We start from the raw sequence: 142,203 nt of genomic DNA, 5'->3' as shown, positions 1-142,203 counted from the left end.
TCTGATTTGAACATGGATTTGGGGCCCAGTGGGCTCAGAATACATACCCAACAGGGCAACTAGAGAGTTCTTTGACCCACGACCTGTCAATGGCCAACAGTTCCGCAGTCAGGGAAAAGGCTCTACAAGCTCCTCCACTTCCGTGACTGCTGACAAGGTCTATCATGTTGTAGGCCAAGCGCAGGAAACTTTGTTGTAGTTCATGACTGTGGCAATTCTAAGACTCTAGAGAGAGTAAAATCTTTCTAAACTTATCTGAGAATTTCGTACGTGAGACATTGTATTTTCATTCAACCCTCCTTTCCTCCATCCCAACTCACCCAGCATCTGCACCCCTTCCTGAATTCATGACCTCTTCTTTAATTCAAGTATAAAAACAGTTGGAATCTATAGTCTATAGTAACAACATATCAGTAATATGTTTTCCTCTAGGACCGAGGACCTCTCCAGTCATGGGTTCGTGGCTAGGTGATGTGGGAGTCTCCTCTGTGTGCTGTGATTACCATTAATGAATAAAGAAACTGCCTTGGCCTGTTGATAGTGCAGAACTTAGGTAGGTGGGGAAGACAGAACTGAATGCTGGGAGAAGGAAAGCAGAGAGGGAGACGCCATGGATCCACCATCGGAGATAGACATGCTGAAACTTTGCTGGTAGGCCATGACATCGTGGTGATACACAGATTAATGGAGATGGGTTAAATTAATATGTAAGGGTTAGCCAATAAGAAGTTAGAGCTAATGGGCCAAGCAGTGATTTAATTGATACAGTTTCTGTGTGGTTATTTCAGTTTTGGTCTTCCTGGACAAACAAGCTTCTCCTGCAACAGCTAGGTTTATAGTACTAGGCATGAGTTCCTGACATTGAATGAGTATTAGGCCCAAATAAATAATTATTGATTATACTCAAGATAAAACTTTCATTAATGTATTGTTGAAAAATATTGCATTGATTCAGTCATGGTTCTTGGACTTTTGTGTGTGTGTGTGTGTGTGTGTGTGTGTGTGTGTGTGTGTGCAACATAAATATGACCACACTGAACCTGACACAAGAGAAAGTGGGAAGTATCCTGCAATGCATGGGCACAGGAGACCACTTCCTATGTATAACCCCAGTAGCACGACAATAAGAGCAACAATGAATAAATGGGACCTCCTGAAACTGAAAAGCTTCTGTAAAGCAAAGGACACTGTCAGTAAGACAAAAAGGCAACCAAGTGAATGGGAGAAGATCTTCACCAACCCCACATCAGACAAAGGTCTGATCTCCAAAATATATAAAGAACTCAAGAAACTGGACATTGAAATTCTAAATAACCCAATTAAAAAATGAGGTACTGAACTAAACAGAAAATTCTCAACAGAAGAATTTCAAATGACCAAAAGATACTTAAGGACATATTCAACTTCTTTAGCTATCAGGGAAATGCAAATCAAAACAACTTTGAGATACCATCTCACACCTGTCAGAATGGCTAAAATCGAAAACACCAATGATAGCTTATGCTGGAGAGGATGTGAAGTAAGGGGAACACTCATCCATTGCTGGTGGGAATGCAAACTTGTGCAACGACTTTGGAAATCGGTATGGTGGTTTCTTGAAAATTGGGAGTCAACCTACCTCAGGATCCAGCAATACCACTCTTGGGAATATACTCAAGAGATGGCCAATCATACTACAAAAGCATTTGTTCAACTATGTTCATATAAGCATTATTCGTAATAGCCAGAACCTGGAAACAACCTAGATGCCCCTCAATGGAAGAACGGATAAAGAAAGTGTGGCACATCTACACATTAGAGTACTACTCTGCAGTAAAAAACAATGACATCTTGAATTTTGCATGCAAATGGGTGGAAGTAGAAAACACTATCCTGAGTGAGATAACCCAAAAACATGAATATGATATGTACCCACTCATTAGTGGATTTTAGCCATAAACAAAGGATATTGAACCTATAGTTCATGATCCTAGAGAAGCTAAGTAATAAGGTGAACCCAAAGAAAAACATATATAGATCCTCCTGGAAATTGGAAGCAGACAAGATTGCCAGGCAAAAGCTGGGAACATGGGGGCAGGGGAGGTAGAGGGAAGGGGAGAGGGGGAGAAGAGGGGAGAAAGGGAGGGTGGGGGAGAGTTGGGGGAGTGGGATGGTTGAGATGGAGGAAGGACTGATATGGGAGCAGGGAAGAATATATCTTAACTGAGGGAGCGATTGTGGGGTTGGCAAGAGGCTTGGTTCTGGAGGGATTCCCAGGAGTCCATGGGGATGACCCCAACTAGGACCCTGAGCAGAGGAGGAGAGGGTGCCTGAACTGGCCTTGTCCCGTAGGCAGACTGATGACTATCTTGAATATCACCATAGAACCTTTGTCCGGCAACAACAGATGGAGACAGAGACAGAGACCCACATCGGAGCACTGGACTGAGCTCCCAAGGTTCAGTGGAAGAGCGGACGGAGGGAGAACATGATCAAGGAAGTCAGGACCATGAGGGGTTTGCCCACTGAGACAGTGTGCCTGAGCTAATGGGAGCTCTCCAACAACAGCTAGACTGGGAATGAATGAGCATGGGATCAAACTGATCCCTCTGAATATGGTTGACAGTTGGGGCAGACTGAGGGGCCAATGACAATGGCACTGGGATTTGTCTCTACTGCATGTACTGGCTTTTTGGGATACTATTCTCTTTGGATGCATACCTTGCTCAGCCTGGATGTAGTGGGAAGGGCCTTGGACTTCCCACAGGACAGGGTGCCTTGCCCTCTCTTAGGACTGGAGGGGGTTGGAGGAGAGCATGGGGGGAGCAGGAGGAAAGTGAGGGGAGGAGAGGAAGTGGGGATTTTGATTGGTATTATTTTTAAAGTAGTAAAAAAAGAGCACTGGCTGCTCTTCCAGAGGACCTGGGTCCAATTAACAGCACCCACATGGCATCTCAGTTCCAGGGGATCTGACACCCTCACACCAATGCTCGTAAAATAAAGTTTAAAAAACGTTCAGACTATTCTATGAGAGATATTCCTATTTTGAAGATGAGAAGCAAGAGACTCAGAGAGGTCAAACACTGCAGACTAAGTAGCAATGCAAATCCTGATGCTGCTACTAAGTCTATCAGTTTCCACAAACCATACCTTTGAAAAATGATTTTTGCGTTTAGTTAGTTTTATGGGTGCTTTGTCTGCATGTATGTATGTGCACAATCGCATGTCTTGTGTCCATGGAAGTCAAAAGAGGGTATTGAATTCCCACAGAACTGGAGTTATAGACAGCTGCAAGTCACCATATGGCTGCTGGGAACTGAACCCCAGTCCTCTGCAAGAACAATACCAAGAACTTTTAGTGCTGACCCTGACAATATAATTTCTTCAGCCTAACAATATAATTTCTTATTATACTATTAAACCTTGCCTTCACCTCTTTAAAGTCAAACTGTTGCCCTAGTATGTTGTGTTTTCTAGGCAGGTCACTGTGCAGCGCTGCTTATGTGGTAAGAACATGTCTCATGTGAAGGCAGCCTGCATCCTCTGTGGCTACCTGAAGCTGCTGCCTATGTTCCTCATGGTGATGCCAGGGATGATCAGTCAGATTCAGTACACAGGCAAGCCATGAGTGCATGCATCCTCTTCTCCTACACTTGATGTCTGTGGTTTTCAAGACAAGAGCAACTTTGATAGGTTAGAATGGAGGGAGGTGCTGCTGAGAGGGGGGTCAGAGAGGGACCACTGGGCAAATCTGGTACTCTTTGTATCACTTCATACATTCTGCCTGTTTGAAACTATGTGTCCTGTTTCCCATGAGTGGATTTGATGTAAGATAGTACAGAAGTGTACTGGCTAATGAAGTGGAATTGAGCACGGATGTGACAGCTGACCCTTTGTGATTGGGTGTGGCGCTGTCTTCGACCAAGGTCTTGGAGGCACAGGTTCACATCTTGGTCCCTGAGAGAACTTGAAAACGGAATCCCTTTTCAATATTTTGGGGAAATTAATTTCTGGGTCAGGTGAGAATTCCCAAGTAAAATGAGAATAACTACTGCTGAGTTATTTTCTTAAAACATTGCTTTTTCCTTTATTACAAAAAGTAAAGGAAACACAGTCAGTCTCTTCTGATGAGTGGAAGACACTTCCGCTGTCATCGTACCACACAGCACTCACTGCGCTTTCCCAGTCAGGCATAAATATATGAAGTTCAAAGTTCAGTATCCAATTTTTAAGGTGATTATAGCTTCTCCTATCTACGGTCTTGCCTCTTACCTCTGTCCTGTCTGCAGACTGTACTGAGTTGAGCCCTGCTCACTGAACTGTCTCTCCTCAGCTAAGGTGGCCTGCGTTGTACCTTCTGAGTGTGTGAAACAGTGCGGCACTGAAGTTGGCTGCACCAACTACGCCTACCCTACGCTGGTGCTGGAATTGATGCCTGATGGTTAGTCAACGTCCATACCATGTCTTAGATGGAAACTAAGGCTCTGAGGAAGGATTGGGGATTCAGTCCTAGTCATCAGGTGTCTCTTGAGAGTCAGTCTACCAGTCACACTGACTGGGTCTGGAGATTTCAGAGAGGAGCTGACGTCTGTTAGAGGATACTGCTTAGGGTGAAGACTGACTTCCAGCTCCGTTAACATTAAATGATTTGTTACCCAAGGAAAAGGTTGCAAAGCTGCAAATGTGCAAACTCGGGAGACTAGAAGTTAGCTTTACCTTGACGTCTTTAAAACAATACCCCTCAATTTACATGCTTCATGCCTATGTGTGTGCGCCAGTTCTTAGGCATAGCTTTGGTTTTTATAACTCATCAACAAAGTACACACAATTGCCCTACACTGTGGAACTCATTGCAGTTTTGCAGTCTAGATAACAGGCTGCGTGAGGTTCAGATTGTTAGAATTTCCAGAAGTTGCTGTGGGCCACACGAACAGAGCAAATACAAAGCTGATAAGTCACCAAATGGTCTGGGGTCTTGGCTGACACTTTCCTTCTCCTTGCCATATACAAGCTTATTCAAGATAAAGGAGCTATAACCCACAAACTCCAAGTAGTGCGCATGCCGTTCTACCTGGTACTGGGAGACCTGGGGCCATTACTAAAGGATGGAAGTAGCTGAAGTGTGAAGCTCCCACAGTGATTCAAAACCATCAGCTTTGCCCACAAAGGTTTGTCAGCCATATTTCCGGCTAACTCTCCTCCTATCCAGTTCTCAAAGCCATCGGGAAGCCAAGTACCGCGCCAGCACGGTCTGGAACCACGAGTCTCGGCGGAGGGTGTCCAGGTTGAATGAAATCCACAGAGCACGAGGTTGAGGTGAAACAGCAGCTCCTTTATTGTTCTGCTGGGGCTAGCTTTTATACCATGGCACCAAATGGGGAAGGGGCTGCGAAGGGACTGTCACCTGACCCAAGGAGGAACTCTTACCTGACCCCAGTAGAGGTCAAGGACTGATCACATGCACTCCACCTTCACCTGTCCCCAGTAGGGACTATCACCTGACCCCAGCAGGGATCAAGGAATAATCACGTGCACTCAAACTTCCTCATCCAACTCCAGGAGCAGAGGGAAGTTAAGATTCTTTGCAGATAAGCACCTCAAATGGGGGCAGGGAGATATAACTCGGGGTAGCAATTCCCACAATTCCCCCAACTTTATTTTATAATGAGGGGTCCTGTCTTAGGTCCTGCAAGGGAAGTACCTTCCCTTACCCGTCACTGGGCCCCCGATACCCTGTCTTAGGCGGGAGGGTCACCCCACAGGTTGCCCGTCCTTGGAGACCCTCATTTTTTCAGCATCTGCAGCCATATCTCATGACTTCCGGGAGAGTCATGGGCCAGACTGAGTAACACCTGACGGTGAACAAGCTCAGTCTTGGTGAAGGTGTTTAGAAGTCGTTTTAAGAGGAGCAGACCTACTGCTACCCTACCCCTACTAGTCCCAAGATCCCCAGGGACAAGGCACCTCCCCATCGCTGTGCCCAACCACCAATCTGGGCCATGGCATTCCACCATCCCTCAGCAGATATAGGTTTAACATGGGTTTCATTAATTGCAATAATCTGATGTACCAAAGAGTGGGTAAAGTTTACAAAGGAATCATTCCAAGGCCCTCTAAGGTAAGCATTAAGGCGTTGCACCTCAAAGGACACATTTTTCACTTTCATAAGGGTCACACAGGCAGAATGATAGAAATGAGAACAAGAAGCTTGTTGCACCATCCATAACACATTAATCTGTTCCTGCAATAAGGCTGTTTGCTGATTTAAATTTAGCATCCCTAATTGAATATGTGAGTCCATGGTATTTTGAGTCTCTAAGGCCTGGGTAACACGGGCAGCAAGAGTGTTAACAGTCTCTGCAGTCGCTGCATTCTGGGACATGGTGATTCCCGCAATGGTGGCAGCTGTGGCTGATATGGCGATGGCTGCGATGACTGCGGCGGTGATTCTGAAGTCTCTTCTCTCTCGATACAAGATAAGCTCTCGTCCATCATGTGGGTCTTCTACCACCAGGGGAACCAGAGCAGGAATTCTCACCATCAGCACAGACTCATCAGTCGGGGACCAGCAGTTGCTCAAAAAGCAGGAGTGGCATCAGTATGGGTGGATTCCTCACCAGTGCCCATCTCAGGGCTCCCTCGATGTTCTTCACTTGAATCCATATTGTCAGGACCAGTAGGGCCTGGCTCCACTAGCCGAACATTCTGCTCCGGCACCCAGATGGGTTTTTTGGTTCCTGGAGGGAAAACACAAACGGCCCCCCTCACCCTAGCCAACATGGGTGTGGGTGACTGTCACTGTCCTGTGATACTATCCTTCCATCTAACCCAACCCAGATTGGGAAGGTTTCTGCCAATGTCTCTCCATTGCTGATAGACCTTGCTTATCTACTGTTAAAAAATTTAAAATGTATAAAATTGTAGATAACTGGGCATTTGGGGAGGTGATATACTCCCCCTTCTTTATTTTACAAAAAAATTGTTTAAGGGTAGCATGCGTGCGCTCCATTACGGCCTGTCCTGTGGGATTATGTGGAATTCCAAAGGTATGTGTAATTTGATGTTCTTGACAAAATTTTGCAAACCTTTGGCTGGTATAAGCTGGTCCATTGTCTGTTTTGAGAAAATCTGGAATGCCCATATAAGCAAAAGCCTGTAGACAATGAGCAATAACGTCCTTAATCTTTTCTCCTGAATGTAGGGAGGCATAAATTACCTTGGAATAAGTGTCTACAGAAACATGTAAAAATTTAAGTCTGCCAGCTTGAGACAAATGGGTAACATCCATCTGCCAAAGGTGGTTAGGACGGAGGCCTCGAGGATTAACACCTTCATTGGGGGCATTATGAAATGGAGCACAAGCTGGACATTGGGATGTGATTTGAGTAGCTGTAGCTAGAGTACAGCCAGAGTGAAACTTTAGAGAAGAGGCATTTAAATGATACTTTTCATGAAGATGACGGGCTCGTTGTTCCTCAGAGAGGAACAATGCCATTGGGCGGGTGAGGGAATCTGTAAGCTTATTTCCCTCTGCCAAGGGCCCTGGCAGATCAGTATGGGCCCGAATGTGGCCAACAAAGGCAGGAAACACTCTTTGGCATATAAGACTTTGCAGCTGAACCAAAAGGTGGAAAACCTGAGAGGTAGGTAATATATATGGTGAGGTTTCCAATGGCCCAACAATCCCTGCCACATATATACTATCAGTATACAAATTGAAGGGTTGATCCTTAAAAAGAGAAAAGGCCATAAGGCAGGCTGTGAGTTCTGCAGCTTGGGCAGAAATCGGACCTAGGGGCTGCTTTTCTTTAATTGAACCAGAGACCACCACTGCATAGCCCTTGGAAGAACCATCAGTAAACATTGAACGCACTCCCTTAAGGGGGGAAGTTTTAATAATTCTTGGAAAGATAACAGGATGATTCTTAAAAAATGAAATTAAACGAGAATCAGGATAATGGTTATCAAAATTGGCTCCAGTGGTTGTGATGAACAAGGTCCATCCATCTTGAACCCTCTGTAGCCTTGTTATTTCCTCTTTTTGATAAGGGATTAGAAATTTATTTGGGATCCTGCCAAAAACTTGTAAACTAAAATCATATGCCTTCCATAGAAGCTGTAGCACCATTTCATAATATGGGGTCACTACCTTCTTAGGGGAAGCGGGTAGATGTAACCAATAAATGAGTCCCCCTTGCCAAAAAAACGCCAGTAGGTGAAAATTGTGAGCTTGGGACGAGCCCCTAAATTCTGAGAGGAAACTCTGTCCCATGACTCATTTGCCCCTCCCTGTTTGGAGGCTTTTTCTTTTTAATCTTTCGCTCCTCTACCTTACCGGGCTGAGCTAGCTTAGTTGCTTTTAAAGCCTGCTTAACCCGGACTTTGTAAGCAAAGCATCCCTGATCAGTCCCCAAAGGGAGAATGTGGCAATTGGCAGGACTTCAGGCCCCTCCTTTCTCAAAGTTTTTTGAAGATCCCCACGAACTTGTTCCCACTCAGAAATATTGAGGGCTCCACTGGTGATGAACCAGGGACTCCACGTTTCTGTAGTTTTAAGAAAATCATCCAAAGTCTTAGTCTTTACAGCTGTTCCTTTCAACAACCTCGTTAACTCTGATTTACCCGGGGTATTCCCCATTTCTTAATTATCTCTTATCTCTTAATTATCTCAAGTATCTCTTATTTCTTAATTATATCTTAATCCCCAATACATCCTGGCCGGCTACAGGATGACCCAGTCCACTTTCCTCACCTTTCCGATCTCGGTGGGGACCTCCAATTACCGCGCCAGCACGGTCTGGAACCACGAGTCTCGGCGGAGGGTGTCCAGGTTGAATGAAATCCACAGAGCACGAGGTTGAGGTGAAACAGCAGCTCCTTTATTGTTCTGCTGGGGCTAGCTTTTATACCATGGCACCAAATGGGGAAGGGGCTGCGAAGGGACTGTCACCTGACCCAAGGAGGAACTCTTACCTGACCCCAGTAGAGGTCAAGGACTGATCACATGCACTCCACCTTCACCTGTCCCCAGTAGGGACTATCACCTGACCCCAGCAGGGATCAAGGAATAATCACGTGCACTCAAACTTCCTCATCCAACTCCAGGAGCAGAGGGAAGTTAAGATTCTTTGCAGATAAGCACCTCAAATGGGGGCAGGGAGATATAACTCGGGGTAGCAATTCCCACAGCCAAGAGCTTCTCCACCAAAGAAAGATGGCTTATTTCCACTCTCCCAAAGCAGTTCCAGCACATGACATTGAAATAATATTTAGCATTGAACTGATACTAAGCTGAACCTGAGCAATGGACTTCGGGTTTGCATTATAAATCTAGATATTTACATTTCTTTAACTAATTTTATATCATAGATGCTAACCAGTCATGTGATAGCTTTGTATTTTTAAGATTAAACTCTCGAATTGAAAGTTGAATATTTCACTATCATTTTTTTAACATTCAAGTATGGTTAATTTAATTAAACCTTGTTATAAATATTCTGTAATGATGTATTCACTTTCCGTGAATTATCACTGTATCCAACACATGCTGAACCTTTACTGTGTTTCAATAACTTTCTAAGCTTTTGTGAGGTTTGACTGATTAAATCTCTAAGAACCTTTAAAAGTAAAGTGATAGTGTACATTGATAATTACATGAACTGTTAACTCTGTGAGTGACAGTTTTGTCTTTCCATGACTCTTTGATGTAGCAAACCACTCATAAGCCATGACATCCCGTCTAACCAGGCTTCACCTCTCCTGACCTCCAGGACTTCGAGGCCTGATGCTGTCAGTCATGGTGGCCTCCCTCATGAGCTCCCTGACCTCCATCTTCAACAGCTCTAGCACCCTCTTCACCGTGGACCTCTACACCAAGATGAGGAAGAAGGCGTCTGAGAGAGAGCTCCTGATAGCTGGACGGTGAGGGAACCTGGTCTTGGCCTAGGACTCCTCTGAGGAGGGTGGACAGACAGGAACTACAGATCCTGGTCTCTGGATTTGAGGAAACTAACAGTGAGGTTCTACAGTGTGGAAGAATCATCAAGGAGTGTTCAACCTTTCTCTTTACGAACACAAACATTAGAGCCATATTTTTAAATGAAGTAGGTTTTTTTTCAGACTTCCACTAACTGATTATTACTTGTTTCTCCCCCTCTTCATTGTCCTTACACCATATCTTCATAAAACTCCATCCAGGTTCTTGTTCTGCCTGTTACAAATGTTACCAGTCATATATACCTTTAAAATCAGCAATTCACCAGCCCTAGTAGGTTCCAGGGCCAGAATTCTTTTACCCCATAGAAAATCAGAGAAGGGTTTTCACAAACACACACAGATCATTGGGAGTGGCTAGCACATGTCTGGTAAACTCCTTAATGGAGAAAGTGAAGAAAGGAATTAAATCATCAGGGAATTCTACAGGGGAAGGTTAGTGTGCTACGCTATATTTTTAGGTGGTTAGTAAAGGTTTATTTTCAGTAAAATTATGAATAGGGCACAGATTGTTTAAATCAGTGTGCTGCCTTTTTCCTCCCAGCAAGCATAGAGGTTACCAGGTAACTAGGCAATCTAGCGGAAGCTCTTGATCAGATAGCACATACACCAGATGCTGAAAGCCTAGGTCTGGAGTTATATTTACCGCTCTAAGCGAAGAAGAGACCCAGGCCTCTAAATGATCAGTTCCGGGCTATGCTGTTCCCAGCTGTTCTGATCGTGGGTGTTGTGGTCTTTCTCTGGGTTGCAGGTAATTACCTCTTCTGCTGTCTTGAGAGTCCAGAACTAAAATCACCAGTAAACTGAGGTGAAAGTGAGCACAAGGAGTTAGGAATCTTTTAAGTGAGGTAAAACCAGAGCAGCAGCTTGGCAGGAAGTAATTCTATGTCCTTGGAGATCTGCGAATATCTTAGAGGGGATGCTCTATGCCTGGACCCTAAGCACTGACCAAAGGCCTGCTGGATAAAGATAATCACAGGAAGGCAGATCTCTGTGTTTACCTAGGACAGAGGAACAAAGGCCTGGCAGTGGGAAACTGTTCTGAACTAGGGAATTAATTCCCAAATATGTAGCAGAAAGGGAGTTAGCTACAGTGAAAATCTACAGCAAAGGACAGCCACTCATTCACAAAGTAATAACACAAAAAAGCCTTGCCTTTTGGTTTAAAAACTTTTACCAAAGCCATAGACTTTGATAAATCACTCATGAAAAGATGACTGAGCGATTACTGTATAATGTTGTGGCTTGTAGCAATATACCTAGAATGGGTTTTATCAGTGTTAGTGTATGTGAACATATACTTCTATCAAGAAGACTGGTGTGTGTGTGTGTGTCTTTTATTCTCTACCAATTGATATTAAAAAAAATTCAATAGTCTTGATTAAAAAGAAACGTGGGAAAGGATATTGAAAGAAAAGACATTATAACTTTAGCAAAAATAACTACATAAATAGTGAGGATAACTCTAAATGAAGTTAAAGTGATCAAATAGCAGATCCATCCTTTTTCCTTTACACTACACGAATTGAGCACTATACCCGTGTGTGTCTCCTAGGGAGAAAACAGATCACTACATCTGTGTGGCTTGGCAGTTGAAGTTTATTTTGAAGTCACTGGGAAACTGAACTCTCTCATTCTCTATAGATTCCACCTTGAGGAAACCTGGGGGGTGGGTGCCCCAGTTCTTCCAGGGTGGAGAACCCTCCATCTGGCAGACAAGTGTAGCATTAGAAGAGGTCCGGCCGCTCTACAGTCACACTCTCTGTAAGGGGAATAGACGGCATGTTTAAAATACGGTGCTGTTGTGGCAATAGCAACAATAACTTGGACACATTAGCCCCTTGGCATGGACAGCCAAACACTGCCCTAGTCCCGGTCTTAACTCTTTACAAATAAAGTAAGGGACAGAGAGAAATTAGGCCTCTGAGTCTCTTGGTGGAGAAGATGCTGGCTTGAATTCCATGAGGCTCAAGATGAAGTGGTCCCAGTAAAAACTAAGGGCACAAATCCTGTTAATATTTCAATGATTAAATTAATGGTTTTCCCCTATGTTATCTAGAGCCTACAATTTCACAGAATAAAAAAAATTAGAAAACCATAGATTTTAAAATATCTTAATGAAGCTGGGCGGTGGTGACGCATGCCTTTAATCCCAGCACTTGGGAGGCAGAGGGAGGTGGATCTCTGTGAGTTCGAGGCCAGCCTGGTCTACAAGAGCTAGTTCCGGGACAGGTTCCAAAGCTACAGAGAACCCCTGTCTCAAAAAAAAAAAAAGAAAAAAAGAAAAAAAAAAGAAAGAAAGAAAAAAACTTAATGAGATTTACGATTCTGTGAGGAAAAAAAAAACAATTAACAACCAAACAACCACCTTCTCTATCGTAACACCATAAGTTCTGGGAGTCAAAGGCAGAATGAAAAGATACAGCAACAGGTATGGATGCACGTGTCCTGATGAAGTTGTGGTATAGAGCCCAATGGCCCCTGGTGAAGGAACCATAGGAATATGTTCTTATGGTAGGATTGGCATTCATGAGTCTATGTTTTTATTTAGTATTCACATCATTTTCCTACCATGCTACTTGTCATCCTCTTACGTGTCATGAGTGTCATGTGACCCATTAGTCCAGTTATTCCCAAACAGACAATTAACATTTGCATGACCAAGCATCCACTTTTAGGTATCTTGAGGCCCCTGTTTGCCTCTGTCCTCCTGACAGCTGGTGTACGAGAGTACATGCTGAACAGGAGATGGTACTTCTGTCAACAACATAACCACATTAGCACGAAAAAACACGTGAGAGCGAGGCAAGCTAGAGAGCCGGGAGAGGTGAAGCAAGCTTGCTTGTCTGTCATTTTTTATCGGTTGTGCAGTGGCTGCACCTGATCCAATCACTACCTCACCTGCTGGTCTTGCTTTGAGAGCTCTCTCCTACACCATCTGAAACACACATGGAAAAGTGGAAATCAAGAACAGCTCCCAGATGCTATCTAAGTGTGATGGATCCAGAAAAAGAGTTTATTACAAATGTTTATCAATACAAAAGCAACTATTAGAGCAGATGAAAGCAATCATGGGGTAGCACTAACAATGTACGATAGGACAATGGATGTAGCCGAGGTCCTGCACAACTAAGTCCATGCCTTTCCTGACGTCTCGAATCCAGAGATAGGAGTCTAAGAAGACTACTTGGAGTCATAAACCAACACGAGAATTAAAAACAGAAATAATTCAAAATGGTTGGTGTGTTTTGGTAAGAAAGTCTGTGGGACACCTTTCCTTTTTAACCTGTAATGTCCTGCAGCAGCTAGGTTTTTAAACCATACATTAAACAAGGTATCACTGAATCATTGTAATCTCTTCCCAGCATTAATGAACGTGTGTGTTGCCTCTGGTTAGCTGTACTGCCTGTGCTGGAGCCTTTGGAGCAACACAGAAGAGCGTATTGACTTAGATGCAGGGGAGGAAAGTCATGAAGAAGTTGGTAGTGCTCTTGAAGAAGGTAATCTCAGGCTTACGTTTGTTTTAGTGTAAGAACACTGTGTACAGTTTGGCCATGTGGGCTTTTATGGGTAGTGTTTGTTTACTTCTGAGATTTAAATGTATATTTAGTGTATAACTAAAGATTTAAAAACATGGTCTCAACATCCAAGACTATTGATCATTAAATATGAGATCCATTTATTCATCTGCAGTCCATCTACCCATCCATCCATGAAACTGAGTACAGGCTGTCAAATAACAATTAGTTACAGACCACCCTGTCTAATTACATATTGTGCTCAACAAATCAGTCTCGACTGATCATGCCTGGGTGTCTGACACAGTCTCCTCTCCACCCTTATTCCTCACTATTCTTCCTAACACCTCTTCTATTCTAGGCAGGCAGATTCCTTCACTGGTCCTGATTGAGACTAATCTAGTCTATTCGTTATCAATAAACTAACTTTCAGGTTTGTTTCTCTTTATTATTATCCCAGTACAAAAAGGGGGAAGAAGGCAATAGACTGCTTTAACACAACACAAAGGACAACCAGAACAGTTGTTTGTTTCAGTACTTTGAGACATCAAGCCATTAATTCCTGAGTAAAGCCTACATTGTTTGGAACAGGGAACACACCATAGACCAAGTATCCTGCAGGCAGCCACTCCCTAAGTCAAACCTCCTATTTCAAAAGAAGGAGCAGAAGTATGCTTGAATTCTCTGACCTTTGCTCAGGTGGAATGGATCCTTATCTATGGACCGTCTTAATGTTCAAAACACCAAAGTAACCACACCCTAGGTCAGAATATCTTATTTTGTAGCCACGCCTGTTTTCAACAGCTTTAAAAGAGCAAAAATAAGCTCAAATTCTCTGACCTTCAGACAAGGTGGAATTGTAATGGATTAAGTAAAAATGCTGTGGATCCCTGAGTGGCTGTAGCAACATAAACGCTGTGGGTCCCCAAGCAAACAGCTGCAGTGGGCAGTGGGTCCCCGAGAGCAGCCAGTCCCAGGCAGGGAAGGCACAGTCTCCCGAGTGGCTGCAGCAGGCCACGAGTCCCAGGCAGGGAGCCATGTGGCGGATGAGAGACCTCCATGGGGCAGCCAGTCCCACTTGGAGAGACAGACAGATGGGCATGCCATGAGACCATGCTGCAGGTCTCTGAAGGCGGCTGGTCCCAGGCAGGGAGGCACATGGCAAACAAGAGACAGACAAATAGGCACACCATACAGAGTGAGGTTGGATATTTATTTAGTGGGTTATGGAAGGGAAGGGGAGAAGGGCGAAGAGCAGAGAGACAGAGAGAGGAGAGAGGAGAGAGGGAAACAAAAGGGGGGAAGGGGAGAAGTGGGGAGAGACAGAAGCTGCCTCTTCGAGAGGGAGACAGAAAAGAGAGAAGGGACTCAGGCTGGAAGCTGAAGATCAGCCTGTCTCAGCAAACAGGGGAGGGAATGGGTGTGGCTAGTCTCTAAAAGGGACAGGACAGATCATTACAGGAACAGGCTTGCATTTTGGGGTCTCCACACAGTCTGTACCATTACCATGTACTTGACCTGTACTAGAACTAAATGACTTTTTCAAAAGACTATAGATGCTTGAAACACACATAGGAGGCCCTCTCCCATCCACCCCTACTGCCATCATTACACCTACCAGCCCATTTCCAGACACTAGCTGCTATACAGGGCTTGTCTATTAAGTCCACCTTCCCCTCTCTCATGAGGGATGTCCAAGAAAATACAAATTTGTAGCTGAGTGAAACAATAAAGACAATCCAAGATTTGAAGTCTGAATTCAGTAAAGAAATGATACAGAGAACTCAAGTGGAAATGAAGGTCCAATTAAACTAACTAGAAAACACAAGGGAAACTTTAGAAATAGGATAGGTCAAGTAGAAGGAAGAATATCAGAACACGAAGATAAAGTAAAGGAATTAGACCACATAAACAAAGAATATGAAAAAAGATTAAGCACAGGAAAGAAACATGCAGGAACTGTGGGACACCATGAGAAGGTCAAATCTTCAAATTATAAACACAGATGAAAGTGAAGAGTCCCAGGTCAATGGCATAATGGCATAGACTGTACCTTCAACAAGATTGTGCTGGTTGGTTTTATCATTATTGTTTTGTTAACTTGACACAAGTTAAGAGTTATCTGGGAAGAGGAACCTCACAAGAGAAAGTTCTTCCATCAGATTGACTGTAAGCAAGTCCAAACTACATTTTCTTGATTAATGATAGATAATGGCAGGTCTAACATATGGCAGGGAGTGGTGTCACTCCTGGACAGGTAGTGCATTGTATAAGAAAGTAGAATTACCAAACCATGAGAAATATTCCAGTACCCATCATTCCTTTGTAGTCTGACCTCCTTCAGTGATACAGTGTGGCCTGAGAGTTGTAAGATAAAATAAACCCTTTCCAACCCAAGTTGCTTTTAGTCTGGATTTTTTAATCACAACAAAAGAAATGCTAATTAAGACAAAGTTCATAGAAGAAAATTTCCCCCAAACTAATGAAAAATATACTCAGACAGACAGAAGAATCACACAGAATAGCAAATACAGAAGAGCAGAAGAGAAACTCCATATCATATCATAGTTAAAAACACTAAATATACAGAACAAATGGGGTATTGAAAACTGCAACAACAACAAAATACAACTCATAGATAATGGAAACCCATTATATATAAATAACAACTGAAACTTTGAAAGCCAGAACAACTTTGGGCAATGCACTACAAGTTCCATAAGACCATGGGTGCCAACCTAGACTACTATGGCAAGCAAAACTATCTGCCATAGTTGAAAGAGAAAGAAAAAATTTTCCATGATGCAAATATGCTAAAAGAATTCATATTGAGCAGACTGACCTTAAACAAGACACAGAAACCAATGCTCTAGAGTGGAGAGAAATGAACTCAGTCAAGAGACTGTAGAAAGAAAATAAATGAAGAAAGAAAATTACTGAAGCAGTATACAAGGAAGAACACAATGAGCAAAAGGCAAGCAACAACAAAATGACTGCAGTCAACACTTGCCTTTCAATAATAACATTAAATATTAATGACTTCTATTTTCCAAATAAAAGACAAAGGCTAGCTTAATGGATTAAGAAACAAAATCCATGTTATGCTGTTATAGGGGGTCACTTGTTTGTTTCCCAGCCACCCAGCAGCTCAGACTCGAAAAAAAAAAAATCACACAGAAACCATATTATTTGTAATACTGTTTGGCCAATAGCTTAAGCATATTTCTAGCTCACTCTTACATCTTAATTTAACCCATTTCTATTAATCTGTATATTGCCACAAGGCTGTGGCTTACCAGGTAAAGTTCCAGCTTCTGTCTCTAGTGGGACTACATGGCTTCTCTCTGACTCTGCCTTCTTTCCCCCAGCATTCAGTTTGGCTTTCCCCACCTACCTATATTCTGCCCTGAGCAGGCCTAAGACAGTTTCTTTATTAACCAATGGCATTCACAGAATACAGAGGGGAAATCCCACATCACCTCCCCTTTTCTGTCAAAATAAAAAGGAAGGTTTTAACTTTAACATAGTAAAATTACAGATAACAAAACATGTGTCAAGCAATAATTATAGTTATAATATTTATATCTCTTTATCTTTTATCATAATTTTAAGGAAAACTATATTATTACTATCTATTCTTCAACTCACTCAAAGATTCCAGAAGGATATAATATTACATAAGTAAACAGAAAGTGCAATGTAAGCATCTTCCAAAACTCTAGAATTGACAGAGACATCTCACTGCCTGGACAGTCACCCTAAGTTCTTCTGTACCATTGGAGCATCCATCTTCAGCCTACAGGCCCATAGTATCCAGCAGACTTTTCCATAAAGCAGAAAATTTTAAAGACAATTCCACCTATATTGGCAGTTTGTCAGTCACTTTCTCTGTGTTCTGCAGAGTGTCTAGTAAAAGGATCATCTCACCTTTAGGCAAGTTCAGCAGTCATTTCTCTGTGGGGCATCAAGCAGTCCAGGCAAGAGCAGTTTCTTACCCAAATGGCTAACCAACCAACACCATAAGGAGCCTCTTCAGTGCCCATCATCCTCTTAAAGATATTAGTGCTGCCAGGAGCAGATGAGTCTCACTGTCATGAAAAGTCCTAAGTTCTTTCACATTTTAAATGCCATATTCTGAAGGCCTTTGGAAGGTTTGAAGAATACCTATCTAACTGAAATGCGTCTCTATATAGCTAGAAAACCTAACTAACATGACTACAAGCTTGACTATTATAGATAAATATCTATTGACCTATATTTCTTAATTATACAGTAAGTCTTTAAATGAGTGGCACAAACATAATACCTTAATCAAGAGCAAAAATATACATATAAAAAAATTGGCCTTAAATTTTTATCAATAAACCAAGATCCATATCAATGCAAAATATCCATCTCTATAGCATAGCCTCCTTTAAATGTAAACAAACATTTATAAAAAATATTTGGGAATATGGGCATAGTTCTCTCCAAACTGGTTCCTGCTTTTTGTTGGGTGAAGTATTTTTTGGGTGTTTATGGTGTCCTTTCAGGAGGTCTTGATCTACAAACCACATTAGTCTGGAATTAATCCACAGGTTCTCATCCTCTGTGGAAACAAAAGCAGAACCTCTTTTACAAAGCAACAAATTCTTAGACCCAAATTTTGAAGTTAAGATACTTTTAGAGTATGGCTTAATTTAACAGTCTCTACAGTGAAATACCTCTCTGTATTTAGTGCATTCACAGTCAAAAAATTCAAAGAAAACACAATAATATACATAATCCAGACTCTGTGCATATTCCATCTTTATATGGCTTATTTTTGTATTACTTTTTCTGCAAGTTTAACATTTATTTTGTTATCTTTACTCCCTTAATCTATGACTGTCTGTACTCTGTCTCTTTAAAGACTTTATTAAACTCTCTATACTCTTTTTCTTCTCTTTCCCAAGCCTATGTACATTTTTAAACACACGGTGTCTCATTTAGAGGTCTTTTATGTCTGAATCCGTCCTTATTGTGTATCTGTAATCCTTTTCTGACCAGGACAACTTCTTAAAATGCTAAGCGCTTCTTAAAAACCTAAGCGGCAGCATTGCTAGGGCAAACATGGCCCTGCTTCTTGCTCCGCCCAGTCCAACATGATGGAAGTCCATTCACTGCCTCTGAGACTGCCAGGAGGGAGCCTTCCTCACCACCTCAACTCTGATAACCTGTTGGTCTATGCTGCCATCAAGTAACTTGCAGCATACTGTCCACAAACCCTATTTAAATGCTCAGCCTCCTGAAAGAGCCAGAGTTTGTGCTGGCAGCACGGCCTAGAAAGTTGCCATTTCAAAACCGTGTGGCTTTTTTTGTGCTACCACTGAATCAGGAAAACTTCTCTTAAAGGAGCTGCAGCATGCTGCCAGCAAGCAAAGCCCATTTGGGGAAAAGAAATGTGGCTGAAGTTTGTCTTTTAGTGTCTAGAATTCCTTTTTAAGCTTTCTCAGATTTTACTTGGATTTAGCTAGCACACGTTAGAGCGTCAATTTGTTGTAGGTGGCTGCTTGTTTGTTTCCCGGCCACCCAGCAGCTCAGACCCAAAAAAAATCATACAGCAACCAAATTATTTGTAATACTGTTTGGCCAATAGCTTAAACATATATGTAGCTCACTCTTACATCATTATTTAACCCATTTCTATTCATCTGTATACTGCCACGAGGCTGTGGTTTAGCAGCATACAGAGGGTAATCCCACATCATTGTGCCTTTAATCTCAACACTCAGGAGACAGAGACAGGCAGATCTCTGAGTGGCCAGCCTGGTCTACAGAGTGAGTTCCAGAACAGCCAGGACTACACAGAGAAACCACTGCCTCAGGAGAAAAAAGAATTAAAAAAAAGAAAAGAAAAAAGAAAAGAAGCAAAATCCATCTTTCTGTTTCTACAAAAAAAAATTCATCTTCTCTGTTTCTGTTTTCTTCTTTTTTAAAATAAAAAATGTGGCTTTTTTTATTGAGAGCGATCAGACTTTTTATACCCTTATCTGAAACAGAATACAGGAATAGAGTGGCAATTGCCAGGACCGACACAGTGACATCTGCAAGCTGTACGGGTTACAGAAGATTAATGTCTAAAACCAATCGTTGAGTCAAGCTTCTAAAGGAACATACAGAGAATCACAAAGCAGCATGAACACTCCAATGCCTGAGGGAGAACCTTTGCTTCTCGGGAACTGGAAAACACACAGTGACCCAGGAACCACGGACTCTAACCTGAAAAACCTCTGAGTCATGCATCTCCAGGCAGCTAGAGCAGGCCAACGCCATGACTCCCTGCAGTAGCCTACTGCGACAGATCCTATCCTAGGACACAGATCACAGCAAATAAATACATGTTCTGAGCGCAATGCAATAAAACTTAAAATCAACAGTGAAAAAATATCTAGCAAGTCCACAAAATCATGGAGATTGAACAATTTGTTATTGAATAGTAAATGGGTCAAAGAAGAAATCAAAAGAGAAAATGTGAACATCCTGGAACTAAATGACAATGAAAACCCAAGACAAAAAAAACAAAACAAAACAAAAACAAAAAACTTCTGAGACACATTAAACGCAGACCTATGAAGGGAGAGGTGATGGTGCATAACTTCAATTCCAGCGCTCCAGAGGCAGAGGCGGGTGACCTCGGAGGTCGATGCCAGCCAAGGATACACAGAGAAACACTGTTTGAAAAAAAAAAAAAAAAAAAAAACTAAAATGTGTATGATACAAAAAACAAGAGTCAACCCTATCTTGAGTAAAATGAACAAAAGCTAAGGACATTGTCCTAATTCCAATCCATACTACAAAGCTTGCAGTAATCAAAATGGCAAAGCAGACATATAGACCAATAGAGAACCTAACATTAAACTGACCCACAGGACAGAGGACTTCAGCCCTCCCACACTGGCATCCAAAGCTCTGGTAAATCACCTTGGATCATAGAGTTTATGTGTGTGGAAAACTTGTCTGCTCCGGTTTGGTTTCAGAGTTTTGTAGACCCCAGTTTTTGCACTGCATTCATTGAAGTTGAAGGACCTCTACAATTAATTTTATCATAGGGGAAAAAAATTTTATACACTCCATATAATACTCTGGAAGTGATATTTCTATAGACATTCCAATATAACCACACAATCACACACACACACAGCCTTAGGAACAAAGAATAACCCAACCTTGATAAGATTATAAATTATAGTCCAGTGTAGGAAGGTAGCTCAGTGAAGCACTTACCATTGTATTAACACACAATGCTTCATAATAAAAATGAAGCACTTAGCCTGTAAAAGCTCCAATCTTTTGAGTTAACATGTGCACTTAAAAGTGGTAAAAGTGAAAGGACCCAGCCAGCGGCCTAACAGGCTGTTTGGCCTTCTCTCAGAGACCAGGCTTCCATTTCAGTTTCCTGAGGCTGAGCAAGCAATTTCTGAAAGAGCGGCAAACAAAGGACAATTCCCAACACCCCCACAGCGAAGAGGAGGCCTGGCACATACAGTACCAGACGAGGTCTGAGCCACAGTCAGCAACTCAAGGACAAGGCCTGGGACTTGTCCAAACCTGCTCAAAAATGGAAAACTGTAGATCTGACCAGCCCTACTAGCCCTGGCCAATTAGAACACAAATATGATTGCCATTTGTGTGAGCCAATTCCAGATAAAATGACCTCACTGCCTTCGGACCTCCCTTGTCTAGGCTTAAAAGGAGCCTGCGAGCTCCTCGCAGATCGGCCCCAGCTGGAATAAAGGCTCTCGCTGACTGTGTATGCACACAGGTGGTGGTCTTTTGTGGGACTTCTCCAGGACCCTAACATTGAGAATTAAAAACTTTTAAAAGTTGTGCATCAAAATACTTGGGATTCTGGCAAAGCTGTAAATGGAGATAAGCAAAATCTTGTGTTGTCAGAACAGGGTCCAGGAATGAGAACCCTGAGTGCTTGTGAGAACACTCCCAGAAGTAAGAGTCCTGTGGCCTGTTTCTTCAAAACCGATTGCTCTTCAGATGTCTCCATGCTCCTCCCGGGAGTAACAGAGTCATGAGCTCCCTTCCGACTCGTGTTTGCTTCCTGCTGCTATTCAACTGAATGGTTAACCCATCCTTTCTATGATTCTATGAAAAACATGCTTATGCCACAGATGGCCTGTCCTTGTGACTGTACACCCTACTCGTGATGTTCTTAATCCTCAGAGGATCGATTGTCTGGGGCTCTGAATGAAGTTGGCTATTGCTTGAGACTTGAATCCACTTTGTTTATCGGCTCCATCCTCCCATCCTTCCAGAGGGTGACAAATCCCGTCTCCATTAAAACAGAGACTAAAGCTTTGGAGACGGCACAGGAAAAGCATGATCCCCAAGTAAGCAACTAAATAAGACAAAAAGTACCTGGGGACTAAGGCAAATCGGAGGTCGCCGCTTGGGAAAGCAAGCCAGCAAACATAAGACTGTGACAACATATTTAAAATGTGGGTATCTTGAGGTTTTGAAGCACGGGCTCACTAATTAAGTAGCCTGGCTGGCCTAGAACTCACAATCCTGCCCCAGCCTCCAGAGTGCTATTACAGGCAAGCCTCAACACACCTGACTGGAGGTTTGTAAAATTAAAGCTGTGAACAGAGCTAAGCAAAATCTTGTGTTAGTTTGGTTGTTGCTCATTTTGTTTTGGTTGCTCTTCAGTTGATTGCTTAGACAGGGACCTACTTGCAGCCCCAGCTGGTCTGGAATTCAGAGCCCCATCAACCCCTGCCTCCCAAGAGCTGGGATTAGCAGTGTGTGCCACTACACCCGGAAAACCATGGGTTGGTAAAGGAAAAACAAAAACAAAAAACATGACTGTTACAAACTATCCAATAAAATCCAATCATCCGAACTTTAAAGATTCTAAAATGGAAACTGAACTTCTTTAAACAATGTATTCATGAACCCTAGACAGCAAGTCTCATTAAAACCAAGAACAACTGGTCAGTGAGATGGCTCAGCAGGTCAGTGAGATGGCTCAGCAGGTCAAAGCCTACTGGCCTGAGTCCAATTGCTGGACCCCAGAGTAGGACAATCGACCCCAAAAAGTTGTCCTCTGAGCTCATACATGTGTAGTGACATACACGTTCACAGCCCTACACACAAATCATAAACACAACAATATTAATAAAAGTCCTTAAATTCAATAAGCCTATTAACTCTACTGAACGTCATTTCAAAGTTCTAACCATTGAGATAATAAAATAAACCCAGCTGAGGAAGATACAAAAGTTAAGCGAAAATACAATACATAGTGTTCAAAGCTAAAAAGAAAGACAATAAAGCAAAAGGTTTTCACAAAAATGCTTTATTTCTCTAGTTGCTATTTCTTATAAATAACTCTGGCAACATTAACAAAATAATTACTTTTATTTGAAAAAGAAGCAACAGACTTCACAGAGTAACAAAATAGTAATCTTGACAGCTATTTAAGACGTGTGTAAACAAACCAAAGTGACATTGCTTTAAAAATAGATAGAGCTCTCCGCATAAAACAGAGAGCTTCCCAACACTCGGCTCACTATGCTTCTGTGTTATAGGCACGGAAATGGACTTAAGCTAGCTCACTTCGAAGACAGAACCAAAGCTCTTGCTAATGATTTATTCCTGAAGTTCTGTGACTAGGAAACTTAGCTAGATTGCAGAGGGAAGAGAGGTGCAGCAAGAGGTAAGTTGCCTTCAAAAAGAAGGGATAAACAGGACTTCAAAAGCGGGCGAAGTTTCTAGTCCTCTAAAAACCTCGACAAGCTCGATAAACCACGCGTGAGGTAGCAAGCCATGCAGGCCTAGGGGAGAGCACTGAGGAAGCCTGTGCAGTCTTTGCATCGGGAAGAAACGAGAAGAAACGGGAATCTGAGGAATAAGGCCAATACAATAGGTCAGAATAGTGCAGCAGCGGGGAGATGCTGGGAAGGGGCAGCAGATGGGAGGCAGGGCAGGCTCTGGGGCCGGCTCCCGGCCAGAGCCCTGGGGCCTCCTTGAGCAGTAAACAACAATCCATACTCCTTAGGAGCATGCTTAAGTGAAATAGCAAAGGATAGCCAAGGTGCTGGCGACACTAAGCGCTCACTAAAGATGGGTCTGAGGTGGTTCTTATTTTTTTTTTTACCACAGACAGCACACAAGTCTGCAGATTCATTCAAGCACAGTAGGACAAACAACCCTTTCCACATCTAAAGGAAAGGGACGGGGTAAAAAGTTAGTGTGCCTTGGCCCAAGAAAACTCATTCAAAGGGCCTATCAAAATAGTCAAGATGCAGACCACAATCAATCCATAGGTGAAGCACGAGGAAATCAAGACACCAAAAGATACGAGCAACCTCTCATCTCCCTCAATCGTAACAGAGATGCCGGGGCCTGGTGATGGCCTCTTCCCAGTTTTCCATGAAATCTAAGGAAACTTCTGTAGACTGAGGAGGGAAGAGGAACTAGGGGCAACTAAAGTACCCATCCCCACTGCCCCTTTCTTCCTTTTGGCTCTAAGGGACAGGGTCTTGCTGTGTAGTTAGCTGGGCCAGGAACTTGCTGAACGGCCCAGGCTGACCCTTCTGCCCCAGGCCCCCAAGAGCAGGCCACCAGTGTGTGCTACCACACCCAGCAAGAAAAGGTACTTTTAAAGAAAAAGGGGAGACTCAGGAGATTTTTCCAGACCCATGTTTATAACCAGCGTGCATCCAGACTCCTTGACCGATAAAAAGCAGCAGCTGGGCACCTGGGCTAGACATGGAGGAACAGTAGGCGGCCCCGGACCAGGCTGGAGACAGCCCTGGAAACTTCTACAGAAACGGCTAAGACTGCTGAAGCTGCAGTCCTCAGAGGGTGCCCTACTTGTTCCTCCTAGTGACCAGCTGAGTCGTATGATACAGTCTTCTTCATTTAGGACGTATCTTGCACACCCAAGTGCTTCAAGTAAGACCCAAGCAATATTAGCGTGATCAACTGGGAAATTACACACACAACAAAAGGAACGCACGTCATTATAATCACTCAAATATGAGGCAAGACACAAACTGGGACTAGGGATCTAGTTCAGTGGCAGAGCCCTTGCCTGGTACACGTAAGGCCCTGGGTTTAATCCCTAGCACCAGGTGGGGACAAAAAAGCACCACATCACCACACTCACGCTTCACATGGTCAATAACCATAAGCTATACATACGCTGAAAAACGTAGTGAAAAGGCTCCACCATGGGCATAAATCCTAGTCGCCCTGGGCTATTTCTTTGTGCTATGTCCAGTATCACTGGGCAAGTCCCTACTACAGTTGAGAACTAAACTTTACTTCAGTCCAGGTCGCAAACCGGACAGATGCCATTTTTCTGAACCTTTTTAATTAAAACTAAGGTTCAATACACTTCAAACAACAAAGGCCAAGGCTTCTTTCCCTGGGAAAAAGACAATGCACTTAACTGCTCTGGTCAGTTCATTCTTTAAACGCAGCTAGCCAGACGGGAGAAGAGAGGGCATGAATCTCACTACCTTAAAGTATCAGGCAACAGGAACTCCGTGGACACCGGGTCCCATTCTTGCTACTTCAGGTGGCACTAAGGACACACTGCTGTGTTTTTAATGTTCGTAAGGGCCTTTTACAAAACATGGACATTTTACAAGAATGGTTTGGCCTCCTTGGATCTTCTCTTCGGTAAGGACATTCAGGCAGTACTCTTAATCTTTGGCTCCAAGACTGGAATGAACGTATGCCCATCCACTTACCCATGCTAAGCCTCTCCCTCCTGCAGCAAGCATTAACTACCTATATATAGATCTTCATGGAGAGGTGAAGCCGTGTGAGCCCCACCAAACACCACACTTTTAGGCAGAAGAGCTCTCAAGCTTAGGAGTTACATAAAAATACTAACAAATAGGTTTAACTTCTGTTTCCCATTCACGAGGATACAGGCATAAGCACCTTCCTTGTGTTGAGCCAAACAATCTTAAAAAAAAAATAACACTCACTGCTCATTCAGTAAACACTGCAGGTCGGAGAATGGGGCGACAGAGAACTTGCTTATTATTTGTGAGGCCCTGGACCCAGCCCCAGCACTAAAACAGGACAAAATAAACCCTCACAAAATAAAAACAAATGAACAAACAAAAACCCTGCATTATCACAATTTTTTAAAAAAAAAAAAAGTTCCCTTATGAATAACAAATGTATAGCTTGCACTCTCATCTCTAGGAGGGGTTCTGGGTGCTGACTCAGATCAGTGGGACCTTTGGGAAGGTCGACCCTGAGATCCGGGGGAAGACGGCTCCCAGTCGGTTGTGCTCACAGTGATCGACGCTACTTTCACAGATTCTGATTGCGCAGGCTCCATAGACACCTGAATGACAACCTTGGTATCAGGAGGCAGCCCTTCTAGCTGCTGAGGCTTCTTAAACGTTTGATGACACCGCGTCTTATGCTCCATTTTCTCCTTGAAGGTTAAAAACTGCAACCGACACTTGGAACACTGGTGACCGCTCCTTTCCCAGTGGCCCCTGTAGTGACACATGTACGGCGCAGCAGTTTTGAAGACCTTAAGACAAAACGGACACAGTAGGTTCTTAGTGTTAACATGGCACTTCCTAAAATGTGTCTCCACGTCGGCAAAGGCGGACGACCTGTAGTTACAGATCTGGCACACGTAGGGCATCTCCCCGGGCTTATGATTGTCCTTCATGTGCTGTAGCAGAACGTGGTCTGTCTCAAACGACAAGTCACAGATTCTGCAGACGGTAGTGGGGTCGGGGGCGGTGTGCACACGGTCAACGTGACACTCCAGCTGGAAGGGGGAGGGGAACTGGCGGTGGCAGTGCTGGCAGGTGGTGTGGGTCTCCCAGCCATCGTTCCCTTGCCTCTCGAGTTCCAAGTGATGTTTGGCATGATTCATAAACTTGACATTTTTTAGCGCTTTCAAGCACTCAGGGCATTTGAAGGTCGTGTGCGTCTTCTGCTCTGGCTGCCCGTCTCCTCTATGCTGTCCATAATAAAAGTCACTAAGTAACAAGGTCAAACTTCCCTTCCTGGGATCCAAGGTCTCTAGACGGGCTAGACTTGAAAAGCCCACTCCTGTCGGTCCTTTCTCCTGGCGAGGGTGTGCGTTTGCAGGACTGACGTAGAGGACTGGAATCGGTGCTCCATTCACAATGTGGTTAAGAGGTCTGGGAACATCTCTGGAGCATGGACTCGGCTGGGGACTCAGGGTATAGAAAGTACCCGAAGTTGACGATGCTGATGAATGTTCTTCTTCAATTTCAATAATTTCAGGCCTCTGCGGATTTATGACAGTGACTTCAGAAGAATGGCACTTCGATACATAAGAGCTCTCATTTAAATCTCCTGCTGAAAGTGCTGCCCTTACTGGACGAGGCTTCGAACTGGAGATTATAACCAAAGGGGAACCCTCTGAGGAGCTTTCAGGCACAATCTGTGGTGAATTACTTCTATAATCAGGTTCGGACAAAGGGTCGATAATAATAGGACTATCTGTTGACCTTGACTCAGCCGGAGATTCCGGCAAGACAATCACTGTGTCCGAGCTGGGGGCTGCAGGACCTGAGGGCAGCTGTCTCGGAGGAGTAGCTGTTGTCAGGCAATTTCGTTTTCTTTTCAACCGTGAACCTGGGGTGACCCTGTTCAAAATGTTCGAATTAGCAGGTTTTGAACTTGAACTCGTTCCAACGAAGATCAGTTCGGGGTCGTGACGTCCATGTTCAACCCCTACAAAGATGAGCTCGGCGTCCTCGTCGTGGGCTGGACTGGGCTCTCCGCTGCGCAGCATGTACGGCTGCTCCATTTCTAGCGTTCTGGGTCCTGACGGGTGAGGGCACGAGTCTCAGTGCCTCCTCTATTCACACTGCCACCTGAGAACAAACACATCACACATCAGCACAGAAGGACTTGTCCTCACGAAAGACTCTGAGGTGGTTGTAAACACTCAGGTGCTCATTCAGTGCCACTGCCATTCTGCCCTCCAGGCCCACCCCAGCCAGTCACACTAGGGGACTTTCTAGGACTTCACGCAATCCTACTGTACCCTTAAGACCCCTGCAACACATTCATTAACAGTGAGCTGGAGCTACCCCAGTCTCTCCAGTCAATCACGAACACTGAGTATCTCAAGGACTAACCAGTTCACTCCTACCGGCCTTGAAATGAACAAAGCTCAGACAAGAGCAAAAGCAGAATCGCACTCCTATGCCACAAAAAGGCTCTGGAGATTAAACTCAGGCTGTCACACTTGGCACCAGTGTGCACCTGCACCTGCTGAACCATCTCACCAAGCATAACCTTACCTATAAAAATTAAACTAGCGTCTAATATATATCTCGCATGACATATTTTAATTTGAATATTAGTATCTAACTTGTAACATATTTATTCCTATAAACACCTTGGAAGTCAACTAAAAATATGTTCTATTAAGTATAATAAAAATTATCTGTCCTTTCCCTCATTACTCTATTTACATATTTTATTTTCCCAATGCTGGTAAAATACATGTAAAACACTAAGAAAACAGTGAAGGCATGAAACTTAGAGTCTGGTGTGAGATACATAGCATGTTTCACAGCTAAAATTTAAGATCAAGAAAATACACACACACTTCCTGCCACAACAATATGGACTGAACCTCTGAACTGTAAGCCACCCTCAATTAAATGCTTTCCTTTATAAGAGTTGTCATGGTCATAGTGTCTCTTCACAGGCATAGAAAACCTAAGACAACAAACAAACAAAAATCTAAACCAGAATGACCACACTCTTTCTGGTAGAACAAATATCAGAAGGTAATTTGAAAAGTAATATGGCTATCAGGCATCTGTAGCCCAAGAAAATTTATATATTGAGGGTTTTCACAAAGCCCTCCTTTTACTCGATTCCTGAATTCTAGTTTAGATGATATGAGTCTATTACAGAAGAGGTCCTAATGACTCCACCAGATAAATCTTCAGAACTAATAAGCACTTTTAGGGGGCAAAAACACAGGATTAAGATTAACAAAAATCAATATGCTTCCTATATACCAATGACAAACACACTGAGAAAGAAACCAAGAAAACAATTCTACTCAAAATCGCCTCCAAATGAACCAAGAACCTTGGAATAAACCTAATCAAGACGTGCGTGAACTCTAGAGACCTCAACAATGGACATTTTAAAACACTGAAGAAAGAAATTCAGGTAGATATTAGAAAATAGATGGACCGCTCATGATCATGGATCAGAAAAGTCAGTGTCATGAAAATGCCCATCCTACCAAAAGTCATCTACAGATTCAATGCAATCCCATCAAACCCCATGAAATTCTTCAAAGACACAAAAAATAATCTTAATCTTAAGTATCATAAGACCCAGAGAGACAAGGTAACCTTGAGCAAAAACAATACTTATAAAGGTATCAACATCCTTATTTCAAGTTACACTGCAAAGCCACAGTGATAGAAATAGCATGGGGCTGGCACAAAAACAGGCATCAATCAATAAATAAACCAGGACACAGACACGAGATCGTACAACTTCAGCCACCTGATCTTTGACAAACACTGGGGAAAAGACAGCATCTTCAATACGCGGCACTGAGAAAACGGGATATTTATATGTAGAAGAATGAAACTGATCCCTCTCTTGCACTGTGGACAATAAATTCGGTGTGGGCCAAGAACTAACACAAGATCTGAAACTACTAGAGGAAAATGCACTGAGTTCATTTCAAGACATAAATGTAGGTGCTAACTTTCTGGATACAGCATGTTTATGTCTGAACACCTGATTTCAACTTGTAAGTCAGTTTTACATCCTCTTTAGGAGTTAACAACTGTAGGTATCCAGGATACCTTCCCTTCACAGCTATAGGTATAGCCTGGCTCCCGACAGTCAGAGAATCTTTCTCTTCAGAGCACTTCAAGTGAGGGTACCTACCTACCGGGCCTGATTCAATCCTCAGGCCAGAACTAGCCCATCCAGGAAATGTAGGTAATAACTTTATGACTAAGACTCAAGTCACATGCAAAATAAGAGCAATAACTGACAAATGGGATCTCATGAAACTAAAAGGCCTCTGCACAGAAAAGAACTTGCCAGTTGGGTGAACGGGAGAAAAACCTCTGCTAGCTCTACATTCGACAGGATTATTATCTAAACTACACAAAGAACTCGAAAAACTAAACATCAACAACACAATCAAATACTAGACTATGGAACCGAACAGAAAGTTCACAAAAAAAATGCAAATGGCTAAGAAACCATTTTTTTTAGTTCAGCATCATTGCGAATCAGAGAAATATAAATTAAACCTACTTTGAGATCCCATTTCACCCCAGTCAGAAGAAGACGAATGACAACAAATACTGGCAAGAATGTCCGTTAGAGGAATGCTTATCCACTGTTGGGGGGACTGTTAATTGGTGCAGCCATTATGGAAATCAGCACAAAGGTTTCCCGAAAAGCTAAAAACAACTTCCACAACGCCCTGGTTAATTCCAATCATCGACACAACCAAGAGACTCCTGGGAAGAGGAGGTTGCAAGTGAGGGATTGGCAGGATCAGACTCACCTGCTAACAGCACTGTGGCCGGTGCTATTCTCGGGCTCCTGGGTTGCGGAAGAAAGCTAACTGGCTAAATCTAAGCCGGGGAGTGTCACGAGATACCATTCCCCTGTGGTTTCTACTTCAGTTCCTCCTTGAGTTCCCTCCCCTGATGATGGACTGTAACCTGGAAGTAGAAGGTAAAGTGTCTATCCAGGTACCGTATCTCACTACAGAGACACCTGCATGTCCATGGTCACTGCTGCTCTATCCCCAACAGCTAGGAAATGGATCTGCCTAGACATCAACCGACCGATGAATGAATAACAAAACTGGTATATACATGGATGGGATTTTATTCAGCTGTAAATACACAAAGAATGATGAAATTTTCAGGAAAATGGACAGAACTGAAAAATACACTGAGTGAGGTAACCCAGACCCAGAAAGACACTGGGTTTCTCTCCTTTATGGATCCTAGCTTTGAACTTTTAGTTGTGCATGGAATTTGAAGCCGTCAGGGGGCTATAGAGATCACATGAGATGGGGGGTGGGGGAGGACAGAAAGCTTTACCCAGAGGCTGGGGGTAGGGAATGGCAGAACTGTTATAAATGTAGAGGGGGGAGATACCAAGGGCTAAAGCTTTCAGGACAATGGTACAGAGTGGAGGATTGTGGCGGGATGTTCATTACAACTGAGGACACATGGAAAAGTCTTGTGGAAACGCACTGCTCCATAGGCTAACTTAAATACATTAGTTTAGCGAGGTGGAGAGATGGCTCAGAGGTTGAGAGCACTGGTGCTCTTCCAGAGGTCCTGAGTTCAATTCTCAGCAGCCACATGGTGGCTCACAACCATCTAGAGTGAGAGCTGGGGCCTTCTTCTGGCCTGCAGGCATACATGCAGGCAGAACACTCCATACATAATAAATAAACCCTTAAATACACACACACACACACACACACACGTTTACTTTAAGTTAAGTTTAAACAGAGGCACCCTACAACATGAGTGAGCAATACTTCCTCTAAAAAACATGGGTTATTGTTGATTGAGTTTTCTGTCCTGCCTGGTTCCCGCAGTTGTTACGTCCCAAAGAAATCATACAGAGGTCTACATTAGTTATAAACGGATTGGCCCATTAGCTCAGGCTTCTTATTAACTCTTATATCTTACATTAGCCCATTATTCTTGTCTATGTTAGCCATGTGTTTCGGTACCTTATTCAGCGAGGCAGTCACATCTTATTTGTTCAGTGGCTGGGTCAGGACTGCAGAAAAAGCTTCCCTCTTCCCAGAATTCTCACTATCCCACCTCTACTTCCTGTCTGTTGTCCTGCCTATACTTCCTGCCTGGCTACTGGACAATCAGCTATTATTTAAAATACAATTGACAGAATACAGACCACTGTCCCACACCACTTTTCCCTCTTTTTTTAAAAAACAAACAAACAAGAACTCTGAATCTAATATCCTTTGTTTAGCTTTTCTCCTGACCATGAGTCTTAACCAACATTCTAAACAAAGGATAGTTGGGTGTGGTAGCACACACCTTTAATCCCAACACTTGGGAGACAGAGGTAGACTGGACCTCTGTAAATTCAAGGTGTGGTGGCACAGGCCTTTAATCCTAATGCTTGAGAGGCAGACAGATCTCTGTGAATTCAAGGTGTGGCGGCACACACCTTTAATCCCAGCACTTGGGAGGCAAAGGCAGGCAGATCTCTGTGAGTTCAAGGATAGCTGGTCTACAGAGGGAGTTCCAGGACAGCCAAAGATACAGAGAACCTGTCTCAAAATGCCAAAAATTAAAAATAAAAATAAAAGAAAGAGTTTAAAATAAAGCCACGTAAAGATGGAAAATACACAGAGAATCTGGATACTGTATGTTATTATGTTCTCTTTTAATTGTTTGAATGCTGAGGGAACAACAGCTGCTAGAAGATATTTGCTTATAAATGCTGCTGAATTAATCCAAGATAGGTATTTAGAAAATACCTTGGCTTCAAAATTGAAGTCAAAACGTATGTTATTTTGGAAAAGAGGTTTTACTTTTGTTTTCACATAAAATGAGAGGCTATGGATTCATTCTGAGTTAAGAAAAATCAGGTTTGATCAAGGAAGACCACCTAGAAATCTCTGACAGGAGCAGATAGCCTACAAGTCTTTGAGTTCTACATCCAGAACAAATTGAAGACTGCTGCCTAAGATGATCAAGCCTCACAGGATACTCCAGTAAGGACTTGATAATTCTAAATTTTCTTTACGTCCCCATAAGATTATCAGTGCCCCCAACCAGCAGGAAGTAGCCTGGAAAACTACGCCCACATTCCTAAAAAAATGGACTATGGATATTTTCCTTTGTTTAGAATGTTGGTTACAAGTTGCTATGGCTAATGGTCAGGAGAAAAGCTAAACAATGGATATTAGATTCAGAGTTCTTGTTTTGTTTTGTTAAAAAAAAAAAAGAGGGGAAAGTGGTGTGGGACAATGTTCTGTATTCTGTCAATTATATTTTAAATAAATGCTGATTGGCCAGTAGCCAGACAGGAAGTAGAGGTGGGACAACCAGACAGGAAGTAGAGGTGGGATAGTGAGAATTCTGGGAAGAGGGAAGCTTTTTCTGCAGTCCTGACCCAGCCACTGAACAAATAAGATGTGACTGCCTCGCTGAATAAGGTACCGAAACACATGGCTAACATAGACAAGAATAATGGGCTAATGTAAGATATAAGAGTTAATAAGAAGCCTGAGCTAATGGGCCAATCCGTTTATAACTAATGTAGACCTCTGTGTGATTTTCTTGGGACTAAATGGCTGGAGGACCTGGTGGGACAGAAAACCCTGTCAACAGGTTATTCCAGGTGGTGGTAGCACACGCCTGTAATCCCAGCACTCAGGAGGCAGAAGCAGGTGACAGATCTCTGAGTTCAAGGTCAGCCTGGTCTACAACACGAGTTCCAGGACAGGCTCCAAAGCTATAGAGAGAAACTCTATCTCTAAAAACCAAGAAAAAGAAAAAAAAAAAACATAGGTTATTAAATGAAAATTCTTAGTCCTGGGTGTAGCCACATCCCTGTGTTACTGATGTAGGAAGCTCCAGGGGTTCTCCAACAACACAGGCCACCGCCATTGCTCAATTATTTGCCATAACTAGAAGATAAGACCTACTGCTAAAGACACCCCACAGTTTGGTAGCAGGGATACACAAAAATCCAGCTGGAACTGCCCTAGAAACCTCCTCCCTGATGACTAGCTTTCAGCGCTGGAAGGGGAAGGGCTATAGAGGCCACAAGAGAAGTCATTCCCAGATTTGTCTAGTGGGGGACTCTGATGCTACAGACTAACTTGACAGAGATGTGCCTACTGGTTCATTGGTATAATGGTATGTTACAACACAGGCATACCATTAGATTTGAGGCCTATTCCACAAGATATAATTCATTCCTGGAATTGTCAACTTGGTCAAAAGCCCATGGTTGGGGAGGCTACAGGTCCTAGGAGACAAAACCTCCTATTGCTCCACCTTCCAAATACTGGCATTTATACCTATAGATTAATGTAATTCAGTGTTGGTTTAAGTCTTCTTCCTACAGTGGGTAAGTCAATACAGAGATTTACAACTGCACCTTCAAACTAAGTCAAACAAACCTTAAGTTGCTTTGCCAGGTAGTTTATCACAGCTACAACAAAAACTAATACAAGAACCCAATTTAAAAACGGGCAAAATGGGGCTAGAGAACCCGGGTTCAATTCCCAGAACCCACATGGCAGCTCACAACTGTCTCTAACTCCAGTTCTGGAGGATCCAACACCTTCACACAGATATAAAATTTTTTAAAATTTATAATAATTTAATGGGCAAAAGATTTTAATAGATATTTCTCCAATGATGACGTACAAATAGTCAAGAAGTATATGGAACTATTTCCAACATCACAAATCATCAGAGAAATGAAAATTAAAATTATTAGATATCACCTCACATCGATTAGGACAGCTATTACAAATTTAAAAACAGAAAGTATTGGCAAGGAAATGAATAAATTGGAATCCTTAAATTGTTGAACTATAAAAGGATACAGCTGCTATGGAAAAAAGGCATGGAAGTTCAAGAAAAAAAATGTTTTAAAGAACTATCATATGGGGGCTAGAGAGATGGCTCAGTGCTTAAGAGCACTGGCTGCTCTTTCAAATGGACCCAGGTTCAATCCCCAGGATCCACACAGCAGCTCACAACTGTAACTCCAGTTGCACGAAATTCAACACGGTCACACAGACCCATGCAGTCAATACACCAACATATACAAAATAAAAAAAAAATAAATTAAAAAAAAGAACTATCCAGCAGTCTAACAGCTAGGTATACACTCAGAAGAAAGAAATATCTTAAAGAGATAGCAACACACTTTCTGCATCTCTTGAGATGACGATCACTTCACTTAAAATGGCTCCAGAATAATCTACTTTCCTGGAAGTCAATACAATGTAACCAACAAGATGACTTGTTTGACAATACAGACTGTATTCAACATGACTTCAAGATTAAAGTCTGAGACAAAATAGGCCTGGGGGAACATACTACACAAAATAACAGCCTACACCATCCTAAGTGGAGAAAAGTTGAAGTAATTCCTCTGAAGTCAGAAATAAGACAGAGATGATAACTACTTCCTATCCTTCTCATCTATCTTTTTTGTTTGTTTGGGTATGTTTTGTTTCATCGATTCTTTTGAGTATAGTTTCTTGAGTATATCTTCTTGGAAGAGAATAAAAGCACACCACCTTGATTGCCTTAGTTTTGGAAGGGAAGAGTTACAAATGCCTAAACAGGAACTTGAACCCTGAACCCTCAGATTAAAAGTCTAACGCTCTACCAATTGAGCTATCCAGGCCCCTCCTATCCTTCTCAATATTGTGCTTGAAGCACTAGCTGGAGCAATAATGCATAAGAAGGAAACACAAGGGATACAAAGTCAAACAACTGCTATTAGCAGATGACATATTATACATAAAAGTCAAACAACTGCTATTAGCAGATGACATATTATACATAAAAGGTCCCAAAAAGTCTAAACAAAAAGCCTAGAGGCAATAAACAATTTCAGCACTGTGACAAGAGCACAATTAACTGGCAAAAATCAATATTTTTTAATAATCAATAACAAATATAAAGAGGAGATTGTTAGAGGGAGCTCATCACAGAGGACCACTCAAATACAGTTTAGAGCCAATTGAAAGTCTTTATTCCAGTCAGCTGGCACCATATTCGTGTATTTGGGACCCAAGTGTAGTGGTTTTTTAAAGGCAAAAACCGTTTTCTGTTATCTCTCTGCACTGCAGGGGGAGGCTTTGTACAAGCAAGCAGTTTAACAGTAGTTACAATAAGCAGTTAGCTAAAGGGGGGGAGGTTTTACACAAGCAGTCAGTTTAACAGAAGCCAAGATAAGCTAAGTGTGACATCTTGACCTTGGGTTCCTAGAATAGAGTTGGATAATTCTAGTCAAATCTAAAATGGCCTCACCAAGAATACAAGATGGAGGAACCAATGCACTGTCTTGCCCTGTCACACCGTCATGAGTACACTCCCATAACAATACGTTCAAAGAAAACAAAATATCTGGGACTAAACCTCAACAAAGATATGAAAAACATCTACAATTAAAAAAAAACTTTAACCTCTGAAAAAAGAGATAAAGACATTAGAAAACAGAACAGAAAGACATCCCATGTTCATGAATGAACTATTCAGAGTTAATATCCTGAAAATGACTATTCTACCAAAGCTATTTACAGAGTCAATGCAATCTCAAAATTCCCATCTCATTCTTCACAAAAATGGAAAAAATATCTTAAGATTAATATAGAACCACAAAAGACACCATATAGCCAAAACAATCCTGAATAAAAAGAACAGTGCTGGAGAACCTACTATACCAGATCTTAAGAACTATCACATGTCAGGCATGGTGGAACATGACTTTAATCCTAGCACTCAGGAGGCAGAGGCAGGTGGACCTCTACAAGCCTATCCTAGGAGTCGTAGAACAGCCAGAACTACATAGAGATCCTGTCTCAAAACAAAACAAAAGGTATTATAGAACCATAGTAATGAAAACAGTATGGTACCGGCACAGAAACAAACAAGTAGACCACTAGGACAAAATTGAACTCCCGAGTATACATAACTTCAGCCACTTAGTATTTGACAAAAATGCCAAATATATACTGAAGAAAAGAAACCAACTTTAACAAACAGTTCTTGGGAAATTGGATATGCAAAGAATGAAATTAGATCCATACCTAAGCCCTGTACACAGACTAACCCCAGTGGACTTCAAATGGACAAAGCTCTAAATATAAAACACTGAAACTACTAGGAAAAAAAAGCAGGCCATCTCCTGCAGGATCTAGGTGTAGGAAAGGCCGCTTTGAACAGGACTTCATTTGTCCAGAATAAAGCCAATAGTTGACAAGTGGGAAAACTAAAAAGCTTGTGCACAGCTAAGAAACAATCAAGCGAAGAGGAAGACACACAATGGGGAAGAACCTCTGCCAGCTCTCCATCTGACGGAGGATTCCCTTAGACTGGATATAGAACTCAATGAGTTTGGGACCTGAACAGAGACGTCTCAACCAAATAAAAACAAAAGTTCAGTGTCTCTAGGTGTCACTAGCTATCAAGAAAATGCAAACAAAAACAAGTGTCGAATTTCGTTTTATTGCAGTCAGATTGGTGAGAATCAACAAACAGCCAACAACTTCTGGAGAGCATGGGGAGAAAGGGGAACCCTCATTCAGGGTTGGTGGGACTGGAAACCAACTGAGCCACGCTGGAAATCAGTGTGGAGAACTCTCAAAATGCTAAGAAGATAGCTTTGGCTCCAGACAGACCGCTCTTCGGCACATGCCCAAAGGACAGTCTACTTCACAGACACTTGCTCAGTCATGTCCTTCAACTGATAAGTGGATAATGAAAATATCACACACAGACAGAAAAACCCCAGAGAAAATAGAAACTAAAAGTCTCCCAACCAAAAGAAGTCCAAGCCTGGAATTCAAGGCAGACCCTTCCAGACATTCGTTCATTCGTTCTCTCTCTCTCTCTCTCTCTCTCTCTCTCTCTCTCTCTCTCTTTCTTTCTTTTTTATCAAACTTTCAAAGAATTAATGGCAATTTTACCCAGACATCCACGAACCACCCTAACCACCTCAACATGACCTCAACCAGAACAGCACCCAAAGACTTGCGGAAGAGGGAAAGCTCCTTGAGGCCTTAACCCTACACAAAGAGCTACAGTCAGCTAAAGAATACTGAGAATGGGGGAGGTCTTCCTCAGGGAAGAACACCAAATGGTCAGACCTGAAAACATACATATAAGTAATAATACAGACTTGTATTTATAGATTTAGGTGTGTCTGTGTCTCTTTGTGATACATACATATATGTAACAACAAAGAAAGAAAGGTAAGGAATTTTGAAAGAGAGCAAGGGAGGTATGTGGGAGGGCTTGGAGGAATCTCAAAATATTAAAAAAAAAAAAAAAAAGAAATATTGGCTGGGCGGCGGTGGCACGCGCCTTTAATCCCAGCTCTTGGGAGGCAGAGGCAGGCAGATCTCTGTGAGCTCGAGGCTAGTCTGATCTACAAGAGCTAGTTCCAGGACAGGCTCCAAAACTACAGAGAAACCCTGTCTCGAAAAACCAAAAAAGAAAAGAAAAGAAAAATATTGCAGAAAAAAAGGTTAAAAGCACTTCACTTCCTGCTATTATTTCCTGATGTATCAAACTGACCCTAAGATAATATTGGCACCTTAGAATTCCTGGAGTTGGAAGAATAAAAAATCCAGAAGTCAGGCTTGTGCATACCTATAACCAGAGCCCTCAGGAGGGGAAGGCTTAATAAAATCAGGAGTTCAAGGCAATTCTCAGCTACATAGCTTCCTCAAAAGACAGAGTGGAGACTAATCCAATTTAACATTTTAGTCATCAGCGGAATCTTAAGTTATCTGTATCAACTCTCTTTTGCCTCCCACTATGATAAAAAGAAGTCAGCTTCCTGGAGCATCCACGGTATTTACTTTCTTTTTCAGGATTTTAGGTGAAAGGGCACATCTAGCACTTCTTCCTGTTCCGGGTAGCAACTTAGAAGTTTGCAGAATTACTTACATCAATCCTTGCCCTGAATTTATCATACCCATTCAGATTCCTTCTGGAAATTCTAAAGGGCAGTTTATTTTGCTTGTTTTTTTTCTTTGTTTTTTGTTTATTTGGTTTTTTTGGTTTTTTGTTTTGTTTTGTTTTGTTTTTGAGAGAGAGAGTCTCACTGTGTATGGCTAGCTGTCCTGGAACTCACGTGGTAGACCAGGCTAGCCTTGAATTCACAGAGATCTGCTTGCCTCTGTCTCCCGAGTGGAGTGCTGGAACTAAAGGTGTGCACCACCATCACCAGGGGGTGATGTTTTACTTTATCAAAGGAGCGAACAAGAGACAGAAAAGGACGTAGAAAAGGCCTTCTCTTACCTCAGATATAGTGTAACTTTCAGTAACTTCAGCGGGTCCAAGAGGCGAAAGTCAGTTACATGCCTGAAAAAACAAACGAGAAAAAACAAAACAAAACTCTAAGATTCAGTTACATTTTATATGTTACAAAGATTTTCCTCTACTTTGCTACTTATCAGGTACTTATTTACCGTTGTGTTTTGTTTGCTTTGGTACAAAACCAGTCTGATCCTACTTACCAAGTACTTTCTGTGAGGCCAGCACAAGCGCTTTGTGAAGTACTGGGAATCGAGTCCGGGGCTTTGTCAACCCTACGCAAGCACGTGACCAACTAAGCTACCCACCCCCACCCCTGTCATTTGGATGGTTAGTACAGGCAGCTTACAGGCTACCGTCCAATATACTATACCTCCGTAAACAAAACAGGTGACTTGCGCCCTGCTCAAATCAAAACTAGCTATCTAGGAGAATCTATTAGGAGCCCCGAGAGCTGCCCTGGAGTTCAAGAAAGCACGTAGTCAAGGGAATACACAAACAAGATGGTGCTGTATGGGAAAGAGACAAATAAATGGATTTTAAAATGCTTTTAAAGCCTCAAAGGGCCTGTGGATCTCCAAACTGGGAGTGGGGCTCAGTTTATAAAACTAGCTAACAGTTCGTTTACTGACTTAGCTACCTAGTTTTTTGAAGCGGTCTCACTATGTGGTCCTTCCACCACCTCCCTTGGGGTGGCCGGGATTGCAGGGAGGCGCCACCTCGCCCTGTAACAGGTCTCCTGCCTTCAGGATTTAACCTCAGCGATGGGGAAGGCATTTAGGAGGAGCAGGCCCAGCCCTGGGATGGGGGAGGGGAGAGATCGTAGGAGGGGGGACGCGGGAACTCACGCGTGTGCCGGGGTCTGCCAGGCAGGATCCCCGGGGGGCCCGGCCTACCCGCGCGCGCTTCCTTCCCCGGGGCACGCAGAAAGCCCTCCACCCAGCGTCCCAGCCCGGGATCTGGTGGCCCGCCCCTCCCGGTCGCCCCGGCGGAGGTCAGCAGGACCACACCCCTGCCATTACCTCCGTCGCTTACCTGAGCCTCCCGGATCGCCTTGGCCCGCAAGGCGTTGCTCGGGAAGTCCCGCACCACGACCGGCCGAGACCGCCGCGCCAGCGGCAGAGCTCAGGCCGCCACACACTGGCCCACGGCGACCTGTGATTGGCTGCCAAGGGTGGACGCGAGGTCAAGTCGCTGGGCTCCAGGCGTAGCGCCGATCTGATTGGTCGCAAGGCCCCTGGGAGCGTTCTCCCACTCTGGCACCCCTAGTGGCCACAGCGGGCGAAGGGGCCAAACTGAGACGGACAAGGCAATGATGAGACACTCTTGTCCCTGGGAGATTTGAAAGTCAAACTCAGCTCTTTCATTCCAGCACTTAGGGGGCTGAGGCAGGAAGATTGCAAATTAGACGTGGCTACATAGTGAGATCCTGTCTCAAAAAAGAAAGAGGTGGGGGTGAATAGATACGAGATAAAGAAAAAAAATGTATAACTGCAGCTAGCCAGGGCCCAGGGCCAGAGACGCCTCCCAGTCCACTAGGAAATAGTCTGCCACCTGTAATACAGCCATGATAATCCTCAATTGTGTATCTTTTGCATAAACACACTCGCTGGCTCTCACTCTTAGATAATGACCTAGCTACCGAGCTTGAAACCCATCCCCTTAAAGCTGCCTCTGGGACCAATCCAGCTAAGCCTGCCACTGTTTTAATTCAACTGGAAGCAAACTCAGAACAGATGTCCTTTTTAAAAAACTGGTCTGGGGGAAAAAAAATCAAAAGACGAATATCTTTTGGTAGCATGCAAAATTTATATGAAATTCAAATTTCAGTATTCATAAGGAACGTAACGCGGTCATTTTTTTTCCTATTGCCTATACTTGTTTTCTTACTACAACAGAAAAGTTTATTAGTTACCAGAGATTTTTTTTCTTTTTTCTTTTTCCTTTTTCATATTATTTTTATTGATTATTTGGGAATTTCACATCATGAACCACTCGAATACAGTCACTTCACAGTCCTCCCAGGTCTGACCCACACACACACCTTTGTGACTACCCCACCAAAAGAAAAAAGAAAAAAATAAGTCCAATTTGTGTTGCCTATATACTTATGGGAGCATGGCCAAACTCCCAGGGATCAGCCCTATAAGGAAAATGGAGTCCTTCTTTCTGCACCCTCCCCTCAAGCCATCGGCCCTGGAGGGTGACGCTTCAGCATCCTTATCACAGTTTTTAAGAGTTCTTTTTAATAGCTTTTGTAGTAGGGAGGCTGCTCAGCCCCAAAATAATCACACAGAAACTGTATTATTTAAAACACTGCTTGGCCAATTACTTAAGCGTATTGCTAGCTAGCTCTTACATCTAGAATTAACCCATCTCCATTATTTTATATTTTACCACAAGGCTTGTGGCCTACCGCAATGTTCTGACGGTGTCTGTCCCCTGGAGGCTCCATGGCTTCTCTCTGACTCCACCCTTCTTCCTCCCAGCATTCAGCTTAGTTTTCCCTGCCTAGCTAAATTCTGCCCCACTATAGGTCCAAAGCAGTTTCTTTATTCATTAACGGTAATCACAGCATCCAGAGGGAAATCCCACATCAAGCTTTGTCTAAGCTGTTACTTTGTTGGGGAGGGGTTGTCACAGAAGTCCTGGATGACCCTCTTTCTCAACTGTGAGTCTGCAGTCATCAATACCATGGAAAAAGTAGCTTCCTTTCCCTGTAGAGTCACCTGGAGCACAAATCATGGACTTTCACATGTTTTCTGGCAACAGCACAGACAATGGGCATCCACATGGATGAACAAACTTATGGGTTTTTTTTGTTTGTTTGTTTGTTTGTTTTAGTTTTTTAGAAACCAGGTTTCTCTGTAGCTTTGGAGCCTGTCCTGGAACTAGCTCTTGTAGACCAGGCTGGCCTCTAACTCACAGAGATCCGCCTGCCTCTGCCTCCAGAGTACTGAGATTAAAGGCGTATGCCACCACCACCAGGCTCAAAGAACTTTTTACTATCTGGCCCTTTAGTAGTAGTTCGGGCCAGTGAGATGGCTCACTAGGTAACAAAGCACTTGCTGCTTAGACCTGACAACCTGAACTCTGTCCCTAGATTTCACAGTGGAAGTAGAAAACCAGGTATGGTGCTAAGTGCCTTTAACTCTATGCCTCGGGAGGCTGCAGCAGACAGACATCTGGGTTCAAGGGCAGCCTGGTTTACAGAGAGTTCCAGGTCAGCCAAGGCTACACAGTGACATACTATCTCAAAAAAAAATTTTTTTGTTTTAATAAGAGGGAAAAAAAAGTTTTCCTCTGACCTCCACACATACACCATGGTGTTCATGAACACACACACACACACACACACACACACATACTCACATGCATATACATGCACATATCAAATGTCTATCATCATAAGTAAAATATGTTTTTCAAAAAGGAAAAGTTTGCCCATTCTCAGTTTATTGGCAGCTCTTGATGTGCCAATGTGTATACGGTATGATTGTATTATGTGTTTGTATGTGTGCGCACATATGCATGCATGTGAAGACCAGAGGTCAATGTCTTTCTAAGTCATTCTGTACCTTTTTTGTCTATTTTTTCTTTTTTTGTTTGTCTTTCGAGATAGATCTCAATGCAGCTCTGACTGTCCTGGAACTCACTCTGTAGACCAGGCTGGCCTCAAGCTCACAGAGATCCTCCTGCCTCTGCCTCCTCACTGATGGAATTAAAGGTGCGCACAACTATGCTCTGTCAAATAGAATCCAAACGCTATGTAATTTTACATAAGATACTTAAGTTTCAATGGATTCTGATGTACTCAAGGGACAACTGCAACCAACTCCCTGTGGTTCCAGCAAAGATAACTGTGTGTGACTTTTGTAAAATGTATTTGTGAAACCTCTACTGTAGCAGGTTTTAGACTGGACTTTAGAATTACCTGGCGTACTTTAGAATTACCCTGGATGTTAGAGACACCAGTAGCCAGTTCACTCCATCTTTCCAGAGTCTAAATGACCACATAGATAAAGGATTCGTGGTTAAGGTAGCAGTCCCACTTCCTCTGACAGGAAAGAATCTCTCCCCTTTCCATTTCCAGGCTCCTTTTACAGTGCATGGCCCAGGGTGTACCATCTTCCAGGGGCACTAAACGGTGGGACAATTTGAAAGAGTTCTGAGACCAGGAGTGCACCTTGTATGGCTGAACAACGAGCGTTATTAGTTTTGGCATCCATCTTAGAAGAAGTCAAAAGGAAGAGCAACACTCCGGTAAGAAAACTCTGTGCTCATGGACTCTGCGGTTCTCGGCATTTTCACTCAGAACAAATAGAATCATGCATGGAGTGGAGGCTGAACTTTGTCTCATTAGTCAGTCTCAGCTCTGCCCCTTGGAGATGTTAGAAATGCCTGGAGGCAAGTTTGATTATCTTGTCGCTTTTCCTCACTGGCCACTAGTAGGTAGAAGGCAAGAGATTCTGTAGAACACCCTAAAAGGCACAGGATAGTTCCTTCCCGCAAGAAATCACCCTGCTGAAAATGTCAATAGTGCCTAGGTTGAGACAGGGTAGGCAAAATGGTCCCACACTTCATCTACACAGAGACCATGGTAGACTACTTCTATGTAGAAGTTAGCATATCTGATCAAAATGTTTAGACAATTATATGATGAACTTTGATGGGATTCAGGTGGTGTAGATGTGTATTGACTGTCATCTAGTTCCTGGTCCTGACTCGGCACCACGTTGTCATAAAGGAGAGGAAAGTCTGAAAATATTGCATTGTGACTTACAATTTATGTTTCCTAACCAAGAAAATGAGTCATCTCTATTAATTTAGAGAGAGAAGTCCAAACAAGGGGTGGTCCATCTTCTAGAAGTTGAAGATCAAGGCTTCTAAGAGTAATTAAAATTACAACTGCATGTTGGCCAGAGCTAAGAGTGTTGTTGGGGAGGTCTGAGCATTTGGAATGAAATTTAGTGAGTTATGCAACTCAAGATGAATTATTTTGTTGGGGACAATCCAAAGACTTTTGCCAAAATGGACTTGAGCAATTACAAGGTGAAATCTTAAACCTGGGAGCTGAAGCAGGAGGAGTCCTTGAGTTTAGGAGTGTGAGGCTAGCCTGGGCAGAATAGCAAAGTTGTCTTCAACCAGCCCTTATGGAACCAGTCTGTAATCCTGCCTACTCGGGAGGATAAGGTTAGAGGATTAAAAATTCAGGCCTGCTGGGGCTAAGAATTAAATGTCAGCCTGGGCAATTTGGTCAAGATCGATGCACAATTTTAAACAAACAAACAAAAAAGAATTTTTTAAGAGCTGGGGATACAGCTCTGATGTGGGATGTCCTTTTGTATATGTGCTGCTTTTATTGGTTGGTGAATAAAGTTGTTTTGACCAATGGCTTAGCAGAGTAAAGCCAGGTGGGAAAACCAAACAGAGAGACAGAGAGAGAGAGAGAGAGAGAGAGAGAGAGAGAGAGAGAGAGAGAGAGAGAGAGAAGATGGAGTCAAGGAGATGCCACAGAGCTGCTGAGGGAGTAACATGCTGCACAGGTAAGCCACAGCCTCGTGGCAATACACAGATTAATAGAAATGGGTTAATTTAATAGTTAGAGCTAGCCAATAAGAAGCCTAAGACATTGCCCAAACAATTGATAATAAGGTAACTGATAATAAGGCTTAGAGTAGTTATTTCATAAGTGGCTTCGGGAACAGGCAGGTGGAGAAAAACCAGTTCAGGGGGACCAGCTGAATGGGGACTGCTTCTAGCTACACAGCTGTCAGAGGCAGAATACTTGCCCAGCATGCATGAGGCCCTAGGTTCAAATCACCAGAGCTAACCCAAACAGCAACAAAACAATCTGCCTCAGGAAAGTGTGGGGAGGAAGGGATTAGCTCAAGAAGCCACCTGGTAGAATAACGACGAGATTCAGTCTCTCTCTCTCTCTCTCTCTCTCTCTCTCTCTCTCTCTCTCTCTGTCTCTGAGGGTAAAAGTTATTTCTTGCCAAAGAGCTGAAACTCAGAAAGGAAATTAACCTGAGATAATCAAAAGCATAAATGTGGGCTGAGGAGGGGTCAGGTGATAGTGTTAAATCTGTTCATCAGTTTCGCTAGGCTCAGAGCTAGTAGACAGAAGTTACTGTCCTGTCTTAAATCCTCTGCTGCTGTTCAGTCCCAAAGAAACACACAGAGGCTTATATTAATTATAATCTGTTTGGCCTATTAGCTCTTACAACTTAAATTAATTCATAATTCTTATCTATGTTTAGCCACATGGCTTGCTACCTTTTCTCAGTGAGGTATTTTCATCTTGCTCCCTTTGCATCTTGGCTGGTGACTAACTCTCTGCCTTTCCTCTTCCCAGAATTCTCCTAGTCTGGTTGCCCCACCTATACTTCCTGCCTGGCCACTGGTCAATCTGCGTTTTATTAAACTAATATGAGGGACAAATCAAATCTTTACAGTACACAAGAGCATTCTCTCACAGCATCAGAAACCAGGTATTTTGAAATTAAATTGATGGAGGAAGCATTAGAGCAAAGCGAAGAAGTTTCTTTTATAGTCTCAGGAGTTATTTGAGGCATCCATTGCCTTTGGGCTGGTAGAAGATAGGGTCTTGTTTGCACATTCCAAAAGTGTTATTAATACCCATAAGGATGACTGTTAAGCCACACCCAGAGTTGAACAATGAATATACATACACACACAAGTGTGTGTGTGTGTGTGTGTATGTATGTATAAAGAATTTATTAAATCAGATTATGTTGTAGTAACAACAGTTGTCATATCTGAGAGGCTGAAAACCAGGTAGTTGCTCCATTCATGAGATTGGTTATGAAGCAGTCCCAATACTGAAAACAGTTTGACTTTAGAATCTCAAGCTCACCCGTGCTTGATCCAGGAATCCCCACTCCTCTCTCTCCAAACCCCTCCCTCTCAGAGAATCCACAACAACAACAACAACAACAACAACAACAAAGCGCCAAAAGCCCAGTTCCTATTCTTGGTGACTGCACCAGTGACAGGGGCTCCTCCCAGGAAGTTGCCTGGGGCCCAACCACCACCTAAGGCATTATAATTGAACACAATTTCAGCTTGTGAAAGACACACTATCACCTCCATGCCTACAGGATATTTAAGTTCTCTCCTTTAGTTCAGCCATGTGATTTTCTCCTGCCCCTTCTCCCTCCTGAATGTCTGGGGGCTGGAGAACTCACTGGAAGTTGCTTTGGTCAAAACAAACCCGTCCTTTTACTTTTTCAATTTGGCTTGATCTGGCTTACTGCATCAGTGAAGAAACTTACCATAGCGGTACAGAAAACCTATTAAAATACTGGAAGGCTCTTGAGAGTCGCTGGCCCTTAGTCAATGACAGAAGCCTAAAATTGCTGGGGTTTTTTTTTCTTTTTTTCTTTTTTCAAAACAGGGTTTCTCTGTAGCTTTGGAGCCTGTCCTGGAACTAGCTCTTGTAGACCAGGTTGGCCTCGAACTCACAGAGATCCACTTGCCTCTGCCCCTGAGTGAATTGTTGGGCTTTATATTACCAAAAGAATCAGCAGCAGCAACAGCAGGGTAAATCAACTCTGGAAAGAGGGAAAGACAAGCGGGCAAATGGTGACCAATCTTCCAGCCACTGTGACAGGGCAAGACAGCCCAAAGTTTCCTCCATCAAGTGCGCTTGATAAGGTCAATTCGGGTTTAAATAGAATTGGATATCCTTGGTGGAGAATCCCATGGAAAAATTAATCAGCTCAATTCTAGTCTCCTGGCTTAGTTAGGGCTTTATTACTGTGCAGAGACACCATGATTTTCTTACAAAGGAAAACATTTACCTGGGGCTGACTTACTGTTCAGAGGTTTAGCCCATCATCACGGTGGGAATCATAGCGGCACACAGCAGACCAGGATGCTGGAGAGGTGGCTGACAGCTCTACATCTGGATCCCCAGGTCAGGCTTGAGCTTCGGAGACCTCAATGCCCACCCCTTAGTGACACCCCTTCCTCCAACAAAGCTAAACCTACTCTAACAAGTGCCACTCCCTACATATCTGTGGGGGGCCATTTTCATTCAAAGCGCCACAGATTCCAAGGTCAAAATTCCCTAGGTTCTGTTAAACTGCCTGCTTGTGCAGAACTCCCTCCAGCTAACTGCTTATCTCAGCTTCTGTCAAATTGCTTTTGTAAAGTCTGCCCCTCTGTAGCTGCCAAGTAATAGGCCAGAACATGGTTTCTGCTTCAAAATTCCTGTGCTCTGAACATTTGGGGCTTTGCTTAGATCCCAAATACTTGAGCATAGTCCTAGGCAGCTGGAATACAGACTTCCAGATGGCTATAAACAATATCTGAGCACTCATCTCTGCTGAGTTCCCCATAACAATGTGTTGGTATATATGACCCAAGAGTAGACTAGGAGTGGGTCTGGGAAAATGCTTATTGATGTTAGTGTTACTAAACCATTTAGTAAGTTTCTTGTTGCAAGAGGCAACAGTAGCAAAGTAAGAATTAAATAATTTAATTGCTAAGAAATGAATCTCAGCAAAAACCTCAGGAATGTGGGGAGTTGGGGGACAACGGAGCTGGGAGGGGACACAGACTTAGCTTCATTTGATTATCTTGAATAGCCTGCAGAAGTTCCCCTAAACCTCCGAGATGTTGTAAATTCACATAGATGAGATCTCTCTCTCTCTCTCTCTCTCTCTCCCTCCCTCTCTCTCTCTCTCTCTGTGTGTGTGTGTGTGTGTGTGTGTGTGTGTGTGTGTGTGTCTCCCTTTTTTGCTTTATGACCAAAGGAATTTTATGGCTAGCTTGTAAAACAAAGACGTTTTACCTTAAGCACATTCAGAAGGAAAAAAAAAAAAAACTTGCTCAAGAAAAACTAATAATCAAAGATAAAGAAGCAAAGTGAGAGGAAGAGAAGAGTTGGAAGATATTTTAGGCTTTACTTTTAGTTGATAAACTCTAAAATTAATTCTTTAGTTTAGCCTCTAACTTAACTCACACATAACTATTTGAACAGCTTTTTTAATTTTTTTAAACTTTTTTATTGCTATTTATTGAGCTCTACATTTTTCTCTGCTCCCCTCCCTGTCTCTCCCCTCTCTCCTTCAACCCTCCCCCAGGGTCCCCATGCTCCCAGTTTACTCAGCAGATCTTGTCTTTTTCTACTTTCTACTTTGAAGAGCTTTTAATTATGTATTCCAACTTTATCAGTTTGTGCTTGTTTTCACAGATATTTTACATTTTAATTAAAGCTAGCTGTCTGTGAATAAAAAAAAATCTTCATTGCCTAAGGCTTTATTAAGCACTCCGGATAAATAAATTTGGATATGGTTATGTCTAGATCCCCCTGTTTTTTTCCCAAACAGGTTAATGAGTATCACACCTCGAGCCACCTCGAATACAGGTTAATGATATCACATGCAAAGCCAGCTGGACTACCTACTGCATCATCTCTAAACAGTGCCTCCTTTTGGAAACTTCCCGTTTGTATACATTCGTTTCCCCTGAAAAGTTACCTGTCTGTGCTAACTAGGGAATGTGTATTTCGGATCAGATCAACTTTCTCAACTTTCACCCTAAAAAGACTGCACCCATTGGCTCTCTGCTTATCCCATATACTTATGCAAATGCAGCAGGTCCCAAGAAGCTGGATGACCAGATCCCGCATTTGTGGCTTCCCAGGGTAACCTATACAGTTCCTTAGGAGTCAGGAACAGGGTATTTTCGCTGGGTTTCTCTATGAGGAGGTTCAGTGTCATGTGGTATTTCCATGACACCTCTACAAGTGCCTCTTTTCGTTCTTGTTTTTGTTTTCCGAGACAGGGTTTCTCTGCATAGCCCTGGCTGTCTGAGAACTCGCTTTGTAGACCAGGCTGGCCTCAGACTTACAGAGATCTGTCTGCCTCTGCTTCCCAAGTGCTAGGATTAAAGGTGTGAGCCACGATAGTCAGTTTACAATACCACAAAAACTAAGAAAAAACAAAAACAGAAAATGCTGTCAAGTTTCCAAAAATAATAAAATACCGATAACAGGCTGAACAGCCAGAATCTAAACTGCCTAAAGATCTGAACGCAAACAAGCAAGCAAAATCAAATGTCTAGACCAAAATGCTTTCTGAGCAAATGAAACAGATACTGTTAATCACACTGGGTAAGAATAAGACCGAAAAAGTTTTGCAGCCCAATAAACCTCTCCGCCAACGCTATAATAAGTAGATGATATCCAGAGTCAGTGAGAACAGTCTAGGAACAGGGAATGAAGCAGAATCGTAGAAACTCACAATACCCTCATCTCTATAGCTGTGTCAGTACCATAGGAAGCTGAGAGGAAGGGACGTGAGAACATAAGATAAGCAACGCCAACTGTTAAGAGTAAGCTTTTAAGTTATGTAGTTTACAGGCTGACAGGAGAAAATCTGGTATATCCCTATAGGAGAGAGAGTAATATAGAATGAAGAATGGATTGATTCAGCCTTGGCTGATGACTTGATTGTGAGAGTTTAGATTTGACCAGAAGTAAACATTAACTGTTAGAGGCAAATCTTTCTTTTACTTTGCATGATGCTGTAACTGCAAATGCTGCCAACTGGGCACACTGTCCCACCTGTAGCTGTGCCTGGTCAGAAAACGTCCTTTGTTGCTTGCTATGCTGCTTATGCTTCTAATGTCAAGGCTACGAATCAAGCAGGTAATGGTTACCGGTGGGGAAGTTAAGGGATGGAAAGGGAAGGAGATAAGAGAACAAACTGGCAATTACTGTAATTATTATTGAAAACTTAAGGAAACAGATATGATTGTAAAACTGTTCACGCAAACTATTGAAACTGTATAAACAGAAACGGCTCAGGCTATCGGGGGCCACTTGTTTGGAACAGGGGATCAGACTTTTCTTCGTTTCACTACTTCACACACCATCCCAGGTCATCTACCCATTAAGAACAGGGCTCTCAGCAGTGCAAGCCTTTAATCCCAGCACTAGAAGGACTATAAGGCAAATGAGACAGGAACTCGCTCATTTTTTCAGCCTGACGATTTCATATAGGTAAGAGCTCTCTAATGACGTGGCTGCCGTGCTCTTCTGATCTTCAGCTTGAACCCTAGTATCTGTCTCTGAGAGTTTTTATTCATGCTGCATCTGGCATCCAACATGGGGCTCGAAACCACAACCCTGAGATTAAGAGTCTCATGCTCTACCAAGTCTCAGTGTGAGAATTTATGGAAGCAGGATCGCCCATTTCACTCTGAGGTAGAGGTAAGAGTCCGTGGCTAGCTGATTTGCTGTTCTGATCTCCAGCTTGAACCCCAGTATTTGTCTCTGGGTTTTTATTATTTGTGCTACACGTATTTCCATAGAGGCTTCTTAAAATATGTATACTTTAGGAAGATATATATATATGTAAATAATATACATATGTATATGTGTGTATTTTATATATATGTATATATATATATATATATTTAAACACGTGTGTGTATGTTTGTGTGTGTGTGTGTGGATTTAAATGGAGTTATCCTAAATTGGGGTAACAATACTCACACTAGACACCATGGCCAGGGATGGGATACCTCTTTTGGAGTCATTGCCAAGTGAGGCCCTACAGACCCTCAGCATGACAGGCTGTTGTCAATGCTTTTGCTTATTTTCCAGAACTTGACAGTAAGACCCTATTGCTAAAGATACCACACACTTGGCTATCTCTCATGGCACCCTAAGGTGCTATGCAAGCTAGAAGAGGAAAAAGGCATATCAGCAGTCCTATCTGTCTGTGAACCCTGAGAGCTAACAATGCTGACTGGTCTGACAGGATATGTTCATTGGTGCAATAGTGGCACAAACATCATGGGTGTAACCAGTCATTCTCTGATTGAATTTAAGTCCCACCTTATAAGGTGAATGTTTTTTGCCACATGTGGCTTCTCCTTGTGATTGTACAGGTTACTCAAGTGACTCCTCTTACCCCTCAGGGGATAAATTGTCTGGTGCTCTGAATAAAGTTGGCTATGACATGAAACTTTAGTCCCCCTCATTCTTAGGCTCCATTCTCTCAGATCCCAATGCTTCTAGACGAGTAAACACTTGTAGATTGAATCTCTCAACCCTCATTAAAGAAGCTTCTTTTGCAATAGATGGTGATTAACACAGAGGTCAATTGGTCAAGGTGCAGAGAATAAGACCCTACAGAATGTCTTGCCCTAAGTTGAACATCTACAACATACCTCTCCTTCCAAGGCTCAGCGATCATTGTAGAAGAAGGTTGGAAAAATTCTAAAAGCCAGAGACAGTAGATAACTACCACAAAACACTATGGAAGTTGTGACCGCATGTACAAGACAACCTCAAGCTATATAAAATCCCGGCATGGAGGGAGGAAATGGGCACAGAGTCTCACCCCCACTGAGGAGCTATTGGCAACTAATGACTTCTGGGAGAAGAAGAGTCAATTTTCTTTAAGGTTATTGTAGGGTAAAAGGACCAGCCAAAGAAACACACCCTGACTCTGAAACCAAAGTCAAAGAAATACACCCTGACCCTGAAATCAGAGCCAAGAAACATACTTTGCCCCAAAAACCAGAGACAGTGAAAGAAACACACTTTGTCCCTGAAACCAGAGCCAAAGAAACACACTCTGCCCCTGACCAACTCAGCACAAAAACTCAACCAATTCCTGAACAGGAAAACCAACCAATTTCTGAGTACGAGATCTAGTCAGTCTCTGAGCTTGTTCAAATTCAGGGATTGAAATCTGACCAATTCCCACCCTGAAAACCTTTACCCTGGAAAAACTCTGCCCCTAAGAAGCCCTATATAAGCCTCATACATGTTCAGTTGGGAGCTACCCTTTTCCACCCTGGCAGAGACAGCCACTCTCCTGGATTCCCTCCCAATAAATCTCCTGAACGAGGTTTGGGTGAGACTTTCTTTCTCCAGAAAGGAGCTAAGCAGAGAAGTTACAACTTATTGCTGGAGCCAAAGCAGAGAAGAGCTGAGCAGGATTGTAACAACGCCACTGGGGAAACCTTTCCTGCTGGAACAGAGTTGTTACACTGAGCAACCTTTCCCTGAAACAGGGCTGTAAACTATTACGCTTGCAGTGACTCTGTGGTATTCCTTGACGCTTGCCTACCAGAATTGCTTTCCATCTGAGCTCCAATGCTTACAGTCATATCTCCTGGTGAGTTGACCACCCACATCCAAGACTATACACACAGTGCAAATTAGATTTGATGGTTTTAAAAACTAAAATGAGAATACAAAGTTAGGTGGGTAAGGAGGCTGTAGTAAATCTGGAAGGAGTTAGAAAGTTAGTGGAGTTGGGTGAATATATGCTCAAAATAGATCATAACATCCTCAAGGAGTTAATTAATGAAGAGGCTTTTTTCAGATTCTTTGCCAATCTTTTTCTAAAATGTCTTGATTTTTATTTTATGTATATCGGTGTTTTTGCCTGCATGAATGTCTGTGAGGGTGTCAGATCTTGGAGTTACAGGCAGTTGTTAGCACCATGTAGGTGCTGGGAATTGAACCCAGGTCCTCTGGAAGAGCAGCCAGTGCTCTTAACTGTTGAGCCATCTCTCCAGCCCTAAAGAGATGTTTCTTATAATACAAAATAAATTTTAAAAATAATTGAATTGTGTTATAAAGGGGGCATTCTAGGAAATGTTAATGAAATGTATTATCTTTTCTAGCAAAGGATTAAATGTAGGCAAAGAAAGATCTCTCTAAAGAAGTTTGTAAAGACACCAGCAAAAATCCTTCCCCGAGTCTCCATTTTTTTTAAGTCAAAGCATGAGCTCAAGGGTGAATCGCAGAAGACACAACAACAGACAGAATGAAAATGTAGAACAAGGGTGAATCGTGCTCTCAAAAGTCTCTTTGCTCATCAGCTCTGCTGTTTTGAATCTGTCAATCATATAAGAGTGTGAGGCCTGGAGAGGTGACTCAGAGGTTAAGAGCATTGGCTCCTTTTCCAGAGGTCCTGAGTTCAATTCCAGCAAACACTTGGGGGGTGGGGGGCTCACCACTATCTGTAGTGAGATCTGGCACCCTCTCCTGCCTGCAGGCAAACGTGCAAGCAGAACACTTTGTACATAATAAATGGATTTTTTAAAATGTGAGGCCAGGTTCCGACCACTCAGAGTGTGGCAGGACCCCCTGCTCAGTGGCCTTCCTGCTGAAGTATATCTGTGCAGCATTCTACAAAAGTAAAACTTCTGCCTTGTGGAAATACTTCAGATTGTGTGGTCATTTTATTGGACCCCGATACCCATTTCTAACAGGGCACAACATATCGGGGGACACAGCTAGCACTCAGAACTGGCAGCTGAAGAATTAAGGAAGGAGTGAGGGATGAGGTATGTAAGTATATCTTGAGAGTGTTGTTTTCGCTGTTTTGAGTGTGAGTGGGGCTCCCCCAGGTCACTTCAAGACACCTGCAAGTTTTGCTAGAGACACAGATCCTTTATTATGGTCCAAGAGGAAAGGGAGGTTTAGGAAATTCCTGTAGCGACATAGCCCAGGAGTGTTTGGCTGTGCTGGCTAAAAATAATCTCACCCATAGGCCCCTCTTCTACTGTCTGGCTTGGGGCATGACTAGAAAGAGCTCCTAGGGAAGGGTGTGCCCTCACTCTGGCCTTTGGAATCAGTGACGTGGAAGCTGACTGATGGTAAATGGTATGAGACCAGGTCTCTCAGAGCAGCCCTTGACCCGCTGAAGAAACAGCTGTTGCTCCCTGGCCCGAGTGATCATCAGTACTGACCCAAAACCCCTGCGGGCAAAAGCCCGCGGCAAGGGTGGGGCTGGACTTGCGCCACTGCTGCCAGTTCAGCGGGGTTGTGTCTTTAGGATAAGTAGAGAGCAAAGCAATACGGAGTGGGGACAAGAAACAGGTGCCGACATTTTGACATAAGCAAAGTGTGTGTGTGTGTGTGTGTGTGTGTGTGTGTGTGTGTGTGTTAAAATTCAAAACCATCAGAGATAAAAAGCAAACATTAAATTTAAAGGAAATCCAGTGCTTATGCAATGCAGTCGTTTGGAGAAGAACGACTCGCCTCCGAGAGGGGCAGATGCTTTCAGTGGCATAGTTTGTTTGCCTCGGTCTCTTGTCCATGCATGCCCCGCAGCTGTTAACGCTTGGTGACTACACCAAGAGCTTGTTTTCACTGGCGTGGGCCTTGGCCCCATACTATCGGGTCTCTAAAGGAGACACGTTATCCCTTCGTGATATGCTGTCCGGGAAAGGCAGCAACTCCGAAGTCATCAAGCAAAGTAGACGTGAACAAAAATCAGAAGCACAAACAACAGGACCCCGCTGGCATCCACAGCTCTCCTCCAGAAGGCGCTCTCTGGTCTGTCACTCCAGTCTCTCATCTCCTGGTGTTCCTCGCTCTTTCTAGATGCCATTCTCCTGGCCAGAGTCTCTAAGCTGACTGACGTGTCACTGGACCCCATCTGCTCGCAGGTTGCCTTTCTCTTCTCCTCGGTGGTATTCTCAGGGCCTATCTTGGTGCTTCCCTGTGCGTCCAGACCACAGTACAAGTCCCAGACCTTCCAGAGGCAGGTATTGGTCTCCCCAAACATGCCTGGAAGAAAGGGAGAAGGTCAAGGGGCCAAGCAGGACTTGATGGGGAGGCCCACCTTAGCAGAATTAAGTTCTTTGGACTTCTTATATGAAAGCCCATTGTCATCTATCCAGGTACAGTTCTCAGAGACAGCTAAAATAGAGGGTGAAAGGGGGCTTAGGAGGTCTTGAGGAGGCGGAAAGCTCAGAGTTGGGCCCAGATGGTCTTGATTAGGGTGCAGAGTAAGTGTTACAGAAATGTAACTCACTATGTTACATATGTCAGTATGCTGTTACAATGTCATTCTCCATTACTGCCGGTCTAGGGCAGGTGGTAGCTGCTCCTCTGGGTACACCCTCCTGTGATGTCATTATGTTTTGGAGGACATAGGAAACCCTGTGAGTCCTGGAGCAGACATCGTTCTCTTCAATGACAGCTGGGGCGTGGCTTCTCCAGAAAGCTCTAGTCCTCTGCTTGGCCGGCAGAGCATCTGCAGCTACCTGGGCCCTGGAGGAGCATCCTATGGTGGTCCAGAAAGGGAGCCTAGTAACTTCAGAAGGCTGCCATTCCTTTCTCTAGGACTCCCAACTGGAAGTGCGCATTACCCCAACATCTGTCTGCACTGATGGTGCAGGCTGGCCCCTCAGAGCCTGTGTGGCCAGGATCAGTACCACGTTAAGCTCTATCCCACTATTCTGAACCCAGGCACTGCCTAGAATGTGACCTTCCAGTTACGCCTGGGGACAGGACAGCTCCATTTCAGTCAGAGCTGGATCCCAGCTGTTGTGCTGTGACATCCGATGTCTCATCATTGAACAGCCTCTGAGTTGCCCATGTCTCCTGCCTCCTGTCTCTGCAGATGGGGCTGGAGAAGCTCAGGGACAGTGGAACAGTCAGTCAGAGATAGAGCGGTCTCCATTACAAGGTGAAAGACACCTGCAGACAGGGAGGACCAGTCAGTGACATGGTTGTCTCATACTGTGGCCTTGAGTCACCAGCCGTGCTGTGGCTTCTGCTCTTAAAGGCCCACAGTATTACCCCATCACACAGTGCCCAGGAGCACACGGGCTGCAGGGAGAAGCACTAGAGACATGTGGGAAAGTAAACAGCGATTCAACCACAGCCCAAGGCACCTAACAGTGAGGCTGTATGGTGAGCACCAACTGTCCCGGGCTGAGAACGAGAGCACACATTTTGAGGCAGTGTGCATCCTGGCTCTCTCACTGACTGTTTTCCTGACTGCTAAGCACCCTGTTTCACCAACTCTAAAATGGGAATTATTCCAGCTTACTGTCTGTTGCTATGGTAAAATACTGACCAAAGAAACTTGGGGGAGGAAAGGGTTTACTTCCCCTTATAGGTTACAGTCCGTTATTGAGGGAAGTCAGGGCAGCGGTTCAAGGCAGGAGCATCAATCAGGAACCATAGAGGGATGCTGCTTACTTGTTTGCTCCCAGCCTCATATTCAGCCACGGTACCCAACCCAGGACCACCGGCCCAGGGGTGATGCTGCCCAACAGTGACCTTGGTCTTCCCATGTCAATCAATAATCCAAAAACTGCCCCCAGAGACATGCACACAGGCCAGTCTGAGCTAGAAAATTCCTGAGTTGAGGTTCTCTCTCTCCAGGTGGCTCTGGGTTGTAGCAAGTTGATAGTTAGAGATGACTGTTGATAAGTACACCTGATAAGTGTATTTTGATGGGCTCTGGCACCCAGGCCAGTTCCAGCCCCTTAGGAAAAGAAAAGCCACCAGCAGTAGGAATGGGGGAGGATCTTGAAACACAGGGCGTTGTGCCCAGCACAACTGCCTGCCATCCCACAGAAGTCCGCAGGCCAGCCCTACCAGGGTACGCGTCTTGCAGTGAAGGACACACTAGGCCTCTCAGGCCTCTGAACCTCCCCAGCAGGAATGAGCAGGGGACCGGGAGCTCCACCTCCTCCCAGCCTGACCTACTCTCTACTTTCTTTACTTCCACAACCTCATAGCCTGGAGCTACTCTCTGCCCCAGACTCAAGCCTAACCTCATCACATCTTCATCCCTATCTGTGGAGGCGGCTTTGAGAAGCTCAAATCATCAGACTCGCTCCTGGGTCCTGTGGACCTGTAGGCCCTTTTTCTGATGCTATTTGATGAAAATCTCACTCTCAGGCCTTAACTTCCCCTGTAGTCTCTCTCTCTCTCTCTCTCTCTCTCTCTCTCTCTCTCTCTCTCTCTCCATCCAGGAGGGGAAAGTGCTCTCTCCCTCCCTCCCTCCCTCCTTGCCCTTCTCAGGAGCCTCTGGTTTGGAATCCTGTACTATTGCCCTCTTTTTCACACTCTGCTTCCCCTTGAGCCCCGCGTGCCCGTGTGCTCTGTCTGTGGAGCAGAACCCAAGGGCTGGTTCCCGAGACTTCACCTTCACTCACCTCCCTTTGCTGTGAAATGTTTCCAGAAGGCCAGGCATTCTTGAGTTCCTTCCCCCTTGCCTGGGCCTCCTCATCACCTGGCTTTCCCCTTACTTTGGCCTAATTCCTTTCTTCTTTTCCCTCCCCTCTAGAATCTACCTGGCTTCACAAACTCCTTGAGTGAATAAGCCCAGGAAGCATTTTAGGGGGGAAGAAAGCGAGTGCTTCTGTCTGAAAGAATGTTTCTAAGGCTAAGAATGTTGGGCTAGGGAGTGCTTGGGGCAAATAATCCAGCTTCAGGACCCACCTAGGACAGCTTCCCACAGCTGTGGGTGATCTTGGTGGGTTAGGGGGTGCTGGGGGAGCTGACCCGGCTTCAGGATCCACTCAGGACAGCTCCCCACAGCTGTGGGTGGTCTTGGTGGGTTAGGGGGTGCTGGGGGAGTTGATCCAGCTTCAGGATCCACTCAGGACAGCTTCCCACAGCTGTGGATGGTCTTCCCTACCTTGCTGGAATGTGGAACTGGGAAACATCTTCCATCTCATCTCTTTTTCTAAAGACACCCTCCTCTGTCGGCTGTTGCGTAAACTCCAGCAGAGACCACGGAGCTGAATGTGGAGAGAGCAGGACGGGAGGGTGTCACCATGGGACCTTGGCCTGCAGTTGTGTATCACCAAAATCTACAGGCAGGAGCCATATCCCAGGAGGCTGAAGAGGGAGATGCTGGTTAGACATTAACAGAAGGTGGATGTTAGGTCAGAGGGGACATGACGGGAGTAGGGAAAGCTGGGTTTACGCTTTGGTTCAGGTCGTATGTGATTGCATGATCTTAGTTAGCGCTGTAGCACAACCTGTCAGTGTTCTTCAGCCTAATCCAAAGTTGGAGACAATGAGTTCAGGGCTCTCCCTGTTGGGAGGAGGGCCAGGAACATGCATTTCTCACACCTGGAGGATAAAAAAAGCAACCCACCACTTTTTTGTTTCGAGACAGGGTTTCTCTGTGTAGCTTTAGCTGTCCTGGAACTTGCTCTGTAGACCAGACTGGCCTTGAACTTACAGAGATCCACCTGCCTTTGCCTCCCAAGTGTTGGGATTAAAGATATGCACGTGCCACCACCATCCGACATTGATTAATTTTTATTTGATGTCTGTATGTCTGTTTGTTTTATGTGCATTGATGTTTTGCCAGCATGTATGTACGTGTGAGGGTGTCAGATCCCCTGGAACTGGAGTTATAGACAGTTGCCATGTAGGTGGTGGGGGTTGAACCTAGGTCCTCTGGAAGAGGAGACAAGTGCTTTTTTTTAAGATTTATTTATTTATTATGTATACAACATTCCTTCCATGTATGCTTGCATGCCAGAAGAGGGCATCAGATCTCATTATAGATGGTTATGAGCCACCATGTGGTTGCTGAATTGAATTCAGGACCTCTGGAAGAGCAGTCAGTGCTCTTAACCTCTGAGCCATCTCTCCAGCCCTGAGACAAGTGCTATTAACCACTGAGCCATCTCTCTAACCTCTACCCACCGCCTCTGGTCCACCTCTTCCAGCAGTGTGGAAGAGTGCTGACATCGCGCTGAACAGGGCGTCATGAAAGATCGGAGCTGCTGTCATCTCAGAAGCCCTCCTTTGGATACTCTCCCTTAGAGGGCAGAGGGCAGTAACACAAGCTAGGATAGCTGGATTCCTCTGCCTGGCTCAAGTTCAATATAATATCTTCACACGCCCAAGGAGCACTCCCTTTCCTTTCCTAACCATTTCTTCGAAGAATATTTTTGGTGAGCTGGAGGTCATTGTTAAGACCACCTGGTTAGCATGCACAAAGCCCACGTAAAATTTGGCACAGTGACCTGATAACACTCTATGTGCACATTTTACCTCCCCAGCAACACTGCAACCTCTAGTGAATGAGGCTCTGGGTGTGGGGAGGGGCTCATGCTCAATCCTGTGCCGTATCTCTGGGCTCCTGAGCTTGTCTGAGTTGAAGGCAGAGTGCCATCTCTCCAGGTTATGTGATCAGAGGTCCTTCATCACCGACCCTCTCAGGTCCCCCCACTCCCACTACAGAGTTCAACAGACTTCACCAAGCCTGTGGGGCAGACAGGAGAGACACTCAGAACATACTAAGCTGACAGACTGAGGAAGGGACATGAGTTGGGAAAAGAGGACAGAAAAGAAGGAACAAGATGAAGGAGGAAGAGCTTGGGGATAGCAAATGGCCACCTGAGGCACCTTGTTGGTTCACTGATGATGCAGGGATGCGAGCATCCTGGCCTTCCCACACGGGTTGTCCCTCTCCCGAGTGGGCTGCATGTGGAAGAAGAGAGAATGTCTATAATGGAGTAGTGGGAGAGACTGGGGATACCTGAGGCTTCCAGGCTTTCAGAGAGGCTCAGCTTGGGTTTTTTGTTTTGTTTTGGGGTTTGTTTTGTTTTATTTTTAAATAGATTTTTGCTAAGTAACCTGCCTTGGAATTTGCTACCCACCAGCTGACCTAACTTGTAATACCTCCACCTCCAACATCTCTAACTCGACTTTTGATAATAGCGTTCACCCTTCTGTCCAGACTAAGTAAAGCTGCAAGCAAGGCATCCCCATTCCAATCTGTGCTGCTCCCTCCTGATTGCCTGGGACCCCCACTCTGGCCAACACCAATTCCTTGTTGTGCTCGGGTGTCAAACAACGTAGATGACAAAGTGGAGCCCATTCCGGCTTTGGAACCTAATAAGGACACTCAATAGTTTCATTACCTTAGGCAAGTTATTTAACTTCTCTGATCCCAAGCTTTCTAACAAATAGATAAAACAGATGGCTGACACTTGCCTGCTGGGGGAGTAGGAAATGGTTTGTAAGCCTAACTCTCAAACTAAGAGGTTGTATAACTGATGAATCGTTGCTTATTATGTTGGTGGTGCTGGGGACGTCAAGCAAGCACTCGACCCGGTTTTAAGGCAGGATCCTTTTTGTGGTATTTTGCCTATTTCTGATCTATTCCACCCACCGTCCTCCCGTTTCCATGAATCCAGGCATTCCTCCCTCATTTGTGATTTACCATTCATCCCCAGAACTCTTCCCAGAGCATCCTAACAGCGACACTTACGTGCACATCCGAAATTGGTTTGGTGGCTAAGGAGATGGCCAGTGTGATAAGGAGAGTAACCAGGAAGAGGAAGAAGCCGAAATAGAGGTAATGGAGGCCACAGATGAGAGTGGGGCACACGCGGCCTCCCTCACAGGTCGAGGGTCCGTAGAAAAACTCAGCCAGCAGTCGAAAGGCTCCGATGGCCGTTCCCAAAACCAGCCCCCAGAAGGCACCCTGCAAAGAATCCAGACAAGAGTTACAGGGGCAGAAGGAGATAAGACAAAGTGGCGCCTTCCTCCTCTTGCTGACGAGCTGCATTCTAGGGTTACATTGTTGAAAAGAGGGCACTGATACCGTACAGCAGAGGGTCTTAGCAAGGGCAGGGATGCCTGGCACTGTCTCTTAGTCAAACAGGGAGCTTAGGAAACTTTGGAAATACTTTTAACTGAGACCACAAGTAGACATCTCAAACTGTGTCCAAAAAAAAAAAAAAAAAAAAAAAGCTTCAATTTCCCTGTTTCCCTAAGTGACAGCCCAGCTCCAAGATGCTTGAGTCTCGCTCGAGTCAAACCCCGGAGCCGCCTCGAGCTCTTCCCTTTCCATGTTGTTTTGCCATTATCCCACAGCCAATCCTGTTGGCCTCTGCTTCCAAAATCTGTCCAGAATCCAGTCCCTTACCATGACCCTCACCCCCATCTTCCTTTATTTGGGGCACGGGGGGGGGGGGGCACTTGTTCCTAACTGTCTACGGGCTCTGCAGGTTCTTCTACTAGAGAACGCCAAGCCTCTACCGGGACCCTCCAGTGACATCTCAGCCCCTGCCATCAGGATCAAGCCTCACCCCTGTATCATGGCTGACCTTACCTAGCACCACTACCCTCCACTTGGTCACTCAGCTCCTGCCATCAGGATCAAGCCTCACCCCTGCATCATGGCTGACCTCACCTAGCACCCAACTTGGTCACTAGGCTCCTTCCTTCTCAGCCTGCTTCTGTATCTGCAAGCTGCGTACTTTGCTTCTGACTTGAGTTCTGGTACTTGCCCTTTCTCTCTCTGCTGAGAATTCTCCCCACACATTGCTATTTCTGGCCTTGATTTCCTGCTGAGCTGTGTCCTTGTCTGTCTCACACTCACTGTCCACCTTACAACGTCCTTGACTTTTTTATATTCTTTTAAAAATATTTCAGATTATTTACTTATGTATTTTATGCATATATACATGCATGCCAGAAGGGGGTGTCAGATCCCATTTTAGATGGCTTTGAGCCACCATGTGATTGCTGGGAATTAAATTCAGGACCTCCGGAAAAGCAGCCAGAGCTTTTAACTGCTAAGCCACCTCTCCAACCCTCATTTTGTAAATATTTATTTTTATTACATTTAATTATGTGTATGTGCCTGTCTTACTCATAGTTACTGTTGCTATGATGAAACACCATGACCAAAAGCAAGTTGAGGAAAGGGTTTGTTTGGCTTACACTTCTACATTGTAATCCATCATTGAAGAAAGTCAGGACAGGAACTCAAGCAGGGCAGGAACCTGGAGGCAGGAACTGATACAGAGACCATGGAGGGGAGCTGCTACTGGCTAGCTTCCCCTGGCTTGCTCAGCCTGCTTTCTTAGAGAACCCAGGACCACCAGCCTTGGGATGGCACCACTCACAATGGGCTGGGCCTTCTCCCATCTATCACTAATTTAAAAAATGCCCTACAAGCTTGTGTATATCCTGATCTTAGGGAGGCATTTTCTTAATTGAGGCTCCCTCTCCCTGATGACTGCTCCTGTCAAGTTGACATAAAATTAGCAAGTGTGCAGTGTAAAGTAAAGCCTTAATGTCTGGCTTTAAGGGAAGTATATAGTATGGCCTTTGCAACTGGCTTTGAGAGAAATGTTTCAGCAAAGCCCTTGCTATGTTTGGGTTGATCAGTAGAGGTTGGGAGATTGTTTTGAGACTGTTTAGACCTTGAAGAGATGTTGTTTTTCTGGAGTCTGCACTTGGCTCTTGTGAGAACTGGAGTTTGCAGCTGGACTGACCTTGATCCAAAGACACTCCTGGCAAACAAGGAATTCTTACTTTTGCTTAGGGCCGTAATCAAAATGAACTGAGATTTGTGTGGGTTGTCCATTCTCAAGGGCAGCAAGAATGAGATGACTTTGTTAGTTGGAACCTTTCCCTACCCCATTAATCTTGTATATGTTTGAATAAAGTAACTGGAGTGAGCTAGCTGGGTGTCAGTCTTTTCTAAGAAGGTTGAACCCCTCTGCTCCTTCAGAAAGTGACCGTTGAGCATCTTGGTGAGCTTCTCTCTCTTCCGTTGACACCTACGACGGACATGGAACCATACAAATGCTCTTAACCAGTGAAGCTATCTCTCTCACCTCGCCCCACCCTACCCTACCTCACATTCTTTTAAATATTCTGTGTTTCTACCACAAAGATTTATCTGCTCATCTGGTGTCCTCTCCCCCCAACCCCCGTCAGACTGTCTACTTTATAAATGGACTAGATATGAGCTGGAGAGTTGTATCTAGAGACTCTCTCAAGCTGGGGTGGTGTAAGACAGGATCTGAGTGTAGGGAAGCATCATAGAGAAAAGACTCAGCCTCGGGCCAGGCAGCCCACAGCAGTCACTTCCTGAAGGAGACTGCAGAAAGCAGGTGCCTACACCATCCAAAGCTGGGTAGGAGAGGGGGGCCGGAAAAGTGCTTGAGGTTAACAGAGGTATTGGAAAGTATATACGATACACTCGTATCCTTGAGCCAGGGACAGCAGGAGAGCTCCAGGGATGTCCCCATATCCCCAGACCCTTGTCATCAGAAAGAGGCCGACTTCCATAACTGCTTCCCCTTCCAAGGAGAGCAAAGGGAAGCAACTCTGGGGATCAAGTTACTCCTCTGACACTGTTGCTACTAAGTTAAGTCTTTGTGACCTGGGTAGACTGACTGGGGTGGGGTGGGGGGTGGGCCTAAGGGACCCGACTCCTAGGAGGAGCCTTGGAGAAAGCCTCAGCCAGATGGAGCTGCCAGAATACATTCCAGGCAAAGCAAGCAGTCCATGAAGGAAGGGTCAGGGGGCAGAAGATATTTCATCAGTCGCCAGTTTGGAGCAGCCTGGACCTGTGGGCTGTGCACGGGAAGGACGGGGTCACAAATGGACTTGGGTGTGTGCGTGGGAACTTGTACAAGGCTGTGCTGCTCACTTCTGTCCAGGGTCACAAGAAAGGTTAAGACATGATTCAAAACATTTTAAAGACAATAAAAGACATGAGAACTTGGGCTAATTAGGCCTTCAAAGTGTCAGGACCAAAGGAAATTCCAGTTCCCCAAGCCCCAAAAGGCAGTCTAAATATCCAGAAATGATTTCTGGCAGTTAGATAAAAGACAGCATTCCTCAGTGTTAAGTCTCAAACCCAGGACAATGGCTGAGGTGCCTATTTAACAGATCAAATCAGACCGGACTGCCAGGCTCTCCCAGCATCCCTCAGTTCCTACCAGTTACAGGGTATGACTAGCGTACCCCGCCCCCTACCCTGAACTCTCCAGCTCAGGGGGCTGGGCTGCCCTTCCCTGTAAAATCCAGCCCTTTGGTTACCCCCTCTTCTTTAGTTTTGCCCCCTCCACTCTTCCTTCCCTTCTCCCCCCCCCCCCCACGTAGCCCAGCTCGATCTGGTCATGCCCACTCTGGACCCTCCCAGCTGCCTCATTCCTTTCATGCTCTCCTTTTATACAATGAACTTCCTCCTCCACCACACCCGGGAGCAGCCATGGCCTTCCCTTTCTATTTCTCTTTTTCATTCACTCAGGAGCTTGTGAAGCCAATTCCCCTCTCCCAAAAGGGAGGACATATGGCGACCTGAGGTGCCTATCAGCATATGGAAGCTCATGCTGACCTCCAGACTCCCTCAGTCTCACAAGGATCTGTCACACATCTCAGAGTGTGTTAGCATCTTAGCCCTTCTCACCTCCTCCCCCACCCTAAACTCCCTCCAGCTCCTGTGGGCTTCCTTCCCCTAGCTACTCATTCTCTTTATAACCCTGCTATTCTTGCAACTCTCTCTCTCTCTCTCTCTCTCTCTCTCTCTCTCTCTCTCTCTGTCTGTCTGTCTCTGTTTCTCTCTGTGTATGTCTCTCTCTCTCTCTCTCTCTCTCTCTCTCGCTCTCTCTCTCTCTCTCTCTCTCTCGCTCTCTCTCTCATAGGCCTGCGACGTTCAATCTACTTCTTTCTCTCTCTGTTCTGGACTGTTCTAGATACCTCTGCTCTCATAGCTATAAAAAACCTTCCCTTTAACCAAATGACGTCCTCATGTGAACTCTTGATACCTAAGAGACCTCCCTAAGGCAGCTCTTATCTTAGAAGACGGCCCCTCGACCCCTCGCCCCTCACACCGGTCCACGTGAGTACCCACCTGCTCGTTGACTCTGTTGCAAAATACAGCCAGCAGAAAGACGGCAGCCACAGCTGGTGTCAGGCAGCTCTTGAGAACCTGCATGTACTCAAACAGTGCCTCACTGGATACCATTTCTATAGTGGGGATCCAGACAATGGTGACAGCAAGCAAGATGATAACAAAAAACCTGTGAATTAAACCAACACCCAGTGATGAGTTGAAGATATTTTTTTATCCAGCAAAAATACCTGCAAATCCTAACCAGTAGCTTTTCCTTAGTTGCTTATGTATATAATTATTACTACTGTTGTTGCAATTATGGTCTATTTTAAGGAAAGTTGTAGTGTGAATTCTAATTGGTCTTAATAATAAAAACCCAGAGTCAGATGTAGGGATAAATGTTGGAAGATCAGAGAAACAGAGTAGCCAATCACTACCTCTTACCTCTACCAAATCCTCAGACCAAATGGGTGATCCTGTCTCTAGGAATCTTCAGAGTGCACTGAGCTCTGGTCTCACCTTATATTCTGCTCTCTGCCCAGCCATAACCCTTCCTCTCTCCACCTTCCTAGTACTGGGATTAAAGGCATGGGACTCCCAAATATTTGGATTAAAGGTGTGAACCATCACTACCCGGTTCTGTTTCTCTTTTTTTACACTGGATCAATCTCAAGTAACCCAGGGTGTCCTTGACTTCACAAAGATTCTTCTGTCTCTGCCTTCTGAGTGCTGGGATCAAAGGTGTGTGCCACCACAGCCTGCCCTCTATGGCTAACTAGTAGCTTAGCTCCACACTCTGAACTTTGGACAAGCTTTATTTGTTAGCTCACAAACAAAATACAACCCCAAAAGTTTCATGGCCGGCTAAGAATCTCTATTCTTCAGTGTTTGGAAGAAAGGTACTACAAATGTCTAGTAGATCTATTTGATAAATGATGTCATTTAAATCAGATGTCTCTCAGTTTATTATTTGTTGGATTGAACTGTCTGTGGGCAGACTGGACTATTGAGGTCACCCACACCATTAAGTTGGGACTAACCTGCTTCTTTATATCTAGGGGTGTTTGTTTATGAAGCTGAGCTCACCAGGATTCATCTCTTGATCATTATGAAATGACCCTCTTCATCCTCTTGGATTAATGTCAGTGTCAAATCTATTTTGTTTGAATAATACCTGCTTAATTCCTAGTTCCAATTGCTTGCAATGCCTTTCTCGAGTCTTTCACATAACATAGTATGTATTTTGGTGGTACAATACATTTTTTGGGCAATAAAGAGATGGGTCTTGTTGAGATTTTTTTTAAAGATTTATTTATTTATTATGTATACAATATTCTGTCTGTGTTTATGCTTGCAGGCCAGAAGGGGCACCAGATCTCCTTACAGATGGCTGTGAGCCACCATGTGGTTACTGGGAATTGAACTCAGGACCTCTGGAAGAGTAGTCAGTGCTCTTATCCTCTGAGCCATCTCTCCAGCCCCCTTGTAGAGATTTTTTAACTCAATCTGCAGAGGGCACTAGATCCGTGTATTCACAGGTATGCGCTAGAAAAACCAAAAATATTAAACACTCAGGGTTGTCTCTTCAAAGGAAGAGGTCTATAGCCACATCTGGAATCCCCAGACTCTTATTTATCTCAGTCATCCTCCCTAGACCCTTATCTTGAGCACTGTTTCTCAGTCAATAGAATGCATCTCTACGGGAGATATCACATATATTTTACAAATAAGAACAGAGGTGGTCAATAACCTGGTGACCTTTGCAATGTCTGTATAACCAAGACTACACCAGATCCTCCCCCAAGACCCTTAAGATGTCATAGGTAGTCAATCTATAAAACACATTGTACTGACTAGTTTTGTTTGTCAACTTGACGAAAACTAGAGTCACCAGAGGGGAAGGAGCCTCAGTGGAGGAAATGCCTCCATGAGATCCAACTGTAAGGCATTTTCTGAATTAATGATCAATGGGGAAGGGCACAGCCCATGGTGGGTGATGCCATCCCTGGGATGGTGGTTCTATATATTTAGTGTTTTAACTGCAGTATAACGTGGGGAGGACTGACTTCCATATTTCATTCAGTTATTTGTGTTTTCCTGAAATTCATTTAAGAATTTGTGTCTTCTTTGAGTTCTTTGAACATAATTATAATCATTCTTCTGAATTCTTAGTTTGGAATTTCATCTGATCCGTGCTCACCAGAGGCCTAGTGACTCTTTAGAGGAATCGAATTACCTTGCTTTTTCATGTTTCTTATGTTTTTATGTTCATCCTTGTGCATTTGGAGCTGAGCCACAAAGTTCAGTCACAGGTGTTCTTTTCATAGAAGTGTTTACAGTGTTCATGAGGGTGTTTATGAGGGACTAGATCACCACACAGTTGAGGTGTCTCTTTCCTCTTGAAAACCACCACTGGGGCACCAGACTAAATTCTCAGTATTCCGCTGAGAGTAGAATCCTGCTTGCTGGTTCCAGTCTCACATCTCTTAGCATTCCTTCCTAAGCTCTCAGAAATGCCTGTCACCCCAGATGCCAGTCAGGTCATAGACTGGTCGGTCACAACTGAGCAGGTGTGCTCCTTGGAACCTGAGTCTCCGTTCCCCTCCATACTCTGGTCTGGATCTGCTCTTCACCTCTCTGAAGAGAATACTTCAAGGTTCCTATCCTGGTGTGGGAGAATTGTCTGTATTCTGTCAATCATATTTTAATAAAACGCTGATTGGCCAGGCAGGCAGTATAGGCGGGAAAGCCAGACAGGAAGTAGGGGTGGAGCAAAGAGACTGAGAGTATTTGGGAAGCAGAAGCTTTCTCAGCCACTCCTGCGCAGACCACTGAAGAGGCAGCATGTAACTTGCCCAGCTGAAAAAGGTACCAAGCCATATGGCTAAAATAGATCAGAATAATGGGTTAAGATAAGTTATAAGAGCTAATAAGTAGCCTGACCTAATGGACCAATCAGCTAGATAACTTATAGAGTTCTCTGTGTGATTAATTTTCCTTGGGGTATGCCGGTTGTGGGGTACCGGGTGGGATGGAAACCCCAACAAGTCGGCCCCCTCTTACTACATATGGCGCCCAACGTGGATAACTGAATCCACAGAAAGCTTGAGAAAGCTTGGGAAAGAATAAAGCATGTTTTCTTGGTAGCAGCAATTTCTCGGGTCTACTCTGTTTGATAGAGGCAAGCAAATGCTCTCATCTAAGAGAGGCTCCCTGACTCAGCTTTAGCTGCAAAACTTTGTAGCTCTTTTAAGAGGTCCTGCCATGAAATACTTGAACGGTGTTGATGAAAAGCTGAACGCATGCTTTTCGGTTTTCAGCCATAGCAGGAAAAAAGCTGCGCTGTTTTAAAATGCTGGTTTTCTGGGCTGTCCTGCCAGGGCAATCTCTGACTCTTTCAGGCAGGCAGTCCAACTGAGTGTGGTCTGTGAGCAGAATGCTGCAGCTTGCTTGCTAGCAAGGACCTTGAAACGCCATAGAGTTGCGGCAGTGAACACAGCTCTGGCTGGTATCTCTGCCATGAGCCTGGAAAGCTAAGGAATGGCCTAGATTCAGCCATCAAAGCCACGGTTTTAGACTCATGTGGTCAGAAAAGGAGAGATATACAGTAAAGAGAGATTCAAAGATGAAGAAAACCTCTAAATGGTTTACAGTGTGTTAAAAATATATACAGGCTAAAGGGTGTGGTGGTACACACCTTTAATCCCAATGCCTGGGAGGCAGAGACAGATCTCTGTGAGTTCAAGGTGTGGTATCACACACCTTTAATCCCAGTGCTGAGGAGGCTGAGACAGTGGGATCTCTGAGTTCAAGGACAGCCTGGTCTACAGAGTTATTCCAGGACAAAGATATACAGAGAACCAGTCTCAAAAAGTAAAAGTAAAAATAAAAGAAATAGAGGTTAAAATAAAGATGGAAAATACACAGAGAATCTTGATACTGTATGTTAGTATGCTCTCTTTGAATTGTTTAAATGCTGAGGAAGGAGCAATAGCTGCTAAAAAGTATTTGCTTATAAATGCTACAGAATTAATCCAAGATAGGCATTTTGAAAATATCTTGGCTTCAAAACTGAAGTCAAAAGGTATGTTACTTTGGAGAAGAGATTTTGCTTTTGTTTCCACAGAAAATGAGAGGCTGTGGATTTATTCAGAGTTAAGAAAAATCATCTTTGACCAAGGGAGGCCACCTGAAAAATCTCTGACAGGAATAGATGGCCCAGATGTCTGAGTTCTACATCCAGAACAGGTTCAAAATGCTGCCTGAGATGATCAAGACTCACAGGATACTCCAGTCAGGACTTGATTATAACCCTAAATTTTCTTTAGGTCCCCATAAGATCATCAGCGCCCCTAACCAGCAGGAAGTAGCCTGAAATACTATGCCCACATTCCCAACAAATGGACTATGGGTATTTTCCTTTGTTTAAAAAAAAAGAGGGAAATGGTGTGGAAGAATTGTCTGTATTTCTGTCAATCACATTTTAATAAAACGCTGATTGGCCAGGCAGGCAGTATAGGCGGGAAAGCCAGACAGGAAGTAGGGGTGGAGCAAAGAGACTGAGAGTATTTGGGAAGCAGAAGCTTCCTCAGCCACTCCTGCACAGACCACTGAAGAGGCAGCATGTAACTTGCCCAGCTGAAAAAGGTACCAAGCCATATGGCTAAAATAGATCAGAATAATGGGTTAAGATAAGTTATAAGAGGTAATAAGTAGCCTGACCTAATGGACCAATCAGCTTTATAACTTAAAGAGATCTCTGTGTGATTGATTTTCTTTGGGCTTTCCGGCTGTGGGGTACTGGGCGGAACAGAAACACCAACAAGCCGGCCCTCATGTTACACTATCCAACATGTCTTCCCCCACAGTCTAAAGGAATCCGGCAGGCCAAGTTGCAACATTTAATGTTGTGAAACTTGCTCTCAGTTTCCTGAGGGTCTGGCTCATGAAAGGCTACTAATTCACCAACCCAATAGGGGTCTTTTTAAAATATCATTGCACTGTTGCTCCAGGTAAGTGATGGGAGGTTTTAAATTACCAAGCCATCTTGTCTTATATTGAAAAGGAAATCACCTCAAGGAACATGCAATTGACTTAAATAAATAAATATAATCATAAAATCTTAACCATTTAACTCAAGTGCTTAGTCTCTGTACAATTCATAAAATACCTTTTATAAATCTGGTCTTCTACGTGTCACCCCACTAATTTTTTAAGTTAACCACCTGTTGTCTTCTTCCCATCTTTTTTGGTTTAATTTGAACTTCTCAAATATTGTATTGGTCTCTATTTTTCTTCTATTAACTTGCTAAACCTTCTTTTGTTTTTTGGGTTTTCTGGTTTTGTTTTTCGAGACAGGGTTTCTCTTTGTAGCTTTTGGAGCCTGTCCTGGAACTCGCTCTGCAGATCAGGCTGGCCTCGAACTTAGAGATTCACCAGCCTCTGCCTCCCAAGTGCACCATCACTACCCAGCTTCTTTTTCTTTTTTTCTCTTTCTTTCTTTCTTTCTTTCTTTCTTTCTTTCTTTCTTTCTTTCTTTCTTTCTCTCGTCTATACATTCTTGAACTATTCTCTTATTGCTTAGTTTAGGACTAAATGCATTATTGATATACTCTGGCCCAAATTTTACTAATATCTCTAGCTAGAATCTTAGAACACTTGAGCTTTGCATAGCCTCCTCTCATTTTCTCATATCTTATCTAGCAACATAAAACTGAAATCTTGGGCTGAACATACCACACGAATGTGAAGACTGGGGTCTAGATTCCAGAACCCACATAAAAAACTACATGGGCTTAGCAACACACCTGTAATCTCAGTGTGGAGGAGGAGGATGTGGGAAATTCCTGGATCAAACTGACTAGCCAGACTAGCCAAAGGGGTGAGCTCTGCATTCCCTGTTAGTTCATGCTTCAGTATGCACGGTAAGAGAGACCGAGGACTCTAACCTCACACACATGTGAGCAAACACGTACACACACTATTCACACACACGTGCAAATACACCTGATTTTTGACAAAACCAAAAATACATGATGTAGGAAAGGCAACATCTCCAATAAATGGTTCTCGTCAAACTAGATGCTAGATGCAGAAGATACAAAGAGATCCATATTTATCACCCTGCCCAAAGCTCAACTCCAAAAGCATCAAGGACCTAAATGTGAGACCAGACACCTGAATCTGATAGAACTGAAGGTGAGAAACGAACTTTAACTCACCAAGACCCTCAGCTGAACAATGCAGCACTCAGTCTTGAATGGGATATCTTCATCAAGCCCCTCCCCCAGGGCTCAGGGATGTATGTGGAAGAGCAGGCAGAGAGAGTGTAAGAGCCAGAGAAGATGGCCTCCAAGGAAACAGTGTCCTCCAGACACAACAGCACGGATGAACATACAAGTTCACAGAGACTGTAGCAATACACACAGGATCTACACGGCTCAAACCAGATGGGGTTCCAGCACGGAGAGGCCGAGGTAGACACTGGTTTCAATCCAGATGGGGTTCCAGTTTCTGAGAAGCTGTCTGCATCTGACATCTGCTTACGAAGGAACACCGGTTTTCTCCAATGGAGTCTCACTGGGTCTATTCACTATATTTAGAGTCAGTCCAGGCCCAGCAGCAGACGATCAACACAAAAGGAACTCAGCTGTGCTTTTTAGACTTCTGGTCTCATTTTGCTTTGCTTGGGCATTTTTTTTTTTGGTCTTATTTTTCTTTAGCCTGTATATGTATGTTTCCTTTATGTGTCTCTTTGATTTGTCAATTTGTTTTTTGTATGTTTGGGTTTCTTGTTTTTTTGGGTTTTTTTTTTTGGTTTTGGTTTGATTGGGTTGGGTTTCTTTGCATGTTTTTTGAAGAGAGAAAGAAAGGGTGGTAAGGAGACGAGGAGGATCTGGGAGGAGTTGGAGGAGGAGAGTGTGATCAGAATATATTCAATGAAAAACTTTTTTCAATAAAAAAAAGAAAAGTGAAAGTTGCCTTGAATAAGTTTCATGAGGATTAAGTGAGATCATGGGTCAGCTTATATAAATATCCCTTGACGGAATATTTAGGAGAGGTAATTAGACTTTGCTCATTTTTATTACCATTATGAGCATTATTTTCCCTTTTTACACGTGAAAACAGTACTCTTTGTGATAATCAAATTACATTATCATCGCAAAGCCGCATAAAAATAACCCCCCATCAAAAAGGGATAATTTTATGTCAAGCATTACAGCCTATTTTTCAGGCGGTCTTTGGCATCACTGACTAATGGGATGGGCACACTGCACCTTCCGGCTATCATGAGCTCCTTCTCGGTGGCCAGGGGCCGGATCCAGGTGTAAATGTTGAGGGTGAAGAGGGCGCTGGAGCTGTTGAAGACGGAGGTCAGGGAGGACATGATGGAGGCACACACTGTGGACAGCACAAAGCCCTGTAGGCCTAGAAGACAGAAAGAAACAATTTCAGGACGGCCAGCTCTCCGACCAGGCCAGAGAAGGCCTTGACCTCCTAAGGGAACGTTTTCAAACACCTATAAAGCACGCAGCTTTTACCCGGTGTGAGATTCCATCTACAACATCGTGCGACATCTATCCTTGGCTTGTGATGGGACTGTCATTTCCTGCTGAGTGCTTAGAGAACAGCGGGAGCCACTCTCTCTCAGAGTGGTGGTCTGAGTCAGCCTGTATCATCCTTACTACAGCCCTGTCTGATGAATGCCATTGCTTGTGCCCCAGCTTGGAGAAGTCCTTGCTGTACAAGAAATTGGACTCTTCATCAGTGAAGTGGGCATATGGTACTTACCATGAGGTTGGTAAGGTACAGACAACGTAAGCAGATGAGTTCACGCACAGCCCAAAGAGAGGATGCACTCGCCCAGCACTGTAGAAACCTAACAACTTGGTACCACTGCCTGGGTGGCTGCCTGGTGAGCGGGATGGCTCCCTTTGAAAATGCCTTTGTGCTATCAGGAGACAGCACAATATCTAAAGATATCGGGAGATAACCAGGACCTAACTTGTAAGTCCCCCACGGCAGCACCCCAACTGACTTTAATAGGTCCCTCAGGGCTGGAAGACACAGACTGGGATCTAGAATTTTCCCTCCTTCAATCACTGCTCCCAGTGTTCTAGCCCAGGGCATTTCCCAAGACTCAGCTCAGAGTCAGACAGCTCCCCTCCTAGACGGTAGCATAGTCAATATTTGCCTCGGTCTGTATGGAAGTTTATGGAAATGCTGCTCTCCAGAGCCAAAGCAGATGTGCTGTTTTCTTTTATATATATACATATATATGTGTGTGTGTGTGTGTACATATATGTGTGTGTACATATGTGTGTACATATATGTGTGTGCATATATATGTGTGTGCACATATATACATGTGTGTACGTATATATGTGTGTGTACACATATATGTGTGTGTGTACATGTGTGTGTGCGTGTGTGTGTGTGTGTGCATTTAATTGGTCATTTACTGGAATCTGGAAAAGAAGGCAAGGTAAATGCAAAGGCTCACTGCCCATCTAACAACGAACACTACCTGACTGCTGGGTAACTTCCTGGCTTTTTAACTAACCCCACTGTGTGATAAGCAATTTGAGGACAGTGCTGTTCTTGCTGGTGTTTGGACTCTAGGGCCTACAAAGGCACCTTACCCTGTACAGAACTGGCTTTCTGATAACGAGCAGGTGGCAGAAATAACACATTCAGTGTGTGCAAGTCGTGCCTCCATGGCGATGCGCACGTCCAGCGTGGGAGGGAGAGAGAGGGCAAGGCCTATGCTCCTACCTGAGAGAACAAAGCTTGCTCTGGTGCCAAGCACTCCCAACACACAGATGGCCTCTGCGTGCAGAATGACGGGCGGGCTGGGAAGAAGCCAGTCTCACTCCTACCTGTCACTCCAATGGGAGCCGTGTGGCTCTTGGTGGAAAGGACCACCCCTTACCAGCAGGCATCACTCCTATCACCAGCACTGGATAAGCCAGGGCACTACAGCTGCTCCGTCTGCCGCAGAACTTCTGACACTCTGAAGGGACGACACAGGCCACTTGATCTGAAGCGAGAAGGAATGGTCACACGTCAGCATCGCGGTTCTAGAGCACTCAAACTTGTGCCTGGGGGAAGGGAAACAGATTAAGAGCTGCGTGTGTCAAGGCAAATGTTGGATTCCTAGTCTATTGGAGATTTATGCCCTTTGGTCTGAGCACTGGTAGAGGTAAAAGAACTCTCTAGTAGCTGACCTCTCTGCTTCTCTGATCGTCTGCACTAACCCCTATATCTGACTCTGGGTTTTTATTATTAAGACCAACCAAAATCCGTGCTACAGAGGAGCACGACTGTCTTAGGGGAAATGCTTTGATCTGGTCTTCCCCTTCTTATGGCCTTGGGGTTTCTGTATTGTTGTACAACTCAAGAGTTTCTCCTCAAATACATTCTAAACAGACACTTGAGGCAATTCCAATAACTAGTGTATTATAGGGGACCCAATACTTCAGATATTCTCCAGATCTCTAGGAGTGCATGTCAGGATCAAGAATTTACCAGGGAACAAGATGCGGCTGATCATCCCTGGCATCACCATGAAGAACATGGGCAGCAGCTTCAGGTACCCACACAAGAGGCAGCCACCTTGCATATGAAGCCTGCTCTTTCCTGCCAGGAACCTCTGGACAGAAACCTGCCAAGGGAAGACAAGTGGGTGGAGTCAGTACTGTATGAGGGCCAGGCTGCCTCGGCACAGGTAAGACACTGTCTAAAGTGACAGCTGGATGTGTTCTCTGGTGGGTTTGCGAAGATGGCCACTCTGCATCCATACATCTTTGGGCCATCCATGGCTAGAGAGACACAGGAAAGTGAGCACATATTGTGATGTGCACAGTTAATAGATGGGATGGAATTATCGTGCATGGTTTTAGCCTCGTTGCTAGCCTTACATACCTGCCATGACAATGTAAGGCTCACAAGCTATTCCCTGGCACAGACAAGACTTCCTCAATTATATATAAATATATAATATATATATATATATAATTTCTACCACACAGAAGGAATAGACCCTTATAACTGATCGGAAGGAAAGTTAGGCCGTAGAAACAACCAAGTGTTTGTGAAGGATGAGCTTGCTTCATTTATCAAAATTAAAATAAACTTTTACATTCTTTTAAGATGTAGACTTTCTGGTTGGGTGTAATGGTACATATTTTTAATCTCAGAACTCAGTAGGCAGAGAAAAATGGATCTCTGAGTTTGAGGACAAACTGGTCTATGTAGAGAGTCCTGGACCAGCCAAGGTTACAGAGTAAAACACTGATTCAAGAAAACATAAAATCCTAGACTCTCCTGTTGTTTTGGAACCCATTTCATGTTCTGGAGCCACAAGAGGCATCATGATGTCAGGCCAAAGGGTGGAGAATCACTTAGAAGAGAAGGGCAAGAAAGAGAGCAGGGTAGAGCAATCGGAGCATCCAAATAATGTAATAATGTTATGCTTTTAAAGAATATTCAGGGAGGCTGGAGAGATGGCTCAGAGGTTAAGAGCACTGGTTGCTCTTCCAGAGGTTCTGAGTTCAATTCCCAGCAACCACATGGTGGCTCATAACCATCTATAATGAGATCTGGTGCTCAGAACACTATATACATAATAAATAAATAAATAAATCTTTAAAAAAATTTTAATAGTGGGAAAATATACCCATGGTAGCTTAAAGGCACAGGATCCAAAATAGTGTATATGCTGTGATACTGAGTCTAAAAAAAATCCTCAAGCATGAATCAGTGTGACAATGTGATTTAGCAGTAAGGGGTTAGCAGATAGGATTTTTGTTGTTGTTGTTTTCGTTACACTTTCTTTATCTTCAAAGTTCATTAGTTTAATAATTGAGGAAGAATGGAATTGTGATAGTGTGGAGGGCCGCAACCACATTCTCCATTGCTTCAAGGAACAAAGGTAGAGATTGACCTCTGTGACCCCAAGGTGTGGTAGTACACGCCTTTAGTCCTGATGCCTGGGAGACAGAGGCAGATTGACCTCTGTGACCTCAAGGCGTGGTTGTACACGCCTTTGGTCCCAATGCCTGGGACGCAGAGACAGGCAAATCTCTGTGAGTTCAAGGTGATGTAGCACACGCCTTTAATCCCAGCGCATGTGCTTGTTAACTCTCTACCGCTGCGTCCCTGCCTACTCCCGAGGCATCATCTGGGATAATGGGCAGCGGACCAATCCAAGAGTGACACGTCAGAAGCGAGGACTGTTTCCTTTATAAGGGCTGGGTTCCCCTCATTCTGGGTCTCCGCCATGTTGGCTGATGCTCGCTCTCCCAAGGGGCATTAAAGCTTTACTGCAGAAGTATCCTAAGTGCCCCGCGTCGTTCTTGCTGGCGAGAAGGTAGCGCGGGACATGATAGTGCCCCATGTGACATATGACATGTGACTCTCGAGAGATGTACAGGCAGCTGCTTCTGGCTTCTGGGAGGGGAGGTGCCAATGCTGAGCATATGGAGGGAACACGGGTTGCAATTCCTGACCACAAAACAGCTGCTTCCCCATGGAAAGTACCCAAACTGAGATGGTGTAAAAGAGATCGTGACATGGAAGCCATAACTGAAACTGTAGTGCATGTTCTGGAGTTTACAGAAAGGAAGAGGGTAGTGTGCAAAGAAAAAGAACTGAGAGCTCTTATCACTGCTGGAGTAGGAGGAATCTTCAGATCGAGGAATCGCGGTGAATCCTAAACAAAACTGGGCACAGAATATCTGGTCTCCTGTGGAATGACAGCACAGGGCAGAAATGTGACCCCTGTGCTGAGGGTGACCACGCTAAATCCATCCACACAGAGTCCTAAGCACATCAGTGTATTGTCAACTGTAGCCGAAGAAAGGGCACTTTAAAATGTTGGTGAGTCAAACTGCTACTTTTTTTTTTTTCAATTCAATTTTTGTTTGTTTGGTTTTGTTTTGTTTTACAAAGACAGAATTTTTCTGTGGAGCCCTGGCTGCCCTGGAACTCACTCTGTAGACCAGGCTGACCTTGAACTCAGAGATCTACCTGTCTTTCAGTTTTAAAAAAATGAAAACATTTTATTAGAGTGCTAGGCAGTGGTGATGCACACACTTTAATCCAGCACCGAGGAAACAGAGGCAGGTGGATCTCTGAGTTCGAGGCCAACCTGTTCTACAAGAGTGAATTCCAGGCAGTCAGGGATACATAGAGAAAACCTGTCTCAAAACAAAACAAAACAAAACAAAACAGAATTAATTAAAGCTCGGGTGTAACTCAGAATATCTGCCTAGTGACCACTAAAACCCTGACTTCCAGTATGGTATAACTCAGAATATTTGCCTAGTAACCACTAAAATCCTGACTTCCAGTATGGTATAACTCAGAATATTTGCCTAGTAACCACTAAAATCCTGACTTCCAGTATGGTATAACTCAGAATATTTGCCTAGTAACCACTAAAATCCTGACTTCCAGTATGGTATAACTCAGAATATTTGCCTAGTAACCACTAAAATCCTGACTTCCAGTATGGTATAACTCAGAATATTTGCCTAGTAACCACTAAAATCCTGACTTCCAGTATGGTACTAGGAGTACCATAATTTTGGTTTTTTTCTCAAACAATTTCCTTCACAGTTTAGGCAGTTATGGGTTCTACTCCTGTGCTTTTAATAAGCAATCTTATATTTTCTCTTTCTTTCTTTCTTTCTTTCTTTCTTTCTTTCTTTTTTTGTTGTTGTTATTTTCTCAAGACAGGGTTTCTCTGCTTAGCTTTGAAGCCTGTTCTGGATCTGCTCTGTAGATCAGGCTGGCCCTGAACTCTCAGAGATCTGCCTGTCTCTGCTTCCCACGTGCTGGGATTAAAGACATTCACCACCACTGCTTGGTCACCGAGTCTATTTTTATTGTTGGTAGATAATGCTTTCAAGGTTGACTACTCTGCATTGGATGATCAATAAAAATGCTCATCCCTGGGAGGGGCTGCTCATTCTTATAACCCCAGATACTTCCCACCCCTTGACAACAAAGCTCCTTTTTGCAGCAGACAGAGACCACTACAGATCCTGTCTCTTTTCAGCTGCTGTGAAGAGACACCACAACTATAACAATCGTATAAGAGAAAACATTTAACTGGGGCTGGCTTACAGTTTCATGGGCATACTCCATTACCATCATAGAGAGGAACTGGATGGCATTCAGGCACACATGGTGCTGGAAAAGTAACTGGGAGTTCTACATCTGTATCCAAAGGCAGCAGGAAGAAAAAGATAATGGACATGGTTTCGACTTTTGAGATCTCAAAGCCCACCCACAGTGACACATTTCTTCCAATAAGGCCACACCTCCTGATCCTTCTCAAGTAGTGCCACCCTTAGTAACTAAGCATTCAAATATATGAGTCTATGAGGGCCATACTTATTCAAACCACCACAGGTACTCAATCCCAACTGATACATCTGCAATGCACCTCCTGCATCCAAGGATCAGGGAACACTGGAGAAGAGAGGATAGAAATATTGTAAAGACCAAAGGATTAGCACATCTGCTTTGAGATAGTGTCTCCTATGCAGGGCAAGAAAGCTACACCCACAAAAACTCCAATAATATAATTAAGCTTAACCTGCAGAATAATATCCCCAGAGTACATGCCATGTAGATGGGAGAGATTTCACAAGGTCCCACTCCTAGATGAAAGGCTATAAGCAGTCAATGGCTATTGGGAGAAAGCAAATTATTCTTCTTCAGTCCCAGGTCCCCTAATAGGTTATCTAATCCCAAGTGGTCAACCCAAAATATACACACATGTGAGCAACATTGGAATTAGCAGGTTATATTTATATTTACACACGTGTATGTATATGTGTGTGTGTGTGCGTGTGTAAAACAATAATAAATAAAAGGTTGGAGGCTGGAGAGATGGCTCAGAGGTTAAGAGCACAGGCTGCACTTCCCAGCAACCATATGGTCACTCACAATCATCTGTAGTGAGATTGGATGCCTCTTCTGGTATGCAGTTGTACACACAGATAGAGCACTCGTATATATAAAATAAATAAATCATTTTTAAAAATTTTTAAAAATCCGGGTGGTAGTGGCATAAGCCTTTAATCCCAGCACTTGGGAAGCAGAGGCAGGTGGATCTCTGTGGGTTTGAAGCCAGCCTCGTCTACAAAACAAGGTTCAGGGCAGGCTCCAAAACTACACAGAAAAACCTGTCTTGAAAAACCAAAAAGAGAGAGAGAGAGAGAAAGAGAAAGAGAAAGAGAAGAAAGAAAGAAAGAAAGAAAGAAAGAAAGAAAGAAAGAAAGAAGAAAGAATAAAAATTTAAAAAGTAAAGAAAAGGCCATAAACTAAGAGGGGGTAACGGACATAGGAGGAGTGGGAAGGGTAGAAAGGGAGGGATGGAAATGATATAAATACAGCACCATATATAAAATTCTCAAAAAAAAATTAAAGGCATAAAAGGTATCAGTAATCTATGAAAAAGAAGTTCCCCTAATACATGGAAATTTTATATAAATTCAAAGGGAGTGGCACTATTAGAAGGGATGGCCTTGTTGGACTAGATGTAGCCTTGTTGGAGGTAGTGTATCACCGCGGAGGTGGCTGTGAGGTCTTCTCTGCTTAAGATGCTGCCCAGTGTCACAGACCACGTCCTGTTGCCTGTAACACGTAGGACTCAGCTACCTCTCCAGCACCATGTCTGCCTGCACATCCCCATAACGATAACGGATTGAACTTCTAACTGTAAGCCACCTCAATTAAATATTTTCCTTAATAAGAGTTGCTGTGGCCATGGTGTCTCTTCACAGCAATAGGAACCCTAACTAAGAAAGAAGTTGGGACCAGCGACTGGTCACGATTTGGGCAGTCTCCAAATCACAAAAGCTAGAGAATAGTGCAGGGCTAAAGTATTATAAACATTTAAACAAGGATAATTTCTACTATTTATATTCACAGGGGGAAAAGTTAGTTCTTACGTTATTGAGGCAAAAAACACAAATTAGGAGGCAAACCATGAGCGAGACACAGTGGCCTGGGTCTACAGGGACATTAAAGGACAGTCACTTCATTGATCTTACAATTAATTACCTGATCAGCACACCCGTAGAACAAAGAGACCGCCGTGGCACCTAAGATGAGTCCAGGCCAGGGGATGTCTCCAGAGCTAAAACTTCGGAAGATATGGAAAGCGTCCTGACGAGGCATATAGCACTGTGGCTTGGCTGTCCAGTTTCCCTGCTGTGTCCTACTTGGGATGGCGTGGAGGTACTTTTTCACCAGCGCCTGATAGCCTCCCACTTCACGAAAGGCTTTAAAAAAAAAAAAAAACTGATATTTATCAGTTCCTTGAAGAGTACAGTAAACCACACAACTAAAGAATCAAGACTGGAAATAAGGCCCAGTGTGACCTACTGACTTTCACTATAAAATACCCCAGAGTGACACACCAGCCGTGTGGGAGCCCACAGAAGTGGATCCATTCCACCTTGACTAAAGGTCAGAGACTCTGAGCCTATTCTTGCTCCTTCAAGGTTATCGACAGGAGATTTGACTTAAGGTGTGGCTACTAACAGTTTCTCTTGACCTAGGGTCAACAAATCCCTTCATTTGTTCCTTGTATCATGATTTTAGAAGCAAGTCTTTTGCTTCCTTCCCCCTCTGGTGGATTGGGGTATTTAAAGATCATAAAGGATTTTAATCTGCAATTATTTGTCGATATGGGTCAAGGAAATAGTATTCAACTATCTGTACATTTGCTCTAATGTATTTTGATAGCCAGAGCAGCTGGGGTGGAGCAAAAAGAGAAGCAGAGATTTTTTTAGAGTTTGTAAATAATTTAAACTTCCCTCTCCTTCCCCCACACTGGTGGTGAAACAGGCACCACTTTAGGTCTGCTCCTGGGCTTAGGGCAGGGAAAACAGCATGGCCCCTCCCAGCAGGCCAGGTCTGAGCAGCTACCACAATGGTGTCCACCCAGGCGCAAGTGCTGCAGCTGGCTCCTGGAGCCATCAGGGAATGACCAGAGGCTACATCGCCCATGAGCCCAAGGAGCCTGTTTGAGTAAATCAATAGCCTTTAGCAGAGGAGAGGATGCAGGAATTCTACAAGATAGGAAAGCGGGAGTAATGAAAGCCGCAAGGCTCTGCCTGCCTGAGTTCCCAGTCAGCCCAGCTTGTGGAGGCAGTGGTCTCAGAGCCACTGCAATGGTGGGCACCTGGGAACCTGAGCTACAACTACAATATGCCAGCTAGTCCAGGTCTGCAGAAAGACCACTGAGTGTGGCCTCTGAACCCTCCAGACACAGCGGGCAATGAGGGACTGGCACCTCCAGGTCCCAGGTCCCCGGCAGGATGGCAGGGCTGCCGAGAGCTCAGCACAGCTCCGCCCAGCACAGCTCCGCCCAGCACAGCTCCGCCCAGCACAGCTCCGCCCAGCACAGCTCCGCCCAGCACAGCTCCGCCCAGCACAGCTCCGCCCAGCACAGCTCCTCCGCTCAGCACAGCTCCGCCCCACCCAGACAAGCGTCTGGGACGATACAAATGAGGAAATCACTACCTGTCAGCTAGTGAGATTTGGAGCTTGGATTAGAAAGACAGTTTACAAACTTTGATTTTCAAAAATTAAAAAAAAGCCGAATAGAATCTAGGTGATATTTTGGTAGGGAACCTAGTGTGATCAATGTTCCTTATACTAAAAAACAGACATTCCTTATCAATCATGTCCTTTTTACTCTAAATTTCTTGAATGTGGATACCCGTGAGCAATCTGCCATGGATAGATTTTTGCATAATGGCACCAGGGTGACTTTTGCTAAAGCAAAGTGGAAAGACCCTTGCATTGGATTATGGAAAGGATCTGACCCTGTCTTAACACGGGTCGAGAACATGTCTGTGTTATTTCACAGAAGGAGAATGAAGCATAATAACTTCTAGAGCATCTAGTCTGGTGTGTGCAGAAGAAGGACGCCAGCCCTGATGACAGTGTAACTCTGGTGCCCCCACAGAAGAGTCTGAACGAGACAGCTAAACCTGTGACCCCTATGTCATCATGCTGCGGTCTAAGGAGGGGAGGAAGACCGTGGTGATGGTTGGTGACTTCCAGCTTTTTGGTGGACCTACTGTACAAACTTCCAGACCCTAGTGAGTTCTGTTTACTTCGGAGACAGTCCAAGACTGCTGACTGAATGTTTGTCAGTTTATCCATACTATATCTTGGGACACAGAACTCATTTTTGCCAGTATGGGTTTCAATCTGTTGTTGAAATAAAGGACCTAAGAACTAAGACCTCAGAAAATTTCCTTTCTGAGGGAAAGAGATTTGTTAAGGCAAAAGAACACTATTATGGAGGCAAAGAGTTACCGAAGCCCGTCTTCAGAGATGAGAAGGAATGGCATAAAAGTTTTTGCTGCTACTCAGAGACTGGGACAGTTCAAACTTACCTTTGAAAGTTAAAAGCAGCAATATCATTGTACTATAGAAAAGGGAAAAGACTCATAGCTCACCCCTCACAGAAGCCTTGTCTTTTTATTAGAACAGATTTAAGAGAATTGTGATTTAAAAATTGTGTTCTTATTGTTAATTTTCATACTAGAATTATGGTATTGGACCTGTTAATGTTTGTAACTGCTCTAGTTCATTATGAAGATGTTACAGAAAAGGTTAGAGCTTATTGAAGAAAACTATGACATGATGCCAACAATTGATTTGGTACACTTAATAAGGCTAGTTTGGATTCTGATGCAGCTAAAAACTGTTAAAAACATCCTAGGCCAATTTAAAAAGGCCATCCCATCTCAGTCACCTTTTATTCCTTTATCAGAAGATGGTGTGGCCTTAGGCCCATGTATATCACAAAGCAGTATCTGCTTGCATATGATTATCTAGTTATCTGTGAATTTTCTTGATGGAAAGTTGTCCCAGAGATACACAGTGCCTAGCTAAGCATCCTCTATTAACTCTTTATTTACAGAGTTTGGTAGTCAATGATGGGTAAGATCTTTTTTCCCTCCAGGCAATCTAAGACAGGATGTACAGGGCAGAATGTATGTGCTGGTGATAGGTAAGTCTGGAAAGTGAGAGAGGGCCACCTAAGACCGGCACGGCCTGTCCTGTAGCAAAAAGCATGACTTTATTAAATAAATTAAAAAGGGAGAAATATGTGGGGGCCCACAGAAGTGGGTCCACCCCATTTTGACTAAAGGTCAGAGTTTTTAAGTCTATTCCTTCTCCTTCAAGGTTATTGACAGAAGATTTGACTTAGGATATGGCTACTAACAAAGATATTGACCTAGGGTATGGTTACTTAGTGTTTGGGTATTAAGACGGCCCAGAGAAGTGGATCCTTTGCACCTTAACTAAAAGTCAGAGAGTTTAAGCCTATTCTTGCTCCTTCAAGGTTACTGACAGGAGATTTGACTTAAGGTGTGGCTACTAACAGGACATGTTGACCTAGAGTGTGGTTACTTGGTGTTTGGGGTATTAAGATTGGTAATCTCTGTTTGTTCCTTGTATCATGATTTAAAAAAAAAAAGTCTTTTGCTTTCTTCCCCTCTTGTGGATTGGGGTATTTAAAGATCATAATAAATAAACACAGGTGAATTCCGTATTTACTAGGTTGCCCTCCAGGTACTATACTATATCTCTGTATTTCTTTCATATCTATGTTTAATCTGACTAACATTTCTATCCACACACCCTACTCTGGAATGTATGGACCCATCAAGGCTGGACTATGACAGATGCTGCCCCACCATGGGACTATGACAAATCAGTACCTCATGTGTACAAGAAAAGACAAGCTCTTCTAGGGAAAAGAAATGTGGTGGACACTGAGGTGTGTGTCTAGAACCCTACCTCCTTTTATCTGACTTCAGAACTCCTCTCTCCAAGGTGTGTGTGCTTTAGGTAGGAATGAGTCAGATTATCTCCGTTTCTAGTCGTCTGGGGACCCTGGCTCACTACATCCCCTGCCTTCTGATCAACAACCAGTAAGTGAGGAAGGAATACACATGAGCTCACTGCTGGACTACACAGAATATTCTCTACAATTCTACTGAAGGTGTTGGAAGTACTATTCCATTCCACTGGGCTCCACCTAGTGCAATGTCTTGGAAGTCTTTGGTCTACCTGGTCCATTCATAACCCTTGACCCAGTCATCCCTGAAGGTCATATGCTCCTGGAATTTTCATACATAGAAGCTAAAAGTACTTATTTCACACCAGTTCTAACTAAAATTCTATCATAAATTATCTAAAGAATTTTGATTTTAAAATATTCTTTCTCCTTAGATGCCAACAAAATGTTACACATTCTAGTTAAACTTCCCTTCAGAATGTATGATATTCCCTCCAATATCCTAGATGTATAAAATCTTAACATTAGAGTTGTACTTTATATCTACTAAAACTTCTACTGTGGTTTAACTATGTTTTATTTTTTCTTGACATGTAAAGCATACTCCCTAGAAACAGATTGGTTTTATATAAATTAAGATTTATGCATAAATGTAGAGCTCAATAACAATCAATAAAAAACGATCTATTCGTTAATAAGTTTAGCCAATGAAAAAATATAAAATTAATAAAAACATATCTTACTATGGCATTTATAAAAAGTAAACTCATATCCAATAACAAAAGATAAAATATAAAATTATAACAAGAGAATATCTTTATGAACGTTGGATGATTTAAAAACATTAAGATATGAAAAGAAATAGAAAGTGATAAATTTGAACTCAAAATTAAAATTTGCAATACAAATTACACTAAAATCCCTTAGAACAAGGGTTAGAGAGATGGCTCAGTGGGTAAGAGTGCTTCTTATGAGCCAGGCAGTGGTGGCACAGAGCTTTAATCCCAGCACTCGGGAGGCAGAGGTAGGCAGGTTACTGTGAGTTTGAGGCCAACCTGGTCTACAAGAGCTAGTTCCTAGACAGGTTTCAAAGCTACAGAGAAACCTTATCTTGAAAAACCAAAACTTCTTGTGCATGCATGAGGACATGATGCAAATTCCCAGCATCCATGCAGTACTGGCATGAATTCCCTCCTATTGAGTGGGCCATAAGTCCAACCCAGTGTCTGTTGGTTACCCCCAAGATATACGTGCCACTATTGCCCTTGTTGGGGTATCTTGCCATTCTTGTCATTGTTGTGGTCCATACGCATTATAACTGGGTAGTGTTGGAATAGTCAAAAGAATGACACGCGGTGAACAACACCTTGAGGAACTGTGAGAGAGGCTCTGATGTGGGAGATCCTCCTGTCTATGTGTTGATTTTATTGGTTAATGAATAAAGAAAACTGGTTTGGCCTATAGCATGGGAGGAAGAAGGCATAGTTAGAAGGGATGGAGCCACTGGAGACAGATGCTGGAAACTTCAGTCGGTAAGCCATTGTCATGTGGCGATACACAGATTAATAGGAATGAGTTAAATTAAGATGTGAGAGTTAGCCAACAAAAAGCTAGAGCTAATGGGCCAAGCAGTGTTTTAATTAATACAGTTTCTATGTAATTATTTCGGGTCTAAGCTAGCCAGGCAGCTGGGAATCAACAAACGGCTCCCTCTCCCAACAAGGCTCCAGGGGAAAAGGCAGAAGGTCTTTTACCTCAGGTGTATTTTTGTTCCCTGGATTGTTCTTGGACGTGACTTCATGCCTTCTGTGACAAATATTTACATTCAAGTTATAAGACATGTTTATTTATTCTTGTTGGGTGTCAGAGTGTAGCTATAGAACCCAATCTGGTCAAGTCGGGAATGGTGGTGCAGGCCTTTAATCCCAGCACTCGGGAGGCAGAGGCAGGCAGATCTCTTTGAGTTCAAGGTCAGCCTGATCTACAAAGTGAGTTCCAGGACATAGGATAGTCAGCCAGAATTGTTACACAGAGAAACTGTGTCTCAAAAAAAAAAAAAAAAAACCAAAACCAAAACCAAAAAAAAAATCCAACCGGATTAGTGTGCTCTGAATCTGCATATGGTCTTCTGCCTTGCTTTTGCCAGGCGATTGTTTCTAAATTGATCTTCCCTGAGAAAGTTCTGGAAAGGACGGCTCTGTTAATACTTAGTATGTGCTTACTGACATTTATTTACATATTTTCTCAATTCCAACAACCTTCCTTGAATCACTGCTTTCTTTGTTCCATTTGTGTATAAAAGTGCATTGAAACTGAAGTAATGTTGTCTACACCATTAGACCATAGTCTGCCCCATTCTTTCGGGCCCTCAAATCGGCCAGCAGACAGGATCTGCACAGGTCAGCTGGAAAGTCCACAGGTAGGATTATTGATTACTTCTCCCCATTGGTAGCTTGCAGAGCTCCCTCCAGTATGCAGGGTGACTACTGTCAGGGTCACACGTTGACACATGTCAGGGTCCCTGTAGATGTCATGCAGAAAAGCAAACCCAGACAAATAGGTAAGACTGAAAACCCAGTGCGGATCTGGACCAGACTTCGGGGAGTCTAATAACAGGTGGTTTATTCCCAATGTATTTAAGCTCAGTATAATTTGGGGGGAAAAAGTTTCCTGGTGTAATACAACCTCCAGTGCACAAGAAAGTAGAATTACATTGAAACTCAACTCAGAGTACAGTCATTTTCTCCAGGAAGACGGGATCTAGAGATAGGCTGCCTATACTAGCTTATGGGCCTAAGGGTCTGGCCTGGCCTCACCTCACAAATAGCGTAGAGGTCATTCGGACTATTTACCACAGAACTCTGAGGGAGTTTAGGGGAGCCTCTGGCTATAAGGGTCATTTAGATCATCAGCCACCTCCAGTCCTGATTGGAGGAGCTTGATATGGCCTGGCCCAATCACCAGGCTGCTTACCGCTCCCAATTCTCAGATTTCCAGATGGAAGAACAGGTTTTTCATGTTTCCCAAAGAAAAGACAAACCTGTGTGCTTAACATTTGTGATTTCTCTGGCAATCTGTGGGTGCAAGGACATTGTCTGTGTTGTGCCCAGATTACGACCCCCAGAGAGACCACCAAAAACCTGAGAAGTCCAGACTGCAACAAGCAAGGCTTATTGTTATTGTAAGCTAATTCAAGCTAGCTAGCACGGAACTCGTCACCAGCCCTCACACTAGTCATAGCAAGGTAGGGAGGACTTAGAGTCCCTCTGTGGGGTCAGCTTTCTAAAGGTAAAAACTACAAGCCCTTCAGGGCCATTGGGGGGGGTGGCACGGGTGCAAGGTCTATGCTCTTTCCCATCCTGTTTTGTCAGCTTGTTTTTTGTTTTCAGAGCAAGGTCACCCAGTCCTGAGTCAGGACATCTTTATCAGTCTCCACTAGGTGGCCGGGGCGTCCTTGTGCTTTGGAATTTCCCAAGTAGGGGGTGGGGGGCACTGTCTTTTCTGGGAACATGAAGCTAGTCTGGGGTTTTGATTTTAAAACACTCTGCTAGGAAATTCCTTCTTGTTCCTTTGAGAATAAGGAATGAGGGTCTTACAGTCTGTACTCCCAATAGACACACCTATGAGTGACCCCTAAACAGAAGACTCAAGGAACATCTCAGGAAAAGATTGAAAGAGCCCAAAGTCCCAAACATCTTCTGTGAGACAATGTCTCCTGCATATGGAAAGGACGTTAGCTGCACCCACCCATGAAATTTCAGCAGTGTGGCCACCTAACAAAACCTGCGTAACGACAACACCAGTTAGCACACCTGTGAGGGTGTAGGAAGGAGACTGATTTACTTCCTAACCCTGCTCCAGCCAGTGCTTGATGTCTTCAGACAGGTGGTGGTGGCGCACGCCTTTAATCCAGCACTTGAGAGGCAGAGGCAGGCAGATCTCTGTGAGTTCGAGGGCAGCCTGATCTACAGAGTGAGTTCCAGAACAGACTCCAAAGCTACAGAGAACCCTGTCTCTAAAAAAGGTAAACCAAAAATAAAAAAGAATTTTATAGTTTTGGTCATCTAATAAACTAAAAGATAATCTCATTTCTCAGTTGTGTTTGACTTTTAAATTTCAAAGGTCAAAGTCCCACCTCTAGATGAAGGGCTACAAGCAATTAATGGATGCTGAGAGAGGGAGAATCGGTCTACTCCAAGCACGAGTCCCCTGGTAGGCTATCCAGTTCTATCAGTCAGCCTTAAACACATGTGCACATGACAACACTCATATGCTTATGCATTTACAGGTGCACACATGTAAGGATAATGAAGAAGAAGAGGCATGAACTTGAAAAGACATGGCAGGGGACCCAGTGGGAGAAAGAGGGAGAGAAAGGAGGAGGGAATGATGAAATACGGTATCATACATGAAATTCTCCAAAACAAAATAATAAACAGAAGTTGTAGAAGCCAGGTATGACCATAGCACTGTAAGGAGTGTAGATGAGAGAATCTGGGGCTTGCTATCTAGATAGCTGAGTGGGGGGAGTCAGAGTTGGGAATCCTACCTCGAGGAAAAAGAGCAGAAGCACTAGAGCAGACCCAGACACTCTCCCTACACCCAGCGTGTGCACACATACTGCACAGAACCCGCTGCTCTTAGCCTGAAAGAACAAATTCACTTCACTCCTTCAGCACCCTATACATCAGTGCCAGAAAAAAGCTCTGGGAAGAAATAGAGGAAGCATCACAAACAAGTAATTCATTAAAAAAAGGAAACTGAATTAACTGAAAAGTGTTCCATCTTACCATATCTAGAGACAAAAAGGTAAAATACTGAGAAATGAGACTTTTTTAGCCTATCAGATAAGCAAAATCTTCAGTGTCACTCACTGGCTGGAGCAGGGTTAAGAAATACAGACACAGGGGCTGGAGAGATGGCTCTGAGGTTAAGAGCATTAACTGTTTTTTCAGAGGACCTAGGTTCAATTCCAAGCAACCACATGGTGGCTCACAACAATCTGTAATGAGATCTGGTGCATTCTTCTGGCATGCAGGCATACATGCAGGCAGAACACCATATATATCATAAATAAATCTTTAAAAAAAATACAGTTACCATACAGCACTGAGATTGTGAGTTAGTATAGGTATTTGGGCTGTCTATCTTATCTAAGCTGTGCTCGTTTCATGAATGTGAGGCTGAACTAACATTCTAAACCAGATCAATGCCGTTCACAGTGTTACCATGAAAACCAGAGAAGAAGAAAAAAACCATCTCGGTAGGTATGGGGGAGAGGGAGACTTGTTACAACTCAAAGGTCACTCACAATAAACAGCACGAGCAAAGTAGGAACAATAAGACTGTAAAAGGCCATGTATCTGCAAACAACTTACAGCTGATATTACATAGTTGATGTAGGAGGGTCATCTGTCTGTGTGTTGCTTTCATTGGTTAATAAAGAAACTGCCGTGGCTTTTGATAGGACAGCAGTTTAGATAGGCGGAGTAGACAGAACAGGATGCTGGGAGAAAGATGCAGAGTCAGGCAGACACCATGAAGCTCTGGCCCAAGATGGATGTAGGTTAAAATCTTCCCGATAAGCCACCACCTCGTGATGCTACACACATTAATAGAAATGGGTTAATCAAGATGTGAGAGTTAGCCAGTAAGAGGCTAGAGATATAATGGGCTAGGCAGTGTTTAAAAGAATACAGTTTCCATGTAATTATTTCGGGGGTAAAGCTAGCCAGGCGGCCATTAGCTGGGTGGGATGAAAAGCAGCCCGCTGCTCCTTCTACACATAGTGAAATGTTTATTGTCTGCTACCCAAGGCTGGGGTAAGACGAGGATGCCTGACACCTTCACTCTGCACCCTACACATCAGTTAGTATTTCCACTCTCATTTAGTAAACTGTAAGCAGAGACTGCTTTTTTGGTTCCTGGTCACCCAGACCTGAATAATCACGCAAAAACTATATTAATAACAACACTGTTTGGCTGATGGTCCAGGCGTACTTCTAGCTAGCTGTTGCATCTTAAATTAACCCATTTCTATTAATCTGTGTATTGCCACAAGTCTATTGATTACTGGTAAGGTTCTGGCATCTTTCTCCTTTGGCAACAACATGGCGTCTCCCTGACTCAGCCTTCTTTATCCCTGCATTCAGTTTAGTTTTCCCATTCTAGCTCTAATCTGCCCTGCCATAGGCCACAGTAGCATCTTTATTAACCAGTGGTAATAAAACATTCACAGCATACAGAGGGCAATCCCACACCATCTCCCCTTTTCTGGCTAAATAAAAAGGTCTAGACTCACAAACACAGGAGTCAATTGGAGCTTCTTGGTAGCCTCATTCTTTCCGATAAGCTCTGTTTGCTGGTTGCAAGCAGGGTCCAGGCATTCCCACTCCTTTTTGAGAAGTCCACAGTATTACACTGACGAGACTCCTCATTATTCGCGTGTCCTCTGTGCATGGCAGCGGGAATCTTTCTTTCCTGCCTGTGCATGACTAGCAGACCTGATCCTGCCACTTTCCCAGGTGAGGAGGGCTGAGCTACATAGCCCTGCTCTCAGTTCCTTTCCTCTTGACCCTGAGTAGGTGGACAAGCAACCAGACTGAAGTGTGTAGTGGGCCATGGGTTAGGCCCAGTCGTTTGGGTTCCATTATCTATCTAGACCCATAAAAATAAGAGTCAACTGGAACTTTTTGGTAGCTGCATTTTTTTTCAGATAGGCTGTTTGCTGGCTGCGAGCAGAATCCAGACATTCCTACTCATAATTAGTTTTGCAGCAGACACTTACTTCTCCAGGCTGTACCTTCTGTAAAGGCTGCTTTGGGTGATGGCAGAACTTTTGGAAGGGGCGTGTCTGGTTTGCTGGTGACACAGTCATTGAGATTTATGCTACAATCTGGACGGCTGTGCAGTGCTGATTGAGGGTGTAGACTCTCACTGCTTGGAACAGACCTTCTGCTGACCTTGTCAGACAGATCTGAGTAGGCAAACTAAAGGGAGAGCAACTGCAGAGCAAAGACAACACACAGGCTGGAGAGGAGCACCCTGGACCCTAGCATTGGAGTCTTTCACCAGCATTTTATCATGAGCTCCTCTGGCGGGCAGTGAATGGTTGGTTGATTGGTTGGTTGGTTGGTTGGTTGGTTGGTTGGTTGGAAGCATCACCTCAGCTCCCTAACACCCCTTTAATACAAAAAGTCCGGATTGTTTGTATAAGGCATAAGTTCCCTCCTCTGGAAGTTGCCTCAGTCCAAACTCCACCTCCAAGAAAGCCTGCCAAACAGTGACCCCTCCCCAGGGAGGGTCAAAGAAGCCCGTCAAATGGTAACCCCTCCCCAGAGAAGGTGGAGACTACCCCCACAGGCTATTTAAACTGTCCCCCAGAGAATGAATGCGTGGTCTCCGGATTTCATGTGGTCTCCCCTTCTCTCTTCCCCTCTCCATGTTTTCCTGGGGCCACCCAGGAGCACTCCATTAAACATGGGCATCTTTTAATTAGGTTTAATTTGGTCTGATTGGGATTATCTGCGTTGATGGAGAGGTTTGGCATCTTTAGAAAATACTTAACAGTAAGGTTGCCTTTAGAATTTACAGCATGACCTTCAACCATGCTCTTGGCTTCTGTAAGATGATGCAGCTGATGTCCCTATGTAACCCTAGGTTCAAAGATACCACTTCTGTGGCCCACTTACTTACCATAAATCATTAACAAGACTGAGCCCAGAAGCATAATACCAGCTTGTAAGGTCTCAACATAAGCCACAGTCGTCAGGCCACCTGAAGGAAGAAGAAAGGAAAGGAAAGCAACATGGATTTCTTACATCACCCCCCACATCATCAGCCCTGTATGCCCTCCTCCCTCCCTCCAGTCACCAGCTCTGCATGCCCTGCCTGCACTGGTCCTCCTTTCAGATTTCTCATCCATTTACACTTGCTTTGTCTAACATAAAGTGTTTTCTCTCTTTACAGTCCTTCACGGGCTTTTATAGGTTGAGCCAATGAAACTTCAGCTAATAACAATGAAGTAAATTCTAAAGTTAAAAGCGCGATACTGTTTAAGAAAACACACTGCTCTGTGTCTATAAGTAGACTTTTAGGATGCCATAAAAGTGCAGTTATGGATTGCTAACATGTTAATACATGTTCACTTATTTCAAGTGTGTTTGTTCATTCTTTATATGTTCACATGCAGGAGACACATCAAAGCAGTGGAGTGTTTTGACTTTCTCTGCCCCGATTTTTCCTTGCTCTCCATGCTTTTCAGGACAGATTAATATCTGGCCATTTTCCCAGTCAAATGTGAACACCTTTCACCCCAGAAACTCAGCTGGAAGCCACCATGAGTATTGCCCGTGTTCTAACAACTGGATAGCACCTTCCCTACGTCCTTGCCCAGTGTTAACAACAAAACTGTCTCCAAGCATTGCCCAATATCGCCAGGAAGAAGAACCCAGATTCCTCATCTCCATCAGCAACTTACTGACTACTGTCTGTCCCCCTGGTTGTCTCTACTTGACCTCTGGCCACACTGAGTACCAGACAATGAGAGGCGAGAGCCCCTACCCTAGGCAGAGAATTGGCTTTCTAAAAGATCCCATCTGGCTTGGCCAGGAGCCTCCTCAAGGGCCATCCCTCACTTTCCCCTCACCCACTTTGTGTGTTCCCACCCTGTTACCTGGCAACCCACAGTGTCACGCCCCATTTCACCATAAACATGATCGCTGCTGACTTACCGATCACTCTTTGCAGAGATTACCCCAACTCAATATGATCCCTAGTGGTACCTCTGCCTCTGTCATACTCCCTGAGATCTAAAGACTTTGGGAGACTTCAGTAGCTCCTTGGACTCTACTGAGTGTTTGTGTCAGTATAAGCCCACGTGTGGTTACAGCTACCTCACCTGTGATGGTATAAATGCCAGTAATGGTCAGCAAAACCAGCATTGTCTGGTAAATATCTGTGTCCCAAATCATTTTCAAGAACATGGCACCAAAGCTGATCTCCATCTGAAACGGGCACAAGGTTAGCAACTGAACCTTCATTTCCAGCAGAATCAACCACCACCCTAGAAAGAAATGGGTCTTGGAAGCTACATGAAGAAAAGGCCGCTGGCCAGCATCCCACTGCCAATGGACACTGGGAGAGATCAGGCCAAATTCCGTGCCCTCTGAGTTCAAAGTTAGTACCTCCAAGGGCTTGGGTTAACCCAAACCGCCCAGTTAACATGGTCTAGCCTACTCTGCTCTGGAGCCTCAGCATGGGGTCTATGCTCAAAGAGGTTGTTTTATGTGGTTCTGCAACTAGGAAAAGACCATGGACCTTTTTTTCTGGAAGCATTTGTTCTGGAAAACCTTTTGCATCGTCTTTCCAATTACTGGAGACTTTTAATTCTGTGTACTTTTAGATCACTACCAAATTCACTTGAACCCATATCTTTAACAAGCTGTGGGATTGGCAAATTTTTTATACTAGATCACATGATAAATATTATAAGGTTTTTTAAGTTTATTTATTTATTATGTAGATAGTGTTCTGCCTGCATGTATGTCTGTCTATGGCCAGAAGAGGGCACCAGATCTCATTACAGATGGTTGCGAGCCACCATGTGGTTGCTGGGAATTTGAACTCACAACCTTTAGAAGCGCAGGCAGTGCTCTTAACCGCTGAGCTATTGCTCCAGCTCAATATTATAGGTTTTGAGGACTGTATACCACACTGCCTCTAGTTTTTATAACCCATTAAATTAGGTATGAAAATCAGTCTCAGCTCAAGGGCCATACAAAGCAGTTGCTCACTGGCCTGGCCTACTGACCAGATCTGTCAACCCCTGGCTGAGCTGACACTGACTTTGAATCACCTGCACATCATTTACCTGGCTGACCCTTTTCTTTATTATTCTGCCCTCCCAAGTCAGGGATAAAATGAGCAGAGATTCATCCAACCATTTGTTCCCCCAAATGATGACTGGAGTCCCACCATGCTGCAGGCACTCTGTGGTCTTCAGAAGACATAAGGACTGATAAAGTCCAATTTCCGTCCTCACTGAGCTTATGTTGAATAAAGACACGATGTGTGTGTTTTTTATATTTTGTGGTAAACACCAGTCATTTGGTTAGTGAAAAACAATTATGCAGTACCATATGTGTAGAACACATCCTAGGCTGGGGGCGGGGATTTGCAGTAAACACACCAGAAATGACCCAGGGTCTCAGGACATTTGAATGGAAGTGGAGAAGGCCCAGAATAAGCAAGTACACCAATAGGTTGTTTTCACATGGTGGCACTCGTTACAAAACAAATAACAAAGAGACAACTGGGCACATCCTTGGAATGCATTGCCACCGGTTTGCTGAGATGACACTCCCTCTCCTTGGAAGAGGCACTCCAAGGACATGTCTGGTTGGCCTCTACTCCGTGTGCAAGAACTCACCGAGATCCTGCTGAAGATGTAGACAACCAAGGAAAAGAAAGAGGAGAACAGCTGGATCCGAAAGCTGCCAAACCTCTTCTTCAAATATTCCGGCAATGTCACCACCTGCACAAGCGACAGAGCAGGTCACTGTCAGATAGTAAGTGGTCAGAGAGATCACCGGATGCCCCTTCCTCACGATGTTTATGTCACAAAGATGCTGCCAGAGGATAGAGATAGCCCAGGGATACAAGATGTGGGGTCACTGCTTTGGGCACCAGTCAAGCTGAGGAGAGTAAAGAAGGAGAGACAGGACAGCTGTATCCCAACAGCTGAGATTCCAGGCGTGGCCTGATCTTAGGACTGCAGAAAGAAACCCAGTTATTTGAAAATGTGCAACAATGATAATTTACTCATTATGGAACAAAGGGATGTGCTTTGTCAAACACAGATGGCTGGCAGGAGATAGAAGCCGACGATGCAGTTGGTTCTCAGTCACCTCTGTATGGACACTCCAGTCAGACGACAGTGTGTCCAAAGGGTCCTGTTTTCTACATCATCCTGGGCAGTATGCACCATGAGCACAGGGACCAAGCCCTCAGTGCTCACAATGCCCTTTGACCCCAACAGACCCTGGCTTGGGGAGTGAACCATTAAGAGGATATTGCCTCGCTTTGTCCTGGCTAATGTATACGCTCTGGTCTACCTAGCTACCTATGTCCATTGTGAGCTTCAATTCAGACTCCACCTACTTCACAAAGACACTCCTTCCTTCACAGGGACTGGAAGACCTTGTCTGAGCACCCACAGGCTTCACTCTCTTGAGCCTTTGCTCGGCTCTAAGCCATACTCTGCCATAAGTCAAGGATCCTCCCTGCAAGGCTCTAAACTTCCCAGGCTGCTTCTAAGTTGTTTGTTTGGGCTTCCCTAGCAAGTGAGGACAGTTTAGAACAGTGGCTCTCAACCTTCCTAATGCTGTGACCCCTTAATACAGCTCCTCGTGTCATGATAATCCCCAACCATAAATTATTTTCGTTGCTACTTCTTAACAGTACCTTTGCTACTGTTATGAATCATAACATAAATCTGAGTTTTCGATGGTCTTCCACGACCCCTGTGAAAGGGCTGTTCACCAGGCGTTTACCCTGGGGTCACAATCCACAGTTTGAAAAACACTGGTTTAGGTGCCTTAGACAACAGGCTAACTATTGTCTCTCAGTTGTAGAGTCTACATGTTCAAGATTTCAGCAGGTCTGCCTCTTTCCAAGGGCTGTGAGGGAAGCATTTGTCCAGATCATGCTCGTAGACTGGTCAAAGACACTCTGTCTGCAGCTGCATTAATCTAGTATTCTATAGGATGTGTCTATACCATAGGTCTATAGGATATGTCTACAGGGTGTGTCTATAGGATGTGCCTATATGATATGTCTACAGCATAAGTCTATAGGATGGGCCTATAGGATATGTCACAGCATGTGCTTCTATTTGCCTCTTAGCTATTCTGGTGTACACTGTAGATTTTTTTTAATTTTCTGCTTTATGATATTTTGACATCTTTAAAAGAAATCTTTCTGGGGCTGGAGAGATGACTCAGTGGTTGAGTGCACTTGTTGCTCTTACAGAGGACTTGGGTTCAGGTCCCAACATCAACATGGTAGCTCACAGTCATCTGGAACTCAAGTTCCAGGGGATCCAATGCTTTCTTTTGGCCTCTTTGGGCACCAGGCACACATGTAGTATACATACATATACATAGGCAAAACACTCAAACACATAAAACAAAACAAAACAAGAATGTAAATTTAAAATTGTTTTTAAATCTTTCTGGTTGGGAAGACAGCGCCTTCCTCAAGATTAGCCAATCCCCACAGGTAACCAAGGGCCCAGGCTAGAGCATTAGCATTGACCGCAGGTTAACCAGTCCAGAGCCTGGCCTCCTCTACCCAGCCTGTGCACCCAGGAGATAACAGACCTCTGCTGTAATTATCTCAAAACAGGTATTAGCTAACTAGAAACACAAGCCTGGCGGAATTAGTCAAAGCAGGCAATCCAAAGCTGTTGCCTCTGTTCTGCCTTGCCTTTCCCATGGGACCCCACCAAAGGCCGGATGATCTCGTTCCCATCTTCTGCCTCCTGATGAAGCTGATGTCTTTTCCACATGGTTCTGTGTGGCAGATTGTCTCTGGGCCCCTCCTGTCTCTGGAACCTGAGGGTAAATACAGCATACCTTGTCTTTCTTGGGCCTCTCCTGTTTCTCCTCGTGTGGCTAAAACTCACTGATCAGCTCATGAGAGACTAGGAGTCTGAAGTCGTACTTAGTTTTAAGTTAGCATTTGTTATCATTAAGGATAAAATTATTTCCCATGATTATTTGAGGGGGGCATGTTTTTTTCTAAAATATTAGTTCTAACCTTTTTACTAAGGAGTTTTAAGAGTCTTTTATAAGTGATTTTCACTTCCTGTGGACCCCCTCACACTGGCCCCTCTAGACCATTCCCATTTCTTTGTGTCAGCTGCCAATACCTAGAACACTTGCTACCTGCGATCCATGTGGTCCACCTGAAGCTGGACTCAGGCAGATCATGTCCAACAAACAAAGAAAAGAAATGAGTACACAGCATCCCCAAACTTGTGGGACACAGCAACGGAGGCTCTAAAGGCAAGTTCATAGTATAAGAGTCTACATACAAAAAATAAAAAATAAATTGAACAGAACTCATATTAGTAACTTAACAGCATACCTCAAAGCTCTAGAACATAAAGAAGAAATAATGCCCCAAAGGAACAGACAGCAAGAAATAAACAAACTCAGTACTTTTTTTTTTTTTTTTTTTTTTTTTTTTTTTTGCTTTTTTGAGACAGGGTTTCTCTGTAGCTTTGAAGCCTGTCCTGGAACTAGCTCTTGTAGACCAGGCTGGCCTCAAACTCACAGAGATCCACCTCCCTCTGCCTCCCAAGTGCTGGGAATAAAGGCATGCACCACCATAGCCTGGCACAAAGTCAGTACTTAAGTCCATAAAATGTAATTTTTTAAAAAAATACAAAGAATTAAGGAAATGAAGAGTTAGTTCCCTGAGAAAAATCAATACCATCAGCAAACTCTTAACTCAATTAACTTAAAAATGGAAAGAGAAAATCCAAATTAATAAAATTTAATACAGTACTTGAAGTCTTAGTGCAATAAGACAACTGAAAGAAATCAAGGGAATACAAATAGGAAAGGAAAACTACAACTGATAAACACTTTCAACAAAATTTCAGGATATAAAATTAATACCCCCAAATCAATAGCCTTTCTATATACAGATGATAAATGGACTGAGAAAGAAATCAGGGAAATCATACCTTTCACAATAACCTCAAAAAAATATATATATATATATATATATAAAATAAACTATGTTGGGGTAACTTTAATTAAACAAGTGAAAGACTTGTATAACAAAAAGAACTTTAAGAGAGTGAAGAAAGTAATTAAAAAGTCATCAGAAGACGGAAGCTTTGCCATGCTCACAGATCTATAGGGTCAATACAGTGACAGTGGCCACCCTACCAAAAGCAATCCACATATTAAACGCAACCCCCATCAAAATTTCAGCACAGCTGAATTTTCTCAGGCACGTGGTTCAATTCTGTGTATGTCTGGTCTCTGTTTACTAAAGGAAAACTAGCCATAGCAAATAATGCATTGTGGTAATCTAGAATCTGTGCTGTTCTGGAGGTTGTTGTGGCTTGTTTTCATAGGCAATTAACTAGCCTCAACTCAACATGCAAATCCATTCGGCACACACACACACGCCCAGCCCTGTGATTCACAGCAGCTCAAATTTCCTTGTTCTTTTAGCCAACCTTCTAAAAGTTTCCCCCATACCTGTGCAGTAAGCAGCTAACCAAGGATGTGGGTGGTTTATACACTTATTTGGAATTTAACTTTATCATTGATGGCTTTGTTTTTGGAGCTTCCTACCAACATTTTCAAGTTCTTTGACACCTTGAACTGATAAAACTTCTGCTTTCTGCAGCCAAATGGTTTAGAAAGACACTCAGTTGAAAGAGGCACAATCAATTAAAACACCATATCAGGTGCAGCCCTGTCATTCCAGGATTGAGCTCTTCCTAATTCCTTCCTTCTTCTGGGTGGGTCCCCTGCAGCCTCTTGTCTACAAGTGTACTTAATGATTAGCCAGGGACCGATGGCTTTAATATCTTACTTAGAAATTGTTCCCTAGTACAAGGACATAGAGACATTTGGGGCCTTCATAGGCAAGTTTGCATTCCCCAACTGAGTCTTTAACCAATCTAAAATTACTTTGTGTAGATTTGGATCATTATTTTTTCACATGATGGTCAACTTGACCACCTTCCCTTGGTGATCTTCAATGCCACCAATGTTGTAAGTCAAGTGTCCATAAATGTGATTGGGTATGGGTGTTTCCCCTTTCCCACTTGTCAGTGTGTGCACCATAATCACCTTTCTGTAGCTGTGACAAATACTTTGTTTACTTATTTTGTTTACTTATTTTGTTTACTTATTTTGGCTCATAGTCCATGGCAGCTCAGCAGTTAAGAACACTGCCTGCTCTTCCAAAGGTCTTGAGTTCAATTCCCAACAGCGACATGGTGACTCACAACCACCTGTAATGAGATCTGGTGCCCTCTTGAGGCAGAGACCTGGTCAGTTGATCTCATCAACTCAGACCATGAAACCTAATACGGACAAGTTCAACAGAACCACCATACATATGCTACCCATGCATGCAGCATTGCCAGGCATAAATTTCATTTTCATTCCCATAGCCAATTGGGCCAATTGCTTTGGTTCTGTGGTGGCATCATAGCAAGAGAGTGTGGTAGAGGAAGCTATTCACTTCATGGACAGAAGAAAAAGAAAGAAGAATGGATTGGGGTCCTAACATTCCACCCAAGGTCAAATATAGAAGATTTCCTACTGTACCTCATCTCTGAAGTTTCTGCCTCCATCCATGGGATGATGACGAAAGCTCCAATGGACTTCTGGGGGACACTTGTCTGAATCACAGCAACATGTTTATCCCAGAAATTAATATTATATAGTACTATTAATGCTTTCTAATAAATGTCAATATTTAGTCAGACGGTCTGCCTTTCTTTGACGATGCCTTCACTGTTCTTACAGTTTTGACTTTAGAATAAGTCTGTCAAGCTTCTCACACAGCCCTGTTTGGCTCTTGTGTGAAATTTCATCTCATGAACAAGCCAACCAGGAAGAAACAGCATTTTAGGGTACTAAATCTTCTAGTCACTAACACATATGTTCTATTCTTTACATCTTATTTTAAATAATGTTTTGAAATATTTTCTGTAAATTCCTGAGGAAGCAGATTGTTACTTGTGTCTACCCTAGAAAAAATGGTGTATTTTCAGTATCTGCAGATTTGGGAAGTCAGTGCCAGGATCAAAAGACTGACAGTATAATCTGTCCTTCAGGATGCTTTTACTACACATGTGATATTTATTTTTTAAAAAAATCACAAACTATAGAATAACTGATGATGGGCACTTACCTCAGCCTTGTTATAGATGGGAACAAATATCCAACCAAGAATACAGAGCATAAATATAGTCTGAAACCAAGAAAAAGCAGAAGAGTTAAGGCAGGGGCCCATGGGAGTCAAGCTCTCCAAAGAGATGCAGGTTCACTTAATGTCTGCAGATGTTAGTGAACACATATACGCACACGCTCACACACGCACACACACACACACACACACACACACACATTTAAGCGCTAGTGAATTAATGCCTGCAGATGTCAGTAGACACACACACACACACACACTTAAACACTAGTGCGATCTTCCCCCCCACCCAACAGCTCTTTGTTCGCTGTCTTCCCTACGATCCACAGCATATATGCATTCTGTCTCCTGACTTACTAAGGAGAATGAAAAACAGCAGAGCCCTTTTGTAAAACTGAAGACCTGACTCCCTTCGTCTATACTTTCCACTCGAGGTTAAAAGCAAGCTTTCGTGTTTATGAGTCTTCTTTGGACAACAATCAAGTGGTCAGTAGCTCAGAAGATATTACTTACATTCCACTCAAGGGCTCCAGCTGCAATTCCGGAAGTTGCACCTATCCCAGCCAGGCCCATATAGTGGCCACTGCCGATATTTGCAGAAAAAGTGGAAATGCCCAACTGAAAAGCAGAAGATGAGCTCTTGTCACACATAACAAGAATTCATGTTTATGGACTGAGAGAGGGGCTCAGCCATAGAGCACTCACCTAGCATCTTAGTTGAGGTTTCTATTACTGTGACCAAATACCATGACCAAAAGCAAGTTGGGGAGGAAAGGGTTTATCTGGTTTGCACTTCCACATCATAGTTCATCACTGAAGGAAGTCAGGACAGGAACTAAAATAGGGCAGGAACTTGGGAGCAGGAGCTGATGCAGAGGCCATGGAGGGGAGCTGCTTACTGGCTTGTTCCTCATGGTTTGCTCAGCCTGCTTTCTTATAGAACCCAGGGTCATCAATGCAAGCATGGCCCTACCCAGAGTGAGTTGGGGCCTCCCTCATCAATTACTAATTAAGAAAATGCCCTACAAGGTCCCGATCTTATGGAGGCATATTCTCTCTCTCTCTCTCTCTCTCTCTCTCTCTCTCTCTCTCTCATTCTCTCGGTTTTTTGAGACAGGGTTTCTCTGTAGCTTTGGAGCCTGTCCTGGAACTAGCTCTTGTAGACCAGGCTGGCCTAGAACTCACAGAGATTCACCTGCCTCTGCCTCCCGAGTGCTAGGATTAAAGGCATGTGCCACCACCACCCGGCTGGAGTCATTTTCTCAACTGAGGCTCCCTCCTCTCTGATGACTCCAGCTTGTGAAGTTTCAGAGGAAAGTTTGAGAGTCCCTCAAGGATTCTATGAGGCCAGCTGTGTGATATTTTAAACCAAGACTCTGTGGTATCTGTTCCACTAGGGCAGAAGAGTCATCTGGGATTAACATTAGACCAGTTAGCACCACTGAGGTCACACTGCTGCGTTGCTGGGATGCTCGATGCTGATGAACTGAAGCCAAAGAGCCAGCTGTTAAAGGAGACCAGCACCATGGTGAGTTTGCAGACATCCTGGGACACATGAGACCTTGTCTCAAAACAAATAAGTAATGTTCAGAAAATGCAAATCCACTGACTTTGGTATCTGTTGTTCCCTCTGCTCAGAATGTCTCACACTCCATCTTCCTGGAAAAGACATGCTCCACCTCAAATCCCACTTGCATGACTCTGCCTTGAAAAGATCTTTTCTGTGCTGCTAAACCCAACAAGCCGACGTTTAGATTTTGCCTATGTTTAGCCTGGGTACTTCTCAATAGACTTATTTACTATACTGCACTGTAGCTAATTTAAATGCAAATTGCACTGGTGGTGGCTCAGTGGATAAGAGTGCGTGCTGGCTGTAAAAGCACAAGGTCCCAAGTTCAAACCTCCACACCTGCATAGAAAAACAGAAGTGGTTGCTGTGCCTCTCTACACTGTGGGGAGCTGAGACAGGAGAATTGCTGGGAGCTCATGAGCCACCAGTCTAGCTCCAGGTTCAGTGACATGCCCTGTGTCGCTGAGTAAGGCAAAGAATAATGAAGCAGGACACTCAAGGTCCTTCTCTGGCCTACGTATGTGCACAGGCACTTAGACACCTGCACACACATACGCACATACAATTAGAATTTCTAAGGGGCAGCTGACTTCCTTTCTGCACCTTGATGTGAAATTACTTAGCCATTAAATAAATCACCTACTAAATGAAATTGGTTTATCACACCAAATGTTACCCCAGCACTCAGGAGGCTAAAGCAGGAAGACTGGGAGTTCAAGGTCAGCCTGGGCTACATAGAAAGAGAAGAAGAAGGAGAAGGAGGAGAGGAAAAGGAAGAGGAAGAAAGTCCTGATCTAGCAACTTCAAATTATTTTGGATTTAAGACATATAAGTTAAAATAATAAAAAGGCAAATACAGCCAGTCAGTGGTGGCACAAGCCTTTAATCCCAACACTCAGGAGGCAGAGGCAGGTGGATCTCTGAATTTGAGGCCAGCCTGATCTAAAGAGTGAGTTTCAGGACAGACAGGGCTATACAGAGAAATCCTGTCTTGAAACAAACAAGCAAACAAAACAAAAAACAAAAACCAAGCCAACACAGAAAGCCCCCAAACAGACAGCCATATACAAGTTTACTCACCAACCACCATGGCAGATTTTGGCCAGCCAGGAAGAAGTCTTTTACTGTACCACGCCTATGTGACAGAAGAGCCTGAAACAGAAATACTCTGGTGGCGTACCATTCCCAGAGAAGAGCTGGATAGTACATGTTGGTCTTACTATCCTGCAGCTAATTAAGTTCAAGCTAGGTCTCTAAGTGTTGTTGGTGTGTGGGACTCTCCAAATACACTAGTAGGGAAAGAGAGCTTCTGCAAACTAATGTGCAATTTGATCCCGTTGTAAAAAGAATATGCAGAATACACATTATGTGTCTGTATGTTTGCCCAAGTGCTGAGAAAATCGAGAAAAGATGCCAGGTCTGGTGACCTCAGAAAGATGAGATGGACGAGAGAAGAAAACTAAGTTATTCTTCAAGTCGCTCTATACATTTTGCTTGTTACACTAAAGGTTAAAGCATGTGGTAACTAATGACAGTATAGGATTCTTTTTCATTTAAAACAAACAAAAGTCCAGTGTTGTGGCACATGCTTTTAATCCTAACACTCAGGTGGATCTCTGTAAGTTTGAGGTCAACTTGGTCTACATAGTGAGTTTCAGGCCAGCCAGAGATAGACAGTGAGATCCTGTCAAGGACAAATAAATATAAAGAAGGAAGGGAATCAAAACATGCCGGACATCCATCCGTATTTTAGGTCTCCCAGAGCTCCAGGAGCAACAGGTTTACTGGTTCTCAAATCTTGGCCAGACATGGACCCAGGTAAGGTAAAGAGTGATTTGGGAGTTTCCTAATCATAGCATTGGAAAAAGGACCCCAGAATTGAAGCTCAAAGACTAAGAATCCCTGCCACCTGGAAACAGACTGTTCATGGCTGAGGTCAATGAAGTCGGTTTGAGTGTTATGATGTGCGTCCAGGATTCCCCTTCCTGTTTGGAATAGATCCTGTGCTCCCACCCCTTGGCGTTGGTGGGGAAGTAGTTCCAGGAGCCCCTGTGGATACGAAACTCCAAGGATGTTCAAGTCCATCACATGCCAGACAGCTCTATGTTTGCATCTGAGCGCCACTATCTTCTGCTTCTTACTCAACCTTTCGGAATCTCAGTTCAGGTCACTGTAGATCCGGCCTTCACATGCATGGAGAATTCGTTCCTAGACTCTTTCAGCTCAAATTTCTTTCATAAAAGTCATATAATATTTGGATATAACCTCCAGTACATCCTTTTGTGTGCTTTACATTGCCTCTAGATTATAAGTTAGGTGTTGTAATAATTACTGTAAATAATTCTAGGTATCCAGTACAATCTTAAATACTTTCAGCATTGATATGATAGTTTACATAAGTGATCCCAAAAATTCTACCAAGGAACTTCTACAACTCATAAACACTTTCAGCAACATAGCAGGATACAAGATTAACTCAAAAAAAATCAGTAGCCCTCCTGTACACGGATGATAAAAGGGCTGGGGAAGAAATCAGAGAATCAACACCCTTCACAATAGCCACAAATAGCATAAAATATCTTGGAGTAACTCTAACCAAACAAGTTGAAGACTTGTATGACAAGAACTCTAAATCTTTGAAGAAAAAAGTTGAAGAAGACACCAGAAAGTGGAAAGATCTCCCATGCTCTTGGGTAGGCAGAATTAATATAGTATAAATGGCAATCTTACCAAAAAGCAATCTACAGATTCAACACAATGCCCATCAAAATCCCAGAAAAATTCTTCAAAGACCTCAAAAGAACGGTACTCAACTTCATATGGAAAAGCAAAAACAAAAAACAAAAACAAAAACAAAAACAAAAAACAAAACAAAACAGGATAGCCAAAACAATCATGTACAGTAAAAGAACTTCTGGAGGCATCACAATCCCTGACTTCAAACTCTATTACAGAGCTACAGTACTGAAAACAGCCTGGTATTGGCATAAGAACAGACAGGAAGACCAATGGAACCGAATAGAAGACCCGGATATCAATCCACACTTCTTCAAACACCTGATCATTGATAAAGAAGCAAAAACTATCAAATGGAAAAAAGAAAGCATATTTAACAAGTGGTGCTGGCATAACTGAATATCAACATGTAGAAAAAAGAAAATAGATCCATATCTATCACCATGCACAAAACTCAAGTCCAAATGGATCAAAGACCTCAACATAAAGCCAGCCACACTGAACCTTATAGAAGAGAAAGTGGGAACATAAAGCCAGCAACACTTGAATGCATTGGCACGGGGAACCACTTCCTAAATACAACCCCAGCAGCACAGACACTGAGAGAAACAATTAATAAATGGGACCTCCTGAAACTGAAAAGCTTCTGTAAAGCAAAGGACATGGTCAACAAGACAAAACAGCAGCCTACAGAAGGGCAAAAGAGCTTCACTAACCCCACATCAGATAGAGGTCTGATCTCCAAAATATACAAAGAACTCAAGAAATTGGATACCAAAAGATCACATAATCCAAAAAAAAAAAAAAAAAAATAGAGTCAGGCCTAAACAGAGAACTCTCAACGGAGGAATCTAAAATGGCTGAAAGACACTTAAGGAAATGTTCAACATCCTTAGTCATCCGACAAATGCAAATCAAAACAACTAAGAGATTTCATCTTACACCTGTAAGAATGGCCAAGATAAAAAGCACTGATGACAACTTATGCTGGAGAGGTTGTGGGGTAAAGGGAACACTTCTGCATTGCTGGTGGGAATGTAAGCTGGTACAACCCCTTTGGAAGTCAGTATGGTGATTTCTCAGAAAATTAGGAAACAACCTTCCTCAAGACCCAGTAATACCACTTTTGGGTATATATCCAAAGGATGCTCAATCATGCCACAAGGACATATGCTCAACCATGTTCATAGCAGTTTTGTTTGTCACCAGAACCTGGAAACAACCTAAATGTCCCTCAACCGAAGAATGGATAAGAAAAATGTGGTACATTTACACAATGGAGTACTACACAGCAGAAAAAAATAATGACAGCTTGAATTTTGCAGGAAAATAGATGGATCTAGAAAACATTATTTTGAGTGAGGTAACCCAGACACAGAATTATCACATGTACTCACTCATAGGTGGTTTTTAAACATAAAGCAAAGAAAGCCAGCCTACAAACCACAATCTCAGAGAACTTAGACAACAATGCAGACACTAAGAGAGATTTACATAAATATAATCTACATGGGAAGTAGAAAGTAGAAAAAGACAAGATCTTCTGAGTAAATTGGGAGTATGGGGACCTTGGGGGAGGGTTGAAGTGGGGAGGGGATAGGCAGGGAAGGGAACAGAGAAAAAATGTAGAGCTCAATAAATATCAATAAGAAAAAAAAAAAGAAAAAATACTTTCAGCATGATTGGCTAGATCTGCAGATGGGGAAGTCCTGGCAAGAGTTCAGAGTGTACGTTGGCGCTAGCTGATGTCATCATCGTGAGTCTCACAAGGACTTTCAAAATACCATTAAGGGTTCTAGGTGGCAGGAGCAGGCACATTTGAATTACTTAACTATCATTTCAGGGTGGGGGATGGGTATAGGAATAGGAAGGGATAATGGTCCAGAATGGTTTTGTTGCCTAAGTAGCTGGTGCTTGGTTGGAAGGGAGAGGAAAGGTTAGACAAAGGGTAGGCAAGGTCATCCTCTCTGAAGTGCCAGGATGCTAGGTGGAGGCCAGGTCTCTGCGGGGAAGCGCCACACCAGCACAGGGGTCCCGCCATACCCACAGCCCGAAGAACAGAACCAATAAGAGGTACGAAGTCACCACCAGGGTGTCCGAGGTGCTGTGGATACTTAAGCCCACGGTGTCCTGATTACTGGTGACGCTATGATTGTTCTTCTGGGGGTCCATGGCAGCTTTTCTGAGCCAGGTAAACACTTGCAGCCAGAACACTGCAACGGTTCTGGATCCCGCGCCACCTCTTGTTCGCAAGGCATCCTGGGAAGAGACACAGTACTGTCTTCTTGGTTCCCAGGAGGCTGTGCGACTTGGTTCTTCCCAAGCACCAGGGACTTCTTCCCTTTCCTTTATTCTCGGTCACACGCACGCAACACGCAAACACGGAAGAAGAGAGAGAAGAGAGAAGTGGCGGGGGGGGGGGTGGCTTTTGGGGTGCCAAATCAGTCCCAGTCTGTTCCTCCATCAGCCACGAGCAGTCATCCTCAGCTAAATTCGGGCGCAGGCGGGACAAACACACCACAACTGAAGCAGAGTCATTAATGGTGTCTTTAGAAGCTGTATTGGATTCTAGGGCAGAGACAGAAACCAGTAACATCTCTCCTATCTTAATAAACCATGTTTATATTTTGATCATAATGGATTTTTACATTAATTTTAATTAAAATGTTGTATCAAAATGGTATTTACCTTAATTTCGGAGGTTTTTTTTTTCTTTTTTTTGATTTTCCTTATACTGTGTGCCAAGACAATTGTTCAGCTTATTTGCCATCACAGCTCAGGGTGGCGGCGTTGATCACAGAATCTCTTCCGTTTTGTTCAAATCAACTTTTTAAAATTATTCATTTCAGGGGGCTGGAGAGATGGCTCAGTGGTTAAGAGCATTGCCTGCTCTTCCAAAGGTCTTGAGTTCAATTCCCAGCAACCATATGGTGGCTCACAACCATCTGTAATGAGATCTGGTGCCCTCTCTGGCCTGCAGGCACACATGTAGGCAGATATTGAATGCATAATAAATGAATAAATATTTTTTAAAAATTATTCATTTCATCTGTATGGGTATTTTACCTTCATTCACGTGTTGTGTACCACGGGCATGTCCAGTGTCCTCAGAAGACAGGAGATGGTGTCAGATCCATTAGAACCAGAATTACAGATGACTGTGAACCACCCCGTGAGTTCTAGGAATTGAACCTAGGTCCTCTGAAGACCAGTCAATGCTCTTAATACTGAGCTATCTCTCCAGGCTTTGTAGATCACTTTAAATTCTCTTTTTAAAGAAAAAAGCCCTTTCTTCTTTCTTTATGTGTGCAGATAGGTATTGGGTGGAACCCAGGACCTGGTACACACTAAACACGGACTCTATCACAAACTCTATCCCAAATCGACAGGGCCAACTTTATTTTTCTTGGTACATTTCTTAGTTAAATGTTATTTTAGCCTTGATGCGTGAAGTGGGGAAGGACACAAAGTGAATGGGTAGGAAAGGAGGGGAGATCTGGGAGGAGTCGGGGAAGGAAGTGAATAGGGATGAAACAAATTGTATGAAACTCAAAGAACTACTAAAAGTGGAGAAAAACTTACTTTACTAAATCTTTATCAATATATATAAAATGACTCTAAGAATGTCTAACACATAGCTGTTGTTGGGAGCCAGACCCCTTTCAATATATTTTACATATATTAATCCCCTTGGTTCTCATAATCGGTCTGAATCTATGTCAAGATAAGGGGAGGCTTTTAAAAGCCAATCAAAAGACCGGGCGATAGCGGCGTACACCTTTAATCCCAGCACTTGAGAGACAGAGGCAGGCAGATTGCTGTGAGTTTGAGGCCAGCCTGGTCCACAGCAAGTGCCAAGACAGGCTTCAAAACAAAACCAATCAGAGTCCTGGGCAGAATTCTGTTGTCCCAATTAGTTCAGCACTGCCCAAACCAGCAATATGAAAGTGGGACCGGGTTGTGGCTCAATTGATAGAATGCTTGCTTAGCACATGCAAAGCCCTGGCTTCAATCCCTGGTACCTCATAAACATGATCTGTTGACACACATGTATAATCCAGCACTCCAGAGATGGAGGCAGAAGGATCAGAAATGTAAGGTCATCTTGGCTACCTAGACAGTTGGAGATTCCAATATAACTCTAGTGTGCATCAAATTGACAAAACAAAACAAAACAAAAAACAACCTTGGACTGGAGAGATGGCTCAGTGGTTAAGAGCACTGGCTGCTCTTTCAGAGGACCTACCCAGGTTCAATTCCCCCAGCACCCACCTGGTGCCTCACAACCTCTCTGTAATGAGATCTGGTGTACTCTTCTGGCATGCAGACATACATACATGCACTGTGTGCATAATAAATAAATAAACCTAAAAAAAAGAATCTTTGCCTCAATCATAGACCTACAAAAATAAAAACCCCCAATCTCTTTTTAAAATTAATGAATTGCACTAGGGGCCATAAACAGATGTAGCACAGTTAATAAAAACCCAGAGACAGATAATAAGGTTCAACCTGAAGGTCAGAAAAACAAAGTAGCCAGCCACTGACTGTTATGGCTACCTTTGTCCAAATGGTGATCCTGCCTCCAGGAATCTCAGAATGAGATTGTGTCTGAGAACTATCTCCTCCCATTTTATAATCCTCTCTAGCATCGAGATTAAAGGTGTGTATCACTACTGCCCAGATTCTATGGCAAACTAGTGTGACTACTGGGCTTGAAGGTGTGTGCCACCACTGCCTAGTCTGTAAGGCTGACCGATGAGGCTATTTTACTCTCTGATCTTCAGGCACGCTTACTTATTCAAATTCAAATGAAATATCACTACAAACAGACTCATTGTATGAGACAAGGTTCTGAAAGGAACAGAATTTATAGAACAAATCTACCTGCATATTAAAAGGGGATGTATTAGAGCAACTTACAGACCGTGTCCTGGCTGGCCCAACAATGGCTTTCTCCTAATGGAAGTGCCAAGAACCTAACCGTTGTTTAGTCCATGAGACTGGATGTCTCAGCTGACCTTCAGTATATGTTGAAATCCTAAAGAAGTAGGTTCTAATACCAATGAAGAAATGCATCAACAGAAGGATAGACAAACTTGCCAGGGAAAGTGAGGGCAAGCAGGCAAAAAGCCAAAACTTCCTTCTTCCATGTCCTTTAGAGGGCTGGCGCCAAAAGTTGTAAACTAGATTTAGGACCAGTCCTTTTTTTTTTTTAATTTTAATTTTAATTTTAATTTATTTATTTATTTATTTATTTATTTATTTATTTATTTATTGAGATAGGGTTTCTCTGTAGCTTTGGGCCTGTCCTGGAACTATCTCTGTAGACCAGGCTGGCCTCGAACTCACAGAGATCCACCCGCCTCTGCCTCCTGACTGTTGGGATTAAAAACATGTGCCACCACCGTCCAGCCTAGGATCAGTCTTCATATAGCAAAAGATCCAGATTTAGGGTGGCTCTTCCAAATGATCTAATCAATAATAATCCCTCACAGGAGTGCCCAGCTGCTTGGGTTCTAGTTGATTCCAGATGTGGTCAAGCTAACAACCAAGATTAGCCATCACACGATATACAAATGCTTCTCCTGTGTGCAATAACAGAACACTTGTTTAGTCAAGGCCAGTAGATGTCAGCCAGAGACGCAACAGCAGGACTGCCCAAATGGCAAGGGTTTTCATATGAATGGTCGTCATTAGAAATATTAAGATTTTAATAGCCAGGAAGTCCACAGTGAAACAGCATCTCCTACAGAGAGGGAATGGATTCGGATAGGTGGGGAGGTGGGGATGAACTGGGAGGAGTAGAGGGAGGGAAATTGTAATCAGGATGTAGTGTATGAGAAAATCTATGAAAGAAAAAAATTGCAACACAACAATTTAATAGTTATTTATTCCTGTAAGAAGGCAAATATTCTTATCATTTCCCCAATACATCTTTTCTGTCTTCTGCTAAATTCTGCTAAATTTTCTTGATTATCTTTTTCTCCACGTCAGATTAGAAATGATTGTGTGAACATCTAGAGGATCTCTATGCACCTTAGAGCAAAACCACTACCTGCAAATGCTGTGACCTTTCTGGTTTATGACAATACCTTGGGGTGGGTCTAACCTGCATGGCCTTGTTCTCTTCAGCAACAGGGCTTGTTCTTGGGGAGTTTGTTAAGCACAAAAATACTCCAAATATGAAGGCCAATAACACAACTCTCAACTACAGTCTGCTCTTCTCGCTCACATTCTGCTTTCTCTCCTCCCTCTATACACTGGACTTCCCAAAGTGGTCATTTATGTCTTACAGGATACTTCTTTCAGAATTCTGTTTTCTGTGGTTCCTTCCAACGTGTTGGCCAAACCATCACCATGCTCCTGGCTCTCCAGCTCACTGGTTCCAGAAGAAAGATGGCAGGTGCCCCAGTGTCATCTTTCCCATCTGTGCGGTGGTCCAACTTACCCTCTCTGGGATCTGTGAGGAACAGCTCCTTCTTCTGTTGACCCAGATGTACATCCTCAACATGGTCACGTCATCATTCTGTGCACCAAGGTCTCAACACTGCGCTCTGTTGTGTTCTGGGATGCCTGGGCTCTCTGGCCAAGGTCTCAATCACTATTTTCTATTGTGTTTTGGTGTGTTCTGTGCCTGGGCTCTCTGGCACAGGAAGCTTCACTTTTGCTGACACCCTTGATGAAGATAAATTTGTGACCTGGTGTTCTGCAGTGTCTGGATGACTTTCCACCCCATCTATCACAGCACCAAGGGAAAAATCACAGTCACTATAAAGGCCTTTTCCTTTCTGACCTCTAGGGTAGGATTTCTCGTTTGCATCTTTTTCCCAAAATGTCTTTTGTTTTTTTAACTAAGCCCCAATTCAAAAAAAAAATTTCAAATGTTCAGGAGTACCCATGTAGTAGATCACACTGGAAGAAAAAAAATCTAGTTAAGTATGTGTTTTTTAATCACAGATTAGATATTAAATTGGGAATTTTTAGTACTGGTGGTATAGGGGAAGAACTGGATGAAGAGTTTGGGAGTTGGATTTGATCAAAATATGTGACATACATGTATGATATTCTCAATAAAAATTTCCAGGGATAAAGCAAAAGAAAGAAAGAAGGAAAGAAAAAAAGGAGGAAAGAAAGAAAATAAGAAAAGGCCTCCCCTAGAAATGCTGCATAAACAAGACTGGAACAATGGCACTATCAGTGGACATGCTGATGTGGAAGGGGGAATTTTTCACAGCATCCCACCTCTCCACAAAGAACCAGTGAAAGTTGGGAGAAGGAAAATTAGCCCCTCCCAGGGATGAGCCCCCTTGTTGGTTGTTCAGTGCAAAATGATCAGCCATGAAACCACATACACACAAAAAACAAAAGCAGACTCAGCAAGTTGTGTGTGTGTGTGTGTATACATATATGTGTGTGTATACATATATATGTGTGTGTGTGTATATATAATTCGGTTATATATACAAGTTATATATGAATACATATTTTATGTGTGTGTATATATTGTTCATACATGTGCATGTACGTATGTGCGTGTCTGTGACATTCTTAATAGAAGACCTAATGGGAGGTCTTCATCAAAACCCTTTCCTCAAAGCTCAGGGAAGAGGTTCTGTCAAAAGAGGTCTTAGAAAACACAACAAACAAGGACCAAAAAAAAAAAAAAACCAAGAATTAATACACACTACTCAATATTAACTCTTCTGTTGTTGTTTTTCTGAGACAGGATTTCTCTGTAGCTTTTTAGTGCCTGTCCTGGAACTCACTCAGTAGACCAGGCTGGCCTTGAACTCACAGAGACTCATCTGCTTCTGTCTCCCATGTGCTGGGATTAAAGGCATGCGCCACCACAACCCTGTGGTGTTAATATTATTTCTTAATATTAACATTCTCTATTCCCTAATAAAGAAACACAGATTAGAAGATTAGAAAATAGGATCCAAGACAGGTGGTGGAAATGCAGACCTTTAATCCCAACACTCAGAAGACAGAGCCAGGCAGATTTCTATGAGTTCAAGGCCAGCCTGGTCTACAGAGCTAGTTCCAGGAAAGTGAAAGCTACACAAAGAACCCTGTCTCAGAAAATAAACAAACAGGCAAAACAAACAAAAATGGGACCCATCTATTTGCTACCTCCAAGCAACACACTCTACCATCAAAAATAAGCTTACCTTAGGGCAAAAAGGTTAGGAAAATGTATTCTAACCTAATGTAACTGTCTTGGTTATTTCTTTTGCTTTAACAAAACACCATGACCAAGGCAACTTATAAAACAAAGCACTTAATTTGTAGTTCACTGTTCTGGAGAGCAGTAACATTCATGAGCATCATTGCAGGGAACATGGCAGCAAACGGGCAAACATGGCACTGGAGCAGTGGTGAGAGCTTGCGTGTTGAGACAATGATCACAAGGCGGAGACAGAGCTGACCCCCAGTGACAGACCTCTACCAGCAAGGTATAACTCTTAATCCTTCCCAAACAGTTCCCAAACAGATGGCAGACTAAGCATTTGAATATAGGAGCTTAGTGGACCATTCTCATTCACACCACAGGAACAAAGAAACAGGCACAGTCTCCTATCAGACAAAACAGGCTTCAGCCCAAAACTAGTCAGAAGATTTAAACAGGTTCACATCAAATTCATTGAAGGAATGGTCCACCAAGTGGAAATTACAATTCTAAACATATATACAGCAAAAACACAGGGTATCCAATTAAAAAAAAAAGAAATACCGTTAGATCTAAAACCACATATTAACATCAATCCAGTGACGGTGGTTGATTTCAACACTCTCCTCTCCATAAGCAGGTCATCTGGGCCAAAACTAAACAGGAAAACCCTGGGATTAAATAACATAGTAAATTAAATGGACCTAACATATCTACAAAACATCCCACCGAACAGTAAAGAATGCATATTGTCCTCAGAAGCCCATGGAACTTTCTTCAAAATAGAAGACATATTAGGTCCCAAGTCAACTCTTAGCAAAGACAGGGAAACTGAAATCACATCTTGTATTCTGTTTGATCCTAATGGAACAAAGCTGGATATCAACAGCAACAGAAACCATAGGAAGTACACAGATTCATGGGAACTAAACGTGATTACATAACAATTGGCTCATGGAAGAAAACAGGAAGAAAATTTAAAGCTCCCTAGAAGGGAATGAAAATGAAAACACAACATACCAAAGTCGGTGAGGCACACTGTAGACAGTTTCTAAAGGGAAAGTTTGCAGCACTCAGTGCCTGCTTCAAAAAATTTTCAAGATCCACAAATTAACAACTTAGTGGTGCACCTGAAGACCTGGAAAAACAGGAACAAACACTACTCCAAAATAGTAAATGGGAAGAAATAATAATATTGGGCCTGAAGTTTAAAAATACAGAAGTCAAAAAACAAACAAACCTGTAGTCAAATTACTCAAAAGAAAGAGGGAAGACCCAAATTAATAAAATTAGAAACGAAAAAGAAGAGCTTTTCTAAAACAGAGGAAATTCAGAGAATCATATGGACATATTTTATAATTTTACATTTCATTTTACTGAAAATTTTTTAAAAGATTTATTTATTTATTATGTACACAGTGTTCTGCCTACATGTATGTACTCATGAAGACCAGAAGAGGGCACCAGATCTCATTACAGATGGTTGTGAGCCACCATGTGGGTGCTGGGAATTGAACTCAAGATCTTTGGAAGAGCAGGCAGTGTTCTTAACCTTTGAGTCATCTCTCCAACGTTATACTGAAAATTCTAAAAGAAATGGATGAATTTGTATATGACCTACAAAAGTCTTCAAGGTCAAGTCATTAATTTAAACAGACCAATAACAACCAATGAGATAGAATCAATAATCTAAAATCTCCCAATTAAAAAAGTCAAGAGCCAAATGGATTCAGCATGTAATTCTACTAGACCTTCAAAGAATAGTTAAGACCAATACTTGTCAAATTATCCATAAGATTAAAAGAAAAGCTCCCATGACAGGTGTGATGGCTCACACTTTTAGTCCCAGCACTTGGGAGGCAGAGGCACATGGTCAGCATGGGAGTGAATTTCCAGACCACCAAAGCTACACAGTGAGAACCTGTCTCAACAAAATAAGATATAAAAAGAAAAGGAAAAAGAAATAGTATCTTTAAAATTCTTTTTACAAATCTGTATTACCCTCATACCAAAACCAAAGACCTAACCAAAAAAGAATTTGTTAATTGCTCTGATGAATACTGACACAAAAATTCTCAGTAGAATCTTGAAAAATGAATTGAAGATCACATAAAAACGTCATCTACTATGATCAAGTCGGCTTCATGCCAGAGATTTGGAGATGGCTCAATATATGCAACAGAATAAATGTAATCTATTATATAAATAGACTCAAGGACAGGAAGCACATGATACTTCATCAATGGAAAAAAATGCCTTTGACAGAACCCAACATCACATTAAGATAAAAGTTGTGGAGAATTTTGGGGTATGTGGGATATATCTCAATATAGTACAGATGATATATGAAAAGCCCGTAGGCAAAATCATGTTAAATGGAGGGGAAAAAAATTAAAGCATTTCCACTAAAATCATGAACAAGTCAAGAGTGTCCATTCCCTGTTCAGTGTAGTGCTTGAAGACTTAACTAGAACTAAAGAGACAAAAGAAAGAGAAAAGGGAATACAAATCAGAAAGAAAAAGAGTCGAAGTATCCTATCTGCAGATGATGTGATTCTATACTGGAGATGATATCTCACCGGAATCCCACGTTCAGCAAAATACAAAATTAACACAAAAAGCAGTACGTTCCAATATATCAATAACAAACATACCAAGAGAGAAATCTTCACAATAAGATCAAAATCTTTTGAAATAATCTAGCCAAGAAAGTGAAAAAAAATACTGTACAATAAAAATGTTAGGAACCGGACTGGAGAGATGGCTCAGCGGTTAAGAACATTGCCTGCTCTTCCAAAGGTCCTGAGTTCAATTCCCAGCAACCACATGGTGGCTCACAACCATCTGTACTAAGGTCTGGTGCCCTCTTCTGGCCTGCAGGCATACATGCAGACAGAATATTGTATACATAATAAATAAAAAAAATGTTAGGAGCCTTTAATCTCAGCACTCAGACAGAGGCAGGCGGGTCTCTGTGAGTTTGAGACCAGCCTGTGCTACAGAGCGAGTTCCAGGACAGTCAGGGCTACACAGAGAAGCCCTATCTCAACCCTCCCCACCAAATGTTAAAGTATTGAAGAAAAGAACTGAAGAAGATATGAGAAGGTGGCGATGCCTCACTTGCTCATGGATTGATAAGATTAATATTGTGAAAATTACTATCTTACCCAAAGCAATCTGCAAATGTAATTGATGGGATTGTCCTACAGTTTAGCTATCTAGCAGTCAGAGGGTTAGAGTGCCTGGATTTGTGATCCAGTGTCTGAGAGAGTGATTGTCCTTGTGGTCAGCAGAAGGCTTTGATCTTGGACTCAGTGGTCCATTTAAATGAGCTGGGTGATCAGTCCACAGTACCCTGCTTCCTTCATGGTCCCTAAAGTAGGGTTATCTAAACCGCTGGTGTGGCTCATTATGATTCGCACTGCCCACTGCCTTGCCATCTTCTGTGAGGTTGTGAAAATCCTACACTATATGAGGGATGATCATGTTTGAAAAGGGCAACCTTGTGGCCTTGTGGAGAGGATGGTCCGCATTCATCTGTGTGAGGCTGCCCCTGAAATCAGAACCTTTCCTCTCTCTGATGTCACGAGGGGGGTGCAAAGCTGGCCGGCGGGCATGATGGCTTCCTCCCCTTTTGTATCTGAAAAGACAGAGAACTGAACTTCCAGCTTCACTCTTCGTTCTGCAGGCTGTGCAGTCCGAGCAACCTGTGCAGCCTACGCAGGTGAACGCAGCCTCTGCAACCTGAGCAGCCTGCTCAACTTGAACAGTCTGTGCGTGCAGCCTGTGCATGCAGCCTGTGCATGCACCCCGAGCAACCTACACAGCCTATGCAATTCTTGAGCATGTAGTTGGCCCTGCAAGTTTTACTAGAGCCTCCTCTGAAGCTCTTACAGGGCCCCCAGCTACCTTAGGGTAGGTTGAGATATAAAGCCAAGGTTCTGTGTGAACTCAGAGGGAGCCTGCCTTCCAAAGAAAGGCCCTGACATATGGGATCAATTTTGAAGACCCCAGAAGTAGACCACGAGCAAATGGAACAGATGTCTCTGGGTACGTCCACTGAGAAATGCTGCAGCCACTGCTTCGAATTGAGGCTCCCTTATGGAAATTCTCAGCCTGGAAACCGCCAAGGGCAGTACTGCTCTACTGAGATAGAATCTTACTCTAACCCAGGAGCCAAATCACTCCCTGCTAACATAGAGGGAAACCGGTGGACTCTCTCCAAGCATTGAGTCTTCTCTAGAAAGGATAGAAAGGATGGGCACATTTAAAGCAAGAAACACCCTCTGAGGTGTGTGGGGGGTTTCTGTTCCTTTTCCCTTGTCCTAGGACACAGTCTGAATTTGCTTGGTTTTCCCACCAGGTGTCACTGTCTACTCATAAATAAGCACAAAAAGCCCATGCTTGCCTTTTATTTTTGATCAACTTATTTATTTGGATTTTGAGATAGGGTCTCACAATGTAGCTTTGGTTGGTATGAAATCTGCTATTTAGACCAGGATTTCTCAAACTCACAAAGATCTTCCTGCCTCTGCCTACCTATTACTGGGACAGCACCACCACCACCACACCCTGCCCAAAATTGCCTTTTGAGGACCAGTGGCAATCCTCCCGTCTCAGGCTCCCGAGTGTTTAAGGCTCCCCATGCCCCACCAATGCTCTGAGTTGGTTGTTAAACATACCAGTGCCCCAGTGATTAGAATGAGCCTTTAGTAACACTGATTGGGAAAGTGAGGCCCGGCAGTACCACAATTAATGAGGGAATTTGGAGATGAGTAAGGAGACTTGAGATGATCCAAAGTTGCATTATCTGTCCCCCAAGATAGTGTTAAGTGTTGCCAGACTGAAAAATCCAAAGACCTGGTACCCCAAAACTTCCCAACTCTCTTGGAAATCCATAGCCCACCAGGTCCTGGGTACAGGACAAAGGCTTGGCGTGGTCAGGGTTTTCTGGATAGAGTGGACATAACTCTGCCAACCAGGCGGCGACACAGCTCCCCATAGATTTTAAGTCAAATAGGGTTCCCACATCCTGGGCTAGCGGAGAGAAGGTGGGTCCGGTGGACTGGGAGGGGCGAAAAGTGGGGCATCTGGATTGGGGTAAAGCTGCACCCGACTGCCAGAGGGCCTAAAGCCTCCACCCTCCCTTCCGACTCTACTTCTCCCCACCCTCATCCTCGTCCTCACCTGTTCTCCGTCCCCTACCCCCACCCCTCTCGCGCCGGTGAGCATTTCCGGCACCACTCTAGGCTTCACGGAGCTCTCAGCATCTGTGCTCTGCTGCTGAGCCAGGCTGCTGGTTGGCGGGATACCCCCGCGTTCTGGCGGTGGGAGAGTTGAGTAGAACCGCACTGGACAGAGTGCACAGGAAGATACTGTGATTGGGAAAGGTAAATCTAGTACCTTAAATAACTGCTGCACCTTCTTTCAAGCGTAATCCTGAACTTGCCTGTCGCGTCGTCCCCACCCCCACTCCCACCCCCGCGGGCTCAGCCCACATAAAGCTACTTAGAGATGAAGGGGGAATTAAAGGTTGAAGGACCCAAAGATAGTCAAGATTGTAAGCTCTGGATCCCCCAAATGCTGCATCTAGGTGCTCACCTCCAGAAATGAGGCACTTCCTGTTTGTTTGGTTGGTTGGTTGGTTTTCGAGATAGGGTTTCTCTGTGTAGCCCTGGCAGTCTTGGAACTCACTCTGTAGACCAGGCTGGCTTCTGCCTCCCTAGTGCTGGGATTTAAGGTGTGTGCCATAACCGCACGCCTTTTTTGGAGGGGGGAGCACTTCTTAGAGACACCAGGAGTTTTATGCTTGTTTGATTGTGCTATCCTGGGGACTGAGCCTAGCGCCACTTTTAATAATGCTGGTCTCTTTTTTCCCTTTACTATTTATTATGTGTACAGTGTTCTGCCTGATTGTACACCTGCAGGCCAGAAGAGGGCACCAGATCTCATTACATATGGTTGTGAGCTACCATGTGGTTGCTGTGAGTTGAACTCAGGACCTTTGGAAGACCAGTCAGTGCTCTTAACCTCTGAGCCATCTCTCCAGCCCCCTAGGGTCACTTTTTATACTAGGCAGATGTTCTATCGCTGATCTGGAACCCCCAGCCCAGAAATTTTGTTTTGGTTCGAGAGAAGGTCTCACTGTGTATCTGTCCTTGGCTGTCTGGAACTCCCTATGTAAACCAGGTTGACCTTAAAATCACAGAAATCCACCGAGTGTTGGGATGAAAGCCATGTGCTACCACGACTCAGGAATCTTCCTGAAGGCTCCAATCTCACTCAGCTGAGCTTCTGAGAGCACGGTTGGCCCTACTGTTAATTGTGCCACCCGCTGGCGCATAACTGCTCAGGTGTGGTTACCCATCTGTGGGAAGGCGGCAGAACACACTGTCTCTGAGGGGAATGCAAACTACAGAATCTGCTTTCAATGTCCCCATCCCTGGCCCTCGGGGCCCTTCAGAGAACACCCGACCCTGACCATCAAGGATCAGTAGAGATTTGTCCAAAGACTTCAGGGGAAGAGGCAGGGGCTGCCCCTCCGCCAAGCCATCAGCATCAACTCCTTGGGGACCAGCCACCGAAGAACAATGAGCGTTGAACCACAATCAGCCATGCGGAGCTGGGAGGGTGGGGGGCAGTAAAGGTTAGTTCCTTTTTCTCATGAGGTCACGGGGAGGTCAGGCATCAGGCTAAGCCCCAGGGAAAAAGGACAGGGGCTAAGCCAGATTGCCTCAGGGTCTCAGGTGTTTCCTCTTGATGGCAGTCACCAGAATCCCAACTCCCACGTCCTCTGATCTGTCACTTTTTATCCCAGGATCGCATGGTCATCATGCTGAATGTTATTAACTCATATTGCAGGAGAAAGAAAGCAAGACTTAGAGGAAGAAGAGAGGTTCGAGATCAGGGGCAGAAGTGGGGGAACAAACAGAAGCCATTCATCTCATACCCCTGCCCTAGGCATCAAAGTTATTTATAGGCAATGGAACAAAAGTAGTCTGCATCGTCCTCCGGCTGCACAGGGCTGATGGTCAGCACACAGACGTTGTGGGCCATGTCCGCGGTAGCAGAGAACCTGTCGGGAATGTCATCCGGCCGATAATGCTCCTCTTCTGAGTGGTAGTAGAGCAGATGGGGAGCACTGCCCGGGCGCTGCTGATACCAAGACACACCAAAGTCCCCAATGGTGGCATGCTGAGAATTGATTGTGCAGCTGAGTTGAACCACTTGGCCTGGGAAGACCAGTACCGCATCAGGATGGGTCAGGGTTGGCTGGAAGACTGAAAGATACAAACCCACTGAGGGGCTAGCCTGGGCCCCTTCCTTCCTCCCTTGCTGTGAATATTTTGTCAGACCCCAAGGAGACTCTCACTCCCAAAATTTTCATAGCCCAGTGCCAGAGGATTGGCCCTGGAAGGGGCAGGGGGGCCTGGTTCCCTGAGACTTAGTGTGCTCTCTCTATAGCTCCGTTTTCCCTGTCAATGGGGGCTTTGGAGTGAGTGACCCCTAAATTCATTATCATCATGTCTCCAAGAATCCATGTTCAGCTAAGAGCATTGTATTCAATCATGGGACTGGAACCTTCTGGACCCCGCCTTCTCTGAGGACGTATGCCCCTCAATCTACTAGCTCTCCCAAACCCCAGCCACGGGCTAATTGCCCCCAGAAACCTCCCAGGATGCATAACCATCATCTTTAGTTTCAAGCTTCTGGCCACAGAGGATTACCTTAAAGGATCTATGGAGTAGGGGACTGTCCACGTTAACTTCCCCTGTGAGGAGCCAAGTTGACCAGTTATCGTCTTTTCAAAGGGTCAGTGTAAGGAGACCCACAGATGGGGAAATCAAGGTCCACACAGGAACGTGTCCTGCCCCTGGTCCTAGACAGAGCTGCCTGGAGTGTGGCCTCCACTCCACCTCTCTACCTCTCCTAGGATCCACCCCATTGATGCTATTCATCTGCTTCGTTGTGTGGGCTTTCTTGAGCGAGGGCCAACCCCCTCCTCCCTCCCAGAGGAGTCTTACCTGCCAAGAAGGCACCAATCAGAAGGAAAGGCGGGCAACCAGGGCAGGCCATGGCCAGAGGCACAAGGCTGTACCAGAGTTGTCCTGCTGTGTGTGCTGTGCTCTGGGTGCTTATGGTACAAGGATGGGGAGGCCTCTAGACCACAACAGAGCATGCAAATCAGCCCGCTGATTGAAGAGGGTGTGTCACACAATGTCAGGCCCTGTCCCCCATGTGTCCCGAAACACAGCCAGGGGGAGATCAGAAGTTCAGAAGCCTTCACGCCCAGTGCCAAGAAGTTGGAATTCCCCAGAGAGTACCCCCATACTCCTTTCTAGCCATTAATCATGTCTACCCACTAGAATAGGGGTTCTCAACCTGTGGACCTGTGGGTCCCGACCCCTTTATGGCGGGAAGAGGATAGGAGGCCCTTCCACAGAGGTCACCTAAGACTATCGGAAAACATAGATACTTTCATTAGGATTAATAGCAGTAGCAAAATTACACCACTGGAGGAGCAATGAAGATAACTTTGTGGTTGGAGGTCACCACACCATGAGGAACTGTATCAAAGGGTCGCATTAGGAAAGTTGAGGGCCACTGCTCTACAGTACCCTCACAAAAGCCCAGGTGTCCCCAGCTTGACAATGTTGAGGGTAAAGGCCTCGTAGGACATTTTTAGATCAAGAAGACTATTCCCTTAAATGGTCTAGAGGGACCACAGAGTCTTCACCTTGTTGCCTGGCCTGCCCTGACTTCGCTCTACCCCTTGATACTGCCATGACGCGCTGCCTTGACATGACAAGCCCAGAAGCAATGGTGCTGTGGACTGAAACTCCAAACCTATGAGCTAAAGCTAATCTTTCCTCTATGAGTTGATTATCTCAGGAAAACTGACTAATACAACCTCCAAAGGAACAGTCATTCTGGTTTTTACCACATTAGGTTACTTTTGTGGGATGTAGAAATTCTACTCTAAGTAGATTATATACATATGTGTATGTATATACACATATATGTGTCTATGTATTCATATATATAGATACACACATATACAGATATATATAGGTACACATATGTGTGTGTATGCATGTTTGCTTCTTTTGGTCAACATTAAGAGTCAACCATGTAGGCAGGGCACAGTGGTACACGCCTTGAATCAGGCCAGCTGCCTGACTCTGAGACAGGGAAGGAGATCAAGACAACAGCACAGGCAAAGCAACTCTCAGAGCTTAAGGCTCCCGTCCTACAGCTGCCTTCCTTCCAGATTCTGTGTCTCGGTGCCACCGTCTCCAGGCTTAAAGCATCTAAGTTGCGTTCTGTAGGACGTAAGTCCTCACAAAGCAGCCCATACACGAGTAAGCTCTGGAAATACTACTTGCCCCTACAGTACTGCTCTGAGGACCGAGATGGTTTCTAAAGTGATACGAACGACATTTATGATGGGCACAGTGGCACCCACCTCTAATCTAAACACCTATCAGGCTAGAGCAGGTAGAACTCTGAAGGAAGAAGTGAAAGATAAATTGATGTTGCTATCTTTTTTCCCCCTAAGGGGTTTACCAATAAGCTTGCCTCAAAAATACTAAGTTACACCAAGGTAAAATTTAGCAAAAGGAGCATGCCACTGCCAGGCAGTTTAGAGATGACGCCAACAATCAAGCCCCATGCCTCTATCAGAAAAAAGCATCCTTCTGCCAGCCAGGCAGGAGGATTCTGGTTAACAGCTGCCCAGGAAATGCAGCTGTGGTCTGTCTCAAGCTAGCTCTGGCAAGAACTGTACGTTGGAAATCTCCCCATTTGTCCAAACAATCAAACCTTAGAATTTCTGTCTCTGTAGAAGATGTTTAATTGCTCAAAGTGTAACTCGCGGTCAGGAAACTAGAGAAGCAGAAAGGGATCTCTGTTCAAGGCTGGTTCCCTTCTGTACATTAGCCGGAAACAGCCAGGCACTATTATTAAAAGTTTTCCATCATGATTTTGCACCAGGAAGGCATATTAACTCTGTGACATCATGAATCAAGACCATCTGGGCTACATACAGCACCCTGTCTCCAATAGCCATCCCGACCAAAAGGCCCTGTGAAAGCCTCAGTAAGCACAACAAGCCTGTGTGCCCCGATGTGTACTGCCCTTTCACACATGCAAAGAGCGAGGCTAACAAAAGCAAAGGGTTTATCTAGGGGCGAAGCGGGTCCGTGGTGAGCTAGACGGAGGACCCGGATTTCTTCCAACTTACCCAGCCTGAGAAGTGCTGGCAGAAAGCGGCACAGACAGCCTAACCATGGGGGTACCCTTCCGACACTGTGCTTGGAGGGGCCTGGGGGAGGCTCAGAGAGAGACGACAGAAGCAGAGAGACAGGGGAAGCCATGTGAGAGAATGAAAAACAAGGAATGAGAAATAGAGTTTCAAAAATCAGTTAGAGGATAACCGCAGACAGAGATGGAAGACAAAACAAACACTAAGTGTGAGGATGTAGAACAGAGAGACGGGGAGGGGAGAATGACTGTGCGTGAAAGCCAGGGCTGCTCAGAGAACTGGGGATTACAGCTCAGTGGTGCATTTGTGAGTCCCTGGATACAAAGCAAGCACGTGTGTGGGGGAGGGAGGGGTATCAGGGACACTAACTGGCTGCTATAGATCTAGGAGGCCCAGAACCAAAGGAGACAGAAAACAAGACAACGCAAAAAGAGCACACACTGGAAAAGACACAAGTGCGTGCATACAAAGCGAACGACATCCACCAGGCGGCCGGCCCTGTAGTTCTTCCTGTGGTTCTCACTAGAGAAAGGAAAACTGCTCCCACAAGGACCGCAGACAAAAGTTTACCCAGTCTCATTCACGATCTCCCCAACTTCCAAAACAACGGCAGGTGAGTGAGTCAACTCCTGAACACACAAATGACTCGACACTCCTCAGAAAAGAGAAACAAAATAAATAAACGAATGAATGAATGAATGAATGAATGAATGAATGAATAAAAGAGAGAGAAACAGCTACCTATACTGACAGCCTAGATCATGTCGAGTGAAGACGTCACAGGCTGTAGCTCTGAGCCCACTTATGAGACACCCTGGAAAGGATGCGTAGGAAATGGCCGTGGATGCCAGGGACCAGCACTGAGTATCCGAACCTCAACAACAGACAGAGAGCCTCCAAAGACGAAGAGGACTTGGGGAACTACGGTAACACTGCGGGAGGGATATAGGAGCCGTTCGGGGAGGCTGGAAGCAAGAGGAAGTATTTAAAGGTGAAATGGATTACATAAGGTATTTTGAAACAATAATCCTTGGCTACAAGGATCGATAACAAGGGTGGCTCGAGTCCAAGACTAAACACACAGTTGCTGGGTGGACGGCCTTGCAGGAGTGCTTCTGTGGAAGGTTGTGGTGGCCTTTGTGCAAAGCTGTGGTTGCAGCGGTATTTTGTGGTTAGTTCTTGTCATTAGACATGCGTGCATAAAATTCCCAACTGTAGTCACCCAGCTTTAGTTATTTGGAGCAGGACGATGGAGGTTAAGGACTATTTTTTCCTCTCTCTCTCTTTCTCTCTCTCTCTCTCTCTCTTTGGTTTTTTTGAGACAGAGTTTCTCTGTGTAGTCCCAGCTGTGCTGGAACTCTCTGTGAACCAGGCTGGCCTCGAACTCACAGAGATCTGCCTACCTCTGCCTTCTAAGTGCTGGGATTAAAGGCATGTGCCACCACTGCCTGGCAGTTAAGGGCTATTTTTATTCTCACAGTTTCAAAAAATCACCTATAGGAAGGGACGATGGAAACATTCTGTATCCCGGTTGTGGTAACTGGAAATTTGTCAAAACAGTACCAACAAGATGGCTCAGTAAGGGAAGAAGCTTGTTACCTAGCCTGACAACCTGAGTTCAATCCCAGGGACCCCCAAGGTGAAAGGAGAGAACCAGCTCCCACAAGGTGCCCTCTGACCTCCACACATACGCACTGTGGTACATGCACGCATACAAAAACACATACACAAAATGAATAATCATAAATAGATTTTTCTAACTTGAAAGCATTCCAGAGGGGAATGTAAATTTCATCTCCATGAATGTGGCTAGCAGGAGAGGACAAAAGGAAATGAGAACAGAAGAAAATAACTGGAAGGCCCAGGCGGTGAGGGCGCACGTCTTTAATCCCAGCGCTCAGGAATCAGAGGCAGGCGGATCTCCGAGTTCGAGGCCAACCTGGTCAACAGAGTGAGTTTCAGAACAGCTAGGACTGTTACATAGAGAAACCCTGTTTCAAAAAAAACAGGAAGGAAGGAAGGAAGGAAGGAAGGAAGGAAGGAAGGAAGGAAGGAAGGAAGGAAGGAAGGGTTGGAAGGCTGGGAGAGGGGAAAGGAAAGCCACCAGAAGAGGTCTTTGGTGAGGGAGGGTTCTCACATCCCTGAAGCCTGTGCACTCTCTCTCCCTGGTAGGGCATGTGGTCTCTGAAACAGTACCCAGGCATCCTAGGGACCTCAGTTCAGAGCCTCCTCTATGGGTCTGACAAGAGCTCCACCTGAAGGCCCGCCCCAGTAGGTCCAGTTACCAGGATACTGGGGATAAAGCATTTCCTGCCTAGATGTCTTGGCAGCTCCCACTGCCATGGAGACCACTAGGAGTTGAAAGAGCTGCTGGCACCCAGAAAGCAGCAGCAGAAGAAAGTGGTCTTGGACTAGCTGAGCAAGTGGGTGAGCAGGGGCCAGACCCGAGCCAAGAGCCAAGCCCACCTACTCAGCAATTCTCACATGCAGTTCCCAGGTGGGAGCTGAGGAGAGAAGCAGCGGGAGGAGGGGGTTCAAAGACCCACGATCTGCCTGTCTCCTTTCCGCAAGCCATGTTTATCACTGTGATGTTTGGAGGTAAGCAGGGTCCCCTGTCCCGGAAGAGGGGCCATACTCAGAGTTGTTCCTCCCTCTCTCCCAGAGATCCAGGAAGGAGAGGTACAGGCTGGGAGGGGGCATGGGAATTTGAAGAAGCTGCTCCTATGAGAAGGTAAAGCAATGCCAGGACAAGGGGCAGGGCCAGGGTCTGGGAGGACTTCAGTTGTGGTCCCCAGTCCTCTACACAGCAACAGATGGATGGAAGGGTCTCCAATGCAGTTCGAACAGCACTTGCTTAGGGTAATAGGCCTGAAGCACAGAACTAGCCCCATAATCCTAGTGTTACCTCTAGGCATGGGAGTGAAAGTTCTCCTCGGTGGGGGAGGCCCTGACATCCTATCCTACCCACTCCGCTATACTCCTCCCTCAGCTAATTGTCACCTGCTAGTGAACTCCTGGTGCAGCCTGGTGACCTTCATTATGCATCTGAAACAGAAGGCTCAGGTGCCCCCAGAAGGTGAAAAGACCTGGAGGGCCTGGGGGCAGGGGGATCTCAGGGTCCCATGCCCGGGTGCATCTTGCCCAGCTTAATCCCATTTCTGCCCAGTAACCATTGCTCTCCTGGCTGAAGACGGGCACCTGGTGAGGCTGGAAGAGGGGATGGTCCAGGCCCCTTCCATGGCCTGTTCCCTGCTACAGGAGCAAGGGACCTATGTCCTGGTACAGATCATTAGTAAGTAGGGCCCAAGACTCTCCTTTGCAGCTATGCTGGACTATACGGGAGGGACAGCAGGTCACAGACCAGCTAAGATTCTGTTCAGTCTCAACCTTGACCGGGTCCTATACCTAACCATCCCTATCCAGTGCCTAGGCCAGGTTTCTATGGGAACCACCAAGACAGTCTAGAGTCCTTGGTTCTCTCTCTACTCTGCAGGAGGGGAAGATGGGGCTCCCACCCACTATGAGTCTCTACTGGACAACCTAGATGACCAATACCCAGAGTTAGCAGGTGAGTATCAAGATGAATTGGGGGGGAGCACATCTACCCAGCTCCCAGCAACAGGATTTCCTGGGTCTTCCAGAGGAGCTGTGCTGGCTCTCCGGCTTGCCAGGCACAAGCCACAGTCAGAGAAGACGTACAGGCATTCGGCGTGGCCACCGGGAACAAGGTCCCCTTTCAAGGTCTCGGAGGGTGGCCTCCCTCCCATCAAGAAACCGCTAGCGGGAGCCATAGCCAGGTACAGAAAGAGTTATGGAAACCAGGAAGATCCAAAATGGGGAGCCCTTCCTGAGAGACATGTGCACTGAGGGGTACAGCCTTCACACATATACACACCCAGGACAGTACACCTCATAGAGATAAGGAAGTCCCACTATACTGCTGGAGTATAAGTATCCTAAAGGCAGAATTGCTCTGTGTTTAGGAAGCAGGTCCACATTTCTCCAGCCTGGCACACACCTTTGGTGCTCAACTCATTGCTGCTGACTGAACCCAGTCTGTGCTGGGGTCTGAAGGACCTACTTCCGTCCCAGCCAGGTCCTATGACCTGGCGCACCACAGCCAAGTGGCCCAGCTGGACTTGGATCCAAGTGGACAGGTCCTGACCTCTGCATTATCATCAACAGCCAACAGACAGCCGTCCAGCAGGACTCCTCTTTCAGAATCTGGCGTTACTAAGAAGTTGCATCAGCAAGAAAGGAAAGGTCACAGACAGGATGTGTGGAGCACCCCCCACCTCCCCGCCCCACATTTGAACGCAGAGAAAAAGGATCCAAGGACAAAAACAAGAAGACTGAGGGGGCAGATGTTCCTGTGGGGCAGTGACAGCAGGCTTCTCTTGAGGTTTCGGGTCCCGGGGGAGTAAGGCCCTTGGGTCAGCTGCAAATGCCTCGCCCCTCTACCCCACTTAGAGAGCCCCAAAGTAATCTGTCCTTGGCTATCCACAGTGCAGATTGTAACAGGGCTTCCCCCCCCCCTGGCGAGGTTCAAGGACAGCCCAGGGTTACACAGCAAGAGAGAGCTACTCATTCTCTCTCTCCCTACACACACACACACACACGCACACGCACACGCACACGATGAGGCACTGCACACTCATAAGACACTCAGTTACCTATCTCTGCTGATCCCATCTCCCACCAGACAGGGCAGTCAGTGGGCACACAGCAGGCTGTGGTCTAAAGTAAACTCTTTAATTGAGCATTTATGTCTTTTGTTAATCTGTAGGGTGAGAATTACCCTCCTTACTCCCAGTCCCAGGTACAATCTCATCTTGGTCAGGCTGTCGGTGAGGGGTTAGGGTAAGTAAGAACAGGTTCATGGCCTCCTCAGGGCAGGGAGCTCAGACCTGTGGAAGGAACCACAGCACAAACTGGTGATCAGCGGGGTCCCAGAGGGTCTGCCCTTCCCAACCCCACCCGTGCCGCCCCAGCTGCTCACCGTGATTGTATTTGCACTGCTTCAGGGCCTCGCTGAAGCCCTCGCACAAGGTTAGGTCACTCTGAGTGGTGGAGCAATCCAGGAACTGCTTGATCTCATAGGAGCAAGGCCCCATCTGTAGGGGGTAAGAGGCAGGACGGGCAGGGGCCTAGGGCAGAGTATAAGAGGCAATACTGTCAGCTCAACGTTGGTACCCAGAATGAAGTTCCAAAGTTAGAGGCTTCCTGCCTCTCCCCACATCCATAGCCCTGGTTCCCCAAGGATGGTTCAAGGCAGGCCAAGTGACCTGAGACTAGATTGCCCCAGTCCAGCCTCAGCTGCATCCCTGGCAGAGGATGAACCAGGGGTCCTCTATAGGTCACTGGACAGAATCAGACAGGCTTTTCTTTCTGCCTCAAAGTGGACATGCTGGGCAAATGTAGGAGGGGGAAGAGAAGGTTCTAGAAGAAGCTGTACACTACATGAGTACACAGACTGTATGTCCTACTCCAAGACACAGCACCTTCCTGGCCCAGTCACACTGAATCCCATGACTCAGGACACACTGCTAACTAGCATCCAGGTTTGGCTCAAGACCGGTGGGGAGTGGCAGAACCCTAGTGGGGCACAGGTCACCAGGGAACAGATGCCATGATGGCAGGCTTGGCTTTGGTGAGGACAGTGGCTTGGGAAACACCGCCTGTCTCCCTGCTCCACTAAGGTTGGGTGTCCTTGGACAAGTCTTTGGGCTCCTCCGAGCTTGCGATTTCTCCATCTTTCAAGGTCTAGTGGGTGTCAGTCTCTGGCAGTCAGACATTTTGCCCTCAAACGTGGGCTGGGGAGCGCTTTCCAGCTAGGGACAGTACACTTAACAACCATGAGTGTTAGGACCCTCTTTCGGTTAGAATTCTGGGCCCGAGGCAACGCTGAACACACTGGGTCACCCCCTCGCTGGGCATTTAAGCGGTTCCCTTTGTATCCTTGAGCGAATACTGTCTTCGTTTCTCCTGCGTTCTCTCGCTCACCTGCTGGACGGCAGGCTGAGCAGGCTCTGAGCTTCCCCCACTGAAGGCGCTGGTCAGGGCATTTCCCATGACATGCCCTACAGCCGATCCCACAGCTACGCCAGCAGCGGTGGATGCCATCTGAGCCATAAGGCCCGGCTGGCCCGAAGCGGCAGGTGCCGGGGCGGGCGCTGAGGGTGGTGGGTGCGCAGGAGGGTGGGCTGGGCGGCTGCAGGAAGCAAGCGGAGGCAAGGTTAATGCTCTGGGAACAAGCCCCTCTGCTCCCTCGTCTTAGACTCGTGTTTCTGTGCCCTCGGTCCTCCCCCGTGCCAACATGGCGCAGCAGCCTCCAAGGTCATTCTGCGGACGCCCTTGGAAGAGTCCCCACGCTTTCCTCACCCATCCCCACAGGGTGCCCGTCCCCCTCACACCTGGCCGGCCTGGCAGCCGCGCTGCGACTTCCCCGAGGCATGACACTGATGGACCAAGGAGGAGCAGAGAAACAAGCGTTGACCGAAGCAACCGCTCAGTGCGGGGGAACTAACGCTGCAGCGACAGGCGAGTCAGGTGAAAACGGGAGGGCTCTGGGGCGGGGCCTCGGGGACACGCCCATAAACGGGAGGGGCAAATCTCCCCCTTCCAGAAACCTCATGGATTAGGGACCCTGAGCCATAAACCCCAAGGCTTAAGCAGGTGCTGCGAGCAACGGGCCTTTCTGTCAGGGCCATCGCAGAACCCAAGGAGTTTGTCTCGAGCACGGAGGGAAGAAGAGACACATAGACCATCAGCGGAACAAGGAATGGAGGTTCCAGGCCCGGCTTCACTCGCTGACAACAGCCCTCCCAGGATCTCCGGAGGTCTAGAGCCCCTCAGTGGTGTGTTATCAGAATCCGAGCTAGGAGGTGCCTCGATCCTTCTTCGACTCTCACTGCACCCTGGAATCCTTGAGTTATGACTGTCCCAAGTGCGCCCAGGACCCTAAACCCTGAGACTACCACCCCACAGTCCTCTGGGCTCCTGGCATCCTGGGATACGTCTCTAGAAACTGGGAGTGCTTTTGAAATAGTCAAACTGTCCCAGAGGTGACCTGAATTCTTAGAGATGTTTGCCAGACAAACCTAGGCCTTATCAGTTTTAGCACCGTTGACTTTTTTATGTTATTATTACTTTTTTTTTTTTCTGAGACAAGGTTTCTCTATATAACAGTCCTGGCTGTTCTGGAATTCGCTTTGTAGACCAGACTGGCCTTGAACTCATAGAGATCCTCCTGCCTCTGCCTCCCGAGTGCTAGAATTACAGGCGTGCGCCACTACCATGTCGCCCAAACCATGTTTCTTTTAGCAGCTTCTGTAGTCAGCCCTCCTCCACCAGGACGTCCGTTCTCTTCTGAAAAGGAGTCACCACCAGTCTGCAGGGTGGATTTCCCGGTGAGGCGAGCCAGTAAAGGATGAACCACTCTTTCCTCAAAGAAATGCCCGGCTTTGCTCGGGACCCACAGGCTTCTAGGTCTGTTCTCTGCTTACCTGATACCCAGAGGGCAAATGGTAACATCCTTCCAGGTTCAACTTCTTCTGCAGGTGTCTGTAGCCAGCCCACCTGGATATATACACCCACCTACCCTTCCAGATCCTGCAGTAGGGGTGGTAATGCTTTAACCTCTGGCTGGTATGCTGCAAGTCCCTCAGAACATGGCCATGCATCCCTGGCAACACTGAAGGCTATTTATGTGCAGCACAAATGAATGTTTTAGGGTTTGGGGGTTGTTTTGTTTTGTTTTGTTGAGACAGGGTCCCTGTATGTAGCCTGACTATCCTGGAACTCACTATGTAGACCATGCTGGCCTCAAACTTACAGACAGCCACCTGCCTCTGTCTCCCACGTGTTGGGATTAAAGGTGTGTGTCACTACATCCAGAGAACAGGTTTGCTTGTTTGTTTGTTTTTAAGATTTCTTTATTATGTATACACAAACCAGAAGAGGACACCGGATCTCATTATAGATGGTGTGAGCCACCGTGTGGTTGCTTGGAATTGAACTCAGGATCTCTGAAAAAGCAGTCAGTGCTCTTACCTTCTGAGCCATCTCTCCAGCACCAGTTTGTTTTTAAAGTGCTATGCTTTCATATGTATCAGAAAATGTATGAATACCTCATCCATTTCATGATTTCTTTCTTTCTTTTGTTGTTTTGTTTTTCAAGACAAGCTTTTTCTGTGTAGTCCTGGGTGTCCTGGAACTAGCTCTGTAAACCAGGCTGGCCTCGAATTCACAGAGATCCATCTGTCTCTATCTCCCAAGTGTTGGGATTAAAGGTGTGAGCCACCACAGCCTGACCATTTTATGATTTCTTGACCAATATTGCTACAGTGAGGCTGAGCCAGACCTTGAAAGTCTAGACGTGACGATATGTGCTTGTAATTCCAGTATTCAGATAGGCTAAGACCAGAATCTTAAACTGGAGGCCTGCCTGTGCTTCATGTATGCATAGGAGAATCTGTCATGAAAGAAAGACAGGAAGGAAGGGAGGTAGGGAGGGAGGAGAGAGGGAGTGAGGGAGGGAGGAAGAAAGGGAGGTAGAGAGGGAGGGAGGGAGGGAGGGAAGGAGGGAAGAAAGAAAAAGAGAAAAAGATGGGCCAGACAGGAAAGAAGGAGGGGAAAAAATGAAAGAAATGCCAGCCATTAAAAGGTGAGGCTTTTTAAAAGATTGCAGAAGACCAAGTAAAAAGCAGTGCTCTCTGTCCCCCACCTTGCAGCATCTCAGGGTCCTGCCTGACTGCCTGCCTGCCTGCCTGAATCTTAGCTTTGAAGGTTTGCCAGTAGAGGCCCCTTGTCACCATGAGGTTTTGTACACTGTGTGAAAATGTATTTGCTGCGATTGGTGTAATAAAAAGTTGAATGGTCAATAGCTAGGCAAGAGATATAGCTGAGATTTCGGGGGAAGAGAAAGGAGGAGGAGGAATCTAGGTGCAGAGGAGATCCAGAAAGGAAACAGGAGATGCAAGATGTAAGAGAGGTAACTCCACATGACAGAACGTAGATTAATATAAATGGGTTCATTTAAGTTATAGGAGAGAGCTAGGAACAAGCCTAAACTGTAGGCTGAACTTTCATAATTAATAATAATTTCATAAAATAATTATTATTAAATTTTAATAATTTTAAAATTTTTAATAATTTTAATAATAATTATTAAAATTTCATAATTAATAATAAGTTGTAAGTTGTGAGCTAGCTGGTGGCCCAAAGGAAAGTCTGCCTGCCCAGTTGGGCACCCCCTGCAGAGATGAGAGTGGATGAACCTTTCCAGCATGTGAACCCCACTCTCACCTTTGATTCTCTCCTTCATATCTCAGATGGCTGACCTGACTGGTCAGGAAAAGCCCATTGGCCAGGGCCTGAGCCAGGAAGCCACCTGAGCCTCCAGTGCCCCACTCAGACGTCTCTTCTACTTCCCTCCTCTCAGGCATCTGACCCATTTGTCTGCTAGTACAGGAGTCTGGCCCTGCCGCCAAGATCCTCAGTAATTGTCTGCTATTGCTGTGCGTGCATCACTGTGTGCCTGGGATCCTTGGTTAGGAATGGGACCCCGGTTCTCTTCAAGAACGCTTGTTGCTCTTAATCACCGATCTTTCTTTCTAGACCCTGTCTCTGTTTTTTTGTTTTGTTTTGTTTTTTCCCCGAGACAGGGTTTCTCTGTATAACAGTCCTAGCTCTTGTAGACCAGACTGGCCTCGAACTCACAGAGATCCGCCTGCCTCTGTCTCCCGAGTGCCACCACCACCCAGGTGGTTGCCTCTGGTTTGTTTTGAGGTGAGGGGCTGGCCAACTTCTGCCACAGGCCTTAGTTTCTCCAGAGGTCGTATTTCAATAGCCGGTTCCCTGCAGGAGCTATTGTGCTACCTTCCTGGTGGATTGGTTAGGACTGTGGGGATGGGGGATTTGACCACCTGTCACTGGCTCAAAAAGTCAGACAGAGGTCAAGCCACCATGGAGACCTGGCAGAGGACGAGACTTCCGAAAGAGGGGTTGGAGAGCAGGAGGAACAATCTCTCCCCAGCTCTCACCAGGTCTAAGGGGTCCAGCCCCTCAGGGCACTCCTCCCAAACCCAGGCCGGGACGGCTGGCCGGTTGAGTTTAGAACAAAAGGCAGGGGAAGGCGGAGCGGTGGGGGGTGCGGTCCCGGCGCCGGCGGGGGCGGGGCGAGCACTATAAGGGGCGGCGGCCCGGCGCGGCCCAGCAGGCCCAGCAGCCCCGGGGCGGATGGCACGGGCCGCCTGTCTCCTCCGCGCGATCTCGCGCGCCCTCCTGCTCCAGCTGCCTCTGCTGCTGCTGTTGCTGCTGCTGCTCCTGCCGCCGCCGCTGATGGCCCGACCCAGGCCACCGGTGAGTGCCCGCCGCTCCTCCCCGAGGGAGGGCTGGGCACGCGGGCTGGGCCCACTGGTTGAGCTTGACCCACAGAGCGTCCTGGCTACCCTAGCACGATCGGTACCCGAAATGCCTTTTGGGTCTCTCTGGCTTTGATAATGAGCTTCCCGTCGCTGGCGGTGTGCAAGTGGAGCCTATGAGACTGGTTAAGTGAGACTGTGCGCTGGACTCAGCTTGGGGACCTGCTTCTCCAGCCCCAGCCGGGGATGCAGGCAGGAGTGTGTGTTGATAGAGGTAGCAAAGGGAGTGGGTACCAGGGCCCCTTGTTCATCACAGGAAGGAAGCCAAGCAAGTCTGGGGGAGGGGTCGGGGGTGGCAGCCTCTGGTGAGCACCCCTGCAAGGTATGTACCGTGGATGGAGAATAAAGGAAGAGCTAGGGAAGGAGAAAATGGGGCCCAAGTTGAGAGAGGTGCCCCAACCTGCAGGAGGCAAGTTTGGGAGACTTGGGCCAAGAAAGAATGCACCTGAGAGAGACAGTGTGTATGAGCGTCAGGTGGCAATCAGAATAAGAGGGGGCACTGAATGAAACTGGGTGCTGAAGACGCTCGGAACAAAAAAACACGGAGAAAGGAAAGGGGTGCAGAGAAAGGCAAAAGGAGAAGAGGGATTGAGGAACTCACAGCATGTGTGTCCCAGTGGCTACATTCTTCCTCCAGGATGGTCTTTGAGGCACCTGTCACAGTAGCTGAGCTGGGGCTTGAGCAGGGACCTACAGTACCCACTGGTACTCTGCTGCCAGCCAGCTCAAAGAATGATGGGAGAAAGGTATGAAAGACAGGCAGGTGTCTTGGGACTGCCCCTTGGTCCAGTCACACTGGCCTTGGGAGCAAAAGAATTTGGAAAGGGGGTTGGGTATGGAAGGGGATCGTGGATCAGGAACTCTTTAGGCAGAGTATGAAGTGCCCTACCCTAGAACTTGGAGCAAAGTCGCTAACACCCCTGACCCCTGAACCTCTACCCCCACCACTGCCTTGGATTGGATTCATGCATTTGGGAATTGGAGGGATTTCTGAACCCTGAAATCTTGCGTGAATGCCTTCCTCCTGACCCCTTGATCTATAAAGGGGACAAAGCATTAGGGAGCACCAGTGTCTACTCTTGGGCATTTAGGATAAAACGAGACAAGGCCAGGCACACTGGAGAGACAGTTGTTAGCTGTAGCCACTCTGATGCTTGCACGGGGCCTGGGTCTCAGCTGAGAAACTGTCACTCTAGAGACGCACAAAGAGGGTCACCTCTAGTGTTTTTATCCCTAGATGTCCATCAGCAGGGTCAAAAGAATTCTGTAAATATTTATTCAGCCCAGCCCCCAGCTTTCTGAGTTGTTGAAAGCCCCAAACCTAGTGGCCAGGGAAACTGCCTTCCCTTCTGGAGCCAGTGGGGGAGGGGTGGGGAGGAGGTAATTAGACAGACTCACAAGGATGGAGTCTGTGTACCAGTTGGGTGTGTGACTTGGGCTATTGCCTTGCCTTCTCTGATGCTCCCCTGCCTCAGCACCGCCTAACCAAGTGACTGCCTCACAAGATTGCCTCCTACAGACCAGCATCATCTCCATTAAATGCAAAGCAAACTGAGGTTCAGGAAAGGGACACCACCATTCTGGTCTTCCCCAGTGGCTTCCTAGTCTGGGATCCTTCCACTAGGTTCCTCCCCTGGACTGGATTGGGTGGTACTCCTACGACTGACCTTGGATGTCTCAGCTATGTCAGGAGACCGGGTCAGCCAAGAGTCCCTTGAGTGTGTCTGAGGCTGAGGATTGGCAGCTGCCAGGCCAGAGAAGGGTGAGGCAGAGTGAGTTAGACCCCTCCACAGGGCAGGCCAAAGGAAGGCTGCTAACTGAGAAAGAGGGAGTGCACTAGAAACAGAAGTGCTTCTTAGGAATGTGAGTCTTGGAGAGGAGCCAAGCTGGTGGGGAGCCGGTGAGTTCTGAGGAGAGGCATCAGCCCCAAATCTGAGAGCCCAGCTCTTATCTGGCTTGCTGTGTGATCCTAGGCTAAGTCTTTAACTTCTCTGGACTCTGTTCCATGTTCTGGGATATTGGGTATTTAGGATAAAAGTAGAATAATGACTGCTTCCCCAAAGCTCTCCAGAGCTATAGATGAGGCCAGGGGTTCTCTGAGCTTACCAGTCTCGCTCTTTGGATCCCAGGAGTCCTGGGAGGACTGAGAATTTGGGAAGAAGAGATTCCCCAGTGTGGGAGTACGGGGGTAGAGTCTGGGAAGGACCTCTGCGGGTAAGATGCAGCTGCCGGGTTTACAGGGTGCCTCTCAGCTCCTTCTGGCACTACCGCCATCTGAAAGCTGGAGACACTGAAGCTCAGCAAAGACAGTGTCCGGATCACCAGTGATAGAAGATCACCAGTGATAGAATTCAGAAGCTTCTGGCCACGACCTTGGTGTCTCTCAGGGAGGGAGGTGGTGGAGATGGGAAGGGTTGTGTCCTTTACCTTGTGTCCTTTCATGGCTGCTGTGCCAGCCTCACTGGGTGGCAGAGAAAAGACACCAGGCTGACAGGCTAGACTTTGAGCTGGGAGGGCTCCTGGGGAATGACAACACCCTGCCATTCCTTAAGAGGGTCACTAGACTGTCTGTAAGAGCTGCTTAGGGGAATCTGTCTCTCCCCCTTGCCAGCTTAGATAGGCCCTTGTGGCTGGTCATATAGAAGAACCAGGCCCGCATCTTCACTGTGACACTTTGGAGTCCCCAGGTGGAGTTTCAGTGGTTACCTGTGCAAATTACCCGGGAGGCAGCAGATGCTTCGTTACTTTCCCAAAGAAGAGAATTGTCATCTCATCCCTTGGGGGAGAATATGGGGAAAATGTGGAAAAACGCAGCTCTGGTCACGGTTGCCATCTGTGCTCCTGAGACACTGACAGAGTAGGAACTGGCCCCTACCCTCCCTGCATCAAAGGGGCAGGAGATTGCAGACCTGGCAGGGTGTGGGCAAAAGTGCCTCTACTAGAACTGGAACCTCACATGGATGGGGTGTCTCTCAGTAGCAGAGCACAGTCGACCCTGAATTCAATTGCCAGCGCCCCCAAGTATACCATCAAAAGGGCAATCTGACCTCAGTAACCTGGTGCCCAAGGTCTCGCTTAGTGCCCAGCGTGCCTTGCCTTGGGTTCTCCAAGCAGCACTTACTGGGAGTCTTGTCCCATTTGTTAGGTAAGCCAGTCCAGGGCCACACTGCAGGTTGTAGTCCCTCCATGCTGGGGGAGGGTCATAGAGCATCCTCAGGAGCTTCCTGGGCGTGTTTGGAGAATGCAGTTAGGACTTCAAGGTTCATGTTCCCCTAGTCTCAATGTGTTACCATCTAGACCTCCTTAACCTGGTGACAGACAGCCCAAGGCCCCTCCAGCAGGGCAGGAGGAAGAAGAGAGAGCTCGATGCCTTGGACCAAGTATCAGGAAATCAGAGGCTCAACCTAAGGGCAATGGACCCAGCCCTGTGCCAGCATACCTTCTGGCTCCTCCATTTGCCCAGCAATTCAGTGGGCTAAGCATGCTGCGCTAAAGAACCACATCTCAGTCAAACCTTACACCTGGGGAATCCGAGCTGACTTGATTCTTGCGTCGTTTTTTTCCCCCAGGATAGCCACCGTCACCGCCCCGGGAAGAGAGGGCCGCAGCTCCCACAGGCAGCTCTGCCTAATAGCTTGACATCTGCCCCTGCCTCCCATTGGGCCCCTAGTCCTGCTGGTGGCTCCAGACCTCCACGATGTGGTGTGCCTGACCCACCTGATGTGCTGAATGCCCGAAACCGACAGAAGCGCTTCGTGCTGTCAGGAGGGCGCTGGGAGAAGACAGACCTCACCTATAGGTAGGGACCAGAGGGCTGGGGAACAGGACTGCACCTTATCTTACACCTTCATCCCAAGATGCCCAAAGCCACATTCACACAGCGCACAGACCTTCATGCCCACTGACCCTCCTCCCCCAGCTATTCATGAACCGATAACCTGAAACCTTGGTCTAGACACATGCAGAATATGATGCTATTGTTTAGGTAAGCCAGTCCCAGGATCTAGAAGAACCTCAGTGCCTGCCTGGGGAAAGATTTTAGACACTCAGACAGGCTTTAGTATGCTCAGGTCTGGAACCGGTAGTAAATGGGAGAGAGCCACAACCCTGGTAGATTGTTCAAATCTACCAATTACAACTTGGGCCTTTTGAAAGTGGACACAAGTAATGGTGGACTGCTTGTTGGTGACCTCGGAGGTCCCTCGACAGATGGTGAAGAAGCCGAGACTTAGCCTGAGAGACAGTGGTATAGGGTCATATGGCATTGGAACTGGGATAGGGGTGCAGAATTCCCTGGTTGGGGAACCAAGTTCCAGTACAAGGCTCCTCACAGTGAGTTGTACTCCCAAGTGTTGGGACCCCTGGCCGTGTATCTTTCCACTCAGTGTGTAGTATATCAAAACATATACAACCCCAGATAAAGGTGAACCACGTCTAGAAACGGTTCCCGAAGCCTGAGACCCAGGGCCCTCCTGGCTGCAGCTCTGAGTGCACACCTACTGATCATCCAGAGGCAACACTTCTTATGGGGAGGAGGAGAGACAGGCTCTCACGTAATAGCCCAGATAGCCTCAGACTCACAGAAATCCTCCTGCCTCCGCTTCTCCAGTGCTGGGAAGAAAGGCATGGGTTACCACACTCAGCTCTAGGGGAAGCTTGACTCCTCAGTCCTCAGGGGCTTCCTTGCCCCATGCCCAGGCCCCTCCACCTCCCTCCAGGATCCTCCGGTTCCCATGGCAGCTTGTAAGGGAGCAGGTACGGCAGACGGTGGCAGAGGCCCTCCAGGTATGGAGTGAGGTGACACCGCTCACTTTCACCGAGGTGCATGAGGGACGCGCTGACATCATGATTGACTTCACCAGGTGAAACCTGTGGCCTGGGACCTTTCTGGGAACACACCCCATTGTCCGCAGCCTCTAACTGTGTTCTTCCCCACCCTCGCCCTCAGGTACTGGCATGGTGACAACTTGCCATTTGATGGGCCTGGGGGCATCCTGGCCCATGCTTTCTTCCCCAAGACCCACCGAGAAGGAGATGTTCACTTTGACTATGATGAAACTTGGACTATTGGGGACAACCAGGGTATGTGCTGGAGACCCATCTTCCAGATGAGGCAACTAGGGAGCCCTTAAGCTGGGGTCTAGAGATTAATTTGGCAACCAGCAGCTGGAGGTGGAGGTTACTAACTCCCCCCACCCTCTTTTCCAGGCACAGACCTACTACAAGTGGCAGCTCATGAATTTGGCCATGTTCTAGGGCTGCAACACACCACAGCAGCTAAGGCCCTCATGTCCCCTTTCTACACCTTCCGATACCCACTGAGCCTCAGCCCAGATGATCGAAGGGGCATCCAGCACCTCTATGGCCGGCGCCAGCCGGCCCCCACCTCCCACGCCCCAACCATGGGCTCCCAGGCTGGGATAGATACCAATGAAATCGCACTGCTGGAGGTAAGACTGAGGTGGATGGGAAGATGGAGATAAGACTGGCCCTGTTCCCTTCGCACCCCTGCTGGCTTTATGACTCCAGTATGTGCTCTTTTCTGGCTCCTCTATCCCATCGTAGCCGGAAACCCCACCGGATGTCTGTGAGGCTTCCTTTGATGCAGTTTCCACCATCCGAGGCGAGCTCTTCTTCTTCAAAGCAGGCTTTGTGTGGAGGCTGCGCAGTGGGCAGCTGCAGCCTGGGTATCCTGCTCTGGCCTCTCGGCACTGGCAAGGATTGCCCAACCCTGTGGATGCAGCTTTTGAGGATGCCCAGGGTCATATTTGGTTCTTCCAAGGTGAGTGGGACTTGGACACAGTGGGCAGGGAGACAGTGCCCTGCGGAACTAAAGGCTCAGCTCACTCCTTGGGCACAGCTGGGAGTCTCCCAGAGGTGGCAGCTCTTGAGATCTGAGTAGCACCGAAGGTCTTGCACTCTGCAGCTGTGTGCTGATGTATTCAACCCCCAAAGCCACCGTGCGGGGTGGGGGTTTTAGAGATGAGGCCTTAGGCTCAGAGGCAGAGTGACTCCAGTAAGGTGGGAAGCTTAGAAAGGGCTGAGCAGGAAACGGATCTAGGCATAGGGACCCTGGAGCCTGTGATTTCAACTCTCATCTGGCCGAGATGACAACCTAGAACCTTCCGGGTGTCAGGACTTCATAAACACAGGTGAGGCGTGGGAACCCCGTATATGCATTCTAGGGCAGCCAAGGGGCCTGTTACAGGTGGGCTGGGACACAGGGTGGTCAGCAAACATCTACAACAGGCAGCCATCTGTTGACCAGAATAACCTTCACTTGGGCTTAATGAATCCAAGCTTATCTCTCTTCTCAGCCTAGCTCATCCCAGCTGGTTCCCACATCCCTTGTGGGGTACGGTCGCTGGGAAGGCACTATTAGCCAGCAGAAACAGGCTGGGAGAGTCCCCGGTGGTGGCCAAGCAGATTCACAGCGGTTGGGCCTGGCAGTGGTGGCTTGGCAGCTCCTGGCAGCATCTTCTCTCTGGCAGGTGCTCAGTACTGGGTATACGATGGTGAGAAGCCATTCCTAGGCCCTGCACCACTCTCCGAGCTGGGCCTGCAGGGGTCCCTGGTCCATGCTGCCCTGGTCTGGGGACCCGAGAAGAACAAGATCTACTTCTTCCGAGGTGGAGACTATTGGCGTTTCCACCCCAGAACCCAACGTGTAGACAATCCCGTGCCCCGACGTGCCACTGACTGGCGAGGGGTACCTTCTGAGATCGACGCTGCCTTCCAGGATGCTGAGGGTGAGTTGGGGGTGAGGTAGCTGGAGGGAAGCCAGTGTAGTAGGCTTCACACTCCTACACAGCAGTGGCTGTCATCCTGTGTGTTGACACCGTGTATCACACCCCACTCCCACACCCCCCAGACCTCATGAGGCCCAGCTAATCCTCACAGGTCCTTTGTCTAGCGCCATCTCCCCTCCAGGCTGCCAACCAGTATTATGCCCCGAGTTGCAAATGAGGAGATTGAAGGTTAAAGAGGTACAAGGACTTGCCTAGGTCCCTTGGCCACAGTCAGTGCTTATCAAGGACAATGCTTCAGGCATGGCACCATGTCCTTACACGTCTCAAACAACTCTCAGAACAGACTTCGGACATCACAACAGCTTGGTGTTTTTGTTTTTGTATGAGGCAGGGTCTTACTATGTCCCCTGAGCTAAACTGAGACTTGCCTTGTAGACCAGTCTTGACTTGAACTCATAGAAATCTGCCTGCCTCTACCTCCCAATGCTGGGATAGAGAGTGTACGCCACCACATCTGGCCATAACAGCGCTTACTAGCATAGCTTCAGAGGGGCAAACAGAGGAACGGGCAGTGAGGTCACTAACCATACCCGACTTCCATCAGTCACTGCTCCTAACCATTGGGCCACCAGGCTTCCCCTAAGAGCAGAGAAATAGAGTCAAGCTCTTGCTTGCTCCTCCCCTTTGCACTGGGACTCACTGGAACTACTTTGGGTAGTGTCAATCTCCGTACCTCTGGTATTCTCTGCTGTGGGCAGGTGTGGACGTATGGGGAGCTTAGAAACGGGAGCAGTACTTGCTTTCCTGAGCTGAGGTTCTCAGTACCTACTGGACCAGATTCTGGGGGCAGGCAGAAGGGCCCCCTGAAGGGGAAGGAGGTTCCGTTGAGCCAGCTCTGGAGTCTGCAGATTTATTTCCTTATTTTGAAAGCAAAAGAAGAAAATAAATGTAGCCAAGGCTAGCTTCAAACTTGCTATGTAGCCAAGGATGCCCTTGAACTCTTTCTCCCCTGCCTCTACCTTCTGAGCACAGGAAGCACAGACGTGAAAATCACTGTATCCAGCTGTGCAGTTTCCAAAGAATCCAGTAGTGGCCATGGCCTGTTCACTCAGCAGTGTCCATCCTTAGGCCCAGCCTGACAGGTGCCGAGCCCGGTGTCTACTTACCCAGCCTGACTGCCTTCTCTCTTCAGGGTATGCCTACTTCCTGCGTGGCCATCTCTACTGGAAGTTTGACCCTGTGAAGGTGAAGGTTCTGGAGGGCTTTCCTCGCCTTATAGGTCCTGACTTCTTTGACTGTGCAGAGCCTGCCAATACTTTCCGTTGACAACACCTTGGATGCACTCAGGGATAGTGACCCCTGCCAGGCCACCTATGTCGTTAAAGAGACCCACAGCTTCCATCTTTGTGGCGCTGGGCTTCAGGCTTGGGACAGACAGAGCCTATGTCTCCTCAGGGGAGTGGGTTGGGGTATGGGACCATTTGCAGGGATGGCCATGCTGGTCATGGTCACCTGTTAGCAATGATCTCAGACTGGGCAAAGGCTTTGGCATGACTTAAAAATAAGAAAGGTCTTGGGCCAACAATATCCCACTTAGGTAGATTATGGTCAACTGGGCCACCCAAGGCCTCCGTCTCTGCCCCTCGAAGCAGAACTTCCACATGAATGCGGGGACCACAGAATCATTCTATTTTTGTAATGAGGTTCCTGTGGGTAGTGGTGGTAGTGATGAGATGCCCAGGGTACCACTCTTCCCCAGCCAAGCAGCTGGGCCTCAGGGCAGTATCTTTTCTGATAAGTCAGCTCTGGGGAGATGCTGGACTGATTATCTTCTGGTAGGTGAGTCAGAGATGTGTTTCCTGGCCAAAAGGTACACAGCCAGCCAGCCAGTCAGCCAGCCAGGGAGGCAGCTGCTTCCTCCCAGAGACAATGAACCTCAGAGGCCCACATACCTCACAGTCTTCCCTGGGGCCATTTCTTCCTGGGAGGGGGCTCTTCCAAGCACAGGTACCTTCCAAAGCCATGTAAATGTGTATACAGTGTATAAAGCCTTTTTTAAAAAGCTGAGACTGCCATTAAACGTGAGTGTTTTCTAAGCATCTGTTTGGTTTCTCTTTGCAATTGCAGTCAAGATTTGGGAGATGGAGTTAAAGCCTTCACACCCAAGACGGTTTCCTGGGGTTAGGCCCAATGTTCAGGGTTCTCCTACTCCATTCCTGCAGGGGAAGAGGGGCACCTGCAGTGGCTTTTTAACTGACTACCTGTACCCTCCTTTGTCTCTTTTCATTATTGTCCAAAGCAGTGGTCATTTTATCTGACCATGCCTAACTACCCATTCCTTTGGTGGGGGTGGGGAGTATATGGTCTCATAGATCCCTGGCTGGCCTAGAACTCAAGAGATCTGCCTGCCTATGACTCTGGAGTTCTGGAGTGTTAGGATTAAAGGTGTGAGCTACCATGCTCACACCTTCCTTTCAACTTAAAACTGTTTCCCATGGCTGTGAGAACAGTGGACAAAACTCATGGTTGCCACGGCCCTTCCCAGCTCTTTAGCATCCCTTCAAAATGACTTCTGCCACAGCTGAAGTCTCATCAGATCATCACCAGGGTCTCTAACTGGTCACTGTTTGTTTTTCAACTTTCATAGACATATTTATGTTATGCACATTCCCCGGGACGCCCGACCTTCCCTTATCTCTCCTCCCACTCAGGTTAAGTCAGTCCCTTTGCTCACCTACACAGCGTCACTTTTACTTTCATGTTCTGTGCATGCATAGTTTATGTATCTCTATAAAATCTAGAAACCACAAATGAGAGAAAACATTTGTCTTTCTGAGACTTGTTTAATACAATTATCTCCAGTTGCATTCATTTTTTTCTGCAATATAATTTCGTGTTGTGGCTGAAAAATACATTCCATCGTGTACACACCACATTTCACTTTCTTTTTGTTTTTTTTTTTTGGTTATTTTTTTGTTTTGTTTTGTTTTTGTTTTCTAAAACAGAGTTTCTCTACATAGCCCTGACTGTCCTTGAGTTCATGATGTAGACCAGGTTTGCCTCTAACTCACAGAAATTCCCCTGCCTCTGCCTCCCAAGTGCTGGGACTAAAGGCCTGCGCCACCAAGCCTGGCCTACACCAAGCTTTCTTTATCCATTCTTCTACTGCTGAATAGCTGCCTAGGCTGGGCTATAACTTAGCTCTTGTAATAGTGCGACAATAAACATTACTCAAACATTTTTGAGTCACTGTTCTGTTTAACAGATGGTGGATTGCTTGGACATCTTCCCGCGGCATTGTCTTCCCTCAGGGCTCTTAATGCCCAAGGGGTAGAGGCACGAAGCAGGGCTGGGCTTGTGAGCCCCAGGCTTGCAGAGCTAAGGGAAGAATGCAAGCAGCCCTTCCCGTTCACGGGGCACAGAACCTGCATCTTTGAACAGTACCAACCTCCACCAACCTCCACCCAGTACTGTCATTCTTCCCATCCCTATTTGGGGCTAC

At 45.0% G+C, this 142,203-nt stretch overlaps 6 protein-coding genes, 1 long non-coding RNA gene and 1 other non-coding gene across 10 annotated transcripts; 3 read left to right on the top strand and 5 right to left on the bottom strand.

Moving 5' to 3' along the window:
* Positions 1 to 22,805: 22,805 nt before the first annotated feature.
* Znf280b (zinc finger protein 280B) lies at positions 22,806 to 39,720 on the bottom strand. Of its 2 annotated transcripts, XM_048451456.3 has the most exons (4): positions 39,596 to 39,720; positions 38,546 to 38,608; positions 30,052 to 30,211; positions 22,806 to 27,358 (listed from the first exon to the last, which is right to left on the bottom strand). In XM_048451456.3, the coding sequence occupies exon 4, from the start codon at positions 27,289 to 27,291 to the stop codon at positions 25,717 to 25,719; it is 1,575 nt and encodes a 524-aa protein (XP_048307413.3). In that variant the 5' UTR covers positions 27,292 to 27,358; positions 30,052 to 30,211; positions 38,546 to 38,608; positions 39,596 to 39,720; the 3' UTR covers positions 22,806 to 25,716. The 2 variants fall into 2 exon arrangements, with proteins under 2 accessions (XP_048307413.3, XP_048307412.3); XM_048451455.3 differs by lacking the exon at positions 30,052 to 30,211.
* Positions 34,847 to 34,919, bottom strand: Trnak-uuu (transfer RNA lysine (anticodon UUU)). Its single transcript has one exon. It is a non-coding gene; the product is annotated as a tRNA-Lys (tRNA).
* A 13,281-nt stretch (positions 39,721 to 53,001) lies between the features above and the next one.
* LOC125411396 (sodium/glucose cotransporter 1-like) lies at positions 53,002 to 105,346 on the bottom strand. The gene is made up of 15 exons (XM_048451458.3): positions 105,135 to 105,346; positions 101,436 to 101,507; positions 99,299 to 99,403; positions 98,771 to 98,830; positions 93,249 to 93,353; positions 91,719 to 91,824; positions 90,515 to 90,595; positions 79,054 to 79,274; positions 73,504 to 73,639; positions 72,908 to 73,015; positions 71,253 to 71,403; positions 63,994 to 64,162; positions 59,605 to 59,820; positions 57,007 to 57,109; positions 53,002 to 54,134 (listed from the first exon to the last, which is right to left on the bottom strand). Exons 1-15 carry the CDS (start codon positions 105,261 to 105,263, stop codon positions 53,812 to 53,814), a joined length of 2,085 nt encoding a protein of 694 aa, XP_048307415.2. The 5' UTR covers positions 105,264 to 105,346; the 3' UTR covers positions 53,002 to 53,811.
* Positions 95,260 to 98,341, top strand: LOC125411397 (uncharacterized). The gene is made up of 2 exons (XR_007235315.3): positions 95,260 to 95,439; positions 98,025 to 98,341. It is a non-coding gene; the product is annotated as an uncharacterized LOC125411397 (long non-coding RNA).
* Positions 105,347 to 118,205: 12,859 nt separating the features above from the next.
* Positions 118,206 to 119,436, bottom strand: Vpreb3 (V-set pre-B cell surrogate light chain 3). 2 transcript variants are annotated; one of them, XM_048451459.3, is made up of 2 exons: positions 119,289 to 119,436; positions 118,206 to 118,544 (listed from the first exon to the last, which is right to left on the bottom strand). In XM_048451459.3, exons 1-2 carry the CDS (start codon positions 119,338 to 119,340, stop codon positions 118,234 to 118,236), a joined length of 363 nt encoding a protein of 120 aa, XP_048307416.2. In that variant the 5' UTR covers positions 119,341 to 119,436; the 3' UTR covers positions 118,206 to 118,233. The 2 variants fall into 2 exon arrangements, with proteins under 2 accessions (XP_048307416.2, XP_085535889.2); XM_085679763.2 differs by having other exon boundaries at positions 118,206 to 118,496; positions 119,289 to 119,430.
* Positions 119,437 to 123,808: 4,372 nt separating this feature from the next.
* Positions 123,809 to 125,375, top strand: C18H22orf15 (chromosome 18 C22orf15 homolog). The gene is made up of 5 exons (XM_085680167.2): positions 123,809 to 124,126; positions 124,518 to 124,604; positions 124,695 to 124,820; positions 125,022 to 125,096; positions 125,170 to 125,375. The coding sequence occupies exons 1-5, from the start codon at positions 123,847 to 123,849 to the stop codon at positions 125,307 to 125,309; spliced, it is 708 nt and encodes a 235-aa protein (XP_085536293.2). The 5' UTR covers positions 123,809 to 123,846; the 3' UTR covers positions 125,310 to 125,375.
* Positions 125,376 to 126,259: 884 nt separating this feature from the next.
* Chchd10 (coiled-coil-helix-coiled-coil-helix domain containing 10) lies at positions 126,260 to 128,098 on the bottom strand. Its single transcript, XM_048451460.3, has 4 exons — positions 127,942 to 128,098; positions 127,532 to 127,739; positions 126,528 to 126,675; positions 126,260 to 126,435 (listed from the first exon to the last, which is right to left on the bottom strand). The coding sequence occupies exons 1-4, from the start codon at positions 127,980 to 127,982 to the stop codon at positions 126,416 to 126,418; spliced, it is 417 nt and encodes a 138-aa protein (XP_048307417.1). The 5' UTR covers positions 127,983 to 128,098; the 3' UTR covers positions 126,260 to 126,415.
* Positions 128,099 to 131,734: 3,636 nt separating this feature from the next.
* On the top strand, positions 131,735 to 140,797 carry Mmp11 (matrix metallopeptidase 11). The gene is made up of 8 exons (XM_048451462.3): positions 131,735 to 131,890; positions 135,522 to 135,751; positions 136,671 to 136,814; positions 136,901 to 137,034; positions 137,161 to 137,402; positions 137,518 to 137,734; positions 138,444 to 138,701; positions 139,894 to 140,797. The coding sequence occupies exons 1-8, from the start codon at positions 131,768 to 131,770 to the stop codon at positions 140,025 to 140,027; spliced, it is 1,482 nt and encodes a 493-aa protein (XP_048307419.3). The 5' UTR covers positions 131,735 to 131,767; the 3' UTR covers positions 140,028 to 140,797.
* Positions 140,798 to 142,203: the final 1,406 nt, after the last annotated feature.

The sequence above is a fragment of the Myodes glareolus genome, chromosome 18 (assembly GCF_982192425.1).
Source record: "Myodes glareolus chromosome 18, mMyoGla1.1, whole genome shotgun sequence".
NCBI lineage: Eukaryota > Metazoa > Chordata > Mammalia > Rodentia > Cricetidae > Myodes > Myodes glareolus.
This window is presented reverse-complemented; position numbering and strand designations above follow the sequence as displayed.

Coding starts and splice junctions, on each gene's coding strand:
- C18H22orf15 (XM_085680167.2), top strand. CDS start 123,847: ATGTCTTGGCAGCTCCCACTGCCATGGAGACCACTAGGAGTTGAAAGA. Junction 124,127..124,517: donor TATCACTGTGATGTTTGGAG/GTAAGCAGGGTC, acceptor CTCCTCCCTCAG/CTAATTGTCACCTGCTAGTG. Junction 124,605..124,694: donor GGCTCAGGTGCCCCCAGAAG/GTGAAAAGACCT, acceptor ATTTCTGCCCAG/TAACCATTGCTCTCCTGGCT.
- Znf280b (XM_048451456.3), bottom strand. CDS start 27,291: ATGGAGCAGCCGTACATGCTGCGCAGCGGAGAGCCCAGTCCAGCCCAC.
- Chchd10 (XM_048451460.3), bottom strand. CDS start 127,982: ATGCCTCGGGGAAGTCGCAGCGCGGCTGCCAGGCCGGCCAG. Junction 127,740..127,941: donor GCGGCTGCCAGGCCGGCCAG/GTGTGAGGGGGA, acceptor TGCTTCCTGCAG/CCGCCCAGCCCACCCTCCTG. Junction 126,436..126,527: donor GCAGTGCAAATACAATCACG/GTGAGCAGCTGG, acceptor TTCCTTCCACAG/GTCTGAGCTCCCTGCCCTGA.
- LOC125411396 (XM_048451458.3), bottom strand. CDS start 105,263: ATGGACCCCCAGAAGAACAATCATAGCGTCACCAGTAATCAGGACACC. Junction 59,821..63,993: donor GCAACAGAGTCAACGAGCAG/GTGGGTACTCAC, acceptor GATTCTTTGCAG/GGTGCCTTCTGGGGGCTGGT. Junction 54,135..57,006: donor CAGTTCCACATTCCAGCAAG/GTAGGGAAGACC, acceptor CCTTTCTTCCAG/GCATGTTTGGGGAGACCAAT.
- Vpreb3 (XM_048451459.3), bottom strand. CDS start 119,340: ATGGCCTGCCCTGGTTGCCCGCCTTTCCTTCTGATTGGTGCCTTCTTG. Junction 118,545..119,288: donor GATTGGTGCCTTCTTGGCAG/GTAAGACTCCTC, acceptor TGTATCTTTCAG/TCTTCCAGCCAACCCTGACC.
- Mmp11 (XM_048451462.3), top strand. CDS start 131,768: ATGGCACGGGCCGCCTGTCTCCTCCGCGCGATCTCGCGCGCCCTCCTG. Junction 136,815..136,900: donor ATCATGATTGACTTCACCAG/GTGAAACCTGTG, acceptor CCTCGCCCTCAG/GTACTGGCATGGTGACAACT. Junction 137,735..138,443: donor TCATATTTGGTTCTTCCAAG/GTGAGTGGGACT, acceptor TCTCTCTGGCAG/GTGCTCAGTACTGGGTATAC.